The 142969-nt window shown below is 45.5% G+C and overlaps 2 protein-coding genes across 16 annotated transcripts in view; one reads left to right on the top strand and one right to left on the bottom strand.

Moving 5' to 3' along the window:
* TMEM94 (transmembrane protein 94) overlaps positions 1-15954 on the bottom strand; it is a 34114-nt gene extending 18160 nt beyond the window's left edge. For 8 of the 13 annotated variants that reach the window (XM_019800323.2, XM_034639965.1, XM_034639967.1 and 5 more), the window contains exons 1-3: positions 15824-15944; positions 11484-11593; positions 5468-5597 (exon numbers count right to left, since the gene is read on the bottom strand). In XM_019800323.2, the coding sequence (XP_019655882.1) occupies positions 5468-5491 (24 nt within the window). In that variant the 5' untranslated portion in view covers positions 5492-5597; positions 11484-11593; positions 15824-15944. Of the gene's footprint in view, positions 1-5467; positions 5598-6932; positions 7029-9815; positions 9872-11483; positions 11594-15114; positions 15254-15823 lie in introns of those variants that run through there. The other 5 variants (XM_034639962.1, XM_034639963.1, XM_019800322.2 and 2 more) reach the window with 5 other exon arrangements.
* A 32544-nt stretch (positions 15955-48498) lies between these two features.
* Positions 48499-120569, top strand: GRB2 (growth factor receptor bound protein 2). Of its 3 annotated transcripts, none has more exons than XM_034641689.1 (6): positions 48500-48693; positions 56755-56969; positions 107628-107725; positions 114041-114163; positions 117489-117657; positions 118437-120569. In XM_034641689.1, exons 2-6 carry the CDS (start codon positions 56892-56894, stop codon positions 118620-118622), a joined length of 654 nt encoding a protein of 217 aa, XP_034497580.1. In that variant the 5' UTR covers positions 48500-48693; positions 56755-56891; the 3' UTR covers positions 118623-120569. The 3 variants fall into 3 exon arrangements, with proteins under 3 accessions (XP_034497581.1, XP_034497580.1, XP_019655876.1); XM_019800317.2 differs by lacking the exon at positions 48500-48693 and adding an exon at positions 49749-49924; XM_034641690.1 differs by lacking the exon at positions 114041-114163 and having other exon boundaries at positions 48499-48693.
* The last annotated feature ends 22400 nt before the right edge of the window (positions 120570-142969 follow it).

Here is a 142969-nt window from a genome sequence, read left to right as displayed (position 1 = left end):
TCTTTTTTTTTTAAAGGGGGACACTGGGAGGGCATGGGCATTTAGATGAGCAGAAGGGTGGGGAAAGAACTCTATCTGTCAAATCAGAACTGTCGAATCTGGGGTGCCTGGGTGGCACAGCGGTTAAGCGTCTGCCTTCGGCTCAGGGCGTGATCCCGGCGCTATGGGATCAAGCCCCACATCAGGCTCCTCTGCTATGAGCCTGCTTCTTCCTCTCCCACTCCCCCTGCTTGTGTTCCCTCTCTTGCTGGTTGTCTCTATCTCTGTCAAATAAATAAATAAAATCTTAAAAAAAAAAAAAAAGAACTGTCAAATCTGTCAAATCCACTACTGAACAGGACCTGCTCTATGGGGCCTGACGTTCAGCATCTGGGTCAGTCTAATGAGCCGTTCCACAGCCAACACCCCTGAACTCTCTTGCACCCCCTTGGCCAGGTTTCCCAGGTGGCCCAGAGCCAAAAGCCCCTGGCCCCCAGCCCTGGTCCTTTCAGGACTCCTCAGAGGCTCTGTCCCCACGGCAGCTGTTTTCCTCCACTCCACCTATTTTGGGAGCAGAATCCAGGTCCCATAGGTTCAGGTAGATAGGTTATGAATTTAGACCGTGACCCTCAGCCTTGACAACAGCAGAGAGCTAATTAGAACTGGCTGGCCCTGGGGCGCCTGGGTGGCTCAGTTGGCGAAGCGTCTGCCTTCAGCTCAGGTCATGAGCCCGTGTCGGGCTCTCTGCTCAGCACTGAGTCTGCTTCTCCCTCTGCCTCTGTGCTCCCTCTCCCTCTGTGCTCCCTCTCCCTCTGTGCTCCCTCTCCCTCTGTGCTCCCTCTGCCTCTGTGCGCTGTCATTCGCTCGCTCGCTCTCTCTCAAGCAAAAAAAAGAAAAGAAAAGAAAAGAAAAGAACTGGCTGGCCCTTGAACCAGGTCCCCACCATCACAGCTTTCTGGGCCAGTGCAGGTGGGGAAGGGACCCAAAGCTGGACTCCAACATAATGCCTAAGTCACTGAAGCTGGGTCTTTTGTAGGAGCCATGAGAAATCTCTTCCGAGCTTGGCCAGACACAAATCTGTCTTCAGCCAGGCAAATCAAAGCCTCAAGCTTCTTCCTCTTCCGGGCTCATGCTGACCTTGGCACTTCCACCCATCCTCTTCCTCTCGCACCCACCCAGACTGAGGAAGACATCAGCGGGCCCTGGCTGCTCCCATCTCAATGACCCATGTGGTCCAGCAAAAAAGAACCCCCTGACTAGCCCCGAGGAGGGCTGACATCCAGACCCAGGGCTTCCCGTCACTTGTGCATGGAGACCCGGGTCCCAGCGTAACTCGACAGGATGCCCCACTGGGACACACGGCTCCAGTCCCGCTCTGGGTGACTTGGGAGCCTGGCTGGCAGCGCGCTAGACACACGGGCATTGTGGCTCCCATTCTCAGCCTCCTTCTTCGGTCCTAGCCGCCTCATAATCCGAGCTGCCTCCCGTTCAGCGCCCATCTTCAAGACTTGTGGCAACTGCTAAGCCAAAGCCTTGCACACAAAGCAGAGAACAAGGCGTTCGTAACAGAAATAAAACCAAGTTAGCATACTCACTTTGGTGCATTTGCCCTGATGGGGCATCCATAGCTCTGTCTGCTTAAAGAGCATGAGGTAGAGCCTGAGCCACAAGGAGTCAACTACAGAACTTCCAACAGCACCCTCAAGGAGAGAGGAGAAGAGGCAGGAAAAGAGAGAGAGAGGAGAGAAAAAGAGGGGAGTGGGCCGGGGAGCGTGGGAGCCGGAGCCAGAGCCTGCCGCAGAGGATCCGTGCGGAGCGTAGCTTCAGTCTGCTGATTAATTCAGCCTATTTCCAGTCACGCTGCAGATTGAGGGAGGGAGGAGGAGCAGTGCAGCACCAGCGCTGTGGGAGGGAGGGAGAGGCAGGCAAGAGGAGGGAGGAGCCAGCTTGAGAGGAGAAAGTTTGTAGATGCTCTGCCAAATGCCCAGGAGCTTGGGCCATTCATCAGAGGCCACCGAGGGGTGAGCGGAGGGGCGCCTGCAGCCAACCGGGTGTGCACACGCGGTGGGGTGGGGGGGAGGAGGGGGGAGGCTGTGCGGGATGGAGATGGCTGCGGGAGCCCGAGGGCAACCGTGGCACCCAGGGCTACCTGGGCTCTCTCTCCAGACCACCCCTCCTCGGCCCCAAGTCACTGGGCAAGGTAGGCGCCCGCCATCCATGAGAGCTCCCCAAAATCACTCAGAGACTCCCAGCACGGAGCCACGCCAGCAACAGCTCTTCCCACACTTGTAGCTGCAGGAAGGGGGGGGGCTTGCCCGTTATTAATAGCAGCACATCCAGAGTGGAGGGGGAAGGACTGGCAATTGAGAAGCCTGGAGCAGTGACTTCTAGGAGGCAGAGGGGGGGGCCGGAAGCCCTCGGAAGAATCCAGTGGAAGACTCCAGCCAAAGGGGGAAGAGCCCACAGACAGGAAGGGCTTCTGAGGATTCCAATACCTAAGACCAAACACCTACCCACCAGGTTGCTGGGAGGGGGGGACCCCCAACAGCAGAGCTCAGCCAGCAGCTGATAAACACGCAGTCGCATTGAGACACACCTGCCAAAGAGCTTCTGGGACAGGAGACCCTGCAGACATGGGGCCTCAACTCCCACCCAGTGACCTGTGGCTCAGTAAGCAGGGCCTGCACATCACTCTGGGACTCCGAATGTGACACACAGGCGGCCCTGGGAGGAGACTGGAAACTTCTCAGCCTATGTCCAGCCCCTTAGGAGGGGGCTGCAAAACCCCAAGGGAGAGGAAGCAGCCCAACAGATCCAAGAACTAGAGAGTGCGGCTGGAGCCTAAACACTTTTCTCCAGGGCCCTGTTTCCCAGACAACACCGACAACACCATCTCCACCATTGCCAGCTGTGGGAAGGTGAAGGGAGAGCCTCTGCTGAGTTGAAGCCAGCCTCTGCTCTCCCGCTTCTCTAGCACAGCTCCCTGCCCCCCACCAACTCTGCCGAATGAGAGCAGGAAAGGAAGGGCCAGGAGTCCAGAGGTTAAGGGGCAGGAGGTCTCCCTGAGATGCAGACCACAGAGAGGTGGGGTCAGCTTGCAGTGGGCCGCAGACTTTGCAAACCGCCAAGGAGAGACTCGCGGACCCCTGGCCCCTGCTCCCAGGACACGCTTCCCCTTAGCTTTCCACCAAGGCCCTGGCACGACAACTAAGCAAACTCTCCCTCCTGCACGACAGACCCTGGAAAGAACAGCTCACAGGGTCTAACGCGGGGGCTCTGCAGGACTCCCGTTCTGCCCCCGTCCTACACTGCCCACCTCAGCACGCGAAAAGGGGAACGCTGCACCCGAGAAACAGAAGCCCAGACGCTCGCTGCCACAGCACGTCTACCACAGGGGACCAGGGACAGAGGAGAGGACACAGAGGACTGGTAGGTCATGAAACGGAGGAGCAGAAAAGCAACCAGCAACAGCCAAGCTGATCCTGGGCTACAGCCAGGGGACGACAGGCCCCTTTCAATCAACTTCCACCGTCCAGCGCTCTTCATTCCCACGCCTCCAAGAAGCCCCGGCTGTTGGAGGCCACTGGGGTAACCTTTAGAAGCCCATGTGTACAACTCACAAGCCACTTCCAGAAAACCCTGTCCGGTTCTATTTCTTAGTTGCTTGTACTGTTACTTCCTCAGCTGGACCATAAGTCCCTCCAAGCTGGGAGCGGCCTCCCCAGGGTGCAGAGCTCCAGCAACCCCCAGCAGGTATTCCACAAATATGGCAGATGATATTTCTAGTTCAGGACTCATTCCTCCAGAAAGACAAAGAGGATAAAGAAAAATCCTGTAGGGAAAATGGTCCCTCAGAGCTATCCATCCCAGGCTCTCAAGCGTTCTTCCTCAGGCTTGAGAGAGAAGCCGGCCCACTGGCTCACAGGACTTTGTTTCTAACTCACAAGGAAGTGGTGTTTCAGCAACAGGCTGGAACCAGAGGACAATACTGCCCTGTTTTTGAGACATTCAGCCTCACCCAGGCAGGCCACCACATCACACAATAGCAAAGCTCCTAGGGGGTGCCTCCTGCAAGTGAACAGCTCTTGCAATTGGACACGGCAGCCTTGCCACCCAGGCTAGGGGAGAAGTCAATGTATCTGCTTCCCTCTGTGCCAATCACTCATAGGCTGGACACCTGCAGAGCAGCCCGGGGCACCTGCTTCAGGCTCAGGCCTCCAAGCCCACTTCACAGCTGGGCCAGAGGCACGGGAAGCCTGGTGCTGAACGAGTTAGCAGGCAGCCAGGCACCCCCAGGGACCCAGCGCGTGGACCCACAGCTCCCTCTACACACCTTCCAAGATCTCTTTGGCAGGAAGATCACTGTCCATAAGTCCAAACTGATAAATATTTACTGAGCCCTTGCTGCATGCCAGGCTCTCTGCTAGGAGCCAGGGACCCAGGGATGAGGTGGGACAGACAGATTATTTCAATACCGAGTGACAAGCAAGATGGTGGAGATACTATGAATGCTGGAAGGACGGCCGTCTGGAGGGGGGAGGAGGGCTTATCAGGAGAAGGTGATGGGTCTTCAAGAAAGAATAGGAGAAGTTTGTCAGGAAAAAAAAAATAGGAGCCTACATGTGGACAATGTGCCCAAACTCTGAAGTGTTCAGAATGACTGGTGCTAAAGGCCAAGTTGGGGAAGGCTAGGGACATGGGGCCAACGGGCAGCAGTGGGATGACGGCGAGCTTCGCCTGGCACCCTCAACATTTCAGCAGGTGGCGCGAAGCCACTGGTGACTTTTAAGCAGAGGTGACAAAAGGTCAGCTCTCCATTTTGGATACCTTTCTCTGACAACAAGTGGAGGAAGGAGATCAGAGACAGAGGGACCTGTAGGAAGCTGTGGCAGAGACAGAGTCCAGGCAAGAGACAGAAGGACCTCCTCTGGGGCAGTCTTCGTCATAGGAGGAGGACACTCTGATCGCCAGCAAACCCACTGCCAGGCGAGGGCAGCGTACCTGCAGGCTGGGAGGAAGGGGCCGACCTTGTGGGTGCCTGGGCCTCCTGGCTCCTCACCTCCAGCTGGTCATGCAGCTGTGTTTGGAGCCTGACTGGGGAGCTCTTCCCTAACCACAGAGAGGGTGCCTAGCCGTACTCAACATGGCTCAGCAGGTTGGGGCAGAGCCCTAGCAAAGAGCAAACAAACGAAATTACACACCCCTGGGCAAGAAGTGGAAGACTGGCTTGGAGCCAACCCAAATCAGAAACCCGCTCCCATGCTGCTGTGCTCACTGGTCCCCACCCTTTGTCCTGTGCTCCCAGCTCCCTGAGAGCTTCCCAGCCCAGCAACAGCACCCTCTCAGGAGGGATTGCCATCCTGTACCCTCATTCTCAGAGCCACACCCCCTCTCTCACTTTTGGTTGGACCTCCCAGGCCAACACAAGTAGACAGAGTCCAACAGAGACACACAGACAATACCCAGCAGGGCAGCCAATGTGGCCTACCGTGTGCTTCTCCTTCAGATCCATGGGCCCAGAGTACTGCAGGCATGCCCTGATGAATGTGGTCACCCCCAAAGGGAAGGCTCCTCCCCAGCATGGACAAGGCCCAGTGACTCTGTCACAGTCGCAGCATCTGGAGAGAAAGAAGGGAGAGACCCCGTAAGTCCAGATTGTAGAGAAACATGATGGTGTTGTCTACACAGTAGAGTGGCACGTGGAAAAGAATGGAGCCCCGGGCACCAGAGCCCAGCTGGCTCTGTCCCAGCAGCCCAGCTTCCCTAGGCGCTCAGCCTTGGGCAGATTCCATGCTGAGGCTGGGAGGGAGAGGGCTTCCCGGGGCGCACTGGAGGACTGAAGCTTCCCTCCTTCAAACCCTCATTTCAGAGGCAAACGGTGTTTTGCTCCGTGTGTACCCTTACTCACTGACTTGCAACAAGCAGGAAAACCTTGGTTTCCCAGCTTTTAAAAAAATAAAGATTAGGGGGCACCTGATTGGCTTAGTCAGTTAAGCATCTGCCTTCAGCTCAGGTCATGATCCTGAGGTCCTGGGATCGAGCCCTGTGTCAGGCTCCCTGCTCACCCGGGAGTCTGCTTCTCCCTCTCCTTCTGCCCCTCTCCCCTGCCTGTGTGCGCGCTCTCTCTCAAATTAATCAATCAATAAATAAAAAGAACCCCAGCCTTTCAAGTTCCCACCTGAGCTTTAAAAAAAAAAAATTAGGGGGCGCCTGGGTGGCACAGAGGTTAAGCGTCTGCCTTCGGCTCAGGGCGTGATCCCGGCGTTATGGGTTCGAGCCCCACATCAGGCTCCTCTGCTATGAGCCTGCTTCTTCCTCTCCCACTCCCCCTGCTTGTGTACCCTCTCTCGCTGGCTGTCTCTATCTCTGTCGAATAAATAAATAAAATCTTAAAAAAAAAATAAATAAAAATAAATAAAAATAAAAATAAAAAAAAAAAATTAAAAGAAATAAAATAAAGATGAGGAGTGCCCAGCTGGCTCAGTGTTAAGTTCGAGCCCACGCTGGGTGTAGAAATTACTTAAATAAATAAAAACTTGGGAAAAAAATGTAAAGATTAGGAAAACAATTAATTATTTAATTAATTTTAAAAATAAATAAAGGTTAGCATTAAGGTGAACTGGAACCCACACACATGTGCCCGCACATGCACACCCAGACACATGCCCCCCCCACATGACCACATGCCATAGAGCTGCGCCTCTCGCATGCTTTGCTGACAGGGCAGTGCTCAGCAGGCCCCTGGGCAGATAGCTGCCAGGAGAGGTGAGCCAATCTGACAACAATCTGGAAAAGGAAGACTAGCTCTACCTCCCCACACAACCCCGGACCCTCACCCATCCATCCTGGCAACCAACACACTTTACTAATTTCAGATCAGGGAGTGTTTGGGTAGAGCACCACTGAGTAATCTGGTTTGGTGCCCAGTGACGACTCGTGGAGAAAGCACTAACCTGCTGACTAGGACAGTTCTTTCTGGGGCCTATAGCAAAGCCTCGTGAAGTGGAGCTGGTCAGAAGCCCAGGAGAACTGATCCATAAAAGTGCTGTCTAGAAACAATGAAAAAGCTGTGTCCAGAGACCCCAGCCAGGAGGCCTGGGCTCTGCAGCCACCAATCCCACTCCAAAAGCCCACGTGATGCCCCGCAAGGTGGCACGAGTGCTGCCATCATGGGCCTGTGCTTCCCCGTCTCTCCCTACCCCTGCCCTGTGCAGCCAAGGCTTTCGGAGCTGCGTGAGCCAGCCCCGGAGGGTCAGACACAGACAGTGGCGCTGGAAGCAGCCTCGCAACACAGTGACATTTCGTCTTTGGCAGCCAACTGAAATGGGATCCTGAGAGGACGAATCCACGTCTCCCCAAGGCCACCCTGACTCACGCAGCCCAGGCCCTGTTTACGAGTGCAGCTCAAGGTCCCCATGCACCCCATCCCAGCAGGGGCTGGATGAGGTAGTCGCCACACAGGGCAAGGCACCAGAAGCCAGATGGGGATTATGCTTGGCTCCTTCTGCCAACACAATAGGAGTGAAATAACTCTGCGGCCAGCTGGAACCACAGCGTTCAGAGAGGGCAGCCAGGAGCAGGACATTTTTCTAAGAGTCTCTGTTTTCCCATCACTCCATACGTGGGATTCTGGGAAAGAGCGGTCCTCGACTGCCTGATCTGAAACCAGCAGCTAGATCCTTAAAGGGCCAGTTCTACACTGGTCCGTTGTGAAAGAAAGCACGGGCTTCAAAGCCAAATACCCCTGGTCAAATTCTGGCTCCAACAGGTATCAAATGCCAAGTGACCTTGGCAAATTACTTGTCTCTCTGAGCCTCAGTGTCCTCGTTCACAGAATGATGCCTATTTCACAAAGAAGCAACAAGAATGACATGAAATATTACATGCAGAGGGTCTAATACAGTATTTAGCATATAGTAAATCTTAATAAACACTTGCCATTACTATCACCAGGAAACAAGAAATATGAACAAAGAGCCACCTAGGTGAAGAATAAAGACTCAAAAGTAAGGAGAAGAGGGGTGCCTGGCTGGTTCAGGAGGTAGAGTATGTGACTCTTGATCTCGGGGTCATGAGTTCAAGCCCCACACTGGGCCTAGAGCTTACTTAAAACAACAACAACAACAACAAAGTGAGAAGAAGAAAAAAGAAAAGAAAGGCATAAAGATTGCAAAGAAATATGTAAAACTGTCTTTATTTGCAGAAGACTAGATCATATAGGAAAAATTCTAAGGGATAGAACAAATAAGTATGCAAGGTTACAAGATACAAGGTCAAAATACAAAATACAAATATAGATTAAATTCCTATATGCTATAGTGAAATATAGCAAATACTTAGGAATGACTTTTATTTTTTTTTAATTTTTTTTAAAAGATTTTATTTATTTATTTGACAGAGACAGAGACAGCCAGCCAGAGAGGGAACACAAGCAGGGGGAGAGGGAGAGGAAGAAGGAGGCTCCCAGCGGAGCAGGGAGCCTGATGCGGGGCTCGATCCCAGGACCCTGGGATCACGCCCTGAGCCAAAGGCTGACGCTTAACGACTGAGCCACCCAGGTGCCCCAGGAATGACTTTTAAAAACATATAGGTAAGGCCTGTAAGCTGTTGAGAGAAATTCAAGACCTAAATAAATGGAGAGATAGGCCATGTTCATGGGTTGGAAGACTCAATATTAATATTAACATTTAGTGTTTAAAAATTAAATGCTAACATTTATATTAATATATTCATCCCATAACCCTGAGACTATGACCTGAGCCAAAACCAAGAGTTGGATGCTTAACTTACTGAGCCACCCAGATGCCCCCAATAGCCATACACACCCATTAGAATGACTACAATGAAAAAGACTGACGATACTTAGTGTGGGTGAGGATACGCACTCCTAAATTGCTGGTGGGAACTTCACGTGGTACACCTACTCTAGAAGGCATTTTGGCAGTGTCTGATAAAGTCGAGGATCCACTCGCTAGACGTCCCAGTCATGAAAACATACTTCCTCAGGAAGAACGGTATAGCGTTCCTAGCATCTTTATTCAAAATAGCCCAAAGCTGGAAACAATCCAGATGTCCATTCACACGTCAAAGAACAGTGGTATATCCATACAGTGGAATTCTGCCCCGCAACCAAACAGAACGAGGTACTGATGCACCCAATGGAACAATGTGGTGGAATCTCAGAAACATTTGCTGAGTGAAAGGAGCACAAAAGTGCACATAGCCTATGATCCCATTTCCATGAAACTTACAACAGGCAAAATTAATCTATAGTGACAACAAGCAGATGAGGGGTTCCCTGGTGTCGCAGGGAGGAAAAGACTGCAAAGGGCACAGGGGTCTTTTGTTCAGTATCTTGACTGTGGGTGGTGGTTACAAGGGTGTATACATTTGTCAAAACTCTCTGAACTATAGACTTAAGTAGGTGCATTTTATCACATGGAAATAATGCCTCAGTAGGTAGAGCTGATTTCTAAAAAGTAAGGTGGGATCTAAGATCCAAATAAATCAGCTCTACCAACCTCTAAAATGCCTAGCACATGTAAGGTTTGGTGGATAGAAAAGAGAAGGGTTGATGAAGGAAACAGACATTTATCCAGTGCCTACTGTGTGGAATAACTGTATGTATTCACTGAGGGTAAGGAAAGGTCTTGTTTTCACAAAAGTATTAAGACATGGTCCCTTCACAACAGGGATTTATAATACAGCCAGGTTTTCAATATTTGGAGAAAATATAACTAATATTCAAGTTGGCACTGAAACACTAAATGAGAATTACAAACGGGGGTGGGGGGCACCAGGAATCCCTTCCTAGAAGAAACCAAGGCTCAGGGCACCTGGGTGGTACCGTTGGTTGAGCAGCTGACTCTTGATATCCGCTCAGGTCATGATCTCAGGGTGGTGGGACCGAGCCATGCTTCAGGCTCCACTCTCAGCATGGAGTCTGCTTGAGATTCTCTCTCTCTCCTTCTGCCCCTCCGCCAGCTCACACTATATAGATAAACAAATAAATAAATAAATAAATAAATAAATAAATTTTTAAAGAAGATTTTATTTATTCATTTGAGAGAGAGAGAGAGAAAGAGAGAGTGTGAGCATGGGGGAGAAATAGAGGGGGAAGCAGACTCCCCACGGAGCTGGAAGCTCAATCCCAGGACCCAGAGATCATGACCTGAGCCAAAGGCAGATGCTTAACCATTTGAGCCAACCAGGTGTCCCTAAATAAAATCTTAGAAAGAAGCAGCAATAGCCACCACAAGGCCCAAGCAGTACACTTAGGAACGCTTCAGAGAGAGAAGAGGGAGGACAACCCAAGCAAGAACTAGACAAGTCTCAACAAAGGCACCAACGAAGAAAAGCATAGAGCCTTTGTGAAAGATGGTTTTCTGAGGTGACTGCGCGGCCCGCTTGGTTAAGCGTCCGACTCTGGATCTCAGCTCAGGTCTTGACCTCCGGGTCATGAGTTCAAGCCCCCGTTGGGCTCCATGCAGGGCGTGAAACCTACTAAAAAAAGAAAAAAAAGAAAAAAAGAAAGATGGTGATCTGATCTGTTCAATCAGAACAGAAGACCTGAGGGAGAGAGAAGAAATGAAGGAAAACCTCAAGCAGGGAATAGGGGGCCAAAATGCACAGGTTTATGAAGGCCAAAACAAAGTGACCCTAGGGAGTCACTAAGTTTCCTGAGTGGGTCCCCGTATTTTAAGAGGGTAAAGAATGGATCAGAGGGGGAAGGGAAAGAAATTACAGGCAGAAGTAGAAGAAAATTATAGTAATCTTGGTTTGCCATGACGAGTCTCTAGACAAGGGTAGCATAGTAGCCATGGAAACAAAGGGATGGATGCTTCCTGCTGCCAAGATCAGAACCAGCATCAGAAAGAGCTAAGGGGGTGCCCAAGGTTCAGGTTGAGGGCGAGCTGAGGAGTTGGCTGTCCTTGTAATTCCTTCCAACACAACCATCACTAGCTGTGCTTTCCACCTAAAACGCAATGGGATGGGCTGGTATTCAGCTGAGTTGCTGTGCCCAAACGGACTGACAGATTGATGTTCAGCTGGAGGGAGGTTTTTAATAACAAGCCTCAGGGTTCTATCCTTGGTAGCGTCCTAATCAATATTTTTATCAATGACTTACTCCGGGGGGCAGACCAGGACTCAACATGAGTGATACCTTTTACATAATTAGAGCTGTATAAAGGAAATAGAAGAGGCTGCCCTGAGTGGCAATGAGCTCCCCAGTACTACAGGGATCCAAGCAGAGGCTGGGAAATTCTGGAGATAATAAATACACCAGGGAGCAAATACGAAATAACCTTTTGTGATGTCTTCTAACCCTGAGAGACAAGGAGATCAAGAAATCCAGCAGCTTCTACACATGAAAAGATGCTCAGTTCCACTTATAACAAGCGACATTCACATTAGACTACCCCAAGAGAACAAAGTTTGGAAGGCCTTCGCCACCCGACTTCAAGGTTTATAAAGCCACATCATTAAGGCAATGCGGTACTGACCTGGTAATAGGAAATCCAAAAATAGATCCAGATATATGTGGTCAATTGATTTTTGAGAAGGCTGCAAAGGCAGTTCGGTGGAGAAAAGGTAGTCTTTTCAACAGACTGCACTGGAAAAATTGAACATTCAGATTTAAAAACAAAAAAAAGAACTTGGAAATAAAGCTTTTACTCTGCACAAAAATTAACTAAAAATGGATCCCACACCTAAATGTAAAACTGTAAGAAAACACAGGAGAAAACCTTGGTGACTTTGGTTTAGATTTCTTAAATACCAAAAGAACAACTCACAAAAGAAAAAATTATTAAGTTGGAACTGAGTGGCTGGGGACAAGAGTGGGAGGGGAGAAAGTTGACTGCATGTATTTTTGTACCTTTTCTTTTTTAAAGATTTTATTTATTTATTTGACAGGGATAGCCAGCCAGCGAGAGAGGGAACACAGGCAGGGGGAGTGGGAGAGGAAGAAGCAGGCTCCCAGCGGAGGAGCCTGATGTGGGGCTTGATCCCAGAACGCCGGGATCACGCCCTGAGCCGAAGGCAGACGCTCAACGACTGAGCCACCCAGGCGCCCCTGTATTTTTGTACCTTTTGATTTTCAAACCATGTGAATGTATCAAATGTATCTTTAGAAAGTTAGCAACTTCTCACTTCTGGATACGTACCCAAATGAAGTGAAAACAGGGACTCCAACAACTCTTTGTACACTCATGTTCACAGCCGCATTAGTCACAATAGCCAAAAGCTTGGCAGCAACCCAATTGCCCATCAGTAGATGAATGGACAAATAAAGTGTGGTCTACCATACAAAGGAATATTACTCAGCCTTAAAAAGGAAGAATATTCTGCTATATGCTATGACACGGATAAACCTTAATGAACTTACACTAAGGACAAATGTTCTATGATTCCTGTTATTTGAGGTTCCTGGACTAAGCAAATTCATACAGACAGCAAGTAGAATGGTGGTTGCCAGGGACTGGGGACAGGAGGGGAAATGAGGATGTGGTGCTAATGCGGCAGAGTTCCAGTTTGGGCAGATGAAAAAGTTCTGGAGATGGATGGGGGGATGGTTGCACAATGTTATGTACTTCATGCCACGGAACTGGTTAAAATGGTCGGTTTTATGTTATGCATATTTTACTACAATAACAAAAAAATCACTAACTTCTGATTCTGGCTTTGCAATTAGCTCTGGCTTACGTTACTAAGCAATATTCACCCCTTTAAGGATATAGATGCTTTTTCAAACACACCTTTGATTTTTTCTCCAGTATATATCTTTTCCAAGTATCTCCCAATAGTTTTCTGTTCACCTCCCTACTAATGGATATTGCTATCATGAATCTCTTTCTCAAAAGGATCCCAAAATTAAGAAAACTGGGTTCATATAATTACACTGAGATTTCTGGCTGCTGTAAGCCCTGAAAGGGTCTCCTTCCCTTGGGCACCCCCGACTCCCCTCCCACTTGGGTCTCTGGGGCTAAGGGAACCCATAGCAATCAGTGTAAGATGGGCCCAGCTTGAGGCAGGCATCCTGCCAGGTCTAAATGTGGCTCTTACCCTACTTGCCATGCCACGTGACCAATACTGTTTACTACTGTCTCAGCAGCCACAGGCAAACCTTATTATTACGCAAACCCCTGATCACCAAACCACATATTCTGGCTGGTGGGTCAGTTCCGGAAGAAAAACATTCCTTCTACAGCTTTGGCCTGCCCTTTAGTTCACCTGTGCTACTAGAAACAAATCCAGGCTTGGAAATCAGGGTTCAAATAATATTTTCAAAGCAGCCTAGCTTTTAGGTAAAGAAAGACACTCTCAAGGAAACAACACTGACACAATAACAATATAAAAAATATTGACACACATTTACCAGTGGAGAAGTGCCAACCATGACCTAGAACCTTCTCACTTAAATGCCGGAAATGGATTTAGAGGCTTTGTGTCTTTCCAACTTGGACTGCTTTAAGAGTTCATCCTCCACTCACCAGGTAAGGCTCAAGCCTCCAGTATAGGTAATATTTACATTAGCACGCCTCCCCCTCCGGATAGAAATTGTTTCCCAAGCCCAACATTAGGGAAAGAGCAGTAGGGAAGAACCAAAAGATCATGACCTTAACTTCTCATTAGTTCGGCAGGAGTTAAGCTTTCCAAAAGACTGATTCTCAACACTTGGAGTTGGCACTCCCTAGCAACTCCTCAAAATAGAAATGTGAAGGGCTTTCTGTTTTCTTCCATCTCACCGCCCAGCCCTGGCTCTCCCAGTCTAATCTTCTGATGTTGGGTTACCACAAAAACAAGGAGCAGGGTAGGGGTGGGGGGAAGTTCAAGGGCAGTTAACTCTCAATTATTTGGCGGCTGATTATCAAGGGGATGGTGTGTACTTCACCTCCCTGGTCAAGCAACTGCTCTGTGGTATCCACCAGTTTCTCTATTTGAAATTCTAACAAAAAGAACCAATGAACAAGGAAGTGAAAGCTAACACAGCAGCTAAAATAAGACTTCAGAGAATTTGTGGATTTTATTTGAACACGCTGCCCCTGTTCCAGGGTTAATAATAGGCTACATTCTGATGTGTTCTGATTTGTAGAGTGATTTGCAAACTTTTTTATTCCATGGACCATTTTTATTTGACTCTAGATGATGAAACTTACCTGTGCCATTGCATTAAAAAAAAAAAAATTAAAACTACCTGTTAGAATACTAAGATCAGCCCTTCTTTTGACAAGATTACCATAAAGACATACCAAAGTGGTATTTCTTCTTCCTTCCATGGCTCGCAAGCTTTTTCTGCCTCCACACTGTTCTTATACAAAACCCATCCCCATTAATAACACTATGACAATACTACAATTGTTCCCGAAAAAACGGAGGAAGAGGCTACCTTGCTCTGACTCCCTGCCTTCCTGCCCTCTCAACTGACAATCACTGAAATCATTTCACCCCAAAATATATAGAAAGGCCACAATAAATACTAATACAAGAAAACAGCCAGGGAACTACCTGCTGGTTCCTTACAAATAATGAATGCAAAAATGGATTAAGAACCTAGTAAGCGCTAGCCCCCCTGCCATATATACCTAGAGACAGAGATCCTCCCCATACCACCTCCAACGCGAGCACTCACTCCGCATGAAGCTCAGAGAAGTTAAGGAACTTGATTTTGCAATCACGCCTAGAAAACAACTGACCTGGTGGACCAAGAACTAGACTTCAGAGTTCCAGTCCTGGCTCCAGGTGACCCTGGCCCTGCCCTTCTGCCTCTCCCAAAAGTTACTCTCCACCTTTGTAAAATAAAAACGTGAAAACTCCTCCCTCCCCACTTCCACAGTCTAAGAGGACCCAGGGAAAGACTGAAGTATGTCGCTAAAGCTGAGTGTGTTGGGCGAAGCATGAGAAAACTCTCATCTCCTCTGATGCAAAAATCACAGGCTTGAAGGAAAACAGATTCAGTACAAAGCTCCCTCCTTTTTTCCCCTAGAGCCACAAAAAACTCGGAAGTGAGGATGGGATGCAGCAGCACGTGACCAAATCAACCAACTCGCCAAAGTACAGCCTGTGGTTCCACACCAATGAAAGAAGGGCAGGGTTTCCCTGGCATCTGGCGCCGGGCACCCGGCAGGCTCACACCGTGGCATGCGAGGGACTGCGAGACTGGACTTCTGGGGTGTGCGGCAGGGGACGGAGGGCACAGCGCACAGCGCGGCACTCGGTGTGCAGGATGGCAAGTACGTTCCTATAGTTGCTTCTAAGGAGTCTTTAAACGTTTCTGGAAAGACGGAAAGAAAAAGAAAAGGGAAGGAAAAAAAAAAAAAAAGGCAGGGCACGTTCCAACTGCACCGTCGCCGCTCAGGGTTAAGGCCCTTTGGCTCCATCCAACTGGACACCGGACGTGGTCAGCACGAGGGCCCGGGCAGCAGCTGAGCGCGCTCAAGGGGGACAACGGTCTGAACTGGGGCCGGGGGTGCGGGCCCCCAGAGGCGGGTAAATACGCCGGGCGTCGGCGGTGGAAGCCCCATGAGCCGGGGCCCAGACACCACAACCTTGGGACGGGGATTCATTGTTGGCAGGAGGCTTCGATGTGACGCGGTACCCCCAAGGGGTCAAGCCAGGACCGAGGGCAAGTGTGAGCACCTGGGGAAAGGAAACGGCCACGAGCTGGAGGCAAGAGCCCGTCCCTTGACTCCCACTTCGAAGAGATCCCCCGAGGCCATTTCTTGGGTGCAGACCCCAGACTCCTCTCCTTGGCCAAGAATCCAGAGGGCGTGGAAGGCCGAGCCCCACGCCCCCTTGCTTCCCTGCTCCCCTTGCTTCGGGCCACGGGCCTTCTCGTACTTACCAGGGCCCGGGGGGCTGTCTTCCTCGCCCGCGTCCTCTTCCCTCCCTGCCCCCTCCTCACTTCGCGTCCCCTTCAGGGGCCGCGGCCATGTCCGTTGCTGGCAACTCTAAGGGGGCTTGCCTCCCTTCTCGGACAACCGAGACGCCGCTAGCAGGCTAAGGTTCTGGACACCGATTGGTGGAAATCCGAGAGGGGTGGAGATTCCTGGCTTCTTACTGGCTGCGGGACGCACTAGACTGTAGCTGAAACAGTCCCTCTGGGAGCCTGGCGGAATTAAAGGCCGAGTGATGCCGGCGGGAGAGTAGGGACCCACTGTCCATCCATGGGTGTGTTGCTCCGGCGCTTTCAGGTGCAGAGGTCCTGATTAGAGGCGAGGGCAACGGCTTCCACCTCAATTACTTTTCCTACGTATATCCTAAAAAGATAGAGCCCCGCCCAAGCCGCCTTTTTTCTTCTTAAAATCAGCCCTTTTGTAGAACGCCAGTATCTCCTACTTCTTCTGAGCTCCCTTCTTGTTGCTGTGATCAAATGCCTAGAGACACCTAGCTCAGAGACCTCGGAGAGAGTCCCTCAGAGACTAGTACTGCACCCAAACCAAAGCTGGAGAACCTAAGGCAACGCTTCAGTTTTCCCTTCAGCTCAGCTGTACTCTAAAGGGAAAAACAAGTTTTAAAAAAATTTTTTTTTCTAGATAATTAGAGAAATCGCTTGGGAGAGCTCTCTTGGGAAAACAAAGCAAGCCTGTGTCAGTATTTACTTCAGTTTTCCCAGAGATGGAAATCTGGAGACTTGGTTTTTTGTGTTTTGTTTTTCAATCTGTTTATAAAATCGGAAGAGGGTCATGGCTGGCCCTGGGAAGTAAGAGCCCCTTTCCCCTATTAATGAATTTAATTATGTAATTAAAATCTCTCTTCTCAGCTGAACAGGAAGATATTTTGGTACCTAATCTTGTATGTTTCAACTGTTCTAGCAGTTGCTGAAAACAGTGATAGAATCATGTTATCTTTTTGGGGCGCCTGGGTGGCACAGCGGTTAAGCGTCTGCCTTCGGCTCAGGGCGTGATCCCGGCATTATAGGATCGAGCCCCACGTCAGGCACCTCTGCTATGAGCCTGCTTCTTCCTCTCCCTCTCCCCCTGCTTGTGTTCCCTCTCTCGCTGGCTGTCTCTATCTCTGTCGAATAAATAAATAAAATCTTTAAAAAAAAAAAAAAGAATCATGTTACCTTTCTGCACACAAAAATTTGCAGTTTATCTTTGCAAATAGCTATCTATCTATACAGAGAGATCTCTGGGTCTCTCTGCCTGACATTCAAACTCTCTCATAAATCAGCTCAGACATATGTTTCCAGGCTCATTCCCCACGGGCCAAACTATTCCTGCAGCCATGTAGCTTGACCATCTCCTAAATGCATCTGGGACCCTCCCACCTCTGCTCTTTTGCCCAAGAGTTTCCTACCCTTTAAAGTTTCTTTCCTCCCAAAAAAGCCAACCTTCAAATACACACCCATCCTGAAAATTCACCTCCAAGGCTCCCTTCCCCAAAGCCTTCCCTGACTTTTAGTCCTTGAAATTCTCTCTCCAGTGCTGTGCCTCTTTGTGTCTCCATCGCCACCTTTACAAAAGTAATGCTTTGTACGGTATTATTTTTGTGAGACCTGAAGCACCCTAAAGGCGGCTGGCTGGCTTATCCTGGCAGTCCCCACAGCACCTTACTCAGGGCCTGTACCTGGTAAATGTTTGCTGAATTGAACTAGCCAATTGCCGGTGCCTTATCTTTCCACTTCATCCCAGAAGGTTCACATGGCTGCATTTGGAAAGTGAACAAATGTAACATAGTCATCCTGCCCTGCTCCACCTTGGACCCCAGTCGCCTCTGGCCACACTTGTTTCTCTACTCCACTGTGTTTTTTTGTTTTGTTTTGTTTTTTGTTTTTTAAAGATTTTATTTATTTATTCGACAGAGACAGAGACAGCCAGCGAGAGAGAGAACACAAGCAGGGGGAGTGGGAGAGGAAGAAGCAGGCTCACAGCGGAAGAGCCTGACGTGGGGCTCGATCCATAACGCCGGGATCACGCCCTGAGCTGAAGGCAGACGCTTAACCGCTGTGCTACCCAGGCGCCCCTCCACTGTGTTTTTTATCACTCAACAACCTCAAACTGTGTGCCTACCAGTTTCAGGGGCTGTGCTACAATCCTTCACCTCTGACCATCCCTTCTGTCAGTACCCCTAGGCATAAAACTCTGCCGAAGAAGTAAATCAAATCAAGCCAAAACAGGCCAGTGCACCCAGTCTGAGTTCACCCTGATAAGACTTTTTGCAGCTCTGAGGTCCCCGTGGCCATGTCTTGATGGCTGTCTAGCAATACCAGGCAGCCATACCAATCCTTCATTTTTCTGGAGTCTCTTCTGTCTCTTTACCAAAATAACCTTGAGGTGAGGGGCGCCTGGGTGGCTTAGTCGGTTAAGTAGCCAACTCTTGATTTCGACTCAGATGATGATCTCAGGGTCATGAGATCGATCCTCGCTTTGGGCTCTGCGTGGAGTCCGCTTGAGATTCTCTCTCTCTGTCTGCCCTTCCCCCTTCGCACGCGTGCTCTCTCTCAAATAAATAAATAAATCTTAAAAAAAATAATAAACTCAATGGGGAAACCAAGGCCTTCCAGTGGGGATTCCTCATTTACTTCTATTTCTTCCTCAACATTCCCCCCAAAAACACAGATCCCCTCTTCCTTTCCCCATCTGCATCCTCAGTCCCTTCCCCTACCTCAGCCTCACATGCTCTCTCCCATCCCCAGGCCTCAGCTTATTCTGTTCACTGGGCCTGAAATGCCTCTGACCACCTTTCCTCCTGGCTAACACCCTATCACCCTGGATGATGACCCTCTCTGTTTGCTCCTCATTCCCTCGAATAACTGTATCCCTTCACTGATCACATTATTTTCTGTCTTTGACAGGAAGATAATATTAATAATGCATTAGTGTCAACTATATATACTTCAGTTGGAGGGGTGCCTGGGAGGTGCAGTTGGTTAAGTGTCTCCCTTCCGCTCAGGTCATGATCTCAGGGTCCTGGGATGGAGCCCTGCATTGGGCCTCCTGCTCAGCAGGGAGTCTGCTTCTCCCTCTCCCCCCCCCCCCCCCCCCCCCCCCCCCCCCCCCCCCGCCCCTCTCCCCAGTCATTCTCACGCTCTCAAATAAATAAATAAATGAGTGCAGGAGCAAGTGAAAAGAAAGGAGCCAGGATGGTATGGATTTGAGAAGAGGTGGAGAAGTTTGGAGCAACAGGAGAGAGAAGCTTTAGGGCAGAGAAATACCTTGGGTGAATAGGTGAAATACCTTTCCCCTATTATTCTGATGCTGTATGATGATCAGCGATCAGGGAAACCTAATAGGTAAAGACAGAATTCTCCTCAACAGACAGAAGAAGGGAAAGAAATGAACGATAGGATTTTAAGAAGGTTTCTTATAAATCATTTATGTAATTCCCCCGGTGGCATTTTTCTCGAGAGACTGCAATGAGATTTGAAGTTGCTTCGCGATTATTTTTGGATGCCAACTAACATTTCTTTGCTATGATTCTGTACAGAGACTGGACATACCCATCGCAAGGTTTCATATAGTTAATATTATTATCTATTTCTGTGCCATTTCTCTTCCTGTGAGTCCCTCGAGTCCAAGGACTGTGTCTTATGCATCTTTGTGTCACAATTGATTAACGAAGTGCCTGGCACACTGCAGATGTCTGACAAATGTTTTTTTGAGTAAATGAACTGGTGTCCAATTATCCTCTTTCTCTAGCCTCTTCATTTGCTTCCTTTCTATCAGCTCTTTTCCCCCAGCTGTTCTCTCCTTAAAACAAAAGGTGAGGGGCAGGAGAGGGAAAAGGGAAGGAGAAGGGGAGCCCTTCCACACCAAATGATCTGGTCTGTGTGACACCCCTCTGCCATATAGCTAATGAATCCGCCAGCAAGAAGCTCCCGCTCCTGCAATGTAATGTCTCTGTTATATTAGCCAGTGTAGTAACACCTAGTGAGTCCACCTTAGCCATTACAGCGGACAGACAAGCACTGCTTCCTTTGTTTTGTGACCCTGTGGAGTATTTAAGAGATACAGCTGAAAATTTCAATGTCATTTGACTTCAAGAGACATGTTGCAGATGTTGTTAAATCAGCCTTTGAAACTGACCAACAACATCATACTCTTAAGTCGCTGATATTCTAATGGAGGAGACAAGGTGTTAAACAAAGAATTACGCCATCAGAAGTGTACAAAGTGCAGCAAACAAGCATCTTTAGTGGGATCCTGGCATCTCGGGTGGCTGGGGCAGGCTTTCCTCAAGAAATAATATTTAAGCTGAAATCTGAAGGATGACTACAAGTTAGCCAGACAAAGGGAATGAAGACAAGCACCACAGAGGGGACGAGGCACCTGTAAAGGCCCCAAGGAAGGAAGACATGAGACCAAGGAACTGAAGGGGAATTCCTGCATGAGCGGATCAGAGAAGGGGGAGAGCAGAGCTGTGGAGACAAAGCCAGAGGCATCAGGGGCGCGGCGGCAGCCCTTGCGGGGTCTTCTGCAACACTTTGCAGAAGGTTTTTGTTGTTTTTGTCAGTTATCTCTACACTCGACAAGGGGCTCAAACTCACGACCCCGAAGTCAAGAGCCGCCTACTCTACCCGCTGAGCCACCCAGGCGCTCCTCTCTTAGAGGGTTTTAAACAACAGAGTACCATGGTCTGATTGGCCGCCAATGGGGAATGGATGGTAGAGAAGCACGAGCAGCTGGCAGGAGCCCAGGGAGAAGACTTGGCTGCGATCTGCTCAACGTACGTAGCCCCTGTGCCAAGGTGGTAGCAGCCTGGGTGGCAAGGAGGAGAAGTCAAGGGATATTTAGCAGGTAGACTAGGCAAAAGGTAGCGACTGATGGGACGGAAGGTCTGGGGAGAAAGAGGGAGGGATGACTCCCAGGTTTCTACACGCTGGACCTCATATGGTGTCAGTTCTAATGGCACAGTGCTTCTGTTCAGCTCCAGAAGCCTCAACACAGCCAATTCAGAGCAAAGCACTGAACAAAGCACCATCCAGAAAACATTCTTGACTGTTTATGAGACTTCACTTCTTCTAGACGCAGATCTGAGACGTGAGTCAGAGAACCTAAGTAACTCCGCAGGACCCACGCAGGTTTTGAACACGCTCCTCCCCCTGCACTGGAGTATCCCCCCTCCCGGCGCTAGCCTTCACGCCTAATCATTGTTTAAAGGCAGCAGGGGTGCCTGGTGGCTCAGTCGGTGGAGAGGTTGAGTATCTGACTCTTGATTTCGGGACCCCGAGATCAAGACCTGAGCCGAAATCAAGAGAGGCTCAGTCGGTTAAGCGTCTGCCTTCCACTCAGGTCATGATTCCAGAGTTCTCATCAGGGAGCCTGCTTCTCCCTCTCCCTCTGCTGTTCCCCCTGCTTGTGCTCTCTCACTCTCTCTCTCAAATAAATAAAATTTTTAAAAAACTTACACAATGTTATATGCCAATCATATCTCAATTTTTTTAAGGAAAAAAGGAATAGGCTAAATCATGAAATGGGTTATCTATCAGGGTCATGGTAGAACTTCGAGTAGACTCTAAGATGTGAGCTCACAGATTATTGCCAGATGGCTTAGCCTCAAAAAGGAATTTTCATGGGGCGCCTGGGTGGCATAGCGGTTAAGCGTCTGCCTTCGGCTCAGGGCGTGATCCCGGCGTTATGGGATCGAGCCCCATGTCAGGCTCCTCCGCTGTGAGCCTGCTTCTTCCTCTCCCACTCCCCCTGCTTGTGCTCCCTCTCTCGCTGGCTGTGTCTATCTCTGTCAAATAAATAAATAAAATTTAAAAAAAAAAAAGGAATTTTCATGAGGAAAAGGGGGAATGGTCTGGAAGCAGGCACAAAAGGAAAACTGTGCTCTGCTTCTGAACCCCAAGGTACTTGGATTTGGGAAAAGTGCTCCCTTGGCTCAGAGGCTACAGGAGAAGTGGACTTTTCATGGGAAAGCCACTCCTCAAAGCAAGGAAGGAGATAGCAAGAGAGTTCTTTGAAGATCCCGAGGCTGTTGGAGATTTTCCCCCAAAGAAACCAGGGCTTCCAACAGCACAGGAGGAAGCGTTGGAGGGCAACAGCAAGGGAAGGAAGAAGCCGTGAGCAAAAGTCCCAGAAGAGGGGGATAGATGACAGGGTCAGACGTTTGGGGTGCTGAGAACTGGAAATTGAAGCTCAGGGAAATCACCTGAGCTGCCAATTCTTTGGGTTTTTTTTTTTCTTCTATTATTATTATTATTATTTTTTTTTTTTAAGTAGGCTCCAGGGTGCCTGGATGGCTCAGTCGATTAAGCGTCTGCCTCTGGCTCAGGCCATGATCCCAGGGTCCTGTGATGGAGCCCTGTGTCTGGCTCCCTGCTCAGCAGGGAGCCTGCTTCTGAACCCTCTCCTCCCATCTCCTGCTCTCTCTCAAAAATAAATAAAAATCTTTTTTTAAATAAATAAATAAAGTAGGCTCCATGCCCAACATGAGGCTTGAACTCATGACCTTGAGATCAAGAGTCACATGCTCTACTCACTGAGCCAGCCAGGTGCCTCTAAAGTTTTTTTTTTAAGTAATCTCTACACTCAGTGTGAGCCTTGACTCCACAACCCTGAGATCAAGAGTCATGGGCTCCACTGAGCCAGAGCCAGCCAGGCACCCAGAGCTGTCAATTCTTTAGTGGGTAGTTCCTACTACCCTCAGCCTCCTCGGCTGGCAAGAGCCTTTTGCCTCTAAGTTGTGAGTGATATTTTTAGGAGAAGCTGCTCGTGTAATTTCTGCAACAAGTCAGAGTGATGTCTCACTGATGAGGGCCTTTTTTTTTTTTTTTAAGATTTTATTTATTTATGTGACAGAGAGACAGCCAGCGAGAGATGGAACACAGCAGTGGAGTGGGAGAGGAAGAAGCAGGCTCCCAGCAGAGGAACCCGATGTGGGACTCCATCCCGGAACGCCGGGATCACGCCCTGAGCCGAAGGCAGATGCCTAACGACTGCGCTACCCAGGCACCCCAATGATGAGGGCCTTTTCTTAAGCCCTTCGAGTCACCCCAATGGTCCCAGGGAGAACTGTTATAAATACGGAGAACAAAGCAATTCTGACGTTTGCTTGTCTGGCTAAAGGGTGGTCCTGAAATAGAGCACACAACTTTACAACACAGCAGGAGCCTCTGGGGCATTCCCTTTGAAACACACAAATCTCTGGATGACAAGGAGTGTGCACACAAAGACTTTGTTCACAATAGCCCAAATGGGGAAGTAACCGTCAGCAGGAGAATGGGTGGACAGATGGTGGTATATCCATACAAGGGAACACCACACAACAACAACCACAAATAAATGAACCACTGAATACCCATCACAATATGAATGAATTCCAGAGACGGAATGTTGAAGGGAGGAAGCCAGACATAAGAGATCACACACAGTGTGACTCCATTTACATGAACTTCTAGGACAGAGATGGGAGGGTGAGTGAGAACTGACTTCAAAGGGGCGTGAAGGATACTTGTAGGGATGAAGGAAATGTTCTATATCTTTTTTATTTTTAAGATTTTATTTATTTATTTGACAGAGCACACAAGCAGGGGGAGCCGCAGGCAGAGGGAGAAGCAGGCCCCCCACAGAATAGGGATCTTGATGCAGGGCTCCATCCTAGGACCCTGAGATCATGACCTGGCCTGAAGGCAGACGCTTAACTGACTGAGCCACCCAGGCGCCCCGGAAATGTTCTCTATCTTGATCAGAGTAGGTGTTACATAGGTTTATATATTTATCAAAACTCATCAAACTATAGGGTGCCTGGCTGGCTCAGTCAGTAGAGCATGCAACTCTTGATCTCGGGGTTATGAGTTCAAGCTCCATTTGAGTGTGAGGTTACTAAATAAATAAGTAAACTTTATAAAAACCTCATCAAACTATACACTTAAAATCTGTATGGTTTTATGGTGACTTTAAAGGTAATATAATAGCACTAAATTCATATCTTTCGTTAGTTACTCTGAGTGTAAATGGACTAAATGCCCCAATCAAAAGACACAGGGTATCATTTGGATAAAAAAAAAACAAGACCCAGGGGCTCCTGGGTGACTCAGATAGTTAAGCATCTGCCTTCGGCTCAGGTCATGATCTCTGGGTTTGGGATCGAGTCTCACGTCAGGCTCCTGGCTTAGTGGGGAGTCTGCTTCTCCCTCTCCCTCTGCCTGCTACTCCCCCTGCTCATTCTCTCTCTCTCAAATGAATAAATAAAATCTTAAAAAAAAAAGGAAGACCCATTGATGTACTGTGTCCAAAAGACTCATTTTAGACCCAAACACACCTCCAGATTGAAAGTGAGGGGGTCGAAAATCATTTATCATGCTAATGGACATCAAAAGAAAGTTGGGGTAGCAATCCTTATATTGGACTAATCAGATTTTAAACCAAAGACTGTAATAAGAGATGAGGAAGGACACTATATCATAATTAAAGGGTCTATCAAACAAGAAGATCTAACAACTGTAAATACTTATGCCCCTAACATGGGAGCAGCCAATTATATAAACCAATCAATAACACAATTAAAGAAACACACTGATAATAATACAATAATAGTAGGGGACTTTAACACCCTACTCACTGCAATGGACAGATCATCCAGGCAGAAGATCAACAAGGAAACAAGGGCTTTGGATGATACACTGAACCAGATGGACTTCACAGATATATTGAGAGCATTCCATGCTAAAGCAACAGAATACACATTCCTCTCGAATGCACATGGAACATTCTTCAGAATAAATCACAAACTGGGTCACGAATCAGGTCTCAACCCGCACCAAAAGATTGGGATCATTCCCTGCATATTTTCAGACCACAATGCTTTGAAATTTGAACTCAATCACAAGAGGAAATTTGGAAAGAACTCAAATAAATGGAGGTTAAAGAGCATCCTACTAAAGAATGAATGGGTCAACCAGGAAATTAAAGAAGAATTTTAAAAATTCATGGAAACAAATGAAAATGAAAACACAACTGTTCAAAACCTTTGGGATGCAGCAAAGGCAGTCCTAAGAGGGAAGTATATAGCAATACAAGCATTTCTCAAGAACAGACAACAAAAAGAAATAAAACATATTGAATCAGCAGAGAAGAAGTCAAACTCTCACTCTTCACAGATGACATGATACTCTGTGGAAAACCCAAAAGACTCCACCCCAAAATTACTAGAACTCATACAGGAATTCAGCTCAGGGGCAGGAGGTAAAATCAATGCACAGAAATCAGTTGCATTTCTATACACTAATAATGAGACAGAAGAAAGAGAAATTAAGGAGTCGATCGCATTTACAATTGCACCAAAAACCATAAGATACCTAGGAATAAACCTAACCAAAGAGGCAAAGGATCTGAAAACTATAGAACACTCATGAAAGATATTGAAGAAGACACAAGGAAATGTAAAACGTTCCATGCTCATGGATTGGAAGAACAAATTGTTAAAATGTCTATGCTACCTAGAGCAATCAATACATTCAATGCAATCCCTATCAAAATACCATCAACTTTTTTCACGGAGCTGGAACAAATAATCCTAAAATTTGTATGGGACCAGAAAAGACCCCAAATAGCCACAGGAATGTTGAAAAAGAAAACCAAATCTGGTGGCCTTACAATTCTGAACTTCAAGCTCTATTACAAAGCTGTAATCATCAAGACAGCCTGGTATTGGCACAAAAACAGACACATAGATCAGTGGAACAGAATAGAGAACCCAGAAATGGACCCTCAGGTCTATGGTCAACTAATCTTCAACAAAGCAAGAAAGAATACCCAGTGGAAAAAAGACAGTCTCTTCAACAAATGGTGTTGGGAAAAGTGGATAGCCACATGCAGAAGAATGAAACAGGACCATTTTCTTACACCAAACACAAAAATAGACTCAAAATGGATGAAAGACCTAAATGTGAGACAGGAATCCATCCTAGAGGAGAACACAGGCAGCAACCTCTGTGACCTCAGCCACAGCAACTTCTGGCTAGACACGTTTCCAAAGGCAAGGGAAACAAGGGCAAAAATGAACTATTGGGACTTCATCAAGATAAAAAGCTTTTGCACAACAAAGGAAACAGTCAACAAAATCAAAAGACAACAGAACGCGAGAAGGTCTTTGCAAATGTCTTACCAGATAAGGGCTAGCATCCAAAATCTCTAAAGAACGTATCAAACTCAACACCCAAAGAACAAATAATCCAATCAAGAAATGGGCAGAAGGAGCGCCTGGGTGGGGTTAAGCATCTGCCTTCGGCTCAGGGCGTGATCCTGGTGTTCTGGAATCGAGCCCCACATCAGGCTCCTCCGCTATGAGCCTGCTTCTTCCTCTCCCACTCCCCCTGCTTGTGTTCCCTCTCTCGCTGGCTGTCTCTATCTCTGTCGAATAAATAAATAAAATCTTTAAAAGAAAGAAAGAAAGAAAGAAAGAAAGAAAGAAAGAAAGAAAGAAAGAAAGAAAGACAGACAAGGGGCGCCCGGGTGGGTCCGTAGGGGAAGCGTCTGCCTTCGCTCAGGTCATGATCCCAGGGTCCTGGGAANAAAGAAAGAAAGAAAGAAAGAAAGAAAGAAAGAAAGAAAGAAAGAAAGAAAGAAAGAAAGAAAGACAGACAAGGGGCGCCCGGGTGGGTCCGTAGGGGAAGCGTCTGCCTTCGCTCAGGTCATGATCCCAGGGTCCTGGGAACAAGTCCCACATGAGGCTCCCTGCTCAGTGGGGAGCCTGCTTCTCCTTCTGCCTGCCACTTCCCCTGTTTGTGCTCTCTTTCTCTCTCTCGCTGACAAACTTAAACAAAGATGAGACCCCCAAATGCCTAGGTCTGCGAGTGCCAAAGCAGTGAGAGAACGCACTCGAAAACTCTACACTGAAAATTGAACCAAAAAATTGGAACTGGGGGGGCGCCTGGGTGGCTCAGTCGGCTGAGCGTCTGACTTTTGGTTTTGGCTTTGGTCATGGTCTCTGGGTCCTGGGATTGAGGCCCGTGTCAGACTCCACGCTTGGTGTGTGGGGTGGTGTTTGCTTGAGGATTCTCTCCCTCTGCCCCTCCCCCTGCTTGTGTTCCCTCTCTCGCTGTCTCTCTCTCTGTCCAATAAATAAATAAAATCTTCAAAAAAAAATAAAAATGGGGGGCGCCTGGGTGGCACAGCGGTTAAGCGTCTGCCTTCGGCTCAGGGCGTGATCCCGGCGTTATGGGATCGAGCCCCACATCAGGCTTCCTCTGCTGGAAGCCTGCTTCTTCCTCTCCCACTCCCCCTGCTTGTGTTCCCTCTCTCAATGGCTGTCTATCTCTGTCAAATAAATAAATAAAACCTTTAAAAAAAAATGAAAATGAAAAATTTTGGAGCTTGATAAGAGAGAGCAGAGAGGAAGGCTGAGCAACGTGAGGGGCCTTGGAGCTTCTGGAAACAGCACGCGACCTTCAGGAAAAAAATTTCCCTGATAGGACTTTAAAGTTCTGTTTCTACAGTGTAAATCACTGCCCCTCCCCAACCCTTCAGGCACAACATCTACACACATAGATTCCTGCGGGAGTGGTTGGTTTAGTGAGAATTCAGGGGCGAGGGATGGTTCACGTCTCTGTCAGTGCTGTCGGAAAAGGCCCTACTCCAGTGGGACTATGGGAGAATCCCCGACTCAAACCAGTCCAGCCGGGGACCAGAAGCGACCATGCGGGACTATATCGGGTCAACAGGACAGGGAGCATTAAAGAAATAGTCAAACCTCCTGCAGAGGCGTGCTCTTTTCAGTGAGCAGTCAGGGCCCAGCGTGCGGGGTGACAGACATGCTTCCTGAAACATAAACAGGGCCACTCCTCACCGTCTTAGAAATACTTTCCTTCTGTGGGCTTCTGGGTCACCAGTCTGTTCTGGTTCCTCTCCCACTCACTGCTTACCCCTTCCAGTCACCCCCCCCATACTGGCTCCTCTCCTGATCAGCCCCCCCGGATATCGGAGGAGGGAGCGCCTCCTCTCTTCTCTGCTACAAACTTTCTCTAGGCCCCTGGTCCTAAATACCAGATACATTCTGACGACTCCCACCTTCCTATCCGTCTAAGTCTCTCCCCTGACCTCCAGATGCACTTAGCCAATTGCTTTCTCGACACCTCCCCTTGGATGTCTGCTAAGCATCCTGAACTTAAAACACCCAAAACGGGCTCACGGCCTTTCCCCTGCAACAACTTCCTTCTCTTCGTCCTCCCCTTTGCGGTAAAGGTCGCAAGCAAACACTCAGCTGCTCCAGCCACAGCTTGTCAGGTGTAATTCTTTCCTGTTCCTCACTTTCCAAATTCAACTCTCAGCAAGTCCCATGGGCTCTAACTCCAGATCACAGCCCTGATCTGTCCCCTTCTCTCACTTCCAGCTCCACCACCCCAGTGCAGGCCTCTACCGAACACCTGCTGTCCCCCCGCCATGACTTAGCGCCAAACTAGCCCCCTGCTTCTTCTTCAGCTCACCTCCACCCAGTCTCTGCCCAGCAGCCACTGGGACCTTCTCATGGCCTAAGTAAGATCAAGTCACTCCCCTGCTGGAACTCCTTGAAGCGGCCTTGTAAACAGGAAATCATATCTATTTTGATCATTGCTCTCTTCTCAGCACTTAACACAGCACCTGGCCCACATTCATAGGACGTTGACAAAGGAGTGAATGAGGGCTTTCCAAAGTCTGGTGAAGTATCCCACAAGAATAGCCCCCTGCTTCTGATTTCATGCTTTCCAAGCATCCTTCTGATTCGGCCTCCTGAGTACCTCACAACCAGCTAGGGGATGTCCTGGGAGACACCTGTGACTGATAATATCAGTCAACGTTAACCTTTATGTGGGGTTTCCTACGTACTCTGCATTGTTCTAAATGCATGATTCATAATAACCCTATGAGGAGAGAAATACTATCATTCCGACTTCAGAGGCGAGAAAAACAAGGCCCAGAGGGTCCAACTAACTTGCCACAAGGCACATGGCTAATAATGGGTAAAGCAGGATTCAAGTCAGGCAGTCTGGCTCCAGAGGCTAGGTTCATTCGTTTTCTTTCTTTCGTGCTTTCTTTTCTTTTTTTTTTTTTTTTAGGGTCTTTCTTTTTTTTTTTTTTTAAGATTTATTTATTTATTTATTTGACAGAGAGAGAGAGAGACAGAGAGAGAGGGAACACAAGCGGGGGGGTGGGAGAGGAAGAAGCAGGCTCATAGCAGAAGAGCCTGATGTGGGGCTCGATCCCACAACGCCGGGATCACACCCTGAGCCGAAGGCAGACGCTTAACGGCTGTGCCACCCAGGTGCCCCTCTTTCTTTCTTTCTTTCTTTCTTTCTTTCTTTCTTTCTTTCTTTCTTTCTTTCTTTCTTCTTTCACAGCTTTATTGAGATATAATTCACATGCCATACATTCACCCATTTAAAGTATGTCACTCAATGGCTTTTAGTATATTCACAGAGTTTTGCAACCCTCATAACAATCAATTATAGAATATTTCTGGGACCTGAAAAAGATACCCTATCCTCCCTAACAGTCATGTGCATTTTTTCCCCCATCTCCACCCCTGGCCTCAGGCAACCACTAAACTACTTTCTTTCTTTATAGACTATCTATTCTGGACATTTCATATAAGTGGAATCGTACAATATGGGATCTTTTGTGACTGGCTTAGTTCACTTAGGACAATATTTTCAAGACTTCCACATCGTAACATGTATCAGTATGTCATTCCTTTTATTTTTATTTTATTTTATTTAAGTAGGCTCCACACCCAGTGTGGAGCCCAACGCAGGGCCTGAACTCACAACCCCGAGATCGAGATCTGAGCTGAGATCAAGAGTCAGGTGCTCAACCAACTGAGCCCCCCAGGCGCCCTTTCATTCCTCTTAATTACTAGTAATAGTCTATTATTTGAACAGACTGCATTTTATATATCCATTCATTTACTGATGGACATTAGAGTTGTTTCCACTTTCTTTGGCTATTACGAATAATGCTGCTCTGATCATTTGTGCATAAGTTTTTGCGTGGACATGTGTTTTCATTTCTTGTGGGTATTACCTAGGAGTGAAACCGCTGAGTCCACATGAGAGATACAGAGACAAGTTTCTTTCTTCTTCTTTTTTTTTTCACATGCAGGGTTTTTTTTTTTTAAAGATTTTATTTATTTATTTGAAAGAGAGAGAAAGAAACGTAGAGAGTGCACAAGCAGGGGGAGGGGCAGAGGGGGAGGGAGAATGGACCCCCCGCTGAGCATGGAGCTTGACCCTGAGATCCTGACCTGAGCAGAAATCAAGAGTTGGATGCTTAACCAACTGAGCCACCCAGGCGCACCAGATTCTTTTTAAAATTTTTTATTTAAATTCAATTTAGTTAACAGAGACAAGTTTCTTAAATGCCTCCGTATGTAGCCTCCTGTAGTGAAGAGTACTATGAACAAAATGACGGGTTTGGTGTTTACATCAGTCTTGGGATTCTTAGTATAGTTGACACCTGCCTGGCCTTCTGGGTGACCTAAAACCCAAGAAGTGAGGCGTTCCCTCTGAGGATGACAGAGAACGTCCCCAGAGGAGAAACTTGCCAGTTGCGGATTCCTTATGTCAGGTCACTCCCCGACAAGGTTGATGCCCCTTCCTTTTCTAGAGGGAGAAATGGGTTTGTATCTGTTTACCTGCACCTTTTCACCCACGGTCCTTTCTGATCAAGGGCAGAAATTTGCAAGGGGACAGGTCAGTGTCTGTATGTGCTGTCCATACAGAGGAATGAACTATTCCTATTTTTAAAAATCGGTCCTTTTAGGGATCAAGTGTAACAGAAATCCCATCAGTACCTTTCCCAGCCCTTCAGCGCGTGCTCAGCGCTTACCAGCCCCTCAGGAGCGAGGCTGCCTCCACTCAGGGTGATGGGTCTTTCTCCCCCAGGAGCTTGTCTCAGCTTCCAGGATCAGGATGTGCAGATGAATGGAAGTTGGCTGTGGAATCTGCTTGACCAGCAAGCCTCAAACAAGGAGCCGAGGAGCCGAGAAGCCGAAATGTTTGAGAGGGGATTGCTTTGGGACTTGCCCGGGGTGCAGCACCTGAGAATTCCCCTTCGCATTTCTCTGCTCAGCTCCTGACAGTCCCTTCCCGGGTTGGTGATGTCACATGCTTCGGCTGTCACCTCTTTCTTCTTCACCATCTTCTCTACCTTGGGGGGCCAGCCTCAGGGGCCTGTTGGTGCCATAATGGCTGTGTGATCAATGTCACCTAATAAACACGGGAGCCTCCCTGGGAAAACATTCTGCCGGCTCAGAAGACAGCCCTGCGACTGAGCAGCTTGGGTGTAAAGGCCAACCAGCATAGGTTGTTGCCTTGGTTTTGTTTTGATTTTATCATGGGTGTGGCTAGTGTGTTGTTCGGCGTGCCAAACGAACTTTAGTAGTCCCTGAACGTCTTTACTGGACTGAAGTTCAGAGCTGTTTGCACGTCGCGTCGTGTAATAAAGCCTCGAATTAACTCACTGCCTTTCCTCTGGGTCCTCGCAGAGCTTCTTCCTGATGACCTCCCTTCTGCCTAGGATATCTCCGTGAGATGGGCTGCCGTCAGTAAGATCAGCGGCATATTCTCGAAGGCAGAAAAGTGGGGCAACCAGGCTAAGTGGTTTTGCTCAGGATCACACAATAAGTGGGCTGTGGGTTGAAGCTGAAAATAAGCCCTAAGCTTGTCAGTCATCACACCCTTCCCTCAGCGGGAAACCTTAAGCTCCCTCTCCACTGCAGGCTGACTTTTGCAGGGAGGGGGGCACATCATGTAGGGAGCGGGTGCCTGCCACACACACCCCCGGGAACCCCAGCCGACTGGAACGTGCCCTTCCAGCTTCTAGACCAGAGGGGAAATCTGAGCTTAACCTGAAGGTAGAGTATACAGCTTTATTTTCTTTATGCTTGATAAAGGGCCTGGCTATTCCCGGCTATTCCAGGCTATTCCAGGCTATTCCAAAGGCGGAGAGTTGCAATTTGGCCAAAGTTGTCCATCTGTAGGCTGCAGATTAGAGAACTGAAAAAGTGATTAAGATCAAATTTACCTGATGGGGAAAAGAAAGAGAAGGAAGGAAGGAGGGAAGGAAGGAAGGAAGGAAGGAAGGAAGGAAGGAAGGAAGGAAGGAAGTTAATTAGTTCAAACAAAAAATACACAACGGAATTTATTTTCTATTCGGGTTTGTAATACTAGTTGCTTGAAATAGCTCATGATCTTCTAGTTAAGAGTAATGCATAAGTGGCCGTCGAGGAAGAAAAATATGTTCCTAAAAGATAAACATTTGAATTCCCCCTTTGCAATGCATTCTCAATGGGGGTAATATCACCCTTAAAGGGGAAAAGAGGAAATTGGTTCTTGGAAGATGAAAAAATCTCAGATATTATAACTGTTTGTGGGCCTCTAAAGCTCAGCTCTGCCCCACAAAATCTTATTTCTTGATTTTTAATTTTCATCATCAAGAAGAATTTGAATTCAATTTACCTTTTCTCTTTTGGGGGAAATAATGAAATTTTGAAAACGTTCAAAAGGCCATTTTATGGAGAGGTTTGCTTTCTCCTACAAAGTCTCCGTCCGCCACCGCCTACCGTTAGCTCTTATCTTTTCTAGAAGCCTTAACCATTCATTGCAAGTCGGACTCCCAGGGTCATGTCATTGGAATCACAGCAGTCCGTCTTGCGTAATCTGAAGGTCAGCATCCTGCTGGGATTCGTCCAGCAAAGATACGTGAGCCCTGGGGAAAAACATGTCTCGTGGCTCAGGCTGTGTCTATCCCCAGTGCTTCTCAGCCATGTGGCTCTCTCAGGTGATGGTTTATGCTTGCAAGTGGTTTAATCTCAAGAATGTCATAAATGCAAACTTTGAAAAGGGAGGTGGGAGAAATCTCTTAAAGTTTTTTTCTTTTAAGATTTTATTTATTCAGGGGCGCCTGGGTGGCGCAGTCGTTGGGCGTCTGCTTTCGGCTCAGGGCGTGATCCTGGCGGTGTTCCGGGATCGAGTCCTGCATCGGGCTCCTCTGCTGGGCGCCTGCTTCTTCCTCTCCCACTCCCCCTGCTGTGTTCCCTCTCTGGCTGGCTGTCTCTCTGTCACATAAATAAATAAAATCTTTAAAAAAAAAAGATTTTTTAAAATTCATTTGAGAGAGAGAGACTGGAAGAGAGNGGGAGAAGGGGAGGGGGGGGGGGGGGGGGGGGGGGGGGGGCAGAGGGAGAGGGAGAAGGACGCTCCCGGCTGAGCAGGGAGCCAGCCATGAGGCTCAATCCCAGGACCCTCAGATCATGACCTGAGCTCAAAGCAGACGCTTAACCAACTGAGCCACCCAGGGGCCCCCCTCTAAAATTTTGTTCCAGTGCCAACACTGAATCATCGTGAGCCTCACTGTTTAATAGCAAGTGTATGTCCCCAAATACTGGAACATAGAACCTGCAGACCTAGAACCTTGCTTGCTGCAGCTCCCCGGGGTCTACTAGGCAAAGGCAGCATGCCCGGGTCCCTCAGGCGGTGGCTTGTTGGGGGTAGGTATGGAGACAGAGGTTGGTGGACTCCAAGACTAGACGAGGATGAGGACCCTTGCCTGATCACGTGAGATAATGTATGTGAAGATGCTTTTGAACTGCAAAGTGTATCACCCCGTAAACCCTCCTTCTAACTGTGTGAATCAGTTACAGGAAGGAAGGCAGGTTTATTTAAGGACGATGACCAGAACCCTGCCTTGATTTTTACCACAAAAAATTGAAATAATTGATGGCTGTTTGTAAAACCCCTTTTCTATCTTTGGGCGACAGGGCCTTCATGAGAGCGTGTGATCTGTTATCAGCTGTCGTCCCACCTGGCCTTCCGCAGCCTGGTCTCGCATTGCTGGCTGTTTACTTATTTTTCATTGCAATCCTGTCCTTTCTTCTTGTGTCCATAGAAACTGCGAGTAATGCAGGGGCTTGTCCTTTCATGGGGCCTCTAAGATTCTCACAGCTTTGCTCTGAGCCCCAGAGCTTTCCCCCTTAAGCCAGAAATAGAGCTGGCCTATCTACTGGCCGTGTCTGCGAACTCAAACCCAAAGTGTCCCCTCTGCCACCTGAATGCCGCTTACAGCACGTCCCGCGGAGAGGCCCTCGCTTAGGGTTTGATTGTGGGCGACCAGAGGCCTGACGCTTTGATAAGCCGGCTACTGCGGTCATTGTGCAGAAAGCTCTGTGCCCCAGGTAAAAGGCACATGTACTGAAAAACCCAGCTTTGCTGTGAGGCGAAGGAGGTGCATTAAATGTTTTTCTTCACGTTTGGGCCTTTTACGGGTTTGGCTGACAAAGGAATTTGTGAGAAGGTTCTTAATACATTGGATGCAGTCAGCATTTCAGTGTTCTGCTCCTGAGGGAGAAGGTTTGGGGGTTATGTGGGGCAGAGCGAGATACACCCAAGTTTGACTAACAGATCTGACACGTACTGGTTATGGGACTCGTCTAAGCCCCAGTTTCCTCAACGGAAAAAGTTGGAAAACCATGGAACCTTCTCATTGGCTTGCTAATTGAGACCATGAGGTAGTGGGCGGGAGATACTAGGCACAGCACCCAGCATATAGTAAGTGCTCGGTACCCAGCACGGGTGGCTGTTGTGAGTCTCGGTGAAACGGGGAGCTGAATAAGAAAGGGGAAAAGCCTGCTTTGGACGAGAAGGAGCCAAATTAAATGCCACACAGAATTTTACAAACCTTACTTTAAAAAAAAAGATATAGGGGCGCCTGGGTGGCACAGCGGTTGAGCGTCTGCCTTGGGCTCAGGGCGTGATCCCGGCGTTATGGGATCGAGCCCCACATCAGGCTCCTCTCCTAGGAGCCTGCTTCTTCCTCTCCCACTCCCCCTGCTTGTGTTCCCTCTCTCGCTGGCTGTCTCTATCTCTGTCAAATAAATTAAAAAAAAAAAGATATATGAGATATATATATATATATAGGTATATGGTGAGAAATAGGTCGCTTCCCAGCCCCAGGTGCCCTCCCCAGGAGAAACTAACACCCAATTTTCCTGAGTATCCTCCCAGAAATTTTCATTATTGAAAAAAGCCACTTGTGAGGGAAATTCAGGGCTTTTTTGTTTGTTTTTAAGATTTTTTTTTTTAAAGGTAGGCGTGCTCCAGGCTGTGGAGCCCAGCGTGGGGCTCAAACTCACAACCCCGAGATCAAGAGTTGCAGGCTCCACCAAGTGAGCCAGCCAGGCGCCCCAGGCGAGGGAAATTCGTTTGGATGAGCCCTGTGATGGGATGACTTGCTTAACATCAGGCCGGACAGCTTGCTAATAAAGACAGCTGTCTGTATGCTCTTGTTGGATCCCGAGTTTAGGGAGTATTTTGACAGCATAGCTAGTTCTCGGCAGCCTGGGCTACACAGGATAAAGTCTTTCCAGCTATAATAAGACATATAGGCTCAGAAAAGTGATATGATTCAGAAGCAGGACTCACAGCTCCCAGAGCAGAGAGCCCCTCATCTGTGATGGAGGATGTCAGGGTAGGGCAAAGCCACGCTGTGAGATCTGAACTCTGGACTGTGGACTCATTCCCGACATTCCCCATTTGCCAAGCCCACATTGCCGACATTCCCGTGGGGCTTAGCTTCTCTGCTTTCCTCCTGGGCAGAGATACTTGAGGTCGCATAGCTTCGCCCTCAGCTGCTGGAAGGTCCGAAGGACAGGTCCGAGACGACAGTGAGCAGAGGCCATGTGAGAGAAGCAGGGATCCGCATTCTCTCCCTGGGCTGCTGGAGTCCAGCGTCTATTCCGTAAAATCCACAGATCTTATATTTATTCATGATCCACTTGGTAAATTTAAACCTGCGGGAGTCCTAAGATGCACCTGTTTATTGGATAAACAGGGCTATTTGTTGCCACCGTGTTAGCAGGGTAACCGTGTGTGTATATATAAAGCTAAGAGTGCTCGCTCACTTGCCTTCAATCTTCTGTCAAGCAAATGGGTATTTAATCACCCCAATTGAAAGAGGTTCTGTGACCTTGGTAACACATTCCAGTACTTAACCCTATGTCAGAAAGTTCCTCCTTGGGGGTGCCTGGGTAGCGCAGTCGTTAAGCGTCTGCCTTCGAGTCAGGGCATGATCCCGGAATGCCTTAGGCTCAGGGCATGATCCCGGCGTTCCAGGATCGAGTCCCACGTCCGGCTCCTCTGCTGGGAGCCTGCTTCTTCCTCTCCCACTCCCCCTGCTGTGTTCCCTCTCTCTCTGTCAAATAAATAAATAAAATCTTTAAAAAAAGAAAGAAAGTTCCTCCTTGGATCTAACCCGAATTCACTGAGCTGGAATTTGTCTGGTATCCAGTAATTAAGGAAAATGGTGGTGATCATCTTCCACGTGCTTGAAGACACTGAAGAGCTTTTGTCCCTTTAACACTAAATGAAAGTCCATCGGAGTTCTTTCATCTTCCATTTACACTCCGTTTCTTTTCTTTTTTTTTTTTTAAAGATTTTATTTATTTGACAGAGAGAGAGAGAGACAGCCAGCGAGAGAGGGAACACAAGCAGAGGGAGTGGGAGAGGAAGAAACAGGCTCATAGCAGAGGAGCCCGATGTGGGGTTCGATCCCATAACGCCGGGATCACGCCCTGAGCCGAAGGCAGACGCTTAACCGCTGTGCCACCCAGGCGCCCCTACACTCTGTTTCAAACCCCGCAAGTACTCCTGTGGTTCAGATCTGCTTGGTCTCCTTTTCATGACCTCTGAACCAGGCCAGAGGCTCGTGAAGAGCTTTCCCTGCACACCATCAGGAAGGACCCCCGATATGGCATCTTTACTCTTCTTTTTCACTTCTCACATGCATCCTACAAACCTTGGGAGCCAGGCGCCTGCCTGCTTCATCTCCGGCCTGTGTGTATATCTAAGCACACTTTTATAAAAGCAAAAAGATTTTCCCCATCTGACATTCCTAAATATCAGAGTGAATGAATAAAGACGCTCCCGTCTGGTCTCCAGGCAATTCTGGTATTTATATTGATCTGAACTCATGATGATGCTTTTAGAGATTTCATTTTCCTAAAGCCCAAATGCTCTTGTTAACTTGGGAGTGGATTCTTGAGCAGAGCCCAAGACTCAGGAGCTCGGGAGTTGATTCCTAGCCCCAGAAAGTCTTCCAGCAAGACTTTGAAGCAATTCGCTTTAGTTCTTTGGCGCTCAGAGCAGGAGAACAGAGATGGCATCAGTAAACTTCCCTGTGTTTTATGACAGGTTAAAGTCTCATAAAACACTCAGCTACACAAAGAAGAAGGAGGAGGAGGAGGACGAGGAAGGGGGAGGTGGGAGGACGAGGAGAAACTGGAAAAACAAAAAGCATTCGAATTAATTTACCAGCAATCCTATCTTATTTTTCAGAGAAGGAGCCTAAAGAAAGCAAGAAAATGTACATTACTAATGAGTCCTCACAACACCCTACCGTTACCATGACTGGGGGCTCTGAAGCTTAGTTGGATGAGATCAGTTGGGCCAAGTGCCTAGCACAGGGTTGGTACTCAATTCAACAGAGTTGGTACTAAAACATAGTTGGTACTCAATTCAAGCTGGTTCTTTTCCTGATTATATTGCTCATAACAAGAAGCGTGAAAGGAGCAATGGAGTCGACATTATTCTGGTTGCCAATTAAAACCTTTAGTTGTATCGTCATAGAAAACACAGCCAGTAAAGGGCATCTGTGGTCACACTGCTCAGGGAAAGTTGTTCCCGGTGACAGTCTGGTTTAGGTTGTCCGTCCACCTTGGGAGAGGCTTTGGGGGTGACCATGAATTCCCACAACCAGTCTGGTTCCTCTCGGTCCTGACCGACAATCATCTTAATACCATGGTCCAGATGCCATAATAACAGTAATAATAATAATAACACTGGACATTTCTTAAGAGCTCACTGAGGGCCAGGCTCTGACTTAAACACACTACATGCATTATTACGTTTAGGCTCCTAAGACAAAATGTTCAGACGCTGACGATCCCTGACAGGGGGAGGATACCACAACACTTGCCGCTGAACCACCTAAATCTGAAAAAGTTTGAGAATAGAGAATAAATTCCATAGCATTCTACCCTTAGGCCATAAAACCAGAAGAATAGTCTAGCAGAGACGGAAGACGTGTTTCACACAAGAAGGCGGGGAAAGTGTTACTCTGGGGTTTATTAAATGGAAAAATATTACTTCTGGTCTTCGGTAACCACGAGGGATTGAAACTTGTGGTTAAAGATTTGGGGGTTTGGGGCCCCTGGCTGGCTCAGTTGGTTAAGTGTCTGCCTTGAGCTCAGGTGTTGATCCCAGGGTCCTGGGATTGAGCCCCACACTGAGCCCCACATCGGGCTCCCTGCTCAGCGGGAAACCTGCTGCTCCCTCTGCCTGCTGCTCCCCCTACTTGTTCTCTCTCTCTCTCTCTCTCTCTGTGTCAAATAATACATAAAATCTTAAAAAAAAAAAAAGATTTGGGGATTAGGAAGAGTGAGAGGGGAGTCTTGTTCATTCCTGATTTCTGTTTTGGTTCCAGGGAAATAGGGCTTCCATTGCACCCGGTGCAACTGGATATTTCCTCCACGCTCCATCGCTGGGACCTGGCAAGCGACATTTCCTGGCACTCGAGCAGCCAGTCCCGGCAGCGATGAGGTCAAATCCATTTTTGGAGCCAAACACCAGCATTCCTTCACAGTTAGTGTTACAACCTCACAGGAAACTCTTGCCTGTCTAGATGGACCTCTACTGGCAGCCAAAGGGAGTTGCCCAATATTCTCGCCTATGTAAGATAGCACCCCAGCCATGTTGGACTCCTTGTCACCATAGAAGCCTCTCACTTCTTTTGTTAATTGCCCTGTGGTTGATGATGACAGGCAAGGTTGACAGCATGAGCAAGTCGAAGTTATTCCACTTGCTAATTAAAGCTGTGAAGTACACTTTAATGTAAAACACAGAGCCGCTGGATGTTTGGATGTGCCCAACCTCCTGGCCTTGGCAGTGACGGTCTTGAATTGGAAATGAGACACTTGCCTATCAAGGGTATAACCTGCGCAGCTACAAGGTGCCGGTGGGATGTTTCCTCTCTCGAGGAGCCTTGAGGCTTTGTGGGACAAGCTGCACACTGCTGCTCACTTTTAAGAGGATGTCCTGTCAAAGGTGTAGTGCTTGACGCCATGATGTCACATTGTACTAATAAAACTGGTTTTTTTTTTTAGAAAAAAAGAAAAGATGACTTTATAGGAGAAATAATGGTGATAATCTAGGAACCATTTTGAGATCATTGGAAAATTGAGAATATAGGTGCATCTGCTCAAGAGGCAAGCACTAAAAGACACAGCCTGATAATTTTTTAGTAAGTATGCAAATGGATCCATATGGGGTTAGATGAAGAAAGGGAACGCTGAGATGTGAATGTTAAAAGGTTTATGACTAAGAAACATCTTGCAGGGGCGCCTGGGTGGCTCAGTCGGTGAAGCGTCTGCCTTCGGCTCAGGTCATGATCTCGGGGTCCTGGGATCAAGCCCCTTGTTGGGCACCCTGCTCAGTGGGGAGTCTGCTTCTCCTTCTCCCTCTGCCCCTACTCGTGTGCCCGCTCTCTCTCTTTCTCTCAAAAAAATACGAAATCTTAAAAAAAAGAAATATTTTGCAGCACTTTTATGCTGCATTACCTAATTTTGCTTCATTTTCATGTCAGCTCTGTTTTGGGTTGTATCATTATCCTCTTTTTTCCAGACGGGAAAACTAAGTCACAAGTCATATCTCCTGTCAGGGATCACACAGTCACTTAGCAGAAAGGCTAGCACTAGAACCACTCTTTTTTTTTTTTTTTTTTTTTTTTTTTTTTTTTTTTAGATTTTATTTATTTATTAGAGAGAGAGTGGGAGAAAGCACTAGGAGGGGGAGGGGCAGAGAGAAAAGGAGAGGCAGGCTCCCCTCTGTGCAGGGAGCCCAACACGGGGCTCAATCCCAGGACCCCGAGATCATGACCCGAGTCAAAGGCAGACGCCCAACCGTCTGAGCCACCCAGGTGCCCCTAGAACTGCTTCTCCTGCCCAGAAATCCTGCTTTTGCTTCCCTGTGTCTCCTAGGTCGGTCCTTCTGTCCTCAAGCTGGAAGCCCGGCAGTCATCTTTTCCTTCTTGCTGTCACTCACCTCTCCCTTCTGAGGCAGCAACACGCAACCACACGTCTCCACGCTCCCTCGCTGCAACCTGCGGTTTCTCCCGGCAGTAAAGATCTCAAGCCTGCCCATCCCACAGCCCCTCCGGCCATCTCTGACTCACCAGCCTAGTCCAGACTCACTTAAATGGTTGCAACAAGCTTCTGAATTTGTGGTTAAGTATTTATTTGTTTACTGATTTGTCCTCCACACCCCCGCCCCTTGCAGGATTGTAGGCTGCTAGGCCAGAGCAGGAACCTGGTCCTTTTAAATTCACCAGTGCCTAGCTCATAATGCACCTTCAATACGTGTTTGTGGAGCGAATGAGGAAAAACATGCTAATTCAGCAAGTCCACGGTCTAGTAAAAGCATGTCTGGGCCCCAACTGCAGGGATTCTACTTTATCTGGGATGGCGCCAGGAATCAATATGTTCTTTAATATTCAACGTATCTTAAAAACTTCCTATTGTGGTAGCATATACGTAATCCTTACCATGTTAACCATTGAAAGTGCACAGTTCAGCAACATTGAGTTCAGTCACGTGGTTGTGCAACCATCACTACCACCCGTCTGCCGAGCTTCTTCATCTTTCCAAACAGAAACTCTGTCCCTGGCACACACTGCCCCCTCCCCCGCCACTGCCTCTCTCTTCCTCCTAGCTTAGATCCCATGCTCCAAAGGGACACCTGTCCTACACGCACGCTCTACACCCCAGCCCTTCTCCTTTGGCGGTATCAGCCTGGCAAAATCCCATCCTGGCTAAACCAGGCCCGTCACCGGCACTGTGTCTGCAACTAGGCAACTGGATTTAACTGGTTAAAAACAGGCAGCCAGGCTGAGTGGCCTCTTTTGAATTTACAATCACAAAACGCAGTGGGGGCACCTGGTGGCTCAGTTGGTTAAGCTTTTTGCCTGGTTAAGCTTTTTGCCTTCAGCTCCAGTCATGGTCTGGGGTCGTGGGATCGAGCCCCACATCAGGCTCCTTGCTTGGGAGGGGGGAGTCTGCTTCTGCCCCTCCCCACCATTCATGCTCGCTCTCACTCTCTCGCTCAAATAAATCAATAAAATGTTTTTTAAAAAATCTTAAAAAAAAAAAAACACAAAAACCAGTGGGACCGCAGCAGCATCTGCAATGTTTCCTGAATCGATTTCATCCCCCATAGTCCAAAAGTTCAGTTTCATGCCTTCTGACCAAAACAAGCTTTCTGCACTCTTTTCCCCTCCCCCACCTCAGGGGTCCACCCCACTCCTTTAACTGAGAGACCAGAAGTCGCCAGTGCAGAGAGGTTGCAATTTCCCACAACCACTGCCGCACACTCACCTGTACCTGTTCTCACCTGTGCTGCTCATTGTCTGAAAAATGCGTGAGCTGCCGGGACTTTGCTCCCCAATTCCCTCTTCTCTCCTGCATCCCAGAGTTTCCCTCTCTACTTGATAATTTCCTTGAGCATACAAAGCAAGCCCTAACAGTTCCTATATTTAGAATCCCTTCCTTGGGGCGCCCGGGTGGCTCAAATGGTTAAGTGTCTGTCTGCCTTCTGCTCAGGTCATGATCCCGGCATCCTGGGATCAGGCCCGGCATTGGGCTCCTGACTTGGCAGGGAGTCTGCTTCTCCCTCTCCCTCTGCCTCCCCCCTGCTCATGCTCTCTCTCTCTGTATCTTTCTGTCTCAAATAAATAAAGTATTTTTTTAAAAAAAACTTTCCTTTAAAAAAAAATAATAAAATCCCTTCCTTGGGGGCACATGGGTGGCTTAGTTGGTTAAGCATCTGCCTTAGGCTCAGGTCACGATCTCCAGGTCCTGGGATCCCGACTCAGTGGGAAGTCTGCTTGTCCCTCTCCCAGTGCCCCATCCTTCCTTCCTTTCCCCACTCACGCTCTCTCTCAAATGAATAAATAAAAACTTTTAAAGAATAAATAAAATCCCTTCCTTGGCCTTTAAATCCCATTCTTTGCTTGGCTTTATAGAAAAGCTTTTTTTTTTTAAGATTTTATTTTTTTAAGTAATCTCTACAACCAATGTGGGGCTTGAACCCACAACCCTGAGATCAAGAGCCACACGCTCCACCAACTGAGCCAGCCAGAGGCCCCTATAGCAAAACTCTTCTATAAGAGCTGCCCTTCCTTGCTGCCTGCACTTCCTTACTTACACTGTCTCTCCCCCCAGTTCTTTATCTCCCCCCAATAAGACTCTCACCCCACCGTGCTACCTAGACTCTTCTTGTCCATTTCACCAACAATCTCCAAATTCTTTGGTTGCCTCTGTCTTCATCTTACCTGTCCTCCTTGGTGACATTGGACATGGCTGACTACCCTCTCCTTATGGAAACACTTAATTTCCCCCATTGATAAAAGAGGCATAGTCACAATATCTATTCCATGTGGTTATTGTGGGAACTACATGAGATGAAGTGCATAAAACCCTTAAACTTTCCCTGGTGCTCAATACCTCCAGCTCGTCTTTAATATTTTCATCATTCATGAGATAATGGGTTCATGTAATATTTGTCCAACGAAAACTCAGTTTGTAAAAAAAAAAAATAAAAATAAAAAGCTAAAGGACATCAGAGGCTCAAATAAATTTTTAAAAACGAAAAATGTTAAGGGAGAAGAAAAGGGGGAGTCTCATATGTATGTAGAATGCTTTAAAGGAATATAAAAACCATTATCGGAGAAACTTCCTTGTATTAAAATTGCTAATGCTTCTTTCTCGGAGGCTTAGGAACAGTGGGGAAATGTCCACCCTTTGGATGCATCAATTCCATTGGAGCTCACAGCCAATATTGAACTGACTTCATCTCCTTAATGAACAGGATGTGTTGTAATGAAAGAGTGATGTGAAAACTGAAACAAAAGGAATAGAGGAGTGCCAGCTTCCTCTGAACTTGACTCTGGCGTCCCTACAGAGAGCAGTCAAGACCAGAGTCCATTTACTTATCTGCACTTTTATTTTTTTATTTATTTGTACTGTGGCGCTAAGTGCCACCCACCCAGATAATGGCCACACCAATGGCCTTTACTGGTATTTCTCAGCCGCAGGCAGCTGAAGATCCCAAGGGAGTGCACAGGGGCGTGAGTCCCCAATTTCTCTGGGCCCATAGCAATTCACATTCTGATTCCTGTAATCTAGGACATATTGGGAAGGTCCCAGAATCCCCATGACTCAGGTATTCAGTAAACGTTGTCTCTCAGAGTCTGGTCCAAAGAACAGCCTAAGAATTATTCCAGCTGCTTACTGAAAATGCACATTTCTGGGGTGTCCAGCTGTTCAGTTGGTAGAGCATGAGACTCCTTAAAGGCATATTCCTGGGCCCTTCCCAGACCTAATGAGTTGAATATTTCTGGGGTACTGGAATTTGCATTTTAAACAGATCCCCAGGTGATTATTTTCGCCATCTTAAAAACTTGCTTTTTTTGTCTAGAGGGGCCTTCATTAGTTCTAGTTAATGGAATGGGGGCTATACTTCAAGACAACTCAGTTACCACCTCCTCCATGAAGGCTTCTGGACTCTCTATCCCCAGTTTCTCTCTCTCTCTCCTGGACTCCCTTAACAGTGAGTCCCCGTGTGGACACTTGTCATGCTGGATCATATTATTTAGAGTCAGGCTTTATTTGGGGAGTCAAGAAAAACAAGACATGGCACCTGTTCTTGAGGAACTCATAGTCTAAAGGGGAGAAGGACAAGTAAGTTGATGGCCAACATAAGGTCTTAAGCATATGCTGATGATGCAGCATGCTGAGGATGCTCTGAGTGGGACCAGAACATCATGGGAGGCTTCCTGGTTGAGGTGGCACCTGAGCTGAGTATTAAAGGACAGACAGGAGCCAGGTGATGATGGGGAAGGCAGAGAGAGGAGGCTGTGGAGGTAAGAGAACTGTAGAGTTATTCAGGACACTGCAGGTCATTCAGAAGCATGGAGACAAAAGGCCAGCCACAGAGGGCCATAAGGGGCATGCTAAGGACTTTGGACCTTCTCCATGATCCTGATTCAATTTGTAGTTTAGAAAGCCCACTCTGGCTGCAGTGTAGATAATGGTTTGGAAAGTGGGCAGGATCATCCATGAGCAGGCCGGGGCAGCCTCCCAGAGACAATGGTGATGTGGATTAAAATGAAGTCAGGACGTAGAGGAAGGGAAGTCACAGGACTTAGTGTCCCCCTGGTTGGCTCAGCATCAGGAGGCCACCTTCGAAGCTTGAGAAGCAGGCGAAGCCTTGGCTCACAACTTTACCAAAGGAAATTCTAAGATGAGAACTTCCAAGACCAATTGAGCAGGTGGGAGTAGAATTTCAATGACCAAGTTTAGGTTGTCACTGGTTGTCTGACTCTTTCCAACTACAGAGAAGCTCAGAAATGTGGGCTCAGAGGACGAGCCTGAGATGGGCTGCAGGCAGCTCCCAAGGGGTGGATCAACTGCTTGGGCCAGTGTCCTATGGGCTCTGAAAGCTCACTAAATGCCAGGGTAATGTCCAGTTCTTACCGGCAGGCGGCAGCACCACAATTCACAGAAAGCAAAGCGAGAAACCCTTTCCGGCGACGAAAAAATAACCGCAAACCCCCGCCGAAATGAGAGGCTTCGGGGTGATTAATTTGTGCATTCCGAAGTGACTGATGTGGCCAGTTTGTTATCAGTAAGTTTTGCTACAGGTACAACAGGTTTTCATGCAAGGATGTGACTTTGACTTTGCAAATTGCCTCTTACTCCAGTACCTTTTTGTGACTTAGCCACACACATTCAAAATATTGCCTCTAGTGTGGTTGTTTTTGTTTTTGGGGTTTTTTTTTTGCTGTTGTTTTTCGCTACATGGAATGATCTTGGGCAACGTTCTCTCAAGTTTCTGAATCTTTTCTGCAGAAAAGAATCTTTTGTAGAAAAGATAATGTAACAAATGTTGAAGGTTTGGGTGTTTTGTTGGCTTTTTTTTTTTTTTTTAATACATCACCCACCATTGCTTCATTTCAAGACAATTGTTTTTACTTTTAAATGTTCCCTTTCAAATCTGGTACATATGCATATATTTTTGCATAGACATACTCAAAGTCTGTTTTATCAATGCTGCATTTTAAAAGGAAGTGCTTCCCCCCCCCCCATTCTCTTGGGCATCTATACTCTTCTGAGATCTCACCCACTTCCTCAGCTTCAAATATCACATGGCACAGAAAAGCAACCACATCTTTATCTCGAGTCAACTTCTGTTATTTATTCTCGAGGCATCCATTTATTCACTCTATGCACTGTGCTGGGGGCTGGGAATACAAATGTGTAAAGGTATGGTCCTGTTTCTCTGAGAGCTTGTAGAGCATTAGAAGGAAGGTTTGAACAAATAAGGCTGCAACGAGATTGAGGTATAGTGGGAATTTTGAGGAAGAAATCCTAAAACTGGCTTGGGTGCCTAAAGGAGGGGGGCGGCAGGAGGCCAACTGAGCAGAGGAAACTGCATATACCAAGATATGTTTGCTCAAAAGATTACAGTACCTTCTGGAAACCACAGCGGTTTAGTTTTGGTGGAGTGTGTGTTGGCTAGAGACAGAGAGTGGGGCTGGCAGGCAGGGGCCAGATCCATAAAGGTCTTGCAAAGGACTTGAGTAGTGTCTCGTGGATGCTAAATATCTTAGTTCCCATTGATTTCTCTCTGCAGCCGGAGTGATAAAGTGCTTTGAAAATAAAAATCTGGGGGCGCCTGGGTGGCACAGCGGTTAAGCGTCTGCCTTCGGCTCAGGGCGTGATCCCGGCGTTATGGGATTGAGCCCCACATCAGGCTCCTCTGCTATGAGCCTGCTTCTTCCTCTCCCACTCCCCCTGCTTGTGTTCCCTCTCTCGCTGGCTGTCTCTATCCCTGTCGAATAAATAAATAAAATCTTTAAAAAAAAAAAAAAAGAAAAGAAAAATCTGACTGTGCCCCGCCCCCCTCCCCTAGCCCTGGTATCCTATAGAATCAAGTGCCTAGTTTTTAGCAGCTCTGAAAAGGCTCTGCATGAGCCTCTCTAAATGTTTTATCCACGCACCGCATTCTTCTTCATCCCAGTTATAAATGGCCTCCTTGAGTCCTTTCTTACTCTCTGGCCTTGTACATGCTGTGCCCTCTCCTAGAACGCTCTTTTCCTCTTGGGCTAACTAGAGTCTCAAACCTTCCTCCTCAGCCTTCCCTGATCCTGAGCTATGTCAGGTCCCCTGCCGTATGCTCCCAAAGCTGCCAATACCTCAGATGTCATACTCTCAGTGGTATGTTCCCTTTTAGGCTGCAAGCTCTGTGACAGGCCATCCTATTATCTACAAAGTAGATGGTCAGTTGATGTTGTGGGGAGAATGAATGAATGCGTTAAGCTTTTCAACAGCATACTGATATTTCCACCTGCATGTCTCCTAGAACGATGAACTCTACATGGCCAAAACTGGACATCATCATCTCCTTCCCTGCCTCCTTCCTGCACCACCCCACCCCTGCCCAGTTAGCTACTCCTTTTGGCTGGCAAACTTCTCTGTTGTTCTCCCCACTCAAAACAAAGAAATCCAACTCTTCCCTCACTTCCTCCTCCTCTTTGCTCAGGAGCTAAGTCCTTCCTTTCCCTTTCTATTTTTTTCTGGCCACCATCCTAGAATTACAAAGTAATTATAAAGTATCATAGCGGGAAAAATATGGATTTTAGAACAAGCTAGATCTAGGTTCAAGTCTTGGGTCTACTATAGTTGGGTTTCCTTGGGTCAGGTCAGTAAGCTCTCTAAGCCTCAGTTTCTGAGTCTGTAAATGGGGATATTTATTATCCACCCTCTAGAAATACTATGCACTTCAGGTGGTAAATGGATAGCCTCATATTATTTTCACTACGTATCGGACATGTCCTGCTCAAAAACCTTCAGAAGTTGCTAATCACTTGACCATGAACCCTAAGCCATACATCTTGGCCTTGTCTATCATTACTTCGCCCCAACCCCAAATCCTAAAATCTGGGCAATCTAAAGTGTTGGCTAATTCCATCACTCTTTCCTCCCTGCTTCCAGGTTGCAGTTCAAACACCAAGTCCTGGGGCGCCTGGGTGGCTCAGTAGTTAAGCGTCTGCCTTCAGCTCAGGGCCTGATCCCAGGGTCCTGGGATTGAGCCCCACATCGAGCTCCCTGCTCTGCTGGGAGCCTGCTCCTTCCTCTCCCACTCCCCCTGCTTGTGTTCCCTCTCTCACTGGCTGTCTCTCTCTGTGTCAAATAGATAAAATCTTAAAACAAAACAAAACAAAACAAAACACCAAGTCCTCCCTGATTACCTGAGCACCAGGTAACCGGCTCCCTCCGCTGCAGTCCTGTATGCGGTTCAGTGAGACTTATGTCCAGCTCTTTTGCCTTGCAGAATAGGTGACTCTCCTCTGGATTACAAACTGCTGAAAGCTGAGGCTTTGGTGGGTTCATCTATTACCTTGCATAGTGCCTTGAATGCAGTTGGTGCTCAATAAATGCTTGGTGAAAGAACTCATTTTCCTTATATCAATGGTTTCTTTTCTCTATAGTATCAGATGTTCGGTTATTCTCATCTCAGCACTATTTTGTTGGCTTCCAGGGAGCGCATTACCATTAGATACGTTCTGTTCTCTTTAATTGGAAAGAGCTTTTGGAACTGAAAAACAGGAGTTACTTCTTCAAGCCTCATCTGCCACTCCCCGGTACTCACCCGCCTCGTACAGAAATTGAACTACTTAGCATTGCACAGAACACGACTCTCTCTCACGCCTCCATTCCTTTGTACGTGCGTGCGGTTCCCTTTGCCTGGAGCGCCCTTATCTCGGCTTCTCTGTCTAGTGAACTCCTACTCGTCCTCCAAGACTCAGCTCAGACGTCATCATCACCTTCTCTAGGAAGGCTATTCTGAGATGGGCAGAGTAGCGGTCCTTCCTCCCATCTTTTTAGCTTCCTCAGCGTTCCCCCAAATAATTCTAACATTGCATATGGCATTTTTTGTTTGTTTGTTTACTTTTCTTCCGCTCCTCTAGACCGTAAATTCCCCAAAGGCCAGGATATCTGTTCATCATTGTACCTTCTATACCCAACACCTATACCTATGATTAGCACATATTAGGCACTTGATTAGATCAATAAGTGAATGTGTTAATTCCTCTAACAGGGCAGTTTGGACCGTACTCTCAAGCTTTTCAAAAGCTGGTCCTCTATTTGGAGTGTTCCAGGATGGAGGGAGATTCCCGCACCCCCACCCCGACCCCCCCGCAACTGCCTCGGTTTGGAGAAGGGAAGTGATTATGGTGTGGTGAAGAGTTACTCCTTCAGGGTTAAACTGTCATTTACCCGCCTTGGCACAGAGAGGGTTACAGCGACGCGGAGGCGGAGCCATGTTGGTGCCACCTGCTCCGGGGCGGTCTGGCGCACGCGCCTTGGCATCTAGATGGTGGCTACCTGCGGGGCCCGGGCGGAGGAGGAGCGCTTGCGCTCTGGGCCTTTTCCGCCGGGGGAAGTCTCGGCGGGGCGGGGCGGGGCGGGGCCGCGCGGGGAAGTTCTCGCGGGACCCCGACGAGGAGCGGAAGCCAGGCGGCTGTGCTGCTTCGGCGAGCGGGCGGCGGCGGCAGCAGCGGCGAAGACTGAGACGGTGACGGCGGCGGGAAAAGGCGCTGCCCTCGGGGAGCAGCAGCGCGGCGGCCGCTCGCACCGCTGCAGAGGGGCCGGCCGGGCGCGGAGCGGAGCAGCTGCGCCACGGTGAGTGCGGCCGGCGGCGGCGGCGGCGACGCTGCTCCGGTGCCTCTTCCCACTCGCTCGGCAGCGGGAGTCGGCAGTCAGGGACTGGGCCCAGCCTGCCGAGGGCTGCCGGGGTTCGGGTTCGGGGCGGCGAGGCCTGGGGCGGGGGACGGAGTCCCCGAGGCTCCCGGGCTCCGCGTTTCCCTTTTTGGGGCGCTTGCTTCCTGGGGACCGTCCTCTCCCGACCCTTAGCTCGGTGCAGAGCCCCGGATCCCGGGGCAGGAGTCCGGGTGCTCCTCGTTAAATTTCACGCTTTTCCCGGAGGGTTTGCGCAGAGGGGTCGGGAGAAGCCCGGGAGCCCTTGGTACTCGTTCTGTGAGTCAGTCTGACTTGGCCCGGGAGGCGGGGGATTTGCAGCGGCTGCAAATGTGGTGATTGATGCTCTTGCGACCTGCACGGCCACCACGTCACCATCTCCTGGTGTCATTGGGCCGAATTTGGGGAGGAAACCCACCGACCCTATGAATACCATGAGTTAGAACCTTTGCTGCCGGAGCCAGTCGAGATGTCTTTTTTTTTTTTTTTTTTTTTGAAGCTACTCTGAAAAATACTTGTAAAGAACAATAAGCAGCAGTTGGTTGGAATGCTCCGAGTAAAGATCTCCGTGCGAGAGGATAGAAAAGCACTGGAATTTTTCGTTTGCAACGCTGTACATATAAGCCACATGAGTTATAGCTTGTTTAGGGAGTCATTACAAAAGTAAGATTTGCAGAGGAGCCGAAGTGCACTCGACGTCTATCTTTTAGAGCTGTTGACTCAGAAAAGAGTTTAAAAGACACATGGAAGAAGTTAGCGTATCTCTTTGGCTTTGCTGTCTCTCTTTCACTTTATATTTCAACAGTAGTTGCCTTCCCTTTCTATCTACTTCTATTTTCACTGCAGACACTAAATGCTTACTTGTGTAATGCAAGTCATTTGCCCGTCCCTCCCCCCCTTTTTTCTAATCTACTTCCCCTTCCTCCTTTTTGTCCCCTCTTTGGCATAATTTTTCTGCCGTTTGGTGCAATTCGTCTTCTCCCTCATTTAAAGATTCCGTTTTCTCTCCGGGGAAGATACCCTCTTTCCTGCTTTATCCTTCACTTTGAAGCGTCCACTGTGTTCCTTCAGTCAGCCAGAAGAGTTGCCAGAGAGTCATGCGAGACTTTAAGTTCTCCCCCTGGGAACTGGGAGGCTCAAAGGATTGAATTCATCCGTAAGTAATCAGTACTGCCACTGGGTCACAAGTGTAGCTTGCATGTGTTATTTGTGTTTTAGTTTTCTTCATTTTAACATTGTGCTTTTGTGCCTGCTTACGCTTTTCTTCCTGTGTCTCTCTTACATTAGTTAAGGAAGATTGGGTCGATTTGAGGCTTGTATGACTTATTTTTTGGCTTTTAGTGGGAGTGGTTCATGTTAAAAAACAAAAGCCAACCATACACCTATATTACAATAGAATTGAGGTAACATGAAATATTTGAGGGAATAGAATTTATTAGACCACTGATGAATTAAAACTTGCCCATTTTGACAGTATGGATTTATTCTTTACCACGGTTCTTTTAATCAGGCATCTTTGTTGTTGGGGTTTTTTTGATAGAAAGAAATAACTTTATGTGTTCCATTGCTCCTTCCCTTGTTCAAAATTTTCTGAATTCCCAAAATAAAAAACGAAGTTAATTCTTATAATCGGCTTTCTTTGATACTAAAAGCAAGCATTTAAATGCTTGAGGCAGTTTACTTCCTTAGCAAGTGTATTCAGATTTGAGGGATTGCTAGGTGTTATTTTTTTTTTTAAAGATTTTACTTATTTATTTGACAGAGAGAGAGACAGCCAGCCAGAGAGAGGGAGCACAGGCAGGGGGAGTGGGAGAGGAAGAAGCAGGCTCCCAGCGGAGGAGCCTGATGTGGGGCTCGATCCCAGAACGCTGGGATCACGCCCTGAGCCAAAGGCAGACGCTTAACGACTGAGCCACCCAGGCGCCCCGGATTGCTAGGTCTTAAATACTACTAGTTGAAGGTACTTAGCAGTTTTTCTGAGAAAAATCCTGTTACGTTGCCTGTTGTGCAGCAGCGGTTCTGATTGTTACCTAGAACAGAAGAGTAATAGAGTTTGGAGAAATTAAGTAATACAGAATAGAGACCCAGCATGCTTTCCTGAGAGAAATTAATAGTTACTTGCTTAATTCAAAAGAACTTTCTGGCACTACTGAAAGACTAATGAGAGCCCTTGGTTTTGTCAAAGTTGGCTTTTTCCTAGTTGAGCCATGTGAATATGCATTATTTTCATTTTATGCAAAGCTGTGCATTATCTGGAATGCAAAGTTTAAAACCTGGGTAAGGCATCCTTCTAGTACAGCAGTGATTCTTAAAAGTTCAGCATGCATAAGAATTACCTGTGAATCTTATTTTAAATTAGGCTCTGGGCCTAAGGCCACACTACATTGCAGAACTCCAGAAGGCATCCCACAGTGAATCAGTCTCTGAATGGGACGATTTTGATGCAGCTGGTCCAAGTACCAGAACTGTTGTTACAGAATGCAGCTGTAAAATAATGAGGCTGGAATGTGGCTTTTAATTAGTCAACTGAAGTTACACTTTCTGTATGTACAGAGTAAATATTTAAAAGCCTAATAGAATAAGTGACGATAGATGTGATTAGTCTTTATATGTGTAAATATTTGACTATTGTTAGGACTCTGATGTGGAGCAATTTAATTTTAAAGTTTATATTTAATAGGGCTGTTAATTTGCCTACCAGAAAGTTCTTCTGAGTTTGTATGTAGATGGAAGAAGATGGACGATGTAGGAACGTATGGACTGGTACTTGAAAAGGTACTGGTGATGCCGGCCAGTTAACACATCTTAGCACTTTGTGCCAGAGACTCCACGAAGGCCTTTACATGTGCTGTCTCTTTTAATCATCAAAATGTCCTATCAGGTAGATGCGTTATTATCCCCATTTTCCAGCTGAAGGAAACTAGGATTTAGGGAATATAGGTTATCTTTCCAGTGTCACCCATCTAGTGGTAATGGGACAATTGAATTCAGGTCCAACTCCAGAGCTCCAGTAAGATTTTTTAGTGTTTGTTTTTTCTAATTACAGAAGTAGTAATGAAAATACAATTGTGTGTAGTGCAGAAAGTAAAGATATTGGGGTGCCTGGGTGGCTCGGTCGGTTAAGCATCTGCCTTTGGCTCAGGTCAGGATCCCAGGGTGCTGGGACCAGGTCCTGGCATTGGGCTCCCTGCTCAGTGGGGCGTCTGCTTCCCCCCCCCACCCCCCGCCGCCGGTTCATGTGAGAGCGTGCACGCTCTCTCTCGCTCGCTCTCTCTCTCTCAGATAAATTAAATCGTAAAAAAAAAAGTAAAAATATTTTGTGATCTTGCTCCCGGAGATAACCATTGTTAACCTTTTGGTTTTTTTTTTTTCTTTAGCCCACACTAATAAATACTATTTTGCGTTATGGAAAAGGGATAAACTAATTTTTCTGTATTTTTGTTTTTAACTTGATAGTATCTCTTGGTATTTACATAGAAAGATATTTCATAGATATTCTCATGGTTATGGATCAGATATATATATATTTGGCACATGGTATTTGTCATGATTTCAGTGAGATAAAGCTAGGAATTGGGATTGCTTGTGCAAGGATATGTATTTTAAAATTGTCAACATAAAATTACCGTATTATAGTATACTACTGTAAAACTACTTTCCAGAAAAATTGAACTGATTAATTCCCTGCTGCAGTGTGGGCTCTGTGATGTTTTTATTATTATAATACAGTACCAAGCACATTGTCAGGCATATAGCAGCTGCTCAAAATGTTAAATGGACAAAGATTGGCCAAAGAATCAGTGTGTTCACCCAGAGTCTTGCAGAGACTAAATACTATAAACCTTTAAAAATTTTGCCAATTAGTAGGTGAAGGAAATCTCATTGCTTTAATTTGCAGTTTTTAACAGTGAAATTGAACATCTATGTTTTAAGTAGAATCACATTTAACTTATTTTGAGTAACTTAATGTCGGGCCCTGTTCAAAGCACTTCACGTATATTATCTGTATTACCTAGTAATGAGTGAATATTATAAAGTAGGTGATACTATCCCCATTTTACAGATGAGAAATGGGGCTTGTTTAAAAGCCTTGCCCAAGGGACCAAAAGGGTGGCTCAGTTGGTTAAGCATCTGCCTTCAGCTCAGTTCATGATCCTAGGGGCCTGGGATCAGTCCCACATCAGGCTCCTTGCTCAGCGGGGAGTTTGCTTCTCCCTCTGCCTGCGCGTGCTCTCTCTCTCTCCCCCTTTCTCTGACAGTAAAGAAATAAAATATTAAAAAAAAAAAAAGTCTTGCCTAAAATTATAGCCGGTAAGCATCCAGGTCAATACTTGAATCCTGGTCATCCTGCTTTTAGAGACCATGCAGACACTAAGCTATATTGCCCAGTGAGTGTTGTGTATTTTATTTTCTGTGAATTTTGGGAAGAAAAGAGTTAAATGGAAGAAAGAAAATAAAGTCCTACAAATACCTTTAGGGGACTGCATTTTAGGATTCAGTGCACATTGCTTGAAATGAACAATTCAGGCTGCACTTGTGTTCGTTTAGTGTGTGTGTGTGTGTGTATGTTTTAAGATTTTATTTATTCACTTGGACAGAGCACAGGCAGGGGGAGCAGCAGGGAGAGGGAGAAGCAGGCCCCCTGAGGAGCAGGGAGCCTGATGTGGGGCTTGATCCCAGGACCCAGAGATCAGGACCTGAGCCTAAGGCAGACGCTCAACCCACTGAGCCACCCAGGTGCCCCTGCACTTGTGTTCTTAAAATTTGCTACTTGTGATAGACTGCAGGGTGTACGCTGGAACAGCTTAACCATTCTCATTAGAGTTAGTGTTAAACGTACTCTCAACCCATTTTCTGTTAAAATCGTTATACATTACGTCCACTTTCAGTTTTCTTCTTTTAGTAATTAGTGTTGTGTATAAGGTAGGTTTTTTTTTGTAGGTTTGTTGTTGATTGTTTTTGTTTTTTGGGTTTTTTGCCTTTAATGAAACATACCCTTTTGAATTCCTTTAGCCCGTGTGCTCTTTTCTGTGGCTAGCCTGATAAGCTGGCCCCTTCAGGTTTTCTCCATGAGCTGCTCATTTTTATTTGGCACTGCCACAGAAGTATTGATTGTGCCTGGTTTTCATTTCTCTCAAAGTGTATCTGACAAAGCAGTAGTTACTTGAAACATGATTTCAAGAGTGTGAGTCTTATACTTTCTCTAGGAATCCTGTGGTAGATGAGTTGGGTCACAGGAAAACCCAGTGTTGAAAACTGTCTTGGTTTTTATGCTATGGCCATTCAGTTACACTGCAGTTGTCTGAAATCCCGAATGACATAGAAGTTTATGCCCTGTTACAACATACTACCTTGACAGTGACAACGCTCTGAGTTTCTGATTTTCTGATTTCTGTTTTTCAAAAATGAAACGCCGTATCTTTGTTAGATCTGCTCAATTCTTCAGCTTCCCATCATTGATACATAGTCCCAACAGTCAGCCCTGGAGACCAATTAAAATGAATGACCCGGTCAGGTAGGAAATATCGAAAGTATCGACAGGCATTTAGCAGAGATCTTGGAGCATTTATAACAAAATAAAAATAGGTATGCACATTGGAAAATAGGCAAAAAAGGAAACGGAGTTATTAATGCCAGGAAAAAGTAAAGGATTGTACTAGAAAGGAAGGTTGCTTGTAATATATTTAAATCAGCGGTGAAGAATTTGTTGTAATGTGAAACTGCTTAAACCGGAATACATGGTATTACTGGATGGGGGCAAGGGGAAGCTGTCAGGGTAAACGTCTTCCAAGTGATAGGTCATGGCTGGAATAAACTAAGAAACAGCAGTAAAAGTATATCATTTAGAAATACTGTAAGTAAATACAAAGAGAAAGTTAAAAACAAAATTGAGGGTGATTGCTGGTAGGTGTTGGGGTGGGAAACTGCCCTTTTTTATAAGCCTTTTAAAAGCGGTGACATTCAAAATTATATACATGGATTAGTTTGATTAAAAAAAAAAACTACAGGGGCGCCTGGGTGGCACAGCGGTTGGGCGTCTGCCTTCGGCTCAGGGCGTGATCCCGGCGTTATGGGATCGACCCACGTCGGGCTCCTCTGCTATGAGCCTGCTTCTTCCTCTCCCACTCCCCTGCTTGTGTTCCCTCTCTCGCTGGCTGTCTCTATCTCTGTCAGGTAAACAAATAAAAATCTTAAAAAAAAAAAAAAACTACAGAGAGAATAAGTAAAGGGTGTTTAAGGACGCACAACAATAAATACTCTGAGGGGTGCCTGGCTGGCTCAGTTGGTAGAGCATGCGACTTGATCTTGGGGTTATGAGTTTGAGCCCCATATTGGGTGTAGAGATCACTTAAAATTTTAAATACTCTGAGACTAATCTTCATATATATTTTTTAATATTTGCTAGAGCTCTGTCTTCCCTCTTTAGAGCCAGCCCCTCATGGGATATCATAGGTATGACCTGATAGAATAAACATTGGTTTGGTTGATTAGTTTACCTGCAGTAGAATGTTTGGCTTTCAGAATTTGACTGAAGGACTTTTTATTACCAGGTTATTTCTTCCCTCCTTGGTAACACTCATTTCCTTTGAATCTTAGTATTCCCAGCTGGCTTACTGCTTAGTCCATTTGCAGCTATGCTTGATTAATGCCCCAATTGTTAACTTTAGAACAAAAGAGTAATAATCACCGTGCCCCTCAGATGAGCTTTCTGCCAGGTGGTAATTATCCAAGAAGGGTGTCACTATAAAAATCTGTCCCCATTCTGCCACTGTCAGTGTTGTTCTCTGCTTTTATTTAGCCTGTATGAAAAACACTAACCGAAAACAAGAATGGGGCTTTATTTTCCTTTCGGCAGTCAAAGGTCTAGGTTATGTCCATGGCTGGAGACTATATGCCCACAGTTCACCGTCACCTAGTACACTGCCTAAGGGTTATTACAGTTTTTACCTGCAAAATGCAATTTGGTTCATTTTAGAACCCCTTTGGCTCTGAGAAAGGCAGCTGTTGTCAGGGTAACTGTGAGAGGCTTCTGTTTGATTCACTGGCACCATCTCCCTGCACTTTCTTTCCCCAGATAAGGCATCTGGCAGCTCAGATTCTTAAAAAGGGATTCCTTTCAAGTGTAGTGAGGACTTCAGCTTTGCTCCCTAGGGTAGCTGGAAATAATGTAGAGGCTACTTCTGATAATGCTGAACCGTGGACATCTATTTCAAGGGCTTTTGGGACTCCAGAGCCTTGGGGGTCTTCAGGGAAGAGGGTGCCGTAGGCAAGAGCAGGTCTTCACCAACAAAAGGCTCTGACGCTGGATCTCCTTTTTCTGGTTACCTGAGCTTGCCGGTCACAGTTTGGAAGTGATAGAGGGAGAGCTGCCTTGCTCAGAATAGCAAATTGAAATTTAAAAAGGAGTTCCGGGGTTCACTTTCTCCTGGTTTCCTAGGAGCAGACCAAGGGTTGGTGTCTGAGAACAGTTCAAGCAGCTCAGGACCAAAGCCGGAATTGCTTGCTTTTGACTGGAGAGGAGACCCAGCGTTTTCAAAAGACTAGAAAGCTTGGCAGGGAGAAGGGAAGGAGTTGGGCCCGTGGCACTGAGAAAAGCGGGGTGCCATCCCCAGGGCAAGGCCGTTCTTTTAGTGGACTGCATTTCGGGCCGGAGGAGCGAGCGTAAGGGACGAGGGAGGAAAGGCGGAGACTGAGCGGGTCTCCAGCCGGTTCCTGCACATCGCGCACACCCAGCGGGAAGGAAGAGGAAGTGTGTTCTGGACTAGCTCGAGCGGCGGCCGCCATTGGCCGGCGGGCCTGTCAGTCGCCTGGGGGCTGAGACTGCGAGGAGGAAGGAGGCGATCCGGGCTCCTGACTGCGAGCGAGGGAGGCGGGCCGAGCCAGGCCGAGCCAGGGGGCGTGGGGGCTGGGGCGGCAGGCCGATCGGCAGGGCGGGGCTGCCTTCGGTGCTGGCCACTTCTCTCACCCATCCCTCTTGTGATTCAGGGTGGCATTGTGTGTCCCGGAGTGCACGAGCGAGTCCCGGGAGAGCGGCGAGGCCGAGCCCAGAGCGCTGGGTGGCTTCGGCAGGGAAGACTCCCTTCCCCCGGCTTCAGGCTGCTGAGCCCTGAGCAGCGCTCAGGATGGAAGCCATCGCCAAATATGACTTCAAAGCTACTGCTGACGACGAGCTGAGCTTCAAAAGGGGGGACATCCTCAAGGTAAGTGTGGTGCCACGCAAATGCTGAGATGGCCTCCTCTTGTACTCACCTACCTTCGTTTTCCCTGATAACACAAAGAAGCCGAGCTCGTCCTTTCTCATTGCCCACTTTTCCCATTTACTGTGGGGCGGGCTCTGGGTAGCTGACATAGATGCCGAGTGGAATATTAAATATGACTTAAGAGGGTTAGTGTGATGTATGGTCTTTAACTGCCTTTGTGTGAATGCCTCGAGTATTTCTATTTGCTTGTTGGTTGGAAATTCAAGGAAAGTCAAAGCAGCGTGATTGTAACTAGGAGAAGTGTATGTATGAGTGGACTGATTAATCCTTGTAGGGTCTTATTAAGCGTTGGGGGATTTTTTTTTTAAAGACTTAAACTTGAATTATTTATGTAAAAGCACTGAATTAGTCTTATTTTACCTACTCAAAAGACATTTGCAATCCAGAACCTGATGCAAGTTGGTTAAAAATGAATTTCCTCTAGTTTAGAGAGGTGGTTGTTAGAAGGACATGCCAAAATTCATTAAAGAACCTCAGTGTCTTTTAATACTTCGTCAAAAAACTAGTGGAGTTCTAAATCCGAAGGTTCATCTTGCTGTTGTACGAGTCAGATGGCGATTTTCTGAAAAGAAACTTGAGCAATTACCCCGTATTACACTCTAATTGCACAAAAGAAACCTGCTGACAGTTTAAAAATAAGCTGCTTTCCAGTTTGCAGCTCATTCTGAGCCCAAACTATTTACATGAGGATTCGCTTTCCACCTGGCACATGGTAATTATGTTGTTTACCCAATTGACGGCAGCAGCTTGCCCTTTTGGATATGTAATTTATTTTTACAAGGGTGGGTGTTATCGAATAATGTGTCAGCTCTACAGGAGGAGAACCTGAAGTTTAGCGTTCGCATATTCCATGTTCACTGCCTCTCAGGTTCTGACATTTTTTCCCCAGAGCCGTAGTCTGGTGGTTGGGAGTTTGCTACCCATTTGTTTCCTACCCCTGAGTGAAATTATTAAAATTTTACAAAGAGGAAGAAAGTGGAAATGTAGAAGTGTGGTCCCCTATAAAAAGACTGATTTTTTTTTCTTTTTTGAGTCCTGCCGACCTGTGGGTAGTTACTATTTTGCTCTCCTTGCTCGAGGCGTAGAGTTCCACTCTGAAGTGTCTTGATGTTAGAAATGTAGGTTGTACTTCATAGAAGGCAGTATTGAAGAGCCCTTTAAGGAGAAGGGAAGTGTTTTTTTCAGAGCTGTTTTTGTGAAGCCAAGCTTCCCGAGGATATTCTCTAAGTCAGCACTGAAGTGTCAGAAAGCAGACAGAACCAGCTGTAGGTTTTAGAATAACATACGTTTTTTGTTTCTATTTTCTTAGCTAGAAGTCAGAGCAAAGGAGCAAACTTAGACTGTTAAATTACTCTGTATCATTGGTGTACAGAGGAGTAATTTGATGTTTCCATAGGTGATTAGTTTTCAGCAGATAGCCAGTCATGGTGTAAGATTGGCTACTGAAACATTGTACACCTGAAACTAATACAACACTGTATGTTAACTATAATGAAATTTTTAAAAAGATTGGCTGCTCAGGTACTCACATCTGTACCCTGTACAAAAACCCTGTGGGAACATTTTTCCCCCCGATGCAAACTTAGGTTTCTCCGTTAAGCTTACCAAGAAGCTTGAACCTGGAAGCCTGGTAGTTCATATTTTTCTCCAAGTTTATCCCATTATGTATTTAGCACTAAAGCAACAAAATGAAACTAGGGATTTGAGGTCTCTTTTTAATAATTTTTAGGCAAGAACCTTCCCTGTTAACCACTGAAGTTTATCTTAGACCTAGACCATAAGCATTTCATAAGTTCTCCAACTTAAATTAGTAAACTCTTGAACAAGTGTGAAACCCTTCTCTCCCATCCTATAATTAGAGAAGATGATACTGTTTAACATTCCCCCAGAAATTTTTCTGATGGGAGAGAAAGTGAGTCAGAGTGCTCACATTTACTTCCAGATTTTCTTTGGGGAGAGAAAAATGCATATATTTGGTTTTTTCCAATTTGGTAGATAACTGGCATATGAAGTCATAATGTCATTATTACTTTTGAATGGTGACCGTTAGCTGTTTATTAGTAATCTTGTGGCTTTACTCCAAAAAAAAAAAAAAAAAGTGACAATACAGTAGTTACCCTTTGTCTCGAAATTCTGTGAAACAGCTGAGTGAAAAGGAGGGACATTGCTTTGTCTTAAGAGCTGTTATTTTAAAAAGCAGTGTTTCCTTCATTTGATTATTCAAGGAGTAACTGGTTTCATTTGAGTGGCTTTGATTTGATTTGATAGCTTTTCAGGATGTTAGCTGTGAGCCAAAAAATGTTTAGAAGTGGCTGGAATAGCATTGACCAGTTCAACGTGATTGAAATAGGGCTATATTTGCTCTCTCTCCATGAGGGGGGCATGTACACATGGGTACTGAATACATTTTATTTGAAGATAATGCAGTAGCAAGGGGCTTAGTCCTTTACCTCTGACTAGAGTTCAGAGGGATTCACTCCTCTCACTATCTTGGAGCTCCTGGTTGAATTTGGTTAATGGGGCCCCATCCTCCAGCAGACCACTTGCTTGCTTTCCATCTACACATTGACTTGTGCTGCCCTGAGAAAAGAGAAAAAAATAAAAACATTTTCCTGGAAGCCTAAAATAGAACTGAATGCTTTAATGTATCTGCTTTTGTTACTGTTACTCTTTTGTAAGTGTGCTTTTTTTGGAGGGGAGGGGGAGGAGAAGGGCATTGGGGCAGAGAAATGGAAGAAATTGCTCTTCTCTTGGAGGTTTCGGCTTTGCATGGCCAAAATGAACCTAAATTTCCTTGCCGTTGTATCATAGGCTTCACATAGTCCCAGGGTTTCTCCACCAAACACGGCCTCCGAATTCTGTACCCTAGAGCACAGAATACAGCTCAGCTTACCTAAAAGTCGCATCTGTTGGTTAGGGGCGTATGTACCCATATTTCAGACAGTGCTGTGTGTAAATTAAGAGACCATTTTGAGCTCTCAAACCTGTGTTCATTGCATTCAGGAGCCGACAACTCGTTTTCTATCAAGGCAGACCTTTAATTCTAGAAAAGAGCCAACTGGGATCATCTCGGTGCCTTCTACTTGTCTGGCACCAACTACCTTTATCAGTTTTCAGTACTGCTTTAGAAATAGGTCTTGAGGGATGCCTGGCTGGCTTATTCAGTGGAGCATGCAACTCTTGATCTCGGGGCTGTGAGTTCGGGCCCCACGTTTGGCGTAGAGATTACTTAAAAATCTTAAAAAAAAAAAAAAAAGAAAGAAAGAAATAGGTCTTGGGTTCACACTCGGCTCTTTGAAGCTTTCTATCTTGGTGCCGATGACCTGTTTTAATGTCACATTTACTGAGTATCTCCTTGAGCCACATCCTGGGATAAGTTGCTTTGAGAGTTGGGGAAGAAATACTTTCTCCCTTGAGGAACTCTAAAATCAAATAAGAGAAGTGAAATTAATATGTGAAACAGGATATGGCAGTATACAAAATTAGAGGATTTTTAGAACAGGAGAAGACCTTTTAAATTTTCCATTTTTATTATTTTTTTAGATGAGGAAATGGCCCATAGAGGTTAAATGATCCATCCAAGATCACGACTATTAGTACTTAGTAAGGAACTGGTATTTCACTGGATGCTGAGTTGTGTCACACACTGTAACTGCCAGAGTAACATAGGAAGGGCAGCGACTGGTAAGAGCTGACGTCAGAGTGCTGTGCAGAGGGAGTGCTTGCGACTTGAACTGGACCTCGCCAGAGGGATGGGATGCTTGTATTTGAGATAGGAATGCTAGAATGGGGTAGTAGACTGTGAAAAGAAGGTAGAATTCGAGTGAGATAAGAAAAACCAGTAAAAATGCAATCTTGTCCTTAAGAAGCCTTTGCAGGCTTTTAGCTGATGATGGAAGTGTTCTGGGATAGGAGGGAAGCCTGGAGGCGCAGCCTGGGAGGTCGCAGTGAGACTAGTGCCTGCATAGGTGCTGGAGACTAGGAATGCAGGATGGGGGTGGAAGGTGTTGAGAGTGCTAAGTGGAAAAATAAGGGGATTTCTGCAGCTGGGGACATTGTAATAAATCTGTATAACTGAGAAACTGCCCACTGAGTATGTTCCCAAGAGCCAGGAATAGGAACTGGGTTTGATTGGTAATAGTTTCCGTAGCAGCCGGAAGTCCTGAATTTGGGTACAGGAGTCTCCTTTCAGGTGTTTGGATGATTAAATCTAAAAATGGGATTGGGTTGTCTTCGTTGCTGCTGTTTTTTTCATGATTTCAAATTCAGTGTACTTGCTTAGGAGCATTTCTCTGCTTATCGATAAGAATTCTTGGAGCACCTGGGTGGCTTAGTTGGTTAAGCATCACCTTCGGCTCAAGTTGTGATCTCAGGGTCCTGGGACAAGCCCCACATGGGGCTCCCTGCTAAGTGGGGAGCCTGCTTCTCCCTCCACGCCCCCTCCCGCCAACTTGTGCCCTCTCTCTCCATCTCTCTCTCAAATAAATAAAATCTTAAAAAAAAAATTTTTTTACTGATCTTCACTAAACCCAGAATTTTGCATTTAATCTTTATGAATGAGGATGGTTTGAGTTCTCTTAGAACAAATAATTTGTTTGCCTTTCAGTGTATTCATTTTCCCCTCGTCATCTGAATGGACTGTTTCCAAATAGGTGCTAAGAATGCGCTTTTATTTCCTATACAAGACTCCTTTTGGGGGCTGGCTAAAGACCAGTCATCCCTGTTGGGGAAAGAAACTAGTAAGGAAATGCAGTGTTCCTTTGGGGAGCTTTCAATTTTCACCTCTGTAAGCCATTATGGTTGAAGTCATCCTTGAGTAGCTACCATTTATGGAACGTTTATTATGCCACAAAGTTCTGCATTATTTCTGATTTGCTTCGTGAAAGGTTGGCCTTCCTTAGCCTCATCCTATGGCTGTAGAAACAGACACAAATTAAGAAATTTGCTCAGGTTGACACATGGAGTTAGCGGCAAAGCTGGGGCTTGATCTTAGGTCTGGCTACGATGCTCCCTCTGCAGTATTTTACTGCTCCTCTTAACTGTCAGGTGTGAGGAAACCAGAAATGTGAGGTATCAGCGATCCTGCTTTGCTCACCTGCCAGGCATGGGCAGCCAGTTTGTGGTATTCCATCTCCTTAGTGACTTACTGGACATCGTATCAGAAGCAAATTGAGGGGCGCCTGGGTGGCACAGCGGTTAAGCATCTGCCTTCGGCTCAGGGCGTGATCCCAGCGTTGTGGGATCGAGCCCCACATCAGGCTCCTCTGCTATGAGCCTGCTTCTTCCTCTCCCACTCCCTCTGCTTGTGTTCCCTCTCTCGCTGGCTGTCTCTATCTCTGTCAAATAAATAAATAAAATCTTTAAAAAAAAAAAAAAAAGAAGCAAATTGAGTTCAACAGTGAAAGAAATGGGTAAAATGAGATCATTTTGCCTGTCAGATTAGCAAGAATGATAAAGATTGACCCCACCCTGTGTTGGCCAGGATTTGGAGAAATGGACTCTTGTCAACTTTCTGCCAGTGGGGGTTGTACCAATAACATGGTCTTTCCACTTGGTGGCTTGGTGACATGTATCAGAACATAAAACGGCCCAGCAATTCTACTTTTTAAAATTTATTCCTTTTTTTTTTTTTTTTAAGATTTTAGTTATTTATTTGAGAGACAGAGCTAGAGAGCACAAGTTGGGGAGAAGGAGAAGCAGGCTCCCCTCTGAGCAGGGAGCCCGACGCAGGACTCTATCCCAGCACCCTGGGATCATGACCCGAGCTGAAGGCAGCCATTTAACAATTGAGCCACCCAGGCGCCCCTAAAAATTTATTCTAAGAAAATTCTCGAACAAGTTTTTAAAAATGTAGGCATAAGATATGTACTTCCATTAATATATGTACCACCTAGAAATTTCGGCCGTTAAATTCTGAAATATCATTTGTAAGATGCATTTCAGAGATGTTAAAATGTGTAAAAAGAGGCATCTTTGAATTGATGGAATTACCATATTACCAAAACCCCACCAAAAACCTAAGTAGCCCATAAGTAGGGGGCTACATAAGCAGGTTATGGTGCTTATAAAATGGAAAGCTGTGAAGGTGTTAATGTTGGTGTAAATCTATGTCAACACAGAATAATGTCTACCCTTGGCACAGAGAAGTGTTTAAATCTCTTTTAAAAAGTAATAATGGAACACATTGAATGTTCAGGATGTCCTTTGCACTAAGCTAAATATTTTACTTCCATTCCCTTTTAATCTCCGCAAGAATCCTAACAAAGATGCTGTTATCCCCATTTTACTGATCAGGAATGTGAGGCTTAGGTTAAGTAACTGGCCCAAGTTTACAAGTTAGCATTGGAATCCAGGTGGGTTTGAGTCCACAGTCTGTGTTCTTAATCACTACCCTACAGGGCCTTTTCGTACCCAAATGAGGTCAATAGAGAGGGAGCTCCCATTTAGGGCTATTTCTGTTTGCTTATTAAATACATGGACTTCTTTCTGAATGGTCCTCTAAAAGTTAACAGATGCCTCCAAGGAGCTTGATTTCAGGTGATTTTTACTCCTTTTTTGTCCTCATTTCTCTTTAATCAATTTATAGTCTTATTAAAACAATAAAGTTATAGTCAAATAGTGGTTAACATTTTGCATCTATTTTACCTGACCGGATATTCCAAGAAGTTGAAGGGCTTGGTCAGGGGTTGGTTGGTTTGTTTTCTAATAGCTGAGGTTTAACCTGCTTTTAAATCTCTAGGCTGAAATTCACTGTGACTCAGTGTCCTAAAACTTAGAGATCCTTTAAAAAGTGATTCAGAATGACTTTAAGGAAAATCATGGTCCTTTTGGCAGATACTCCCTCAGTTGCACCTCATGGATGTGGAATGAGAGACATCTGTAGTATTGCAGTAACGAACAGGTGCTCCAACACTCCAGGCTAGACCCACCTACTTTGAATCCCAGCTCCGCCAGTGGCAGATCTGACATTGTGGTTTTGTGTGATTACTTTGTGCTTTGGTTCTCCCATGTGTAAAATGGGACCAAGAGCACCTATCTTCCTGGAGTCACAATGCAGATTAGAAAAGCCTAATATAGGGGCGCCTGGGTGGCTCAGTCAGTTAAGTGTCTGCTTTCAGCTCAGGTCACCACCCCTGGGTCCTGGGAGCCCTGCGTCATCATCGGACTCCCTGCTCAGTGGGGAGTCTGCTTCTTCCTCTGCCCCACCCCCATATCTCCCACACTCACTCACACTCTCTCTCAAATAAAATCTTAAAAAAAAAAAAAAAAGCCTAATATATTCATGTGCTTAAAGCAGTGACTGGCCTAAAGTAGACAATGCTAGCTGCCATTAGGGTTTTTTTAAATTTCTTTTAAAGATTTATTGATTTAAGTAATCTCTACACCCAACGTGGAGCTTTAACTCAATGACCCCAAGATCAAGAGTCGCACGCTTCACTGACTGAGCCAACCAGGCGCCCCTGCCATTAGTTTTATTAATGTTATTCAGGTTCTCAGCTTTGATAAGAAGATGTCAGTGTAAGCCCTGGCTCAGGTAACTGTTAAGTCACATGACTCTACCCATAAAACTAGCCAGGTGCTTGTCTGATATTACCTCAAACTCAAAATTGTTGAAACCTTGTCCCAGAGCTCAGCACGGCGTTGTTGGAGGGTTGTGTGAAAGACAGGTTGTTTCTCCATTCTTAAAGTCTTTGGTTTCTGTCAGGATTAAATCCAAAAGCAGGGAGATGGGCACCTGCACAGGATCCTGCTGGTGGCCTCTCTTCTGTAGACTTCTTTGGCAGCTGAAGCTTTGGGGTTGTGCTGTTGGCTAACATTGAGACGTGTTAGTAGCAGCAGCCTTGGGAAAGCTCATTATTTTATTTACTGTAGTGGTATTAAGGAGTCTTTCACGGTCTCTAAGTGTCCTGAGTGAGAGAATATTCTCTCTGGTCTAAATGCCAAGAATAGGCAGATTTTCCCCCAAACAACTGTCTAAAATCTTAAGGATGCTTACATACTGCTTTAGTATGTTTCTTTCTTTACCTTGTAGGAAAGCTTAGAGCCTACTTGGGTGTCCCGTTTCTAGCAGTAGTTCTTACGTTTTTTGTCATATTTTTACCCAAACAGGTGCTAATGGTTTGCAGTAAAATATTGGAAGTATTTCCTCACTCAAACAAATGGCTTTTTTTTTTTTTTTAGTTTTAATACTTCTTTAATGTCCATTGTTTTTTATGTTAATTTTAACTATTCTTTAGTTTAATAGTGGACTTTTAAAATCTAAGTTTGGCAAAATGGCAGAAGCCTTCTGTAGATTTTCTTTTTTAAAGATTTTATTTATTTATTTATTCGACAGAGATAGAGACAGCCAGCAAGAGAGGGAACACAGCAGGGGGAGTGGGAGAGGAAGAAGCAGGCTCATAGAGGAAGAGCCTGATGTGGGGCTCGATCCCATAACGCCGGGATCACGCCCTGAGCCGAAGGCAGATGCTTAACTGCTATGCCACCCAGGCGCCCCAGATTTTTTTTTTTTTTAAGATTTTTTAATTTATTTATTCAACAGAGATAGAGACAGCCAGCGAGAGAGGGAACACAAGCAGGGGGAGTGGGAGAGGAAGAAGCAGGCTCATAGAGGAAGAGCCTGATATGGGGCTCGATCCCATAACGCCGGGATCACGCCCTGAGCCGAAGGCAGACGCTTAACCGCTGTGCCACCCAGGCGCCCCCCCAGATTTTTTTTTTTTTAAATATTTATTCATTCTTGAGAGACAGAGAAAGGGGCAGAGGCAGAGGGAGAAACATTCTCCCTGTTCTGGCTTGATGCGGGACTCAATCCCAGGACCCCGGGATCGCAGCCTGAGCCAAAGGCAGACACTTAACCAACTGAGCCACCCAGGTGCCCCTCAAAATAAATAAATCTTTAAAAAAAAAAAATAAAGTTCAGGTGCCTGGGTGGCTCAGTTGGTTGGGCGTCTGCCTTCAGCTCAGGTCATGATCCCAGGGCCCTGGGATCAAGCCTTGCATCAGGCTCCCTGCTTCTCAGGAAGCCTACTTCTCCCTCTTCCTCTGCTGCTCCCTCTATTTTTGCACACTCTCTCTCTCTCTGTCAAATAAAAATCTTTAAAAAATAATAATAAAAATAATAAAAAATAATAAAATAAAGTTAATCTATAATAGACTTATCTATTTCCCTGTTGCTGGATATTTCGCTTGTTTCTAATAATAATTCATAATCTCAAAGGATGCTCTTGGGGTATATGTTCCTCTACTGTCCAAAAGGGCTGAACAGATCACCTGCTTGAGATCAGGTTAAATGAGAATGGCCCGTAATCCATAGCCAGAATATATAATAATAGCACAGCAAATGTCGGCTTCATGCACCAATCTCCTTTAACACAGAACATTATTTCAGTTTGACAAGTGTTTTATAGGACTGTGGAACCAGATGTGTGAAATGAGGAAATGTCTACTCAGCATCTAAGATACTTGATTTGACAACAGCACATAGTTTTTCTGAGGCACATTTTATTTTTTGCTAGTCCTTCCGGTGATTAATTTGCTTTTAAAGCTGTGTCAGGTTAATAAGTCATTTTGATAGCTGAGAAATTTGATATGTATTCATAGGTGTGGATTTTGTTTTGTTGTTTATTTAAGTCATCTCTACACCCAATGTGGGGCTTGAACTCAAGGCCTTGAGATGAAGAGTCACGTGCTTTTCTGACTGAGCCAGCCAGGCGTCTCTCAGAGGTGTAGTTTTAATTCCATTTTACTTTCTTTGGTTAGCTGAAATCCTTCTAGAGGGAAATCATCCATGCTAACTTATGTTTTTTTGTTAGTTGATGCTGCAGATGTTGAGCTTTAGAGCTCTCTGCTGAGAGCTTTGACAACAAGGTAGAGTGGCTTGCTGAGGCATCCTCACATGCCCTACAATATAAAGAGAAAGACCCATTCTGTTGGTAGCAGTCGGTCTTCTCTGAATGTTGAGATTCTGGTAAATTTTCACTCTCTGTAGCATGCATTTCTATCATGGATGTTTTTATAAGCATATTAGTTTCATAATCAGAAAAGCAGTAAAAAACAAAAACACTACAATAATTTTCTCGATTGGACACCTGGGTGGCTCAGTTGGTTAAGGGTCTGCCTTTGGCTCTGGTCGTGATCCCGGTGTCCTGGAATTCAGTTCCACATCAGGCTCCCTGCTCTGCAGGGAGTCTGCTTCTCTCCCTGGCCCTCCCTGGCTCATTCTCTTAATCTCTCTCTCTCTCGCTCTCCCAAATAAATAAATAAAATGTTAATTTTTTTTCCAGATGTCAGTTTACAAATCAACAAACATTTTAAGACCTGTCTTGCTTTCGTACAAGGGAAAAAAAAAAGCACTGGTTACACCCTCATGGAGCAGATTGTTGGATATTAAGACTCTTCTTGGTTCAGGAAGCACAAGTCCTCCACATCATGTAGGGCTACCACACAGACTTTGTGTAGAATGCGTGACGGGAAACTGGAAGCATGCTCAGCCCTTTTCCTTATGAACAGATTGGCCCGAAAAATTGTCTTGCTGCCCAGATCTAGTTATTTCTCGCTTATCTTTTCCCTACACCTGATATGAAAGTAATGTTATGTGCTTTCTTATATATTTAATGTTGACTTAGGTCATTCTTCCAACTGGATTAAAGTTACTAATGCCAAATTCCAGTTTTTCAGAGGTTTAATTATTCATTTCTCCTTCCTTTTGTGCATATTTAGCTGTGGTTAAGATGATATTATTTATCAACTTCACTAAAATGTTTAACTTAGAAAAATAAAATTAAGAGACAAAAAGATTTGAAGTTATCAGTGGTTTCTAGTTATCTCTTGTGCACTGAAAGTATCAGGTGTCTTCATTTTATTCCTTTAAAATGTGTTAGAATTATTTAATAGAAAAGTGTAAGGGTGCCTGAGTGGCTCTGTCAGTCAAGCATCTGCCTTCAGCTCAAGTCATGATCCCAGGGTCCTGGGATTGAGTCCCACATCTGGCTCCCTGCTCAGCAGGGAGTCTGCTTCTCCTGCTCCCTCTGCCTCTCCTCCTGCTGGTTTTCTCTCTTTCTCCCCCCCCCATGCTTACTGTCCCTCTCTCTCTCTCTAATAAATAAATGAAATTGTTAAAAAAAGTGTAAAAGGCCATACTCCCTCCTGTCACCCAGATAACTTTTTTTGAAATTAAATGCTGCATTTATTGTTAGAAAATGTAAAAAAGGAACTCTTCTCAGAGAAAATCATTGTTCAGTATTTCTGTAACCTTTCAGGAAAAAAAATTAATAAATATAGCCACAGTTACGTTTCTAATGCTTTCCAGATATAGTGAGAAACACCGTGAAACCGTATTCAAAATTTTAATAATGAAAGTAAGCAGGTACTTCAGCTTACTGAAGGGAGGATGCGGTTTCTGTTTAAGTGTACTGTACCTCTTTAAAAAACAGCAGTAGCTTGCAGGATTTCTGTGCCAGCTATTAGCGAAAATCACAATGATTAAGACTTTCTTAAAGTCACATGTCAGAGCTGAGTCAGTAGATCTTGAACCTGAAATTGTTGTCAGTTTTCTAGAACTGTGCTAATATTGTCCGTGTGAGATATCCAGGTGAATTTGTAACTAATGGCCATGTAGTGCTAGAAGTGGAAACTAGTAGCCCTACAGGTCTTTTCTTGAGATTGATTACATTATTGGCCTTCCAAATTTAGGTTACTGTTGCAGTAGAAAGAACAAATACTTTGTTTTCATTAACTTGGAAAGTCATACTCTATGTATTCAGAAGCCCTTTATCTGCCTTCTTGGAGCACTGAATATAACTACACCCACTTGAACAGTTGTTGTCTTTAAAGGCTGTAGAATATTCAGATTTAGGTTTTTGTTGGTATTGTGTTTTGAAGTGTGACATTTCTGCTTGTTCTTTCTCTCATTCTCCTCCTTTCCAAATAGGTGGTAAAGACCTAGCAAAAAGAGCATGCTTCTCATCTATGTATTCTCAAGTAACCTAATGAAAAATTACCTGCTTTTGGGTTTGGGTTTTATATATAAAATACTAGCAACCTCAATTTGGAATGAACTATAGTCCATTTTTTAATGTACATATTTACAGCTATAAATTTTCCTCTAAATTCTGCTTTAGCTGCATCCCATAAATTTGGGTGTGCAGTTATTTTTGTTTTCATTCATCTCAAAGTATTTTCTAATTTTCCTTGTTATTTTTTCTTTGACCCATTGATTATCTAAGAGTGTTGTTTAATTTCCACATATTTGTGAATTTTCCACAATTTCTTCTGGTGTTGAATTCTTTTTTAATTTCATTGTGCGTGTAGAACATACTTAGAATTGTTTCAGTCCTTTTAAGTTTATTGGTGCTTGTTCTGTTGCTTCTCAAATGATCCTGAAGAATGTTCCACTGTGCACTTGAGATGAATGTTTATTCTGCTGTTGTTGGGTGGAGTTCTGTAGATGTCTGTTAGGTGGGGCGCCTGGCTGGCAGTTGGTAGAGCCTGTGACTCTGGATCTCAGGGTTGCGAGTTCAAGCCCCAAGCCCCATGTCGGGCATAGACATTACTTACTAACTAAACATGTCTTTTAGGTCTAGTTAATTGTTTTTCCCTTGAGTATGTCATGATAGTTGTAGAATTTTGGTGAATTCTTATGATTGTTTATCCAGTATCTTGGTAAATTTTAATACTATGCTTCATGCAAAAGGGTTCAGGATATACCTAATATTTAGTATTATGTTATTTTAAGAGCTGTGCCAGAGGTATCCACTGGATGCTTTGAATGAAACAGACTTAGTAAGACATGAGTATTGAAAAAATTTTTTGAGATAATTTAAAAACACTCAGGAGCACTTTGTCCATCCAGATATGCCTGACTGACTGAGGACTGTTTCTAACATTAGCAAAGCTTACTGTCAGTTCTGAAGAGTTGTTGGAGCTGTCCTAGAACACTTCACCTAGGAAGGTTAATGGCCTTTCATTGTATTTGGCAGTTACAAGAGTAGACGTGAGAGCCTTGTTGATAACAGCATGGCACATGCAAGAGCTTCAAAGTAATTATGACCCTTCTTTCACATTTTGTTAAGGACTTCTTTTGTGTCTCTGACACTTCCACCCCCTTGAGGGAAATGTTTATGGAAACAGATTTCTACTTACATGTTTGTATGTAGAAAATACTGAATAACATTTTTAAGTGGGATTATTTTTTTAAGATTTTATTTTTAAGTAATCTCTATACCCAATGTGGGGCTCGAACTCACAACCTGAGATCAAGAGTTGCACGCTTCACTGACTCAGCCAGCCAGGCGCCTAAGTGGAACTACTTTTAACTAGAACTTTCCATGTATTGAAAATAGCATGAATTTAACACCAGTGTTTTATTAACTTAAGAATTGGAAAGGATTAAGCCTTTTATTTCCTCCATCACCAGCGTATGAATTATATTTAACAACTGTGTGTGTAGTCCGGAGTTGGTGTATACCTGAAACCTGATATCTACATGTTAGTTTCTAAAGTTTAAAAAGTCAGTGGTCAAGAGGAAAATGGAGAACCTTTTTGGGAAGCCTTTGTAAAGAATATTGGTCAAGTAAATAAAGAACCTCAAGATCCCCCTTCATAGACCTGAAAACATTTACCCAATTAATATTGTTTTTTTTTTAAACTGCTCATTTTTTTTCTTTTTTAAATTTTAAAAAACTTTAAGCTGTATGCCCAACATGGGGCTTGAACTCACCAACTTCAAGAGTCACATGTTCTACCAACTGAGTCAGCTAGGCACCCTCCAATTAATATTGTTTATCAAAAATAAGTTTGGGAACGCCAAAATTCAGTGTTCTGTTTACAGGAAAGGTAGAAAAAGATAATCCGTGCCACTTGTGCTCTCAGTCAGGATCCCCTCAATAGAATCCTCTCCTTTATTTTGTATTTATTATTGTTATTTTTTTTTGTACATTTAGGTTTTTTTTTTTTTTTATTCATTTGAAAAAGAAAGAGCAAGAGCAGGAGTGGGGGAGAGACGAGAGGCAGAGAGAGATACAGACTCCCCGCTGAGCAGGGAGTCTGATGTGGGGCTCCATCCCAGGACTCTGGAATCATGAGCTGAAGGCAGATGCTTGACTGACTGAGCCACCCAGGAGCCCCGGATCCTCTCCTTTGAAAGTAAAAGTGTTACAGCATCTTTACTGAACGTAGTGTTGTTTTGTTTTGTTTTGTTCTTAACCTCAGTTTTCAAAAAATAACTATTTTAGAACATTTTTAAATTAGGGGCACCTGGGTGGTTCAGTTGGCTAAGTGTCTGACTCTTGATCTCAGCTCAGGTCCCCCCCCCCCCCCAGTTCAGGTCTTGATCTCAGGGTCGTGAGTTCAAGCCCAGCATGGAGCCTACTTAAGACTTTATGTCAGGTGGTGCAGTCAGTTGGGCATCCAACTCTTGATTTTGGTTCAGGTCATGATCTCAGGGTCCTGGGATTGAGCCCTGCATTGGGCTCCCTGCTCAGGAGGGGAGTCAACTTCTCCCTCTGCCCCTCCCTATGCTCATGCTCGCGTGCTCCCCTCTTTCTTTCTCTTTCTCTCTCTCTTTCTCGGTCTCTCTCAAATAAATAAAATCTTTTTTAAAAAATTCAGTTCTTCACTTGCATTGGCCGTATTTCAAGGTCTCAGCAGCTACATTTGGCTAGTGGCTACCGTATTGGATGGTGCAGATAACAAGACATTTACATCGTTGCCGAAAGTGTGTTTGGACAGTTCTGCTGTAGATTGTCACTACCCAAACAACATTGTTAGTGTTCCAAGTATTTTGGGTTTCACCTTGAAATGCCAGGAATCCTGTCTTCTCCTCTCCTTGCAAAGCATCTGTGGTTACTCTTCCTTGGAAGCGAGAAGCGAGGCCCTTGGGCAGAATTGGGATGGGAGAGGGAAGGCAGAGTGCTGCTGTAGACTGGGGGGTAGAACTGGGGTAGTCTTTGTCTTTCTCAGGAGTTCTTCCCTGTCTGTACTCCTCCCTTTCCTTGTGAACCTTTGATTTCCCAAACCCCCCTTCTTCACGTGCTGCACCCTTCCCACTTCCAGCCTATGCAGAAGCAGATACTGGGAACCCGTAGCCTACATGGTATTGTGTCTTTTCCGTGAAAAACTGAAGGACCAGAAGAAGAGTGCTCATAGACCAGCTTTGCTGGTGTGACCTATGAGGTTCCCCGGTCTAGTGGTGCCTTTTCTAATTTGGGTTCCTTGTGTCACTGGATGTGTAATGTGGTCTTGAGCTAAATGTGCAGACAGCAGCATCTGAGGCACATCCAGAGAGCAGAGGCAGCATTTCTTTGAATTCAGCAAAACCATAATTACTGTGTTTTCTTTTCAGAACTGTTTTACGTAAATAATCTTTGAGAAAGTCTTAGTCTTATTGTAGAGTGATTTTGATTCTTTGTGTTAACTTGCACTAAAATTTTGCAGAATTTAATATCCTCACCCGAAAAACTCTGCAGTGTTTTGTTGATGAACATTTTTGCCAGTACTGTCAAATAATGGGCCAATTAATCTTCGTGGCTATCTTTGTTTTGTTTTGTTTTTAACTTTATTTATATGAGAGAGAGAGAGAGGGAGCATGAGCAGGGGGAAGGGTGGAGGGAGAGGGAGAAGCAGAGTCCCTGCTGAGCTGAGCACCGGGCTCAATGCAGGGCTTCATCCCAGGACCCTGAGATCCTGAGTTGAGTCCATGTCAGATGCTTAACTGACTGAGCCACCCGGGCGCTCCCATGGCTATCTTTAAATAAAATTTGGTCAGTTTTCAGTTAGTTGCATAGTGTCCCTGAACACTTTGCTATTTGACATCTTCTGGTCTTCGGTCATGTTATTCTTTTCGTCTGGTGTAATCTTGGCCATCTCCCTTTCTTCCCTCATTACCTAGAGCAAGCCGCAAGCTCCACAAGTCTTTCCTGAGCCTTTTCTCTCCCCTAGGTGCCTCTCCACTGCCTCGTAGCTCTGTTGTATACATCTGGCCACAGCATGTTTCTGTTTCCCCATATCTCAGTAGGGTCCTGTGTCTCAGTGTCTTGCACGGTGCCTAGCAACATGGTAGTTTAGTGGGTGGATGGAGGAAGCTTTGAAACCCATACCAAGTTTGTCCTTCTCGATATAAATCAAGCCCAAGTCTTTGTTACCAGCAATGCACTGTCAGAGGTCAGGCTTGGTTCTTGTGTTACCTCAGCTGTTTTTGCATTAATTTAGGTGACATAGATCGGAAATAGGAGTTCTTGAATTTCTATTGTGTTTTCTATTATTTTTTGCCACCATCTTAGTTAGGTTTCTTAGCTACTTTCCCATTGAGTCTTTGTAAAGTATAATTACACTTTTTTGTGCATGTAATCTAAAGAATACTCAATCAGTTTTATTTTTAAGCTACTGTTCAAAAAACATTCCACAGTTTCCACCAGTTTTTGTTTTTGGACATTTATCCCAGCAGATAGATCATATGTATATAAAACATACCACTATAGAGATTCTAAACACTTAGGCGTGCTCTCCTGAGTTTGTTCTTTATTCTTTTTTTTTTTTTTTGAAGATTTATTTTATTTATTTGACAGAGAGAGAGACAGCCAGCGAGAGAGGGAACACAAGCAGGGGGAGTGGGGGAGGAAGAAGCAGGCTCATAGCAGAAGAGCCTGACGTGGTGCTCCATCCCAGAATGCTGGGATCACGCCCTGAGCCGAAGGCAGACGCTTAACGACTGAGCCACCCAGGCGCCCCATGTTCTTTATTCTTAAGTGTGTAAGAAAAACGTGAAAATTTTCCAAGAAATAGTTTGAAGTAATCCTGATGATTTGTTCAAATTTACATAGTTTACACAACTCATAACCTTGGAGAAAGTACCAGCGAACAGCTTTGCAGAGCACTGGATTGCAGAAAGAGGAGTTTTTTCTTTTTTCTTTTTTTTTTTTTTTAAGATTTTATTTATTTATTTGACAGAGATAGAGACAGCCAACAAGAGAGGGAACACAAGCAGGGGGAGTGGGAGAGGAAGAAGCAGGCTCATAGCAGAAGAGCCTGATGTGGGGCTCGATCCCACAACGCCGGGATCACGCCCTGAGCCGAAGGCAGACGCTTAACCGCTGTGCCACCCAGGCGCCCCAAGAGGAGTTTTTTCTTTTTTTTTTTTTCTTTTTTTTTTTAAAGATTTTATTTATTTATTTGACAGAGATAGAGACAGCCAGCGAGAGAGGGAACACAGCAGGGGGAGTGGGAGAGGAAGAAGCAGGCTCATAGCGGAAGAGCCTGACGTGGGGCTCGATCCCATAACGCCGGGATCACGCCCTGAGCCGAAGGCAGATGCTTAACCGCTGTGCCACCCAGGCGCCCCAAGAGGAGTTTTTTCTTATCAGATGTTCTCCTAAGTTTACTGCTAAAAAGTGAGGTGCGTTGAAGGGAAGCGGGAAGAATTTCTTGTTTTTCAAGCTTTGCCAGAACACTTTGCTTACAAACAGTTGTTTGAACTCTTCTTTGTGTCCCTGTACTTCTAGGGATGCTTTCTGACCTCTTATTAGCAACACAGCTAGGAGTGGAGGCATGCTTTGTGATGTCAGACATAACTGTAGCCAACCTGGAATAGGTCCAAACCGAACAAGATACTGAAGTCAGAACGAACAAGTGGTGCAAATACACTCTTAGTCAGAGTCTGGAAAGCCTTCATGGGAGAGCAGTGCCGGCAGATCTGACAAGCTCCTGAAGATTTGTCATAGACTGACATTTCAGTTTTTCTGGGCCCTGAGTAGTGGTTTCAGTCAACAAGACCAGAGTATCTCCTTTTAAATTTACCCATAGAGGGGCGCCTGGGTGGCTCAGTCGGTTAAAAAACTTCTGCCTTTGGCTCAGGTCATTATCTCAGGGTATTGGGATCACGCCCTGTGTCAGGCTGCCTGCTCAGTGGGGAGTCTGCTCCCTCTCTCTTTCTGCCTCTCCCCCTGCTTGTGCTCTATCTCTGTCTTTCTCTCAAATAAATAAAATCTTTAAAAAAAGATTTAGGGGCGCCTGGGTGGCTCAGTCGGTTAAGCATCTGCCTTCAGCTCAGGCCGTGATCTCAGGGTCCCGGGATCGAATGCCGCTTCGGGCTCCCTGCTCAGCGGGGAGTCTCCTTCTCCCTCTCCCTCTGCCGCTCCTCCTGTGCATGCTCACTCTCTCAAATAAATAAAATCTTTAAAAAATAAGTAAATAAAATTTAAAAAGAATTTTAAAAAGTAATAAATTTGCACATAGTAGCCAGCTGTTGGAAATGTACATGTACTGATGATAAACTTGGAGCTCCAACAGTGACTGACCTGTGTTAACGTTCTATCCATGTGCTATTCACAGAATAATGAATTTGCATCTGTAGTGGGGTATGACTTTAGCCATTGAATCCATGAGTTGATCTAATTAAGCATTCATTAATTTTAACAGGGTGCCTGACTGGCTCAGTGGGTAGAACATGTGACTCTTGATTCCTAGCGTCGTGAGTTCAAGCACGTTGGGTGTGGAGCATAACTTCAACAGCAATGACAACAAAAAGTTAAAAAAAAAATTTTAAGTGTCTGTGCCTCTTCATTAGTAATATGATGGTTTATGTTTTGAGTAATTAATGCTCTCCTTAAAGCAAAGGACTACGTATATTTTGAGTTGTTTTTCTAGTAGTGGTGGGTGCATTACAGAGTCAGAGAAGTTCTTAAATGCCGTCTCTGTCATGACTGGTGCCATTCTGAAGCAGGCTGGTTGACTAGAGTCGGAAAGCCCGTCTTTGACCAGCCCAACCCCTATCGGCCCACAGTCCTTGTCTCAGGAGCCTTGTAAAGTGACTAAGCAGCTGAGCTCAGAAGCAGCAAAGGAATAAATTGGAGTTTTTCTCAGTAGAAGGTTGATCAGAGTCTTTTAAACTTGAGTACAGCAGCATACGGTTTGTCTTTGTCTTCTTAAATTTTTTGTCTTTGGGTTATGACATTTTAGTTTTGCTGCCACTTTAAGCTGCTACTCCTTGTCCTGGAATAAAATCATTGAAATGAGTTAAACAGTTTTGATATATCCCCTTTTGAACTCAGGAATATCTAGCAATAAGTTGATGTAAAATGAAGAAAATCATAATCCATTCCTAAGATTCTCTTTGCACATTACTGTGTTCAGGTCAGTCAGCAAGCTTTTGCATGTGTGCCAAGGAGACCATTTCAGTGTACTTGGGTCATCAGGTTGGGCTGGTGAGGCTTTGTGTCCCTGCGACCAGTGTGTAAAGAAGACCATTCTTTGAAGTGCATCCTCTGATTAAATGCTGATTTAGAGGACTTACGGTAAGATAGATTAGTGATTGTGGACTGTCACTGAATTTTGGACTCTTAAGAAGTACTGCATGATAAGTAGCTACCATCTGAGTAATCAGCCTTCTGGGTGGGAGGAAACAGAACTATAGAGATGGACATGAATACGGAGATGCCTTACTGAAGTAAAGCTTTCATGGGGCAAGAAAACTAGTCTTGGGAGTCAGGCAGGCTTTGTACCAGGTACTTGTCTGCTCCTTAATCCTCTCAGCAGCTCAGTGAGAGAGCATCTTCAAATGCCTTAACAGACACTCAGAGAGGTTGAGTAATTTGTGTGAAATTGCACAGCTAATGTGTGGGAGGGTAGACATTTGAGCATACCTTGATCAGGTTCCGATTTAAAACTGTGGGCTGATTAGAAGGCAGGCATTTATGGTGATGTAACAGCAGCATTTTCTAATAGGTCCTGGAACAGTGAGTTCACCAAAGCTGTGTTTTGGAAAGATGACTTTGACTAGTACAGATAGAAATAGGGAAAGGTTAGAGACAAGATACAGCGTAGGGGTGAAGAGCCAGGGCTGGAGCCAGACAGTCTGGGTTTAGACTTCAGCTGTGCTGTTTGCCATGAGTGTGATGTTGGGCAAGGTTTTAACTTCTTTGTGCCAAATTTCCTCACTGTAAAAATGGGGATGGTAATAATAGTACTTACCCGATTTTTGTGAGGATTAAATGATTTGAAATATGTAAGTATTTAAAACTACAACTGTAGAGCTTAGTTGTTATCAAATAGGAAGTAGTTTTGTTGCAGGCTATTGACAGAATAAGTTGTCAGGAACCGAGAAGAATCCCTATTGAGAGGGTGTGACACCAGGGTTGGGCAAGAGATGCAGGCAAGTGGGAGAACTGGGAGGCTTTGAGGCTGGGACACCCTGCTACCACTGACCGAGGTGGGGAAGGCAGGAATTAGCGAGTTGGGGAAAATAGAGCTTGAATGCTGAACTGTAGGAAGAGGTTTGACTAAAAATATTGCGGACTGTTAGAATCTCCCCAGAGATGAATAAAGTAAACAGTAACAGGAGCCACCTCATTGCTCCCAAGGTAACTTCCTGCTGTATCTTCCATGGCAAGAAGCAGCCTTAACCTGGAGGAGCATGAGTCACCCTTGTGACTTACTGCTCTAGGCAATTCCTGTTTCACTATCTGTCTTAAAATAGAGTGATGGATGGGATCGTGACCCTTTGTGGCAAATGCTAGAATCCACTGGAGTCAATTTTCTAAATTGGTTACAGTGGAATGTAATTTTTTAAAAGATTTTATTTATTCATATGAGTGAGTGAGTGAGCACAAGTAGGGGGAGAGGGAGAAGCAGACTGTTCTGCTGAGCAGGGAGCCTGACGCAGGACTCGATCCCAGGACCCCAGGATTATGACCTGAGCCGAAAGCAGATGCTTAACTGACTGAGCCACCCAGCACCCTGAATATAATTTTTAAGAAAGATTTATTTATTTATTTGAGAGAGCGCAAGCGCACATGAGCATGGGAGGGGCAGAAGGAAAGGGGAGAGAGAATCCCAAGCTGATTCTGTGCTGAACGCAGAGCCCAACTCGGGGCTCAGTCCCATGACCCATGTGATCACGACCTGAGCCGAAACCAAGAGTTGGATGCTCCACCAACCGGGCCACCCAGGTGCCCCTGGAATGTGATTTTTATTTTTATTTATAACTAATAGTAAGAATAGCATAGCCCTATAAATGAATGATTCTAGTGAGAATTCCCACATCTCAGTGATAAGACCCTCAAGTACTGAAGTCTCTTGTTAGTTTTGTACTCCTCACTAGCCCCATTATGCTACTGTGCTTTTTATGGTAGGCCCAGGAAAAGCTTCCTGGCTCAGCTAGAATGATTTCAGGTCAAACAGAGCTAATTCATATGGACAGAAGGTTGAGAACACAGGTACTTCTCCATAAGTCCAGTGGAGAGGGACCATTAACAGAGCTGTCAGCTGTCGGGGAGGTTGTGTTTGCCTCCATGTCATTAGAAATCTTTGTGATTTAAAACCTTATAGCCTTGAAGCCTTATAATATACTCAGAATGGGACTAGAGATCGGTCCCTTTCCTTGTGCTGGTGGGTGTGTATCACAGGCCATTTTCCCTGGGAGTCTTCGGCTTCCTCGTGGTCTGTTTAGTTACTGATGGAAGAATTGTTTTTGAATCTCTTATTGCTGTACTTAACCCGTTTTGGAGGTCACACCTTTGAAATTCTATTAAAAACTATTTGCTGGGGCACCTGAGTGGCACAGTTGGTTAAGCATCAAGACTCTTGGTTTCCACTCAGGTCATGATCTCAGGGTCGTGGGATTGAGCCCCATGTTGGGCTCCGTGCTCAGTGGGAAGTCTCCTGGAGATTCTCTCTCTGCCTTGCCACCCCCACTCATGCCAATAAATAAATAAAATCTCTAAAATGACTAATACAGAAACAGTTACGTTTAAATGTAATAACATGAAGTGCCGGGGATGTAGCTGGTGTTATAGCAGGTGTTCAGTAAATGAAGTGGGTATTATAAAACTTGCTGCTGTTAACTGTTGAAGGCATCAAGCATTCAGAGAAAGTAGCTGTTGGGGATTCAAGGTCGGAAGGAAGAGAAGCACTGATCCTAAGTGGCTAAGATTTGGGTAGGTACAGAAAGGTGGTAGTATTCACAGAGGCTTGGCGTGTACGTGGAATATGAGTTTCAAAGTGATGAGTATGGCGGTCTCTTTCTTTGTAATTAAAAAATATGTGATTGTTCCTAATCGCTGCCCAAATCTAGCCCCATCTTCTACCCAGAAATAATCACTGTTTATATTTTATTTTCTTTCCTAATAATCATTTTTCTAGACATTTTTTTAAAAGATTTTATTTATTTATTCGACAGAGATAGAGATAGCCAGTGAGAGAGGGAACACAAGCAGGGGGAGTGGGAGAGGAAGAAGCAGGCTCATAGCGGAGGAGCCTGATGTGGGGCTCGATCCCACAATGCCGGGATCACGCCCTGAGCCGAAGGCAGACGCTTAACCGCTGTGCCACCTAGGCACCCCTCTAGACATTTTTTAAGAGGAGATCCCACCATATGCGGAATTGACTTTTTTAAAAAAATTAACATTTTTCCATTGCGTTAAATGGCTGTTGTTTGCAAATAGCAGAATATGCTACTACTGCTGGTCTAAACGTAGGCTTATGTTATCAGAAAGGTCCGTGTCTCCATGACTTTTTGGTAGCTGTGCCCTGTTACATCTGTTAGCTTTGTTCTGAGGCTGGTTTCCTTTGTTGACTAGTGTGCCTGTCACAGAATACCCTTGGCTAGAAGACACCGTACTAACATTAGCAGGGGAGAGAAGTGTGCCCTTCCCACCTCCAGCAAAAGTCCTGAAATTTGGGTTGGTTGGTTCAAGTAACCAAGGATTAGGCCAGTCACTGGGGCTTAGATGAGAGTTGATTGGGGGTCCAACCCCACCCAAGCCTCATGGGTGCTACATAGAGGCAGACTAGAGGTTGAGGAGACCACCCAATGTCTACTCCACCCATGCTATTATAAACACTTAGAAGTAACATTTGTAACAGCTGCAGACTGTCTCATTATATGAAGGAACGATAATTTTTAACCATTTCACTACAGTTGGACATTTTAGAATGTTTCCCCTCCCCCCACCCCACTATGTTGAATAATGCTTAGGTGAACATCCTTATTGTATTTAGAGGTGTTTAAAAGGAAAAATAAGACTGGATACCCGAGTAGATGTGAATATGAAAGAAAGGGAAAAGAAGTCATTGTGAAAGTGGTTTGACGGTAGACAGAGTAACAAGTGGATAGTAGGAGGCTTGGGGGATGGTTGGTTTTGATTTCCACATGTTGAGTGAGATCCATTCCTCTGACGGTTCTGGTCATCTTTTTTGGTGTTCCTGAGCAGCCTCTGGGTACATGTTGGTTATTCATTGTTTCCAGTTACTTTCACCTATTCAACTTGTAAAGACAGTCATTATTATACTACTGGTGGTACTTTTTTTTTTCTTCTTATTTTCTTTGTCCCCCACAGTCCCGTTACACGTTGATGTGAACCTTTCACCTTAATAGAGATGATACCAGATGTTCCTTTTCAAGTCAGACCAGTCAGTCATTACTACTACAGTTGTAAAAGGCAGCTTCTGGCCTTAATAGCCTGTCCCTGCTGTCCCCTTCTAGTTTTCCTGTTTCACTTCTATTAAAAATGCATAACTGATTTATTCTGAGTAAAAGGGCAGCTTGATTTTCTATACCATTTACAACAAAATAGAATTCATTAAAGGAGGGTTGAGAATTTCTTTGATATAAGGTTCTATCTGGAAAGATTAAATGATTCTAATTTAGAGGGTTTTTTATTTTATTTTGTTCTGAGACAAAAGTAGGAGATCTGGTATAAGATGAGCCATTAGCTTCTACTCCCTTCATGGACTTTTTCCCAGTTTAAATGTAAGCATCTGGGCGAGCAGCAGATGGAGCTGCTGTAGGATTGGTATCAGACACCTGCCAGCTTACATATTCTCAGTATAGCAATCATTTGATACTAGAACTGCCAGAGAATGTCCTAAAAATAAAGATGGCCAGGAGCTGAGGAGAGGCTTACAAGATAACTTTGGTCTTACTTTGTCTTTATGGTCTGCCATCAAAAGTTTGGTTATTAGGCTCAAAACCACAAAATAAAAAGAATTTTTATATTTTCAGACTGCCCTGCCTTCCAGAAATTAAGAGGAGTTACTCCTTTTGAAGATTAACCTAAGTAAATAAATAGTTGATAGTTTTTTTTTTTTTCCCCTGTGTGGACCTCAAAAAGCTTTTGAGGTTGGCTGGATTTTTGTTTGGTTTAAATGGAAAGATTAGGTTGGGTACCAGATGCTTATACGCAGGGCAGTTCACAGTAATTCTGTTATTCTGAGCTCATTGTCCATGGCATTCTTAATCTGAAATAACTCTATTTCCTCACCTGCAGAAAGTATAAAGCCCTAATAGAAACACAGCTAAATAATTTTGTGAAGTATATCGGTCAAAAGTGCCATGGACAGCACTCTGGGAGGTCTGGTAAGGGCAGTCTAAAACAGCACGTGGTGGGAAGTATACATAATGGTTACAAGCGTGAACCCTGTAATCGGTCAGACCCGACTTCCAGTCCTTCCTTTTCCATTTACAAGCTATGTCTCCTTGGGCAAGTTATCTGGCCTCTTTGGACCTTAGATTCCTCATTCGTAAAATAGAATAATTCCTACCCACCTTACGGAATTGTCATGAGAATGAAATGGCCCAGTAGGTCATGAATCCTGGCACATGATAAATGCTTAATAAAGGTAAGCTGTGTTATTCATTAAAGGAGGGAATAACTCATTCCTCAAACTGGTGTTTCATGTCTCCTGTATACAGGTGTGTGACGAAACCAAAGACTGGCCTCTGCAGGTTGTAGGAATATACGCTTCATGGCAGTGTAGTTAATTTCGTTTCCTTAGTAGAGATGTGTACAGGGTACAGACCTAGAGAGGAGAGTGGTGATAATAGTTTTCACAGATGGCCATTCAGCTACATTTGAAGAGTGAGATTAGACTAGGAGAATAAATACAGAGGTAAGGGCGTCGCAGGCAGAGAGCAGAGACATGAAATCACATGGAAGGTTGGGGAACTGCAGGGGATTCTGCTGTAGTCACAGTGCAGGGTCTTTACGGGGAAATGGCAGAGGTAGCTGGAGAGATAGGCAGAAACTGTAGAATTCGGAGTTCATGTTGAACTTGATTCTTTTAAGAATAGAAGTAATTGGAGGATGTTAAGCATGGAAATAACCTCAGAGTTGCATTTTAAGAAAGAAATCGTTGGGGCGCCTGGGTGGTGCAGTTGGTTAAGTGTCCAGCTCTTGGTTTCAGCTCAGGTCGTGATCTCAGGGTCGTGAGATTGAGCCGTGTGTTGGGCTCCACAGGGTCTGGGATTCTCTCTCTGTCCCTCTGCCCCCCTCCCCCGCCCCACTCTTGTGTGTGTGTGCGTGCACACACGTGCACTCTCAGATCTCTCTCTCCACGATAAATAAATAAATCTTTAAAAAAGAAAGAAAGAAGTTGTAGTGGAGTGGCGAAGAAGGAACTCAGTGAGGACATTGCACTCTGTAAAGATGGTGGCTGTTTCGATTGAAGAGGACATCTGAAATGACAGGAGAGCTGGACTTACGGGCAGGCGGGTCGGGAAGAAGTCTGATTAAAGGCAGTTGGTGATTGGGTGCTATTCACCGGGACAGGCAATATGGGAGATAGCATATTTTTTGGAACTTCCTGAGCTCCACGTGGTTATGATTAAGCTTGAGACACTGGTGAGACATGCAAGAAAAGAGATTTATTAGTTAAATAGGTTGTTTTGGACTAGAGAGATTTGCACATATCCAAGTAGAACGGCAGCACCAGTGGGAGTTTGTGCAGAGGTGAGGTTTTACTAGAATGAAACTGGAAGGTTAGAACAGTATCACGAAGAGAACCCGGAGGAATGTCAGACATCTGAAGAGCTGGCAGGAGGGGCCCCGGGGAAGCAGTCCTGCTGCCTGAACCTGAAAGAGGCCCTTGTGAAAATGTAGTGGCAGGATCTTCAGTCATAATGTTGACTTTCTAGTACATGCACAACGTTAGTTGTGTCTTCATTTGCTCCTAGGACAAGCTTAACAAAAACTCAGTGTTATGATTTCTTAAGAATGAGACTCAGTGTAAAGCATTTTGAAGATACAGCATTCTTTGCATTCTTTATACTTTTGGATTCCTGAGATAAGAGATCAAATAAAATATCTATCACTGTATTCTACCCAACCCACATAGTTTTCCCTAAGTGGACGAGATGTTCGAAAGAGAAAGTTTGGAAGCAGAAGGTGCTAGCTACTCCGAGGGGGAAATGGTAGTAGCCTACTCCCTGGAGCTGATTTTAGAGGTCAAGTGTAAGACCTGGCAGTTACTTATCAGTGGATGTGTCGTCGGACACAAATTGACCAAAGAAGGTAATTTAGGTGTTCAAAACCTTTAAAATAGTGTGTTTTGATTCTTGAGATCTATGTGATGGAGAAGAACCCCCCCCCAAAGCAAATAAGACACACATACTTTGTGACAGGCATCAGTTATGAAGTGTGGTGTCCAGGACAAACCCTCAGCTGGACACCTTTATTTTCATTTGTTTCCTCCTTCAGTTACCTAACTGGAACAAACAGTTCTAACTGTGTTTTTCTGTCTGTCCTCTAGACTGCTAGTCTTCCTTCCTGTACTCCCAAGATGAGAAAGCCTTTAGCTTTCAAGTGTAGTACTTTATTTAGCTGTCTGTGTCTGTCATATTAGTAATTGGGTGATCTTGGCTGGAGGTGGGGGGCCGTTCTGCCCTTTTGAAGATTGGCCCACACACCACTGTGCTTAGGTACCCACACAGGAGCAGAGACAGGCTGGCTGGATTTTGAATGCAAAAGCATGATACTGGGGGTGGGAGTATATAGAATTCTTAAAGGCAAGGCAAAGCCCATGCACCTCATAGGGACAGAGGATAAAATTTACAACAGATGGAGCTTTTATTTCTTACTCTACATCCAGCAATTTAAAATATTAAGAATAGAGATAGAGTAAAAAGTATTCAATACCTGTATGTATTGCTTGTTGGTTTAAAAAAATGAACACATTAAAAAATATCTGCTGGCACCCATATTGTTAATACTGGCTGACGTGTGCATTCTGAGTAATATATGGAGGAAATGAGCTGGATCTTGCATTCTCAACAGGGATGATTTCTCCCCCATGGGGGTGAAATTTGGTGGTTGAAGGGTAAAAAGAAACCTTACTCTTTTTATGCATATTGTGTGTAAATAGATATACAGTGTATCTGTAGTATCAAAATTTCATTGGGGGAGGTGGTGATACTTTTTATTTAAGGCTGAGGAATGCTGGGCTACCTCATTTGAGTACTTGTCTTGTTCTGAGTCTGTGTGACTGAGGGTGTTAGTGTACCTTTTTTTTTTTTTTAAGATTTTATTTATTAGAGCGTGGGGTGGGGGGAGGGCGGGGGGGGGAGAGAACCCTCAAGCCAACTCAAAACTGAGCCTGACAGGGCCTCAGTCCCATGACCCTGAGATCATGACCTGAGCTGAAATCAAGTCAGACATTTAACCACCTGAGCCACCCAAGCATCCCCAGTGCGCCGTCTTCATTTTTCTCATCTCTAAAACTGGTCCAAGGGTGATAAAGTCTCAATATTCTGAAGTGTTTCCAGAATGCTTATGGGTACTTTCAGGATTTATGTGATTCTAACACTGTATATGTAATGATTCAAAAAATACATTTATATAGTTTCCTCTACATCAGGGAACTTTGAGGTTGGTTTAAACATGAGAAAATAAGCTGAAAAAAATACCATGGTGGGAAGACATGAATCCTAAAATATTTAGAACATTATAACTTAACAATATTAATGATCTGTAGGAGTGGAATTGGCTCAGTTAGCAGACATTTAATGAGCATAATATATTTTGCTCTTGAAATCATGTTGTTTTCCGGGATGTTAAAAACTACTAAATCGAGCAGTTTTTTGTCCTAATTTGGTGGGGAGTTTATTGTCCTGCATGCCCACCCTCCCCTTGTCTCAACCACGATACTGAGGACGGCTCCTCACACTGTTGGGAGTATCAGCCTCATACCTTCATTTAGGATGGCCTGGTAGTTTGCAAGTAGATCAATGAGATTAGTACGATGGTATTTCCTGATAAATTAAGCAATTGATTAAAAAAATTATAAAATTTATAATGACATTTTATTTTTTTATATATTTTTTGAGATCTTATATATTTGCAGAGAGAGAGAATGAGCAGGGGCGTGGCAGAGGGAGAGATCGAGAGGGAGAAACGGGCTCCCTGCTGAGCAGGGAGCCTGCCGTGGGGCTTGGTCCCAGGATCCTAGGATCATGACCTGAGCCGAAGGCAGACACTTAACCGACTGAGCCACCCAGGCACCCCTGTAATGACATTTTAAAAGAGCCAAGTGTTTCGACCCATTTTTCTTGGGATTTCCCTATCCCTTTCCGTGGCATAATAGACCATCTTGACCTATTTTTCTGTCCTTACACTGCCTGCAGGAAAAACACTTATTTGTATCTTTGCCATTCTGTAATGTTGGGGTTTTTCCCCCCTTTTCCAGGAGGCAGATTAGCAAAATGTCTTTTAGAACAAGAGAGACTGTGGTTTCGTTTTGTATTCTGGGAAGGGTTGTTTTTAATATACATATAAAGGTTATACAACAGACACAATATACTGTAAAAAAGCTAAATTAAAAAAAAAAAAAAAAAGGCAGCACCTACAGCTAGTACTGTAGAGGTCCAGCCCAGGACTCTTATTGTGTGAGGGATTCGTGTGAGGCCTAGATAAGCCCAGGGACTGAAGCACGGTTAGAGGGAGTGACAGCGTGAATGCCATAGCTCTGTTTTTTTCATTCCGCTACCTTTCTTTGGTATCACATCATTCCTTACAGTGCAGACACACATGGTAATGGTGGTGGTTGTGTGTGAGCTAATGCTGAGTGAGACCTACATTGCATTGGCAGTGATTACACTTGTGTGGATGCCGAAGGATAGTTCTGAGGAAGCCTTCTAAAGTAGGATAATTACTTTGTCCATATTTGTGACTTCATTTACTAGGCTTTATAATAGGAAAATGGATTGGAAAATGTCCTAAAAGCCCATCTGGTCCTTTGATTTTTATGTGTGAAGGGCTTACAATTACCAGGAATTATTCCAAACACATATAAAACCAGTCCCTGTTGTCCAGAATTATCTTTTAGATGTGGGTGGGGGATGGAGAGAGACATACTCTAAATGGCTGCAATCTGTTGAAACCATATTTTTGAGAGTTAAGCTATTGAAGCATTTGCTTATTATGAATAAAAAGAAAACCAGCCATAAAGATTCATTATGTAATAATCACATTTCCTCATTTACACTTGGGAGATAGTTTATCATTTAAGAGAGAGAACTAGAATATTTCCGTAGCACACTGTTTCTCTTTGCAAGACAAATCAAACTGTCAAACCCTTACCAAATGCCATTGAGGATACCAAGATTCATAGGTGAGACTCTTGCCCACAGGTAGCTCAATCTCATAGAGAAGACAAGTCATTAAAATCTATTGAGACAAGTATGATGGTAGAACTGAGATAATACAAAGGCCAGTGGTAGCAAAGAGGAAGTGATTCTTTTTTTTTTTTTTAAGATTTTATTTATTCATTTGACAGAGATAGAGACAGCCAGCGAGAGAGGGAACACAAGCAGGGGGAGTGGGAGAGGAAGAAGCAGGCTCCCAGTGGAAGAGCCTGTCGTGGGGCTCCATCCCAGAACTCCAGGACCACGCCCTGAGCCCAAGGCAGACGCTTAACGACTGAGCCACCCAGGCGCCCCAAAGAGGAAGTGATTCTTAAGTCGAGTCTTGAGTTTGCCATTTTAAGTAGAGGAGACAGCATATGCCAAGTCTGAAAATCCTAAAACATCTTGGCATTTGGGAAGCCACTTGCAGTAACTTCAGTATTGTTGGAACTTGGAGCTCAAGGCAGGAAGTAACCACCATGAAGGCTGGAGAGTCAGTTGGGGGCCTAATGTGGAAGAGGTGTGCCACTGCACACCAGTCTGGTAGTGTTTGCTGTGCTAGTTACAGGTGAGCTCTGTGGAACTGATCTTCTCCAGCCTTTCACTGGAGTTAGTTATTAGATTCACTGCCCACACAGATAAGTATAGAGGGGAAAAAATAGCTTTTATAAGTAAGTAGATATTTAAACTGAAAATTTGGCCATAAGGGGGGGAGCACCTGGTTGGTTCAGTCAGTTAAGCATCTGCCTTCGGTTCAGGTCATGATCACAGGGTTCTGGGATCAAGCCCCTGGTTGTGCATGGGCTCTCTGCTCGGTGGGGAGTCTGCTTCTCCCTCTGCCCCTCCCCCCACTCCTTATCACGCACGCACGCGCGCGCGCTCTTTCTCTCTCTCCTCTCAAATAAAATCTTCAAAAATAAAAATTTTGTCTTAAGGCCTGTTAATTGTATTTACCTACATTGTATTCCAAATTGTATTTACCTACATTGTTACAAAAGAGGTTCTTAAATGTAACATGTTGATTAGAATTTTAAAGCTCTTACACACTTAACCAAGTGTCTCCTACATCATGGGTGGTTTATTGCTGTTTTTTAATCCCAGTTTAAGCTTCATGATACCCTTTCTCCTTTGTTCATCTATGGACACACTCATTCCCTGTTCCCTTTCAGTGTTTGTTGAGTGTTCAGTACAACATGCAAAGGACAGTAAACAGGATCTGTAATTTAAAGGGAGGTCACAGTGTGAGAGGATTTATCAACAGAGGTAGAATTGTGGAGAATAATAGACAATACCAGTCTTGCTGAGGTGTCTCAAAAAATCTTGCAGCATTGGAAATGGTATTGGCTCTTCTTTCTGAAGACACCTGCAGCTCAGCCCTGCTCACTCACTCTAAAGCAGAGTCCTTCTGTTGCCAGGCCTCAGCAGTTTCCGGTTGAGACTTTTGTATCGCCTCATTTAAAATGTGAACACACAACCAAGAAGTACCAGACCTTAGAGGAATGGGAAACCACTGAAGGATTTTAACCAGAATAGCAGTCTAGCTTTAAAAAAAAAAAAAAAGTATTTTTAGAACAGTTTAAGATTTACAGAAAAGTTGTACAAAAAGTTTGAGTATACCTTACATCAAGTTTCCTCTATAATTAATACCTTATGTTAGTATGGTGGGTTTTGGGGGTTTTTTTGTTTTATTTATTTTTTTAAAAATTAGTGAACCATTATTGATACATTATTAACTAAAGTCCATATTTTATTCAGATTTCCTTAGTTTTTCCCTAATGTCCTTTTTCTGTTCCTGGGTCCCTTTCAGGATACCACATTACCTTTAGTTGTCTTACTTGCTTGGATTCCTCCACTGTGACTGAGCTGGTTTACATTTTAACGATGTTATTCTGGTTTGCAGAATTGAGAACATTCTGAAAGGGGGCAAAATGAAAGGCGTGGGAGCGGTTAGGAAGTCACTTTAATAACCAAGCAGACGTTAATGGCAGCTTGGACTATAGAAGTGGAGTGAATGTTCTGCTTTGGGATATGTAAAAGCCATGAGACTGGATGAGAAGATTAAGGTAGTGTGAGAGCAGATAGAGAAGAAAATAGGTTCAGAGATGGAGCCCTTGGGGCACTTTAACATTTATTTATTAGGGAGAATCCCAAGCAGTCTCTGCACTGAGCGAGGAGCCCAAAGCCTAACATGGGGCTTGATCTCTCGACCCTGAGATCATGACCTGAGCCGAAATCAAGAGTCGGACGTTTAGCCAGCTGAATCACCCAGGTGCCCCAATGGCACTTTAACATTTAAAAGTTAATGACGGACGCCTGGGTGGCACAGTCAGTTAAGCGGCCGCCTTCAGCTCAGGTCATGATCTCGGGGTCCTGGGATCAAGCCCCGCGTAGTCGGGCTCAGCAGGGGCCTGCTTCTCCCTTTCCCTCCACCTGCCACTCCCCATGCTTGTGCTGTCTCTCGCCCTCTGTCAAATAAATTAATCTAGAAATCTTAAAAAAAAAAAAAGTCGGGGGTGCCTGGGTGGCTCAGTTGTTAAGCGTCTGCCTTCTGCTCAGGTTATGATCCCAGCTTCCTGGGATCAAGCCCTGCGTCAGGCTCCCTGCTCAGTGGGAAGCCTGCTTCTCCTTCTCCCACTCCCCTTGATTGTGTTCCCTCTCTCGCTCCTATGCTCTGTCAAATAAATAAATAGTATCTTTAAAAAAAAAGTTAATGGAAAAAACTAGCAAAAGAGATTGAATGAGAGTGACCAAGTTAGATAGGAAGAAAACCTAGGAAGTGTTGTTGTGTCCTGGTGGCCAAGGAAGTGTCTTGAGGTGAAGGACACGATCACCTTTGTGATGTGCTGGTCATAAACCAAGTCAGGACAGGGAACTGACCTTTGGATTCAGCAATAGGAGATCATTAGTGACCTCTAGGGTAGTTCTAGTGCAGTGGCAAGAGCAAACGCATGCTTGGGAATGGGTTCCGAGAGAAGGGTGGGCCCAGGGAAAGGGGCATGAGGAAACCTGCTGGGGGGTGGTGATGGAAGTGGTTCTGTAAATTTTACACCAAAAGCGCTGCAAACCGTACTTAAATGCAGTTAGTAATTGTATGCTGGGGTATTCAGGAGAAAGCGCACTGATGTCTTCAGCTTTGAGATGCAGCAGAAAACAAAATCATGGAAGGGTGTATTTGATGGATCCATATGTGATGAAGCACATGCTGTAAATCATTTAGGTGGTGGGTAAGTGAGTGTTCATTGTAAAATTATTTTAACTTTCTCCTACATTTGAAAACTTTCATAATCTAATGTTGAGGGTGGAAGAGGGAACAGGAGAAAAGAAATTGGGAATATAGACACCTATTCCAAGGAGTCATGTAAAGGGAAGGAATGATAGGAAGCAGTAGGATCAAAAGAACTGTCTTTCTGCCCCAGCCCCAAAGATGGGAGAAATAACAGCATTTTTAGTTATGGATAGCAAAGATTCAGTAGAGACAGAAAAAAACTCATGGTGCAGAAGAAAGAAAGGAATTATTACTGGATGAATGTCCTGGAGCGGGCAAGAAGAGATGGAGCACAGTAGCAGATTTTTCCCTGTTACCAGCATGGGCAAGAGGAATAGGACGCAGAAGGTAAGGATATGGGTACAAGTAGTTGTATAGACGTGGCAGGAGTTTTTTAAGATGTCTTCTGATTGCTTCTGTTTCCTCAGTGAGGGAGGAAGTAAGCTTATCTGGGAAGAGTGGTGGAGGAGCTGTTGAGACTTAAGGAGATGGGAAGAGGTGTGAGAGTCAGCTGGGAGAGTAAATATAGTGAGAGCCCACCCACTTGTGGACTTTCATTAGGACTAATAACTGACAAACATTTAAAGTTTCAGAAAGAGAACGGTGTAAATGGAAGGAAAGACGATCACCTTTTTAAAAAAGAAAGAACTTCTAATAGCCGACAGATGTGCGTTTTTGGGTGGGAAGGGCCCACCCAGCATAATGAGTAAAGACACATCCATGCTCAGATATATTATTGTGAAATTTCAAAATGACAATAAAAAAGAAGAGGTTCTAAAAGCATCTAGAAAAAAGAACTCTCTATAAAGAACTGATAAACAGACTGCCAATAAACTTTGCATGAACAGCTCCAAATACCAGAAAACAATGTCATCCACATTCTGAAGGGAATTGCTGTTCAGCGTAGAATTCTGTGGAGTTCTGTACCTAGTTGGACTAGCATTCAGGTATAAGCATAGAATAAGGCATTTTCAGACCTGCCAGGACTCAAAACATTTGTTTCCAGGCATCCTTTATTGTGAGAGTACTTAAGAGTGCGCTACAGTAAAAACCGAGAATGAGGAAGGCATGATACCTAGGAATCAGGATTCCTACACTTCCTCCAGCTGAGGAAGGTATTGGAGGAAAACCTCAGAATGATAGACCTGTTGAAGAGGGGAGTGGGTAGTCCAGATATTTTATATCATCCTTGAAAACTTGTAATGACTTAAAAGTGAAATGAAGCCAGAAAAAAAAATTAAGGCCATCGGAACTCAAGGAAAAGCAGAAGGCCATTCAATAAAGGAACTGTAATTTTTTAAACTAGCTTAACTTTTTCTCCCAGAGGTGCAGACTGTGACCTTGACCATGAAAATACAACTGTAGAGAACAACATTTTGGTTCTAGTCCATTCAGATTTGATAGCTTCGTCTTTACAGGTTTATTGTGCTCAGCCATTCATGACATTAAAACCCTTTTACTGCATGGAGGGGGTTTATAAAGGCCTAACAATAGCGTCCTGTAGCTGCAAAGAGCAGTCGTACATACCTTAGCTGATCCGCGGTATGTCTGATGTTTTGGGGAAACTACTTGTTATTGCAGGCAAGAGAGGGAATCCCATATGCCTGCTTTCCTCTTGCATTTCCAGGCAGCATGGATTAGTTCTGTAGTCAGTTGGTTCTGTGGCTACCCCAGAACCGGGGGTGGGGTGGGGGTGGCACCCAAATTTCCCACTTTAAATGCCACGTGCAACCAAGAAGTTGTTCTTGTAGTCTGGAATTGAGGGTCTGACAAACCTATCATTCGCGTTAATATATCCTGTTATTTAGTCCTCCGAGTCCCTCTGCTCTGCAGGTTGTGACATTTCCGTGGGACGAAAGTGCTGATTTTCCACATGGAATAGTGTGTAGGTGCTTAGAGAAAACGAACAGGCGAGCAAGGCTGGGCTTGTCATTTCTGACGGTCCCGAGCAGCCGCGTGGCTGTTCCCCGGCAGCCCCACCCCCAGCCCTCCCTCAAACCTGCTCTTTCTGGCTGTGCAGCTGCCTGAGGAGGCCCCAGAGCTGGGTAATCACTAGAGAAGGAGGCCTGCGCTCCACCGGGAAAGGGAGGGGTACTCAGTTGAGCCTGCCTGTTAGCGGCGGCTGTATTCCTCTCCATTTCTACTAGAGGTGCTGCGAAAAAGTTGTCCTATCCTGGGCTCTTGTGTCCATTTTCCTCATGGCACTTTTGGAAGTAGAGAAAGTGTAATAAGTGAATAAGCATGTATCAGGGTATGCCAGTTAAAATTGAATATTCTCATGGATTCTAAGTTTGCACATTATATCTGTTCAAATTGGTTGTCTGAAAAAGTAACGCCAGTTTTGTCTAGCTATTTTTAATTGTATAGCAATTAAAATATCACCTGTGTTCTCAAAGAACTGAGGGATTATCCCTTTTCCCCCTTTTATAGATTTTTTTTAATGGTGGAAAATACTTAAACTTTATCCAGCTTTTTAATTATGTCACCGTCAGAAGCCCAGAATATGGCACAGAGTTTTTGGTCTCACCCTATACTGTACTTTGTTCCCTGTTCCTGCAAACGGGGATTTTGCAAGGTGGAGAAGTAAATTTAGATTCTTAAAATAATGTGTATGGGTTTTTAAATGTTTATTTTAGAGCTTTTCAAACCCATCAAAATCCCCCTACCCTAGCCTGAATTTCCATCTCCTCCTGCCTGACTTGCTACAGTAGCTTTTTAACCAACTGGTCTTCCTGCTGCTGCTTGGTCCCCACGAAAGCCAGAGTCATCATCTCAAAGAGCAGATTCAGCGCATGTTCTCCCAGAATCCTTACTCTGCTCTCCTTGGCCTCTAGCACCTCCTCTTTGGGACATCCTCCCTGGGATTCAGAGGTTCGTCAGGACCTCTACTCATGCTCTTCCCTCTGCTTAGAATCTCTCTCCTCACTCTTACTTGTGTCTTCATACTTAGGTTTCGGTTGAAGTGTCACTGCCCAGGTGCATTTTCCTTGACATCTATCTCCTCACAGGGTTAGATTAGGTCTCCTTAAGACGTGCTCTCCTATAAAGCGCCCTGAACTTTTCATCATATAATTTATCCTACCTGAAGTTACAATTCCCTTGCCTCCCCCACTGTCAGCTCCTTGCAAGTAAGGATCTGTTCTTTATTGTATCCCTGGCCAGTGTCTAACTCAAAATGGGCACTCGCTGCATTCCTGTCTCCTCCCTGAACCTTCGTATATATCTTTGAGTTTTTGTCAGGATAGAGCCCTAAGAATGGCCTTACTAGATTAATAGGTATGAAAATCCAGATCTTGAATATGTATGGCCAAATTCCTTGTCATAAAACCATGTACCCTTTTCTACTCCCACCAGTACCATCCCACCACTATCACTGAGTATTAACTTTTCATCTTTGCCAACATAATCATCTGAAAGGAGGGGAGAGGTGAAGGGCAGTCTGTCAAATATGTGAGTGATAGAAACAGAAGACTTGGAATGGGACCCTTGATCTGGTTATTCCAGGCATGCCTATGTGAAGTCCTGTCCCTGAAGATTCCTGGGCTTTAGGACTGTTCAGCCTTCTGGCGGTGCTTTCACCAAGTGGAGAAGGCCGCGGAGAGAGTAGCTGCTCTGAGCTGTTGGGCAGTAGTTTCCCTGCAGTGCAAGACCATCACCGGAGTGGTAACTCGGCTTGCTGGAGCCACATCCAGCTGTCCAGTGTCTGTAGTTACCATTTGTCATTTAAACACATGACCGTTTCATCACAGGAGGGCATCTTATAGGCTGGCAGTGGATTGCAGGCAAAGTGTGGTAAAACAGCAGTGGCTCCCTCTTTTATTGAACCTGTTAAAATATAAAAGGGAAGCTTCGTTTGCTTGCCATGTCCTCTCACATATTGAGTTGCTCTACCTTTAGGTTCTTGCTCTCTTCCTGGACTCTTTGAGGTTGCCTCTTTTATAGTTCCCAGACAGACACTGAATTTTCTGCATCAGCCGTGCAGCTGATTTGGAAACGAATAGCTGTGGATTCCATATTGAGCTCACAATCAGCAGTTTCTCTTGTTCCACGTTTTACTTAGTCCCTCATGATTTACATAGACAGCTCCCTTAGTTCATAAATGATTCTGAGGGCAGGGACGGTGCCTTTTTTTTTTTTTTTAATTCCCAATGTAGCTTCCCAGCATCACATTTTCAGTGTAATGGACATGTAAACACTAAAGTGCGAGGCAAAGAGGAGAGCTACTATCAGTTATTATGGCCGTCTAGTAATGACCAGATGACAGGCTCTAGATTTTCCAACCTTCACTCCCTTTCTCAGCTCCCTGTAACTATTTGAATAATAAACAAGACAGAATCATTTGGCTGTTTATGAATGGTAAACCTCATAAAGCAAGGCCCTTTTATAATTTTCTTCTCCCAAGTAGTCGATAGAATTCAGATACTACTTGCATTTTCCTTGCCCCATAACAAGTGTCACTTTACATCATGAAATGTCTCCTTAAGGAGTTCCAAAGGATAGATACAACTGATTTTGAGAGTCATTTCAGTCAGGGTCCTGGTAGGAAATACATGACACACTTAAATCAGCTTTTTTTTTTTTTTTTAAGATTTTATTTATTTATGTGGCAGAGAGACAGCCAGCGAGAGAGGGAACACAGCAGGGGAGAGGGAGAGGAAGAAGCAGGCTCCCAGCGGAGGAGCCCGATGGGGGACTCGATCCCGGAACACCGGGATCATGCCCTGAGCCAAAGACAGACACTTAACGACTGCGCTACCCAGGAGCCCCTTAAATCAGCTAATTTGAGGAGACGTTAATACTGAGACTCTTTACAAAGTGTAGGCAGGGCTTCTCTGAAAAACCACAGGGGATGCTGCAGTGCCCAGAGCTGGGAACCAGGTTTCCATCTTGAGGCCTGAAGAAGAGTGGGGCAAATGAAGTAGGGAAGTTACGAGAACCCCGGGTAGAAAAGGACTGTGTCAGGAGGGCTGAGACCAACAGTTAAGGGTCCAGGATTGTCTGCAGAAACCCCCATACTGGAGGAGAACACCCAGAGCAAGAAATCCTGTAAAGGAGCCTGTTGATGGGGTCCACACAGGACAGAGTAGGGTGTCAGCCAGATCTGGAGAGGCAGATGGAAGATACCAGCACAGGGGTGGGTGCCCTCTGCCTTTAAAAATTATTCCTTTTATTCATGATGGCCTTAACAAGAAATTTGCCCAGTAGCTCTGTACAGGTATTTTTCCAAAATGCTTTTCCAAAAAAATCAGTGGCCAAGAGAGACACCACTGAGCCACATCTAATTACCAGGACCTTTTGATTCTACCTCCAAAAAATGTCGTGAACGTGAATCCTTCCCTCTCCTGCACTGCCCCTCCCTGGGCAAACACTGTCGTCTCTGCCCACTGCTGTAGTGCGTGTTCCCTGCACTTGCACAGTGCAGCCCGCAGAACTCGTAAAAAATGTACATCTGGGTGTCACTCTTCAGTGCCTTCTAATTGTCATTCCCTTGTTTGCACACGATAACCTTCTGCCCACAGTGTCCACAGGAGACCCTCTAGCTCTCCCCTCAAATGTCACTCTCTGACCTGCCTCCCTAACCCCAGACTAGATGAGGTCCTGTGTTTTGTGCTCCATCACACTATACCTAACAATAATCCACATTTTAGCTTAGTGTTATAATTACCTGCCTGACTGCCTGCGCTCACCTCCACTGTGGGCTAGGAAGTGGGGACTTAACCACTCCATCCAGTACCTCTATCTCATGATTGCAGACTGTCCTAATTTGGAGCTAGATTGACTGCATGGGAAGTGGAAATGCATTTGCAGCTCGCTTTTTTAGTTCTCAGAATGTTAACAATCTAGCTGTAAGGACCTCTGGTCTTGAGTTTTTCAGAGGCCTAGATCCTCACGCGGCTGTCAGTGATTAGCTCAGTGACTGACATTGGTGTTTTGGTGTGGTGGGGTGTTTTTGTTTTTGTTTTTCAGTTACGTTTTCTGAGGTGGCTCTGGGGTCACAGAACGACTGTAAATCAATAGACTCCAGTTCACATCTTGAGTCAATAAGGCCTTAAGTGAAATTTATTTTGTCATTAACTTTTTGTCATTAATTCATTGGACTGGGAGGGTTGTTGAGAGTGCCTGTCTCCTGTTGTATTTATTATGGTGAAGCAGCGGGAAGTAAGTAGGTCTCAGAGGGTGGAATTGGTAAATGGGAACAGGGTTGCCCATCCTTAGAAAACAGTAACTCCTGTGCTCTGGCCTCTCCTTGTTTGTTTATTTTGTTTGGTTCTTGGAGGAGAGGGTTGTAGAAATTGACCCAAGATTGAAAGCCTTCTGTTGTCAGTAAACAATATGGCAAAGACAGTATCTTTTATAAATATGTATTGTTAAAGCTAGAGATTATTTTAATCACTTCCAGTTGGGAAATTCTGATACTATTAGTAAAGTTTTTCCTTTTCAACTTAAAGAAGCTTAATCAGTCATTTAGTTAATGGCAGCCAAGTATGGCCAAGAGAATAACCCGTCCCCCATGTGTTTGGTAGCAAGTTGGGAAGTGTGCCATGCTCCTTCCCCTCAAAGCTCTGCATGGGCTGAGCAGAGCTAAAGATGCAGACAACGAATGAAGCCTAGTTCATGCTTCACCCAGGAAGCTTTCCTGTGTCCCTCTGTGTCCTGGACTTGGGTATTTTTCTCGTCAGCATTTGGAACCCAGATATTTTCTGTTGAATTGATACTTATCATAGTCCCCATTATTACCTCCTGTCTCGGCATACATCTCCCTGTGTTGCATCTAGCAATTACTAAACTCTAAGCCCCTTGGGAGGTGTATCCATTGTATCCTCAGCTCACCTAGCTCATGGCTTGGCACTCTTGTGACATAGTACTTGCCGGTGCAGGCCGTCGTATGAGTGCTGAATTTTGCAAATGCACAGAATTTTCTCTCTTGAAACTCCCTGCTATCTATCTCTGTCTCTCCCCTCCATCTTCCCTCCCAGTCCCCTGCAGTTGAAATTCTGACATTCTGAGAGCATTTTACGCTTCTGTTGAACAATCAGCTACACCAATGTGATATGTCTTCCATGAGTCACAAAACACAAAAGACAGTTATTTTGAATGGAAACTCTTGGTACCCCTTTGGTAGAAAGAGTTTATTTTGGGGTATTGCCTGTGCATTTAGGTTTCACTGCCTCCAGATTTATCTGGGTGGAGTAACGTCACGTAAGTGTGAACTACCTTCCTGTTTTGTTAAAATGTCATGAGCAGCTTTTCTTAATGACAACTGAGCCTTTAGAGGTTGATGAAAGTATCTGATTTGGTTTTTGAGTACTTAACGGTTTCTCAGAGAAAGAGAAATATCCTATAATTTGGCCTTCTTAATTGTTCATCTTTTTACATGTATAAATATTATAAAGGAAGGCTTACATTAAAAAAAATGCACTAGTGGTCCTGAGCTTTTAATATTATCATTTTGTGTGTGTGTGTGTGTGTGTGTGTGTGTGTGTCTAATCATTTTTCTGTCTACATCAACCTAGCTGCCATTCAGTGGAAGATAGGAAAGTCCAGGATCTAGGGGTGCCTGGGTGACTCAGTTGATTGAATGTCCCACTCCTGGTTTCAGCTCAGGTCATGACTTCAAGATCGAGCCGCCGCATCAGCTTCTGCATGGGCTCCCCACTCAGTGCACAGTCTGCTTGTCCTTCTCTCTCCCTCTCTGCTCCTCCTACCCACCACCACTCATGCTCTCTCTCTCAAATAAATAAAATCTTTTTTAAAAAATCATTTAAAAGAAAAAGTCAAGTCCAAGGTCTTCCAGGCTGTCTTTTTTTTTTTTTAATTTTATTTATTTACCTGAGAGAGAGAGAAGCTGGGGGGAAGGGCAGTGGGAGAGGGAGAAACAGTCTTCCCACTGAATGTGGAGCTTGATGCAAGGGCTCAATCCTAGGACCCTGAGATATGACCTGAGCCAAAGTCAGGCACCCTTTCCAGGCTGTCTTTTGTAAAAATTTTGCTGAAGGAGTTTTAGCTATAAAATAATACCCTGCAAAAGTCAGTCAGAAGTCAAACTTGCAGACTGAACCAAGCATCTCCACGTTCCAGGAAGTGCTCCCCTGCTGGGAGGCATGAGTATGGACAGGGTGGTGCTACCACTAGTCTCTCCCTCATCCACCCAAGTCATCACCTGCTTTTATCCATTTCATACTGAAATTTCCCTTACCTACCTCTCCATCCCCTTTTCCCCACCTTGTATCTTTTTATCTTGGGAAAAGTAAAGGCAGATTGTCTTGTGAAAAAGATTTAGCACACCCCCTTTTGAGATCCTCCACATGGAAGTCTTTGGGCAGTGGTGCTCACGGTACAGTAAGACTGACTGCCTAATTCTGTTACTTCCTTTACTTTGCCTTTCCTTCCTTGGGGAAACAAACTCATGACAGTCAGGCTTCTTTCGCTGAGGTCTAAGAGGCTATTGTTTTTCAAGGAGTCTGATGGTGGTATGTGATCTGTGCTGCTCCTGCCATCGTTCTTGGACACAGCTAGCTCTGGGATACAGTGTGCATTACTTGGAACACACTCCCCATATACAAGTCAGTTCCTCAAAATATGCTGGATACTATTCTAAGAACTGTGGGGACCACAGATGAGAACTGGGCACGGAGCCCGCTTCAGTGTGTTTGCAGTTTAATGGAGGAGAGGACCATAACACACCAGTAGTGCCCAATACAGGGTGTAGTGGTAGACAAGATGTCATAAGGGCTTCTGTTACTCTTGAGCAGGATCCTCTGTAAAAGTGAAACAGAAAAGTTGACCAAGGTGGTTGTAAGCTCTGCACTGAATCTTGAGAGCTTATCAGATAGATAAGGAAAAGGACAATCCAACCAGAGGGAAAACTTGGAAGTGTAGTGTATTTAGAAGTCGGTGAGTTGACTTGCTTGACTGAATGGAGGGGTTCATTTAGAGAACTAGCGGGTGAGAAGGCAGAGAAGTAGGTGTTGGCCTAACTATAAAAACTAGAACGCCAGACTAAGGACAGTTTGGGTCTGTAGGAGGCTGCTTAGTACCGTCTAAAGAGAAAACCAATGCTACTTGAACTGATTTGGGGCATTAAGGAGAGTGAGGTCAAACCAGTTCAACCTTAATGCTTGGGCATTTGGTGCCCCTCAGCCAACTGATCGCTGCTGTTCCCTTTCAGACTGATCCCCGTTGATAGCAACTGCTCAGAGTACAGAAATGTAGCTTGAAACAGGGAAGAAAATATTGTTTCTGGGGTACAAACGGTTCATATTCAGATGGCAGTATAAAAGTGATAAGTGATTTTTATCAGTGAAAAATTGGAGTTTGAATGGTTTTTTCCTCCTTCCCTTGCCCTGTTTCTTTCTTTTCCTTTTAAAATTGTTTACGGTGGAAAGGGAGGTGCCTGGCAGGCTCAGTTGGTGCAGCAGGTGACTCTTGATCTTGGGGTCTTCAGTTCGAGCCCCATATTGGGTGTGGAGCCTACTTTAAATAAATAAATATTTTTTTAAAAAATAAAATTGTCGAAAGGACAAAACCTAGCCTCTTTCACCATGTGTCACTAGTGGTCCGAAGGTAGACTTAACTAACAGTGCCTGTTGGATTTCTTTACTTTGATAAAATGAAATCCTCTCTTAAAATAACATAAGTCAAGGGGCGCCTGGGTGGCACAGCGGTTAAGCGTCTGCCTTCGGCTCAGGGCGTGATCCCGGCGTTGTGGGATCGAGCCCCACGTCAGGCTCCTCTGCTATGAGCCTGCTTCTTCCTCTCCCTCTCCCCCTGCTTGTGTTCCCTCTCTCGCTGGCTGTCTCTCTGTCGAATAAATAATAAAATCTTTAAAAAAAAAAAAAAACATAAGTCAAGGATTTCAGACTCTTCAGTCCCCAAAGAAATGAATCTTCTGGAAAGACCCATTTCAAAGGGGGACTAAAAAAAATCATTTCATGGCACAAATGTTAGACTTTTACTGAGAGAGGTCATCACCATAAGGTAAAGTACCGCCTTGTTTTGATAGTTACATGAATACATTTTTTAATGAAGACTTTCTTTAAACCATTTATTATTATTTTAAATAAACTGTACACCGAACGTGGGGCTTGAACTCCCACCCCAAGAGTCGCGTGCTCTACCAACTGAGCCAACCAGGCGTTTCTCTTTAAACCATTTCATGAAACAGTATAATTTGATGTTCACACACAAATTCATAAATCTGCTAAAATTGGGAGAGTTTTAAAACCTCATAAATGCATTTCATTTCTTCTCAGTGTTCTGGTGTCTAAGGGCCGACTGCCTGTCAAGTGTCTTGACTGAGCTGTAGTCCTTCAGCCTGGAGACGGCCAGGCGGGGTGAACTTTGAGAATTGTTGCCCTCTGTGTGCTTGGGTAAACAATTGAAGGTTTCTGTGGGACCAGGAACCTTCATTATTAAACTGCCTTTAAGTTGGGCGTCTCGTCGTTAACATCAGAATAGCTTATCTACAGTGTGGGTGTTTTTCATGATTTGGCACACAGTAGAGCCGCACAACCAAGATGTTTTTCACTTTGAGCAAAACCTGTTAACAGACGGAGGTGGTGATTGTAAAGCACTTATCTAAAGTGTTAGCAGTGAATCAGTACAGTCTGTGACCGAAGTCAGTAAGCCACGCTAAGGGAGTCTAAAGTTGAAGAGTATTCTCATAGTTTCCAATAAAATATGTAACAGGCAGCTGAAGACAAGGGGGTTTTTAAATGGCTGTCCCAGTGCAGTTACCCTAGCCAGGGCCCTGTCACATGTTTTTAGGGGTTCAAGTCTTTAAAAAGTGTGTGTTCTCCCTTTTTTAAGAACTTGCAAATAATATGATAGGATCACCAGATTCTTAATCTGTCTTCAGGTCATGGCGGTATTTCAGTATTGTTTTTGCGGGATTGAGTGACCTTGAATAGCAGGAGAAACTCACTGGCTTATGTTGAATTTCTTTAATGGAGGGACCATATATAAGTGGCATTTGAGGGGGGCAGTTTGTATAAGAGCCTAAATATGTGATTGTTCCTATCTTTCATGTGTGAATGCCCTTACACAAGTTGCTTTACGAATTGATAATATTTTGGATTGGCCCACTGCTCCATAACTGTATTGCATACTTATTTTTATTTTTATTTATTTTTTATGCCAACATCCCCATTGACATTTCTTATTTTATTTTTTTTTTTTTTAAAGATTTTATTTATTTATTTGACAGAGATAGAGACAGCCAGCGAGAGAGGGAACACAAGCATGGGGAGTGGGAGAGGAAGAAGCAGGCTCACAGCAGAGGAGCCCGACGTGGGGCTCGATCCCATAACGCCGGGATCACGCCCTGAGCCGAAGGCAGACGCTTAACCGCTGTGCCACCCAGGCGCCCCTCTTATTTTATTTTTTAAGATTTTATTTGTTTGTTTATTTTATTTGTTTGAGAGAGTGAGAGAGCGAGCGAGCATGAGCAAGCAGAGGGGCAAAGGGAGAGGGAGAAGCAGACTCCTTGGTGAATAGGGAGCCCATGTGGGGCTCGATCCCAGGATCCTGGGATCATGACCTGAGCTGAAGGCAGACAGACCCTTAACTGACTGAGCCACCCAGGTGCCCCTCTTGTTTTGTTTTGTTTTGTTTTGTTTTGTTTTGTTTGTTTTGTTTGCCCCTGGCAAACGGGGCCAGGCAGAGGGAGAAACAGACTCCCCGCTGAGCGTTGGAACCCACAGGAGTGCAGGATGCTGACCTGAGCTGAAGTTAGATGTTTAACCGACTGTGCCACCCAGTGCCCCAATACTTCTTTTTTTAAAAACCATGATTTCTGGGGCACCTGGGTGGTTCAGTGGGTTAAGTGACCAACTCTTGATTTTGGTTCAGATCATGATCTCGGGGTTGTGAGATGAAGCCCCATGTCAGATTCTGCACTGGGCATAGGGCCTGCTTGGGAGTCTTGCTCTCCCTCTCCCTCTGTTCCTCCCCCACACACCCCCACTCTTAAAAAAAAAAGTCATGATTTCTTTTGTTTATTTACAGATAACTGAATATGTTCATGCAAGAGAATAGCCCCATAATTCAAATTACAATCTAAACAAACTAGCAATTTATAAACAAAATATTTACCTACCATTACCTATCATTTTCCTAAAAGATACCTTTTCCAATAATTCATGTAGAAAATTAAGTACAGTTCTTATCTCCCAGTATCTGTATAGAAGAGACAGGGAAAGGAATTAGCTATTATAATCCTTGAGCTCTGCATTTAAAATCTTCTTTGAAGTGAGCCCGGAGTCTCCTACGGGTGTGTTTTCAGAATAAAACAAGACTCCCAGCCCTCCTCATATGTGTGCTGCTGGTGCCCATGAACAGCATTACACTGAAGGTACCAGATTTAGTGAAGGTAAGATTTAGTCCTCCCAGGATTACCACGTTTTGTTCGATCTAATACTGCTCATGTGTAAGGCAGAGTAACTGTTGTGAAGTAAATTTGTCCGCTAAGGCAGCTGGAATGTAGCTTTGTACTGATTGCTACACTGCTTATCACATTTTCTTAATCACCTCAGTAACCCTGGGAGGTGTAGGTATGACCACCACTTTCTAGGTGCAGAAACCAAAATTTAGACAACGGTTATTTGCCCAAGGTCACATAGTTCACTGGTGAGATTGGAATTTGAACTCGTGTGCTGCCCCTTGAATCCAGATCAGGTGGATCCTAAGGGGCCTGAGACCTAAATCTTTGACCTTTTTATTTATTTATTTTTAACCATTTGGAAAGCTTTGACTTCATATTGGTATAAATGGAATTTGCATTGCTTTAAGAATGGTCTCAGATTGGGGGTGAGGGCAGCAGTGAATAATGTTACCAAAATCACATGAAGTAGAATCACATGGTAAAGAAAGTTTTATTTCTGGAAATTTTTTTTCATAAGATAGTTACAGTGAGCTATCATTGTGGGGGTTTCTGGAGTCTGTGTTGTTTTCTGCTTTCCTATGTATTTTTGGGGTGTGAAGTTTGTACCCAAGGTGTATGAAGAGTCCCTGGTGTGATTTTCTTATGTGTGAACTGGACCAGAATATTACTATGTTCACTTGACTGAAATATTTCTTTTTTTTTTTTTTTAAGATTTTATTTTTAAGTAATCTCTGCAACCAATATGGGGCTCGAACTCACAACCTGAGATCAAGAGTTGCACGCTCCAGGGGCTCCTGGGTGGCTCAGTCGTTAAGCAGCTGCCTTTGGCTCAGGGCGTGATCCCAGAGTCCTGGGATCGAGCCCCGCATCGGGCTCCTCTGCTGGGAGCCTGGTTCTTCCTCTGCCCTCCCCCTGCTTGTGTTCCCTCTCTCGCTGGCTGTCTCTCTCTGTCAAATAAATAAATAAAATCTTTAAAAAAAAAAAAAAAAAGTTGCACGCGCCACTGACTGAGCCAGCCAAGCGCCCTGAAAAAAAATTTTTTTTTTTTTTTTTTAATTTAAGTAAACTCTGTCCACAACATGGAGCTCAAACTCACAACCTGAGATCAGGAGTCACGTGCTCCATCGCCTGAGCCAGCCAGGCGCCCCTATAATATATTTAACTTTTAGTTGAAGTATGATATGCATATGGAAAAGTTCACAGATCCTTACCTTCGTACCCAGTTCAGTGAATTCTCACAGACTGAACACACCCAGGTAGCCAGCATGCGGTCAAGAAATACAACATTAGTGACACCCTGAAAGCCCCCATTGTGTCGACACCCCTCCATTGACTGGAACAGTTTTAAGTGTCCTGTATAAACTTCACATCATTCCTCATTTTTAGGTCTCTTCCTGATTTAGGCTCTGACATTATTTTCAGTCTTTTCGCAAGAAGAAAAGATAGTCATTGAAACTTGTCACTTCCTCCTTTCATAATCTCATCTCTTGATCAGTTTGCTTCCGTTAAACTAGAGCGGGTTGGGTGGCTACAGAGTCCTAATTTGAGGGAATATGAAGGTTGGACAAGAACCTGCAGCTGTGGGGTAAAACCTAAAATAAAAACATTATTTGAGATTTTCAAGAATGAACAAAAATTTGGTTGTTGAATGCCACCACCTGTTCATTCAGAGGGAATGAGTGAGTGAATGAGTGTGCCTTCCATCATGGGCAATGGAGGTGGGAGCGCTTCCTCATTCTCAGAACTCTGACGAGGCTTTTAAAATACGTGTGAAGGATGTGAGTGTTCACGTCAATCCGTAGGAAATTGAACACAGCCTCTGTAGGTGCAGACTCATCCACGCATGGTTGTGGTCCCCTGCTCTGCTCCACTTTGGACTTAAGTTAATTCGTGTCCTTTGCTGTTTTAAGCATTTTTTTTTTAAAGATTTTATTTATTTATTTGACAGAGCAAGAGCGGGGAGAGAGAGAGCACACAAGTAGGGGGAGCAGAGGGAGAGGGAGAAGCAGGCTCCCCGCTGAGCAAGGAGCCTGACATGGGGCTTGGTCCCAGGACCCTGAGATCATGACCTGAGCCAAAGGCAGGTGCTTAACCAACTGAGCCACCCAGGTGCCTCTGTTTTAAGCATTGAGACGTTTGAATAAAAATTAATTTGTAAATATCCGTTAGGTCGTCTGAGCTGCAGGGCTTGTGTGTCATGCTATGTGCCAGTGGAGCCGCTGGGTTGGAAGACCTGGTCATTGACTCCCAGGGTGGCCCAGGCTGGCAGGGACACTCTCCTGTGCTTTGCTCCAGCAGAACCAGTCTTCTTAAGTTCTAGAGTGAAGAAGTTTAGAGGCACGCACAGCAAATTTTGACTTTCTGGTAAAGTGATATTCTAGATACTAGAATGTTCCAGAGAACAACATTTTAATTATTCACATACATTAAAAATAAACTAAATGCATTAATTCCATATTTTCCTGTCTTCCTGGGGAGAAAAGCATACTAAATACCAAGTAATACTTTTGTTTTGCAGAAAACCATAGTTCTAAATTGGTGCCAAATCTGCAGGTTGTCCCATAAATTAGGGGGAGCATTTTTAGGGGGCTCGCTTCTGTCTTAGTAAAGGTGATAAGAATGTGCAGCTGTATGAACTAGCATGCAATAACACAGTTCTCCTTTTCTGCAAAGTTATTGGTCACAAATTAAAACCGGTCTTTTCTAAGTGGTTACCTTACTCTGTTTTGATGCCCAAATGGGCCTGAGTCACTTCCCTGTCAGCCTGACTCTACTCTGTCTTCCAAGAAATTAGAGTATGATATACAACACACCATTTCAGGAATTTTAAAGACATTTTGAAAAACTCTTCTTTGTAAGCCTACAGGTTCATTATTGTTGTTGTTATAGGATAATGCTTTAGGAGGTGATTAGTAGGCCACATTTTTCTTTAAGCCCTTCTTTTTGGTAGATAACAAAATACCGTCCTTACGCAACTTTTAAAATCTCTCCTTTGCTCTCATGCTGTTGCGTCTTCTGTGACACCTGCACAGCGATGGGCTCCCTTCTGAGGCCACTGCATCTCAGGTGATACTGGTGGAGTGACCCTACTGCTCAGGGATGCCAGTGCCATTATGGCAGGGAGCACCTTACGAGCACTCGTCCTCAGTCCTTGGTGTGGGCTTTATGATTGTCTAGCAACAGAGTAACTGCTGGCTACAGCCACAGTTATTTGTTTTTAAAATGCAGATTTCAAAATTACAAATGCATTTTATGTATATTGGTTGTATCATTGCAGTAGTTAATAAAATGTAATGATTTTTTTAAAAGGGAAAAACTAATGAAAAGTTTTCATTACTGAGGCTGCTGGGATTTACCTATAGCTGGTTTTTTTGGGTTTTCTTTTGTTTTTTTGTCCAGAGCTCTCTGTTCACATTTATTAGCTCTTGCAGGATTTGCCACTTTAGCCAATGCGAACCATTTTCAACTTACGACCATCACAAGTCGAAAGTGCATTTAAGAGCGGCTGGGTGGCTCAGTCAGTTGAGTGTCCAACTCTTGGTTTCCACTCAGGCCATGATCTTGGAGTTGTGGGATCAGGCTCCACATCAGGCTGCTTGGGATTCTCTGCCTCTCCCTTCTCTCTCTCTCTCTCTCTCTCTCTCTCTCTCTCTCTCAAATAAGTAGATAAATAAAATACTTTAAAAAAAAAAAAAGGAAATGCGTTTAATATACCCCTAACCTTTGAAACACCATAGCTTAACCTAATCTATCTTAAATGTGCTCAGAACACTTAGGCAGAATCATCTAACACGAAGCCTGTTTCATAAATAAGGTATAAACTGTCTGACATAATTGCATACTGTACTCTGAAAACCAGAGTGGCCGTGTGGGGACAGGATGGCGGTCAGTGCCTTAGTTATCAGCCCTCATGATTTCATGGCTGCCTGGGAGCTTCAGCTGCCCGGCATCATGAGAGAATAGGACAGTGTATTGCTAGTCCAGTAAACTACCAAAATTCAAAATTGAAGTACAGTTTCTACTGAATGCCTATCACTTTTACACCATCATAAAGTTGAAAAATCATAAGTTGAACCATTGCAAGTCAGGGACCGTCCTTACCACACGTCATGCACTGTGACGAAACAGTCCGAGTTCTGACTTGGTCATGAGTACAGCTTATTCAGTGTCTGAATAAATCACTTTGTAAAGAATTTTGCCAGTGTTCTTGGCTGGCTAAGTCAGAAGAACATGTGACTTTTGATCTTGCAGTCATCAGTTCAAACCCCATGTTGGATGCAAGAGATTACTAAAAAAATAAATACACTTTTAAAAAGGAGGGGAATTTTACCAGCTTTCTTATAGAACTTTGTTGCATAGCATAGATTAACTGCCACTGTACTGGTCTATCTTCAGTTTCTTGTGTTCAGCATTTTGGAGTTGGGCTCATATTTCTATGTTCTCTCTTAAGTCACCAACTCTTTAAAATGCCTCTGCCCAGCACACCTGGGTGGCTCAGTTGGTTGAGCATCCCAACTCTTGATTTCAGCTCAGGTAGTGATCTCAGGGTCATGAGATGGAGCCCCACCTTGGGCTCTGCACTGGACGTGGAGCCTGCTTAAGATTCTCTCTCTCCCTCTCCCTCTGCTCTTCCCCCCCCACCCAGAAATAATAAAAGATAAAAATAATAAAATGTCTTCTGTCCTTTTCCTTTTGTTAGAAATCTAGAATTCAGATGGTTTTTCTACTGTACCCGTTCTCCGTGTACTACTGTGTGACGTCCTGTCCTAGCCCATCCGTGTAACTCATGAGGAGCAGTCTGGGGTCTGCAGATCTGTGTGTCATTCACTAGCTCATAACCTTGGGTAGTCATGTCACATTTGTAGAGAATGTTTTCATTCTGGAGAATGCAGTGTTACAGTTTTATGGTCTCTGGATCTTCCCCCTGAATTGGGCTAGTGGTTGTGCTTCCAGCATTCCCTAACTCAAAACACATTGTGGCCTTGAGGGTGAGTGGAGTAGGACTTGCTGTGCTTTTTCATTAAAATACGTTTTGTGCATGAGGACACGTGGACAGATGGTGCATGCAAGCAGCAACCTGACACACCTGTTGTGGCTGATCCCTGTGATCCTGAAGATGGGCCAGAGGAGCTCTAGCAAAGTCTTGAAGCTCTCTCTGCTGCTGCTACCTGCCTCTCCCCCAGAGAGCAGGCTTATTTAGTCCCCGTGGGGCTCCCTTCATTCTCCAGCATCAGTGCTTGCTGTTTTCCCGAATCTCCTCTCCCAGACTATTCACTTCACCTGTCATGCTCCTGTGTCCTTTCCTGCTTCGGGGTTAGTGCTACATGTTCGGGGGTCAGACGCTCACTTTCAGAGACCATTTCTTTTACTTTTTAACTGTAAGAGTTGATGTAGTGCTGGTGGTTTGAAGTCACATGAAGTCTTGCATCCATGTAACTGATCATACTTCAGATAACGCCTTTTATAAACAAACCTAAATGGCAACATAATTGTCTTAGTGGCTACCTTTTTAAGAGTATGAAAAGGAAATGATTTGATTTTTTCCCCCTTATTTCTTTTCAGGTTTTGAATGAAGAATGTGATCAGAACTGGTACAAGGCAGAACTCAATGGGAAAGATGGCTTCATTCCCAAGAATTATATAGAAATGAAACCACATCCGTAAGTTGGACTCTACTGGTCTTCCAAGAGTCAGACCCATCTGCTTATTTCAAATAATGTTTTTATTTTATTTTATAATGTTTTTGAAATTGAGACTCTTGGGGTAGTTGTCATAGCTTTTACTCTGTCTTCCTGGAGAATTAACAAAGCATGTTGATTTTGCATGTTAGTAGTAGGATATAGTAATACTCCACGCGAGCACAGAGCCCGCTGCAAGGCTTAGTCTCACGACCCTGTGACCATGACCTGAGCCGAAATCAAGAGTTGAATGCTTCATGGACTGAGCCACCCAGGCGCCCCAGTAGTACATGTTTTAGATTGATAGTGGTTGCTGCTGATCTTTAATGAACCAGTTGTTTCGTTCAAAACAAAAGTTTATATACTATTACATAATAATAGTACATGTTTTGGATTGATAATAGCTGTCAGTGCTCTTCAGATAATAAAACTATAGAAATGCTGTTCCATGATTCTTTTTCATAAAACCCGAGGCCAGATCTATTTCATAATTCTCCATTTTTTGAGTCTTAGAAAGTGTACTTATCACATGGTTTTGTTGATATGTTTGATTGCCCTGTAGGACTATATCTTAACAATCTTTGTATCCCCAGAGCACAGTGCTTGGCAGTATAATAGGTTCTCAATAACTGCTTATTATAATCACTATCCTTGCCTACCACTTAATGTTCCCACTTCAAAGAATTCAAAATAATCTCCTACCCCAGGCTGTTGAGAGCAGTGAACTTTCTTTTTTTTTTTTTTTCCTCCCTTGGAACATCCCCTCTGTCACCCGGTTCGATATTGCTTTGTGACATGGTGGGACCATGGGAGCCCTTACAGACCACTGCCCTCCCACCCTCACCCACCACGTCCTTCACTGGCCTTGCTCCTCCTTCAGAAGCAGTCTTTTCGATGCCTTGTACATCAGGGGGAACTGAGGCTTGGTGCTCAGGCTAAGAATGCCATTGAGACACGGAGGAGCAGCAGTTTCTGTCTCCTTAATGTATCGTAAATGATAAATAAGACTTTTAGATGACTTGACCCACCTTGAGTGGCAGCATTTGTCCCTCTCCTTCATTGTCACTGCTCTAATGTGTGCCTGTCATTTCCCTTCCCCCCCCCGAACCACCAGAACAAAGATCTTAACCACATCTTATCATACACAGAGCTCAGTGTCACAGAGTTCAAAGGGACCTTCGATCATCTAGTTCATTCCTCTTTATCTTAAAAATTAGGAAAGCTCCTGGTATTTTTATTTCAGTGCCAGTGATTTATGAATTTGGTTCTCATTATAAAGACAGCGTAGAAAACCATAGAGCAATATAGGAGTTTCTCCCCACATACATACCCTTTTTGGAGGTAACCACCACTGGCAATTAAATGTAAGCTAAATGCTATCTTTTTTTTTTTTTTTTTTTAATGCCTACTTAAAAAAAAAAAAATCTTCAAAGGTGTATGTGGCAGGGATTCCTGGACCCCTCGTCAGTGGATTGATAATGCCCTTCATTTGAAGTCCCTGTAACGTTAGATTAGGGGTTTACACACAGCCATGCCCAGGTTACTAAAATGTAGGCACACATGGTAATAACCAAGAAACTCCGAAAGATGAACACAAGACTAGTACAGCTGTCTTGGGAAGTATACTAAGCACAGCTTTGCATTTTTGTAGCTATTTAGTGTCCATGTTTGCTTTGGGCTTTTCATGGGCAGCATCACGGAATGCGCTCCACAGGGAGAAGCAGTTGGGTGGTGGTTACTGGGAGTGGGAGTGGCTCTTTGGATCATTCAGTGGGTCCTTCCTCTGTCCATATAAGCCAGATATTCTGTATACATCTATTCCTTCAGTCTATCCTCAGAATAGATGAAGGGTTGGCTAACCTGTATGTGAAGGACCAGATAATAAATATTTTAGACCTTGAGGACCATATGCAGTCTCTGTCATTTCACATATTCTTTTGGATTTTTAAAAATAACCCTTTGTTTATTTGTTCATTTTTTATTTTTAAAGATTTTATGTATTTATTTGATGGAGAGAGAGACAGCCAGCGAGAGAGGGAACACCAGCAGCAGGAGTGGGAGAGGGAGAAGCAGGCTCGCAGCGGAGGAGCCTGATGTGGGGCTTGATCCTAGAACGCCGGGATCATGCCCTGGGTCAAGGCAGATGCTTAACGACTGAGCCACCCCGGCGCCCCTAAAAATAACCCTTTAAAGGGTGCTTGGGTGGCTGGAGTTCTGGGATCGAGCCCCATGTTGGTGTCCCTGCTCAGTGGGGAGTCTGCTTCTCCCTCTCACTCTGCTCTTCTAGCCGCTCATGTTCTTTCTCTCTACTCGTTCACTTTCTCAAGTAAATAAGTAAATAATCGTAAAAAATAAATAAAATAACCCTTTAAAATTTTGTAAAAGTCTTAGATTGTGGGCCATACAAAAAGTGGGTCTATTTGGGCTGAGGGCCATAGTTTGCTGGCTTCTGCACTTGATCCAGTGATGATGGAAATCAACTTCATTTCCTTTTCATTTTCGTATTTTCAGACTGAAAGGGAATTCAGCAGAACGTCATACTGTAATTTTTATATTAAACAAATGCCTATGGCTCTATAGCTTTGTTTTCCCTTGGATTGTTTAAAGTGACAGAGGCCTTTCAAATCCGACTGTGGAGAAAACACAGGAAAGGCCTCCTTCCTCAAGAAAGCACAGGTTTCTGCCCCAGTTGCTTGATTGCTGGGTTAGCCCTCGAGGAAGACTCCTTGCCCTGCCTTGTCCTCTTTGAAGGTCCACTCTGAAGAACTCTGGAATAATAATTGACAAGGAAGCATCCAGGACAGGCTCTGTGGTGGTGGTTTTTGCAGAGTCTAGCTGAAGGACATGGAGCGCTCCCCCGCCGCAAGCTCTGAGGCAGGAGACCGTACTACTGAAAAGACCGTGGCCCTGGGCCTGTGCAGCCGTTGGCCTTGTGGGCACATGTCGTGTTCTGGGACTGCTCTATGACTGGACATCCATAAGTACGGGGTCTGTGTCCCTCCCGTAGTGGTGGGAGAGCACAGAGCACCAGTCCCGCCTGCCCTCTCGAGCCCTCTCTCCTTCCTCTCCCCCCACCTTCAGTTTCTGTTAGGAAGAGGGAAGTCTCCAGTGGAGTAAGACCTACTAGAGCTTTCGAGGTAACAAGTTAAACACAGACTAGGAAACCATTATCGGCTGGTGTTGCAACACAGGTTGTCGTGCGTACTGGGGGTGGGCCCAGATATGTGCTTTTCCACTGAGTGCATATGGATGGAAGCCTGTGGAATGTAGTGAAGAATTAAATTGGAAAATGAGCCACCTCCTCTGGTTAGCTTTCTCCTTTGCTATTTGTGTGGTAGTACGAACCCATCTTTTAAAGATTTTAAAAATTTGACCCTAGCCATGTAGTGACACCTAAATATCACTATATAAATGTCTTCACAGAGTTGTGGCTGTTCTTCATGTGGTGCAATATCCCTTGTGTTGTGGGACATCCTCGAGGGAAAGAGGGACAGAATTTAATAAAAATGGAAACAGATACAAAAGTCTTTATTTAATAAAATGATCTCCAGCTAATTCTCTATTTTTCAGTCTGGGTGCTTGTAATGGGTGTGTTTACTTTGTAAAAAGTCCAATTTAGAATACTTTATTTCACTACAGTTTCTCATTTTTCACTGAGATTAAAATTGAGTTCATCTTAAGCTGGGGGCTGGAAAACACTGCAACCGTATCTGTATGTGCGCATCAGACGCGAAGCCTAAAATCAGAGCGCAGAACTGCCAGCACTTGCTGCCTCTGGGGAGCTTGAGGGGAAGTCTTTTTATTTTTACTTCACGAACATCTAGACTATTTTTTAAATTCATATTCATTATTTTAAAACAGGGGAAAGGAGGGGCGCCTGGGTGGCTCAGTCGTTAAGCGTCTGCCTTTGGCTCAGGGCATGAACCCGGCATTCTAGGATCGAGCCCCACATCAGGCTCTTCTGCTGGGAGCCTGCTTCTTCCTCTCCCACTCCCCCTGTCTGTGTTCCCTCTTTCGCTAGCTGTCTCTCTCTCTGTTAAATCAATAAATAAAATATTTAAAAAAATAATAGGGGCGCCTGGGTGGCACAGCGGTTAAGCGTCTGCCTTCGGCTCAGGGCGTGATCCCGGCGTTGCGGGATCGACCCCCACATCAGGCTCCTCTGCTATGAGCCTGCTTCTTCCTCTCCCACTCCCCCTGCTTGTGTTTCCTCTCTCGCTGGCTGTCTCTATCTCTGTCAAATAAATAAATAAAATCTTTAAAAAAAATAATAATAATAAATAAATAAAACGGGAAAGGAAGGGAAAAAATAACTGCTTGGTGGGAAGATCTTGGGGGCTTGGGAGGAAGAGAGAGTGGCTTTTGAGTGACTTTGCCCCACCCCAGACCGATGCACATCACAAACTTGAAAGCACTAGAGATTAAAATAGAAAATATTTCAATGGTCTGTGTATAGTCAGCTGTCCTTTCATAGTTGAAGATGATTCTGTTGTATTAATATGTAATTTCTCTTGTGTGGCCTTCCAGGCACTAGAGGGCTTACCCTTGGGTTATTTCTAGAAGCTAGATCCTAGCAGCTACTCAGCAGCCTGGCATTGTAGTTACTCAAAGTGAGAAAGACACAAGAAAGTAGATTTAAGAATGTTTAAAGATTAGTCCAATTAATGGCAGCTTCTGATCGGATCTTCCTAGCAGTTCACATCTTTCTGTTTGAGGGTTTTGTTTTGTTTTTTAAGATTGATTGATTGATTGATTGATTGATTGATTCAGAAAGAGAATGCGCGGGGGGCAGGGGAAGCAGACTTCCTGCTGAGCACAGAACCAGATGCAGGGACTCAGGGGCTCGATCTCACAACCCTGAAATCACGATCACAACCTGAGCCGAAACCAAGAGTCAGACACTTAACTACCTAAGCCACCCAGGCGCCCCATGTTTGAATTTTAGTATAGTGTATTATTCTGGAGATTCCTTGCAATGCAGTTGCTTGTAAGATAGACATGTAAGTTAAATTTATTACTTTAATGGACGGTTTGGTACCTTTATCATTACAGTTTGCATATATAATGAATGTTAGTTACCATGTAGAGTGTCTGATGAAGCACATAGGCCTTTTTTTTTTTTTTTTTTAAAGATTTTATTTATTTGAGACAGAGCTCATGAGAGAGAGAACACGAGTCAGGGGGAGAGGGAGAGGGAGAGGGAGAAGCAGACTCTTCTTCTGAGTAGGGAGTCTGATGTAGGGCTTGATCCCAGGACACTGGGATCATGACCTGAGCTGAAGGCAGACGCTTAACCGACTGAGCCACACAGGCACCCCAGATAGGTCTTTATTAGCTATTAATAATATCGTTGCTTTTTAAAATAATCACACCTAAAGACAGATTTGAAAAGAGAATATTGTTTTCACAGTTCACACATCCTAATTAGTAATGGTTTTCATGTGATCTAGGCAGCTGTGACTTTTTAAGCTTTTTTCATCCCTCCTGCTCCTCCTGTCCCCCCCTTCTCTCCTTCCTCCTGCACAGGCCAGTGGCACCCATAGTTTTGCGTGAATTCACCCACTTTTTCTTGTGCCCAGGGTGAATTAGCATTGGGAACAGAAGAATCTGTAACCTGGTCCAAATGAAAAACTGAGTCTTGCAACTAGCTGCCTCTGCGTAGGATAAATCATGATGTTCCTGCTGGTCCCTGGAAGCTGACTCTGAGCAGTGATGGCAGAGAGAGGCCTCGAGAGGAATGCCTGCCTTTGTGCTAGTAGAGGCTGCTCTCCCAGAGCCTGAACCTCTTCACCTTGCGCTGTTACAAGAAGCAGCCCTGTCTGCAGTTTCTGGCCCTTCCAGTTTCCTAGCTCCATTTCCCTAATCCCACTGTAGCAAAGTTTCGACCTTGTCAAATGGCTACGAGAAGAGGCCTGTCTCTCCTCACAGGGCTCTTCCGGTGCTTCATATTGATAAACCTGGGCTCTCCCCAGTGCCCTGAGTCAGTAGGCAGCCCGGTGGGCTTTGGCCCAGGAGGCCCATCTTTAAGTGTCTTCCTCTTTAGGAAGAGTGGCCCATGATCATGCCTTATGAGTCATTTTCTGGGGAGTAGGGTAGGGTAAAGTCGTTTGAAGGGAGATGTCCGTGTCTCAAGGGAGAAGCTGACTGAACGGCTTTGTGGGGCATGTTGACACTGGAGGGTAAAGAGGGAGGCCCCTTCCTTTGGCAAGGAGTGTCCTGTTACTCACATTTCGGAGGCTGGATATCCCGTCTCTTTGTGGGGAAGCAGATGTTGACTGGTTTGTCTTCCTTCCTTAGGTGGTTTTTTGGCAAAATCCCCAGAGCCAAGGCAGAAGAAATGCTTAGCAAACAGCGGCATGACGGGGCCTTTCTTATCCGAGAGAGTGAGAGTGCCCCTGGGGACTTCTCCCTCTCTGTCAAGTAAGTACTTCCCGCTCTGGTTCCCTGGAGTCCACTCCCTGCTGATCTGAATTGTGAAGCCACAGGCCGGGTGTCTGGCTACACACACTAAAGGTTGCCAACCGATAGAGGTTTAGCCTAAACAATATTTACCAAAGCAGAATATTTTACATCAAAACAGTAATTTCTGGCTCCTCTTAAAAATTAGTTCTACCAGAACTGAGTTTAGATTCCCTTGTGGAAACGGTCTTCAGTTGGTGAGTAGCAGACATTTTCCCTATTCCCCACCCCTCCGCTGAGCCCTGCACCCACACAGCTCTTTCCTCTTTTGCCCTCTGGGGGATCCCTGCTGCCCTCTCTGTCAGCGTGACTGGTCACTCTTTTAGCTGGCTTTGTGCACCTTCACCAGATGTCTACCTTAAATCCTCCAACACCATCCTGGGCCTCTCAGTTTAACTCTAAAAGGTTACCACAAGGGTGTTGGGGGTGTTTTGCTTTCCCCAGTGGTAAAATGTGAAGAGGGGCTGGTAAGCAGAGAATGGGGAAGGCAGGGAGTTTTACCATGCTAGGAATCGTGGAGAGCCTAAGTTGGAACTTTGAAGATTTCAAGCAAATCTCTTTTCATCTCTGAAATAAGGATTTTTTTTAAGATTTATTTATTTATGTATGTATGTATGTGTGTGTGTATGTATGTTTGTATGTATGTATTTGACAGAGACAGCCAGAGAGAGAGGGAACACAAGCAGGGGGAGTGGGAGAGGAAGAAGCAGTCTCCCAGCGGAGGAGCCTGATGTGGGGCTCGATCCCAGAACGCTGGGATCACACCCTGAGCCGAAGGCAGACGTTTAATGACTGAGCCACCCAGGCGCCCCTGAAATAAGGATTTTTAATCAAATTGTCATTTCCATATGTGTTTTGACTCAGTCCTTTCTAGTTACTATATTATCACAGGAACCCCTCCCCTGAGAATATTACAAATCACTCCATCATTTGTGTGACAGCATGATTAGGTGAAAAACTCAGATCGCTCTGAGTGTTATATGTAAGTGATGAATCACTAAATTCTACTCCTGAAACTATTATGCTATATGTTAATTAATTAGAATTTAGATAAAAACTGAAGGGGGGAGCTCAGATCACTGTTATTGTAGATTACATTGATTATTTTTAAATGAAGACCATAAGATAGTTTGCCATTTACATACAACGTAAAGGTTTTTCAGTTTTCAAAATTAATTGAATATCTTCATTTTAGGACCAGTATAGGTTTTTTGAAATGTAGATATAAAGTTAATTTTTGTGTTCTTTTTCTCAGCGAAGGTATGGCAGGTGGTTTCAGGCCATATTCACAGCACCGCACAGATATGTGTCTGGTATAAGTGAGTTTTTAGTCCCAGCATGAAAAAGTCAAACTGGATCTAATTCTTATCAGAGTTTTCCTCTTATAACAATGACTTTTTTTTAATAGACTTCATTTTTCACAGTAGTTGTAGGCTCACAGCAAAACTGTGTGGCAGGGGCAGAGGTCCCCCACCCTCCCCCATGCCCCAGCAGCACGCACAGCAGCAGCGGCTTTCTGATGCGCTCAATTCAACAGGTGCAAGTGAGGATCTGGGGAAGAGCATCTTGAGGTGGCATTGTTGTCTTAATGCTTCTTGCTAACTTGTGTTTCATCATCTGTTTTCCTTTTTATACTGAACTGAGTAGAAAGCAGTCTAGAACAAGGAGTACAAGCAGTTATTCATGGGTTAACTGAGTGATGGCCAAAGCCACCGTGGCGGGTAGCTTGCAGGGGAGGCATTGATTACCGCCAATCACTGCGCATGTTCACGTGGCAACTGCTGGCGAGCTCCCAAATCATTCCGTTTTATCAAATAAAAACTTTAAAGAGTCCATGCATTTATTGTTTCAGAAATAAAATTTGAAACAGATGTCATTACCGCCTTTAACAACACAAGCACCTTCTCAAAGGAGGTTCAAGAATCCATAGTCTCTAGAAGGTTTCTCTAGTTTCAAGATGTGAGTCAGTGATGGAAAACACCGTGGTAGTTAACAAGTCACTGTCTGGGACACTGTACCCCTTATAGAAACCGTCTGCACTGCACCCGTGGGAGTGGGGTTCTGTGGAGCCAGCAGTGTGGCTTGAATGTGTCCTCCTTCCTCACCGCACACCCGGGTTCTCAGGAAAAAGCAACACCGATTCTGAAAGCTTGGGATCTCCTACTTGAAGCCCAGTGCTGCCACCTACTGGGTTGTTTTTAAGAAGTTTTTTTTTTTTTCTGTTTTTTGTGTTTTTTTTTTAAAGATTTTATTTATTTATTCAACAGAGATAGAGACAGCCAGCGAGAGAGGGAACACAAGCAGGGGGAGTGGGAGAGGAAGAAGCAGGCTCATATCAGAAGAGCCTGATGTGGGGCTCGATCCCATAACGCCGGGATCACGCCCTGAGCCGAAGGCAGACGCTTAACCGCTGTGCCACCCAGGCACCCCTAAGAAGTTTTTTATTTCCTTCCTTTGAGACTGAAGGAGGGGCGAGATGGTATCCTTCATTTACAGATCTTCATAGAGTGCCGTTCGAGGGCTGGCACTGGTGTCCATGCTGAGGACCCAGCGGTAAGCAGGACAGGCAGAGCCTCGCTGGGCGGGTGTAGCAGCCACAGAGCACTGTGGTTGGGGGTGGTCAGCACCCGGTTGCACGCTCGCTTCTGTGGGCCAGTGTAAGGAGAGGCATGTTACCCGGTGATCGAGAAACCTTTCTGGGCACCGGGTGGCTCAGCCTCTTGTATTTATTGGCCCACGACGTTCTGTTCTGAGACCTTTCGCCCATGAGTAGAACTAAAATCCCTAAACGATCTAAACTCCCAATTACAGGAGAGCCGTTGAAGGTATGTCCATCCCTCCTCTCTCACCGTCCTATCCCGCCTCTTGTAGTCTTTAAATATCATGTAAGGTTTTAACGGGTTGTTTTGCTTGAAAAGTTTATGAAGTCACACTCTTCTTTGAATAAGGCTCTGTTTGATTTAGTACAGTGCAGGGAACGTGGAGACGTGCCGTAGGTTAGGACATTCTCTCTTTATTTTACAAACATCTTCAGAATTAACCTGATGGACAGGGTTTCCCTCTCTGGCAAAATCATTAGTCCACTGGAGGGATCTCGGGCACTCAGTGTCCTAACTCCATCCAGGGAGTCATGTTGTGCTGCAGTGTGGGCCCCTCAGGCTGTGAAAGTGTTGCCAGAATACTAATTCTCACAAGACGCCTCCTTGATTTGATGGGCACGTGGCCCCCAAGTAGCCAGGACAGAGCCCTCTGACCTGTTCTCGTGTGTGCTCTCTGCCCTCCCCAGGTTTGGAAATGATGTACAGCACTTCAAGGTGCTCCGAGATGGAGCTGGGAAGTATTTCCTCTGGGTGGTGAAATTCAATTCTCTGAACGAGCTGGTAGATTATCACAGGTCTACATCCGTCTCCAGAAACCAGCAGATATTCCTCCGGGACATAGAACAGGTGCCACAGGTAAGCCTCGTAAGAGAGATTGGGATCATTTTTAGCAATTAAGAATAGCTCCTCAGGCAGGCAGGTACCTTTTCAAAGGATTCCTTCTGGGGCCTCTGTGCTCATTATTCAAAATAATGCCTGTAGTTTCTGTTAAAAATGTGTAGTTTGAAACGGTTTTGCCTTTTCCAGAGGCTGCCTTTCTGAGGCGGTGTGTTGTCAGTTACCACCTATGTCTGTGTAGGAAAACAGTCTTTATCACTCTCCGATATTGTATCCCTGCAAGCAAGTGAGGAGGAGAACCTTGCTTGTGAGGGAGTGGAGTCCACACTCATTCCTGTCTTCTGTGGCTAAAGCCCCTAGTCCTATGGTAGGGGAACTCCACCTCATTTTAGTCAATTCTTGACCTTTTGACTCTGTAAAACCTTAAGGACTTTATAAGCAATAAACCGATGGGAACTGAAGCCTTTTCGAAGCCTGGGGTTGTAAACCAGAGCCTGACTGCTGTTTCCCAAGTTCCTTCCCTGATAAGCAGCACGTGCTTCCATGGTGTGGTGCACTGGCCGCCATGGCGGGATGTGCCCTAGCACGTTCTAGCATGTTGTGAGCCATGGTGAACATACCCTGCTCCCACATAGAACCTGAAAGGATAAACAGAGGGGGGGGGATGGGAGGTTGTCTCGGGAGACATGGAGGAGTCGGCACTCGTCTGTTGCGCCCTCGTAACCAGTCCCACCCGGCAGGGGGCTGGCCATGAGCAAAGACCCAGCGGGTGTTCTTTCCCTGCCCCTCTTCTGCAGCAACCAACGTACGTCCAGGCCCTCTTTGACTTTGATCCCCAGGAGGATGGAGAGCTGGGATTCCGTCGGGGAGACTTTATCCACGTCATGGATAACTCAGACCCCAACTGGTGGAAAGGGGCCTGCCACGGGCAGACCGGCATGTTTCCCCGCAATTACGTCACCCCCGTGAACCGGAACGTCTAAGAATCAAGAAGAGATTATTTAAAGAAAGTGAAAAATTTAAAACATGTACAAAAGAAACCCACGAGCTGTCTTAACAGCAGCCTGTGAAGGAGCTCAGAACACCTGGCTGGGTCACCTGGTGACCCTCTCACTTTGGTTGGAACTTTGGGAGGGGTGGGAGGGGGCGTTGGATATAAAAATGCCAAAACTTACCTATAAATTAAGGAAAGAGTTTTTATTACAAATTTTCACCGCTGCTCCTATTTCTCCTTTGTCCTCTTTTTCATCCTTTTCCTCTTCTGTCCATCAGTGCATGACGTCTAATACCACATATAGTCCTAGCTGATGCCAATAATAAAAGAAAAGAAACCAAGCAGGCTGGTATTTTCTCTATGCAAAATGTCTGTTGTAGTTGGAGTGACTGAAGGAAGGACAGCCGTGGCTGTGTTCTCGTGCACACACACAGGAGAGGGCGAGCGGCCAGCAGCCCTTGCTGGTCAGCTTCTGCCAGAGAGGGGGCAGCCCCCAGCCACCAGCATCTTGTGACAAAATTGGAAATGGAGTGGGGGCAAAAGGAAGGACTGTTACCCCTCATGGCTCCCTGAGGAAAGTCAGACTAAAAACTTTGGCTCTTTTCTACATTGTTTTCCCTTCCAAATGGTATTATTGAGCATGTTGATTTTTCATAGTGCCTTTTTCCTTATTTCAAGAGTTGCTTATGAGTGGTTTTTTTTATTTGTTTTAAAATAAGTTAAAGGCAGTCCAGAGCTTTTTCAGCCAATTTGTCGTCTCCTCTGTGTAAATAGTCCTCCCTGGGGGGAGGGGAGAGCGGGGTAGAGGAGCGGAGACAGGTGCAGGTGGAGGGTGTGGGCGCTCTGCCTGTTCGCAGCCACGAGTCTTTAAGGTTCAGCTTTAATATTTGCCAGCCCTCTGGAGTCGCCGTGGCTGCCCCAGGGGTGCACTGCCGCCAGCTGCTGGGGAAGGAGGAGACCTTCCAGCTCTTCCCACCTCGGACAGGATCTGGCAACAGGGGAGGGTGGGGTCAGAGTCCTTGACCTTGCAGTCCTGGCAGTTGTCTGCCCCTCCTCAGCTCCAGAGCCCCCAGAGAAAAAACCCTGGAGCCAGCAAATTTCAAACACAGGAAAGCCCAAGGAACTTAAACTGTAGCTCTGTGACTGTATCAGGTTAATATACTGTGTTCCCGCACTGGGGTGGAAAATGGGAGCTTTTGTTTTTCTTGCTCTGAAATCAGAGGTTATCTGTTCATGGCTTTCATCTTCTGCGTCCCCTGCCTGACCTGCCCAGGTGAGCACGGGGGCAGTGTTCGAGAAGTAGCTGGGCTTTCACGTCTCCGTTTCCAGTGGGCTGTGTCTATAGCTGCTCACCCTTCCCCCCAAGGAAAAGTCTCCGTGAAGCAGGGACAGTTGGGGAAGGACAAGTGGGAAATGTAGGAAGGCCGAGGCCATTGCAGAGCTCTCTCTCTCTGCCTTGTCAGCTGCTTGTCCCTTGTAGTGATGTGCCTGTGAACTTTCTCCACCCTATCCCCTGCCCGCAACAGAAACGGGGCTGCCCGGAAGTTGGTGACGGCCTTTGGGTTCTGAAGTGGTCGTTTGGAGTCTTCCCCTGGACTCTGGTCGTGGAGCCGGACTCAGCCTGGAGTACTCAGAGGCCCCGGAGGCAGCTGCTCTTCTGGAGAGAGCACCCACTGCCTCACTCCCTTTCTGGTAGCTTCTTTCCTCAGTGATGATAAAAGGAATCTCTGGCATTCTACACCTGGACCATTTGATTGTTTTATTTTGGAATTGGTGTATATCATGAAGCCTTGCTAAACTAAGTTTTGTGTGTATATATTTAAAAAAAAATCAGTGTTTAAATAAAAAGACCTATGTACTTAATCCTTTAACTCTGCGGATAGCATTTGGTAGATAGTGATTAACTGTGAATAATAAACATACAGTGAATTCTTCACTCTGTATCTTTTCTCTTTATTTCCCCCCTGCCCCGCCTTACTTAAAATAAAAACCTAAAAGCTATGTCAGGTGTTAGGCAGGCCTACTGTGTCCTATTTTCCGACTCGCCTCGCTCCTTGGGGGTGCACGTGGAGCTTGCTGGGCCCCGGAGTTGCGGTGCCCCCACCCTCAGGTGCTGGGAGTTGGTGGCTGAGGACACAGACAGGCATGCCTGGTGCTTCTGACCATAGGCCACATTTTGGAAACTTTGGTCTAGACCCAGAGCTTTGTGAAGGCAAAGAGCGTGGCTTGCTTGGTTCTCATCCCCTCCCTCCCCATCGCCGCCCCCCCCCCCCCCCCGAAGTAAAGAACAGAAGCACAGAGTGGTCTGTGTGGAAACGGTGTCCATGTGCAAAGGAGCTAACGCGCACTCGCCAGCTCAGCTGGCTGCTGTGGGGTGAGCCTAGCCCTCACCACACCACACTGGTGTCATAGACCAGACAAGTGTTCAGGGACAGCGTGAACAGAAACTGAACCCAAGGAATTTCCACTTACATTCTTGGTCCAGTTCGTAAATGGAGTTCAGCATAGTGCCTCATTTGTGGCTGCCCAACTTGGGCAGTAGTTTCCACTCCTCCGCTTTTCAGCGATGACCTCGGTGAGAAGGAACTTGACCCGGCACCGTCCTGCTAGACGCTTGCTGGTCTCACAGACCACCTGTGAGCTACTCTGAGGCTGAGCAGATGCTTCCAGAATAGGGCCATTTAAGTGAAAACTTGCTCTGTTTGACTCATGGCCTCAGAATAGCGTCGTAATTAGTGGGAAGGTTGATGCTTTTGCAGAGTTTGCTCACAGGCTTCCTGGTGATTGTCTCCTTCCACCATGGATCTGTAATTCCTGGGAAGGCATGTGGGTGGGAAGCACCTTGGGGGAAGACTCCATCGTGGAAAGCTCATCTGTGATTGATGACTAAGAGTTGTAGGTGGGCAGGTGGCCTTGAAGCTCCTTCTTCCTGTGCTCACCTCAGTGGCCCTGCAGCAGCTGGAGCTCGGGTGCACAGGCTCGCGGACCTGGGAGTTTGTAACAGACTCATCTTCAAACATAATTGTAGAGGGGGCGGTGGTGACCACTCCTACCAAGTGCTTCAAGGCCACCTGCAGCCCCAGACCCCACCTTCAGGTACTCCGGGATGGTGGTTGAGGGCACAAACAGGGATGGCATGTTGGAAAGAGGTTAAGGCAAGGGGCACAAGTGGTCTTGACCTGCTGACAGCAGGGGATCTTCAGGCTGGATAACTAGGAAAAATGGAAGTGGAACACTGGATCTGGGCACCTTGGAAATACTTTCATTCCTAAGACACGGTGTTTCCATGAACTGCAGATTCTCCAGGTCTGAGCTCTATTTTACACTGAAGCACAAGGAGATACTGTGTGTGTTCTTGGAGTGTGTGTTCACTGGGGGATACTTAGTCCCAGGGGCCATAAGCCCTTCCCTCCAGCCAGAGCCCTGAGGCAAATGAGTTGTGTGCTTACTACCAAGATGGCTGGCATCAAAATCCTGAATTACCATCAGATGTTGGGCTATTCGTCACTGTTAAGGAAGGAAGAACAATTCTATGTGCCACAGCACGGATCTGTAAGAACTGGATGGATGGTAGTGCTGTTGACTAACCCACTTGCTACTCAGAGCCTTCCAAACACTTTTAAAACACTTAAAACTGATGTCGTGAGGTGGGTTTTTTTTATAATGAGATGTGGGGATTTTTTTTTTAAGTCTTTTTTTCCTTAGAGTGAGTGGGAACGCATGTGTGGGCGGTGCTTGGGGGGCAGAGGGAGAGAGAATCTTAAGCAGGCTCCATGCCCAGCATGGAGCAGAGCCCAGTGTGGGGCTCAATCCCACCACCCGAGATCATGACCTGGGCTCAAATCAAAAGTCAGTTACTTATAGGGGCGCCTGGGTGGCACAGCGGTTAAGCGTCTGCCTTCGGCTCAGGGCGTGATCCCGGCGTTATGGGATCGAGCCCCACATCAGGCTCCTCTGCTATGAGCCTGCTTCTTCCTCTCCCATTCCCCCTGCTTGTGCTCCCTCTCTCTCTGGCTGTCTCTATCTCTGTCAAATAAATAATAAAAAATCTTAAAAAAAAAAAAAGTCAGTTACTTATAAACCAACTGAGCTACCCAGGCGCCCCTAAAGATTTTTTTAAAAGATTTTATTTGTTTTAGAGCACAGAGGAGTAGAGGAGGAAAGAGAGAATATGAACCTGACTCCCCGCTCAGCATGGAGTCCAGTCGAAGGGCTCAATCCCAGGACCTTGAGAACATGATTTGAGTTGAAATCAAGAGCCAGGCACTTAACCAACTGAGCCACCCAGGCACTCCACCCCTAATGATTTTATTTGTAAGTACTCTCTACACCCAGTGTGGGGCTTGAACTCACGATCCCGAGATCAAGGCTTGTGTGCTCCTCCGACTGAGCCAGCCAGGTGTCCCCAGACATGTGGGGACTTTTATTAAAAGTAGACCAGATTACTGATTAGAACAAAATACTTCCCTGCCTAGGCAGATTCTGTCGTATGTTACTTTTTGCTATGTTGTAGCTCTTTGGTTTATTTTTTTTTCTATCATTGCACAATACTATTTTCTTTTACTATTGACATCATTAACATTTTTTTTTAGGATTTTATTTAGAGAGAGAGCATGAGTGGGGGTGGGTGGGAGAAAGAGCAGAGGGAAAGAGAAAATCCCAAGCAGATTCCACACTGAGCACTGAGCCAGACTCGGGGTGCGGAGCCCAAGGTGAGGCTTGATCCCACAACCTTGAGAGCATGACCTGAGCCCAAGTCAAGAGTCGGATGCCCAACTGACTGAGCCACCCGGGCACCCTGACGTCGTTAGCTTAAAAGGCATACTATATCCTGTCTGAAAATAATTACTTGAAACTAATATAACCTGTATGTTAACTGAAATTAAAAACTTATGCTATTACTAAGACAGCCTTTCAAGACTTGATTCTGGCACATCCGATCAGCAACACTGGTCTTAGGTCTCCAAGGATAGTCTTATTTTTAAATACTGCATCTCCTTGTCAGATGTATCCAGAACTCCGTTTTGTTTTTGTTTTTTTTTTTTAAGATTTTATTTATTCATTTGACAGAAAGCCAGAGAGAGAAGGAACATAAGCAGGGGGAGTGGGAGAGGAAGAAGCAGGCTCCCAGCTGAGGAGCCCGATGCGGGGCTCAATCCCAGAACGCCGGGATCACGCCCTGAGCCAAAAGCAGACACTTAACAACTGAGCCACCCAGACACACCCAGAACTCTGGTTTAGAAGGCAGGGTCGCTGCAGCTATCCTGAGTCTGATAGGCCTCCAGCATGACAACTGGTGTGTTTGCTCTGGACTTGGGTAAGTGCCCTGAAGCATGAGGGGGCCCTGCTTCCGCTCCTCGCCTGGTCCTGTCCTGTGCTAGAGAATCAAAGGGCACCAGGTGCCCCCTTTGCTGTTTACTCCCTTTCGAGCCTGTTGAGCACTCCTGGGAGTGGACTCCATGGTCAGCTTCGTTCCTGGGGTGTGTGGTGTTCTTTTCTGACTCTTGAACTGGTGGCACGCACCTGCCCCTGCAGCTAGAGGCTGAGGGGAGCCCATTTCCTTACCACTACCGCTCTCAGTCAGCCTGAAACTGGAAATTACCCCCCTTGAGGCTTCTATGCCATGATATCAGTGCTATCTCCGAAGGGACTCCCCTATTGGTGTGCAAGCCAATGCATGAGAGAATTTCAAAGTTGCTGCGGGGTGTGGAGGACGGGGCAGATGGGACTTGAGCCAGGTCCTGGGGAAGGCTGTCTTGGGGGGGACAAGGAGGCTCCGCCCACACACAGGAGGTGCAGTGTTCGGAGAGGTGTGGGCTGGAAACTAGTCCAGCGTGGTGTCTGGATGCTGGTGTAAAGGAACCTGAGCAGGGAACACGTGGGGGGCTCAGTCGGTTAAGCATCTGCCTTCAGCTCAGGTCATGATCAAGCCCTATGTCAAGCCTCCTGTTGGGCTCTCTGCTAAGCAGGGAGTGTGCTTCTTGCTCTCCCTCTACCTGCTGCTCCCCCTGCTTGTGCTTTCTGTCTGTCTCGCTCTCTGGCGAATAAAATCTTTTAAAAAATAAATAAAGACACCTGAGCAGCCTCCTGCAAGGAGGAGGGACTCCAGGGGTGTTTGCTGGGCTTCCAGCGTAGACCGAGCAACACCCATCTTGCTGCAGACATGAAGGGCTCCATTGGTCTTGTAGATGAGTGGCCGGCCGATGAGGAAGCATGAGTCTGAGGAAGACCTGACGGGCACGCGTGCCCAGAACAAGTCAGGATCGCCTGGATGAGGCGGATGAGGCCGTGGTCTTTCAAGGGCATAGAGCGACAGCAGAGCCCAGCCTGGTTCTTGCACCTTCCAGTCAGTCGGCTGGACTATATGCCAACCTCCTTGCAGTTCCATGTGGCTGTGCGATGTCCTAGAATGTGACACATACCACTTCAAGGCGTGGCTGGCCCATATGGCCCCCTTCGTTCTCTCTTCCCGCTGCTGGCTGGATGCGCCTGCTGACCTTGACCTTGACCTTGACCATGCCGCACTGCTGACGACAGGGGCTCTTTGTTACAGCGGTCACCCTGGCCTGACTTTTCCGGAGCCATGCTGGGGAGAAGTGAGCGAGGGAGAAACTTGAGAGGGCTGAAATGTTAAGTCTGGAGGAGGAAGCAGAATTGCTCATCTGGGGGCGCCTGGGTGGCTCAGTCGTTAAGCGTCTGCCTTTGGCTCAGGGCGTGATCCCGGCGTTCTGGGATCGAGCCGCATCAGGCTCCTCCGCTGAGAGACTGCTTCTTCCTCTCCCACTCCCCCTGCTTGTGTTCCCTCTCTCGCTGTCTGTCTCTCTCTGTCAAATAAATAAATAAAATCTTTAAAAAAAAAAAAAAAAGAATTGCTCATCTGGAGCTAAATGTAAGCAGCAACGACGGCCACGTTGCCGTCGCCCCGAGACCAGCAGACTCTGCCGGTACCCTGCGGCCACGCTTCTCTCCCCGGGCTCCCAGCTCAGGAGGGCGCAGCCTGCCCCTTTCCCTCTTACGATTCTGACCCTCCATCTGGTGTCCTTGTTCGGTCACTGGGGGCATGTTTGTTAAGACTGTCATGTGGTTCATTCAGGCCTCTGCTCAAATACGAGTCCTCGGCTCAGAGAGGCCCTCTCGAAATATAATTAGTAATCACCTGGCCTCCAGCACTTTCTGTTCCTTACAGTGCTGTTTTTCTTTACAGCCCTTCTGGCTACCTCCTGGGTTTCTTATAGAGTGCAGACTGTCTTTCTGCCCCTCTCCCCTGCCAGACTGTACAGTCGGCGGGGCAGGAGCTCAGGCACTGCTGCCTCCCTCACATGTAGAAGGGCGCCTAAAACGTCCGTGGTCTCCATGATCTGATTTAAAAATACTGTGTCCGAGACGCGGCTCATGAGCAAGGCCAGTGATACCAGCATTCCCAACCTCCCCGTCTGCGGGGGAAGGCAGGCAAATAGTGACTCAGTGGGAGGAGCGGCATGATCAAGGGGAGTGTAGGAGTTTGGGGGACATTCAGCAGTGGCTCCCACCTGTCTAGAACTCAGGGAAGACCAGAAAGGCAGACACAGCCAAAAGCTGGGCAGGATGACTGCTCTGTGGAGAGGGGAAGGGAGGTATTCCAGGGAGGAAGCCTTGGACAAGTCAAGTTCCAGAAAGAGCTGAGTGTGGGGAGGGAGGGAGAGTGGGGCCCAAGGGAGAAGTTGGCGCAGGGGCAGAGGCCTGGTAAAGCAGGGCTGTGTAAGCCACGGGCAGGAGCTGGGAGTGGAGACCCCTAGCGGCTTGGGCGATTGGGGGTTTTTCTAAGGATAGTTTTATTGAGATACAACTCATTTCCCACCCATTTAAGTATCACATTCAGGGCGCCTGGTGGCTCAGTCGGTAAAGCATCTGCCTTCAGCTCAGGTCATGATCGCAGGGTCCTGGGATGGAGCCCCACATCAGGCTCCCTGCTCGGGGGGAGTCTGCTTCTCCCTCTGACCCTCCCCTGTCTTGTGCTTTCTCTCACTCTCTCAAATAAATGAATAAATCTTTTTTAAAAAAATAAAGCATCCTGGGGCGCCTGGGTGGCTCAGTCTTTAAGTATCTTCCTTTGGTTCAGGTCGTGATCCCAGCATTCTGGAATTGAGCCCCGCATCAGGCTCCCTGCTCAGCGGGAAGCCTGCTTCTTCCTCTCCCACTCCCCCGGCTTGTGTTCCCTCTGTCGCTGCCTCTCTCTCTGTCAAACAAATAAATAAAATCTTTTTTAAAAAATTAAAAAAATAAAGCATCCCATTCAATAGTGTTTAGTGTTATTCACGGAATTAGGCAATGAATTTTAGGACATTTCATCATCCCAAGAAGAAAGTATGTATCCCTTACCAGGCACTTCCCACTTCCCCCCACCCGTACATGCCCCTGGCGACCACCAATAAGTAGACTTACTTTCTGTCTCCATGGATTGGCCTGTTCTGGACATTTCGTGCACACGGGGTCTGTTGACATGCGGCCTTGTGTGTCTGGCTGCTGTCGCCCAGCATTGTGTTTGGAAAGTTCAGCCGTGTGGGGGCACGTGTCAGTTTTTCACTCCTTGTGGTGGCCGGATACCATTCTATGGCATGGACACACATCTCATCTATCCGTGCGTACCTGTGGACCTTTGGAGTTGTCTCCACTCTGGCGAACGATGTTTCTGTGAACATTCGTGTGCAAGGTTCTTTGAGGACATACCCTGAGGGATTTTAAGCAAAGGAGTAGCCGTGGTCCTGCTTGGTTTGGTCAGTGGAGAAAGGGGACAACGTAAGAGACACTTGCAGTTACCCTGGTGACAGAGGGCGCTGGCAGGGAGAGCAAAGAGGAGCTGGTTGACGGTAGCCATATTGAGGAGAACAGATTGCCAAGACTTGGGGGTGAAAGGGAAGGAGGGTGTCGTGTGTGGGTCTCAGCCCATCAGTAACCAGTGTTGTGGCTGGACAGGCCTCGTGGCTCTTACTATGATTCCAAGGCACCCTTCAGCAATAACCATCAGGAAACTTTGAAAAAATATTTGCCACATACAGGACCTGGAAACGCCACACCTGGGCCACATGGTGAGGTCACAGGGAGAGAGGAGGCAGGGGCAGTGTTTTGCTTTAATTAGGGTCAAAGGTAGAGGCCTAGGATCTCAAGGAGTGGGAATTTAAAGCTCAGAAGAGAAAAAAACAAGTGACTGGAATCAGTCATGGAAATCAACCAGGATCGTTCAAACAAAGGAGCCTCAGTGCTGGGAGGCGGTGGGCTCTTTACTTCTCTGTCTGGTCGTGGGGCTGGCAATGTGCGTGTTCCAAAGAACCCTCTGAAGTGGGTCAGCGATCAAAGCTTAAACCAGTCACTTGCATTTTAAGAGAGGAAACCGGGGCACCCGGGTGGCTCTGTGGCTTAATCGAGCCCGGGGTCGGGCTTCGTGCTAGGCCTTAGAGCCCGCTTAAAATTCTCTCTCTCTCCCTCCGCCTCTCCCCGCTTGCTCGCACTCGCTCAAAAAACAAAAACAAAACAAGAGCAGAAACCTGTTGGAGCTTACACTACAGAGGGTTGGCAATGACCTTTAGGATCCTTGTCTGAGCAGTGGGGGCAGCGGCTGCTATGGGTTGAGACAGGGAGCCCTGGAGTAGGGGGAGCAGGAGTGGTGTGGGGAAACCGGTTGGACAAGCGGAATTGGAGGTGCCAGCAGACAGATGTCTTGGGGCAACAGGATGTCTTCGCCTGTGGCTCAGGGACACAAATCTGAGCAGGGGACCAGGGATGAGAGGTTGTGGGCATAGAGGTGGCCCTGAAACCACGGCCCTGGCTGAGACCCTACACTTGCCACTCGGCGAGGGAACAGGGCAGAATGCAGCGGAGCCCAAGGAAGGCCAGGCCCTGAGGGCTAGACAAGGGGAGAGGAGGAAGCAGCAGAGGAGGGGTGGAAGAGGCAGGAGGCAGCCCGTGGGTGCAGGGACACGAGGCCATCCTTTGCCGGCCCCTCGGTCTCCGCCCCACCCCGACTGTGGCGGCCCTGCCACTTCTTCCCTCCTCTGCTGAGAAACCTTCCCCAGCTTCCAGGACACAGGGCAGACTCCTGACCCTCAGGAACGGTGTGATGTAGGGGAAAGTGCAAGACAGGAGGCCCAGGGCTTTAATCCAGTCGTTAAGCGTCTGCCTTCGGCTCAGGTCATGATCCCAAGGTCCTGAGATCAAGCCCCACATCGGGCTCCCTGCTTCTCCCTCTCCCTCTGCCACTCCACCTGCTCACGCTCTCGCTATCTCTCCCTCTCTCTCAAATAAACAAATAAAATCTTAAAAAAAAAAGTGCCAATGGCACCAGGCGGGCCTGAGGTTCCAACGTGATTGTGTGTAGTGTTTTGAAACTGGTAGGTGCTGTGGGACCAATACTGATTATGATCTCGGCATTCAAGGCCTTTTATAGTCTGATCCTGGTTCTCTGGGCCAGTTCTCCAATTCTTTGGCCCCTTACGTCCCTTCTGAGTGTCTCTGGCTTTAGCCAGCATCTCTGATCCAAGGCCAAGGGCTCTCTCCCTCTCTGCCGTCTCCGTAGGCTCAGCCTGAGGCAGGAACTGACTCCGCAAGCCCCACACCCTCTGAGAAGCCTTTCCTGACCAGCTTCCAGTGAGCTTTTGCTGCGCCACCCCAAATGCCTACCCTTGCTCCACCTGATGCGTTACTGGGCTCTTGTCCAACTGAGGAGCTTCTCCCTGAAGGCAGGACCCTCCCTGACCCGCCTTTGGCCCCACCCTCCCGCCACCCCCAAGCCGTGTGCCTCGCTTCGGGAACCACCTGGTGGCCAGTCTTATCTGCGGTCAGGAGCCACAGAGCCGCGGTTAGGACCCAGACTCCGGGTGGCCTCGGACAGGTTGCCTCCTATGCTTTGGGAGCAACCAGGAGGTGACCTTACACAAGATACCTCTCTAAGCCTCAAGAAACTTCGTTCGTGGGGCACCTGGGTGGCGCAGTGGTTAAGCGTCTGCCTTCAGCTCAGGGCGTGATCCCAGTGTTCTGGGATCGAGCCCCACATCAGGCTCTTCCGCTGGGAGCCTGCTTCTTCCTCTCCCACTCCCCCTGCTTGTGTTACCTCTCTCGCTGGCTGTCTCTGTCAAATAAATAAATAAAATCTTTAAAAAAGAAAAAAAAAGAAACTTCGTTCGCTAAGCTATGTGAGGATTGCCCAGGTACTGTGGGCTCCCCGCCGCCAGCTCCCACGCCTGGTAATCCACGCATGCATGCCAGCCCTCTCCCGTCCGCCCTGTGCCCACCCACTGCTCCTGTTCTTGTTGAGGGCAAAGGAGTTATCCACATTCTCACTGTTATGTTTCAACCTTTGACCCATTTGAAGGCTACCCTGGTGATCAATGTGAAGTTAGACCCAGCTCTCTTTTTCCAGAAAGCTACCCAGCTGTCCAGATAGCATTTATCAAAACGTCCATTGTCAGGGGCGCCTGGGTGGCTCAGTTGGTTAAGCATCCAACTCTTGATTTTGGCTCAGGCCATGATCTCAGGGTCATGATCTCAGGGTCCTGAGATTCAGCCCCTGTTGGGCTCCGCACTCAGCAGGGAATCTACTGGAGATTCTCTTGGTCCATCCCTCCCCTGCCCCCTGCGCTCACTCTCTCTCTCTAAAACAAATAAATAAAACTTAAAAAAAAAAAAGCCCATTGTCAGCTTTCAGATTTGAGAGGATGCATTTTACACACTGAGTTTCCATGGTGGTGTGGTTCTGTTGCTGGGCACACCCACCACGCTCATTCCTGAGGCTTCCAGAAGGTTTGGGTGTCCGACGGGCCCCTCCTCCCCAGCCTCTCTCCCTCCGAGAGTTCTGCTGGCTGTTCTGCTTCTCCATGCTTTCAGTGTAAACTTCAGATTTTCTAGTTCTAGAAAAAAAGCCTTTGGATGTTTTTATTTGGATCATGTTCAATTTATAAACTACCTTTGGGAGAATTGACATCTTTATGATGTTTGGTTTTCCTTTCCAAGAACACAGAGCGTTCTTTTCAGTTTCATGTCCTTTGGGAATGTTTCAGAGTTTTCCTGGTGCAGGGGGGATTTGCACGTTTCCTGTGATGTTTATTCCCAGATATTTCATCTGTTTTGTTGACATTGGAAATCAGACCTCTTCCATCATGCCGTCTCACTGCTGGGTGTTTGTATATGGGAAGGTATCGATTTCCTGACACAGGTTTTGATCTCACTTTCCTACTGAATTCCCGGACCGTTTGAAGTGATTTGGCAGTTGGTCTCATAGGGACAAAATTGTTTTTAAATCTCAAGTTTAAACCCCATAACTAGGCCAGCTCTGAGAAGGGTCTTCCAACTGCTTCTAGATCTCCCTGCACTGGGACTGGCCCCACAGAATTATTTTATTTTATTTTTAATTCTATTTTTTATTTATTTATTTTTAAGATTTTATTTATTTATTTGACAGAGAGGCAGCAAGAGAGGGAACACAAGTGGGGGAGTGGGAGAGGGAGAAGCAGGCCTCCCGCTGAGCAGGGAGTCCGATGCAGGGCTCAATCCCAGAACGCTGGGATCGTGACCTGGGCCGAAGGCAGATGCTTAATGACTGAGCCACCCAGGTGCCCCTCATTTTTATTTTATATTAGAGAGGGAGTACAAGCGGGGGGCTGGGTGGAGTTAGGGACAGAGGGAGAGAGAGAATCTTAAGCAGACTCCACGCCCAGCATGGAACCCGATGCAGGGCTCAATCTCATGACCCCAAGATCATGATCTGAGCCGAAATCAAGAGTCAGAGGCTTAACTGACTGAGCCACCCAGGTGCCCCCCACAGAATTAATTTAATAAGCAAATGACTGAGTCTAAGAGATGAAGGCCTAAATGAGATGCTCGATGACTCCAGTCATGAAATCTGCCTATCTCTGTGCCAAAACCTAATTTGCACAAAATCCCAAACATTTTTTTTTAGTTCAAAACATTTTGTTCTGAGTAAGGGATACAAGTTATTTTACAAATGCTTTTTGACCATAAAATTACAAACACTTTTGTAGCCTGAGAAAAGTAACCTGTGAGGAGAGGTTGCCTTTTCCAGAACAAAATGTCAGATGTGTCAGGATGGCTGTTATCAAGAGAAAAAAAAAGGCAAAAGCAACAAGTATTGTGAGGATGTGGAGAAATCATGTACTGTTGGTGGGAATACAAATTGGGGGGGTAACCTGGGTGGCTCAGTTGGTCAAGCATCTGCCTTCAGCTTGGGTCATGATCCCGGAGTCCCAGGATTGAGTCCCACACTGGGCTCCCTGCTTGGCAGGGAGTCTGGTTCTCCCTCTGACCCTTCCCCCTCCTGTGCTTTCTCTCTCTCACTCTTTCTCTCTCAAATAAATAAATAAAGTCTTAAAAAGAAAAAAAGAGTCCAACTCTTGATCTCAACTCAGGTCTTAATCTCAGGGTCATGAGTTCAGGCCCTGAGTTGGGCTCCATGCTGGGTGTGGAGCCTACTTAAAAAAAAAAATAGAACTGCCTTCTGATCCAGTAATCCTATTTCTGGGTGTTTATCCAAAATAATTGAAATCAGGATCTTGAAGAGATTTTAGCCCCCCATGTTCACTGTAGCACTAGTCACAAGAGCCAAGATATAGAAACAACCTAAACACCCATCGAGAGATGAATGGATAAAGGATGTGTCACACACACACACACACACACACACACACACACACACTGGAATACTATTCATCCTTTAAAAAAGAAGGAAATTCTGCAATATGGGGACAACATGGATGAACATTGAGGACACTGTGCTTTGTGAAACGAGCCAGTCACGGGAGAACAAATACTGCCAGTTTCCACTCATGTGAGTCTAAAGTAGTCAAATTCACAGAATCAAAGACTAAAATGGTGGTTAATCAGCAGGCATTAGGTTTCAATTAAGCAGAATGAAGAAGTTCTAGAGATCGGCTGTGCAACATGGGACCTACAGTCAACAATAACGTACACATGAAAATTTAAGAGGGTAGATCTCATGCTAAGTGTTCTTCCCACAATAAAATAAAAAAAGAAATGAACAGGGGCGCCTGGCTGGCTCAGTCGGTAGAGCACGTGACTCTTGATCTCAGAGTCATGAGTTCAAGCCCCATATTGGGAGTGGAGCCTACTTAATTTAAAAAAAAAAAGGAAAAAAAGAAATAAGCATTGTTGGCTATAATAGTTGGTTCTGGAACCTCACAAAAAGGGAAAATAGAAAATAGACATGTAAGAAAAAAAAATTCTTTGCAAAGCTTCCTGAGGTTTCTACCTCAGGACAAGCCCTGCTCTAGTCCACCCTCCATCTTTGATAGGATGGCTGAGGGATTGGATGCCCAGAGTCAGTATTGAGGGACTTGTCCAAGCGCTCAGAGCCTTACTTCTTCCTTGTACAGTCGTCCTGTTTTCAGTGCCGTGAGGACCAGACCAGTGACAACATTGTCTTCCTGCTTTCCAGCCGCACCTCTTACCCTAAGAGGTGAAAACAAGGGGCAAATGCATTTAAAAATATGACTGTATTTCCCCCAAACCCTTGCTGCCTTTCCTGGCCTGGCGAGCTGGTGTGAATTTCAGAAAAGGATGGCTAAACTTCTCTCCCAACCTTCCATCCTCTATGACTCCCAAGGTAGCTGGATGTGGTGGGAAGAGCTTTGAAGTCTGTCTCAGTCAGCTCAGGGCTGCTATAACAAAGTACCAGAGACTGGCGAGTCCACAATCACAATGCCGGCGGATCCAGTTCTTGGTGACGCTGCCGCCCTGCTTCCTCGTCGCAAGGTGGAAAGAAAGAGCTCTAGTTAGAAGGGCACTAAGCCATTGTGAGGACCCCAGTCCCATAAGCTCATCTAGATCTAATTCTCTCCCAAAGGGCCCACCTCCTCATACCATCACACTGGGGGTCAGGGCTTCAACATCTGGATTTGGCAGGGTTGGGGGGGACACCCACATTCAGCCGATGGTGAAGTTTGTCGTCCTAGCTCTGGACAGTTGTGTAACCTTGGGTGAGTTACCCAACGCCTCTGACCTTGTTTCCTCATCAATATGATGGAATACGGTGTCTGACTCCTAGGGTTTCGGGAGAAGTGAGTAATATATAAAAGGTCAAGCACAATGCTGGAAATACGGTATTTGCTCAATACATCTTTATCTGTGCCCGTCTGCGGTGGAGGCTGGCTATCTGCCATTTTTTCCTCTTCTCTTCCTTATAGTAGCGGGATGCTCAATTTGGATCTTGTACATGACCAGCCAGAATAAAGACCATTTGTCTGAGCCATTCTAGGTTTTAGGTGTGGCCCGGCTGACTAAGTTCTTGCCAATGGGATTCAAGTGAAAGTCTCATGTGGCAACTCCAGGTAACCTTCCACAATCCCTTTCTCCTTCAGTCCTTCCTCCATCCTGCTGCTGGAATTCCAGCTGCTGCCTTGGGTCAGACAGTGAGGGCCACACCTAGGATGTTGGCGTGGTGAACTAGAAGTCTGCACCCCTGGGAAGTTTGTGAGGACAGCTGCCAAACCAGCCCTGGACAGCCTACCCTGGACTTTGATGAATTTAACCACCGTTACTGTAGGGCTCTGTCACTTTCCTTGTGGCTGAATCTAATCCTGATACCCTGCCATTCATGCCTGCCTACCAAGGGCTCATTCCCCACATTTCCTGACATCTCTTTTTCTCCAGAGTTCAAGGGGGTGGGGGGAGACACACCAAAGGTGAGGGAAAAAAAAAAAGACATCCAAAGATGCCCCACAGTCTCTCCCCATTCAACTCTCCTACGTGTATAATTCTCCTCCACACCCACATTCCTCTGTCTATAAATACTTTCTGAGGGCTGCAGGCAGATGTGGAAGGGGAAATCATTTCATTCTGACCCAGAGCGGGGTACTATTTCTTCCATCCCTGCACTCCACAGTATCAACTAGTGAGCATTTCGTTTTCTTTTAAAGTTGGTTTTGTTTTGTTTTTAGTAATCTTTACACCCAACATGGGGCTCGAACTCTGATGACCCCGAGATCAAGGGTCACATACTCTACTGACTGAGCCAGCCAGGCGCCCCAACTACTGAGCATTTGTACATGGGTCTGTGCCAAGCACTGGACACAGACTGGGAAGATCACCAAACACCAACCTTCAGGGAGCTCAAAACATGTGGAGGAAGCCAATCCATGATCTATCTCAGGACAGGGGTGGGAGCAAAGGGAGGGAAGGGGAAACAGGGTTCAGAGAGACGCTGAGGGAAAGAAAATAGTATATGTAAAAGCACGTGACATCTGGGGCGCCTGGATGGCTCAGGTGGTTGAATGTTTGACTCTTGATTTTGCCTCAGGTCATGATCTCGGGGTCCTGGGATCAAGTGCTGCAAAGGGCTCCAAGCTCAGCAGGGAGTCCGCTTGAGAATTCTCTCTCCTTCTTGCTCTGTGCCTCTCCCCACTTGCATTCTCTCTCTCTCAAATAAATACATAAATCTTGTTAAAAAATAGCACAAAAAAAAGAAAAGAAATATTAATAAGCATGTGGAGACATTGGAACCCTCATACGTGGCTGGTGCGTATGTGGAATTGCTGTGGAAACCAATTTGGTGATTCCTAAAAAAAATTAAACATAGAATTACTGTATAATCCAACATTCTACTTCTAGGCATGTACCTGAAAGAGTTGGAAGTAAGGATTCAAACAGATACGTGTAAGCTACTATTTGTTGCAGCATTATTCACAATAGCCAAAAAGTGGAAACAATTCAAATGTCCATCAAAAGACGAATGCATAAACCAAATGTGGTATACACACACAAATGGAGTATTATTCAGCCATATAAAAGAATGATGTTGTGATTCATGCTACAATTGAGATGAACCTTTTTTTTTTTTTTAAAGATATATTTATTGGGCGCCTGGTTGGCTCAGGTGGTTGGGCATCTGACTGTTGATTTCGGCTTGGGTGGAGATCTCAGGGTCAGGAGATTGGGCCCCGTATCAGCTCTGTGCTCAGTGGGGAGCCTGCTTCTCTCCCTCTCATTCTCCCTCTCCCTCTGCCCCTACCCCTGCTCATTCTCTCTCTCAAATAGATAAATCTTTCTTTTTAAAAGACACAGACTGAGCCACCCCAGAGCCCCCATTGTCAACCATTTTTAAATGTAGAATTCAGTGGCATTCATTCCATTTGCAATGTTGTACAATCATCACTATTTCTAAAATATTTTCATCACTCCAAACAGAAACTCTGTATCCATCACACAGTAAGTCCTCATCCCCTCCTCCTGCTGGCCCACGGGCACCTCGACCTTATTTTCTATGTCTATGGATTTACCGACTCTAGATACTTCATAGAGATAGAACCATTCAGTATTTGTCCTTTTGTGTCTGGTTTCTTCCACTCAGCAGAATGTTTTCAAGGTTCATCTGCCTTGTAGGGGTGTCTGGGTGGCTCAGTCAGTTAAGTCTCTGACTCTTGATTTTGGCTCAGGTCATGAGGTGGTGAGATCAAGCCCCATATGGGTCTCCACGCTCAGGAGGAAGTCTGATTCTCCCGCTCCTTTTGCCCCTCCCCCTGCTCATCCTCTCTCTCAAATACATAAATAAAATCTTTTTTTTTTTAAATGGTTGAAAACGGGGAGACTGTCTGGCTTAGTTGGTAGAGCTTGTGAGTCTTGATCTCAGGGTTGTGAGTTCAAGTTCCACAGTAGGTGTAGAGATTACTTAAAAACAAAATCTTTACAAAAATGGTTGAAATGGCAAATTACACACACACACACACACACACACACACACACACACACACACACACGATGCTGAATTCCAGAAGGAGCAAACATGCCCACTGGCTAAAGGGCAGGACATTGCAGGGGAATGACTCCTGCTGAAGCTAGAGGCCGGCAGGCAGGAGAACACGATTTTCTCTTGTAGGATCAGGACTGTTGAGGTTTCTGAGATGCTTTCTATATTACCACTTTATCTTCTTCCACTCCAAGCTCTGGATGACCTAATTCTGCTCTCAGAAGGGTTGGATGAATGGAGCAGAATGTAACAAAAGACCTGGGTGTTTCTGAGACGTCCTCCTTGTGCCGTGTTTCACTTTCCCCTCTATCACTGAATAGCAGCCCACGGTGTGGATGTATTACATCTTATACATTCTGTTGATGGACATCTCAGAGCTTTCCAGGTTGGGCTGCACTGAACAATCTTACACAATCTTTTTGTAAACGTGTTTTCATTTCTCTTGGATAAACCTACAAGTGGGATTGTTGGGTCACAGGTGTATAGATGTTTAATTTAATAAGAAACTGCCTGACCTCTTCTCATGTGTTTGCACCATTTCATAATCGCATTGGTGCTGTGTGGGAGCTCTAGTTGCTCCACAGCTTTGCTAACATTTGGTGTCATCAGTCTTTTAAATTTTAGCCATTCTGGTGGCTGTGTGGTGGTATTTCATTACAGTTTTAATTTGCACTTCCTTTTGGCTAACGATGCTGAGTGTTTTGCTTGCTTGTTATCCATTTGTGTATTTCTTTGCAAAATGTCTGTTCAACTCTCTTGCCTAATTTGTTTATTGGCTTGTTCATCTTTGTATTTTCAACTTTACATCCAAGTTTGACTTTCCCAGAAGTAGTCATCCTGAGTCTGGTGAGATCGGAAGTCATGGGGAAAGAAGAGGTGGTCTGCAGTTGACCTGGGGCACGCCAGCCCTTCCTTCATGATAGAGCTGCACCCACTCTTCCTTTAAGCACCAGGTGGTGAGTGAAGACTGGTTTCCCATGGACACCCCAGGAAACACCTTCTCAGTGGAGCGCAGAAATGGGTGATGACAGGTGAGGTGTTGTCACCCACAAAGGTGGACGATCTTGTCAGAGAGAACCAAATGCTGAAAACCAGAAAGCCGGAAGCCCAGAGACCCCTCCAGCAAACTTGGAAAGCTTTCCCTTTGGGCTGACATTGACATTCCTGATAGCCTCTTGACGTTTGGCTCTACTGAGAAGAGCAGCTGAAGAAAGTTGAAATGTATAAGAAATCAGCTCTTGAAAGTTACTGGACAGTGAATCCTCCTTCTTTCTTGTTTTTTTTTTTTTCTTTCTCCCGCCCTTTGGTTAGTTTACTGGTGTTTGAGTCATTTGCTGAGTAAATCTGAAAGGACAGAAAAGGGAACTTGCTCAGACGTGCCTCTATCTTTGGCTGCATGTACCCTGTCAGAGCTTCCTCCAGAACCGTTTGACAGTTGCTGCCTTTTCATGATTTTCTCAAACTTACAGCCCCAAAGTTTAAAAAATAAGCACATAAGAATGATGGAAACTTACATGCACACAGAAACCCAAATGCAGATATTTCCAGAAGTTTTATTCATAATCACTGAAACATGGAAGCAACCAAGATGTCCTTCAGTAGGTGAATGTGTGATACATCCAGACAGTGGACAATTACTTAGTGCTAAAAAGAAGTGAGCCATCACGCCACAGAGAGATATGGAGGAAACTTAGATACATATTTATTGATTAATTTATTTTACCTGAGATACATATTTCTAAATGAAAGAAAGTCAGCTCCAAAAGAAAAGAGATTCTGATTTGTTCATTGCTATATCCCCAGCATCTAAAACAGTGTCTGGCCATGCAGACCCTCAATAAATATTTGATGGGAAAAAAATGATGGGGCATAGAGGCCCTTCATCGCATCCTGAGTCATAAGAGTCATAAGAAAGAGGAAAGAAACAAGGGGAGCCTTGGATGATCAGCTAAGATGTGTACCCCTAATTCAATGTCCCTTCAAATATGGGCCACCAACCAAAATGCTTATTCCTGAGCCCACATGCTTGACCTGCTTGATCAGGATAAGTGTCCCTACGGAGGGATATCTGCATTTTTAAATAAGCGTCCCAGATGATTAGCTGAAGTTGAGAACCCTTGGATGCCCACTAAAAATGCACAGGTTTTTAGACATTTGGAGGCATAGAGGCAGCAAAGCTTGGACAGCCTGTAGGCCAACACCTCCGTCTTCAGAGGTGGAGAAACTGCAGCCCAGAGAGAGGAGTGCCTTGCCACAGAGCCACAGCAAGTCACCTCCTGGCTCTCCGGCCTCTTCCAGATGGCACGGCTGACCAGCCCACTCGGGCAGTAAGGGATTCTTTCGCCCGTGATTGAAAAGATCATCGGTGAGGCAGCTGATAAATACCAAGTCTATTTGGTCAAGGCCAAGGAAGTATTTACTTCCTCTGAGGAGCCAGGGGAAGTCCAAAGAAGCTTTTAATAGGTCTCTTTAGGGTAAATTTCTGATGAGGTCACAGAAGGATTCACTTCCCCAAGCTGACGGGAAACATTTTTCTCTGGTTTCTCTTTTCACGTGATAGGACTTACTTAGTATATTTAACTTAAAATGAAATGACCAGATTTTAAATCTCAAAAATAAATGGAGCCAAGGTGTAAGCCCAGGAAAGCTGGCACCTGCCCCAGATCTCATTTCAGCTGGGCCAGGAATTTGCCATCCGACCTTGAAGGACCTTGGGCACATGGCCTAGCCCCTCTGGGCCCTGGCAGGACTAAGTGATCTCCATGAATCTTTCCAGTTCTCATGATCTGTCGTTCCCTGAGTGTAATGCACTCCACAATTAGCCAGTAGCCAAAGTCCTGCTGGCTTAGCTGTGAGTGACCATCGGGAGGTCTCTTCTAAAATGTGGGCTTGCTCTAGTCCAGAACAAAATAGAACCAAAGATCTCTCGAGCTTAGGAGATTATGTGGGAGAGGTAGCAGTCAGTCCACAAAACTGATGAAAACAGAGATATAATACAGAGGCTGGGCTTTCATGGGGAAATAAGGCAATCTCCGAGCAAAGAGACAGAGGAGATGAGTGAGGACAGAGTGGGGGACATTTTCAAAAGTGAGGACAAAGTGGAGGGCATTTTCAAGGACAGAAAGCCAAATCTCTCTACCTGGTTCTGTCCACTGTTGGCCACCTTAACACTTTTTTTTTTCCTAAGCAGGCTCAACGCTGGGCTTGAACTCACAAACATGCGATCAAGACCTGAGCAAAAATCAAGAGTCGGACGAAGTCAAGAGTTGCACACTTAACCAACTGAGCCACCCAGGTGCCCCCACCTTAACATTTTTACTATCCTTTTCCCATGTGGACAATGCTTATCAGCACCTAAATTGAATGAAGAGAAGCAGAAGCCAAAATGTTGTGCACATGGGAACCACTGATTTTCAACAAAGGTGCCAAAGGCAATTCAGTGGAAAAAGAATAGATTTTTCAACAAAAACAGTGACTTCTAGGGGCACCTGGGTGGCACAGCGGTTAAGCGTCTGCCTTCGGCTCAGGGCGTGATCCTGCCGTTCTGGGATCGAGCCCCACATCAGGCTCCTCTGCTATGAGCCTGCTTCTTCCTCTCCCACTCCCCCTGCTTGTGTTCCCTCTCTCGCTGGCTGTCTCTATCTCTGTCGAATAAATAAATAAAATCTTTAAAAAAAAAAACCAGTGACTTCTAGGTGCTGAAACAATGAAATATCCAAATGCAAAAAAAAACCCACAAAAAAAAAAAAAAAAAAAGAACTTCAATCCTTACCTCTCTCACACACATAAATGAACCCAGGGGTGCGTGGCTGGCTCAGTTGGTAGAGCATGCAACTTTTTTTTTAAGTTTGTTTATTTTTTAGTAATCTCTACACCCAATGTGGGGCTCAAACCCATGACCCTGAGATCTAGAGTCACACATTCCTCCAGCTGAGTCAGCCAGGCATCTTGCATGTGACTCTTGATCTTGAGGTCATGAGTTCAAGCCCCATGTTGGGCCTAGGGCTTACTTAAAAAAAGGGGGAGGGGGGCACCTGGCTGGCTCAGTCAGTTAAGCGTCTGACTTCCGCTCAGGTCGTGATCTCAGGGTCCCTGCTCAGCGGGGAGCCTACTTCTCCCTCTCCCTCTGCCACTACCCCCCCACACAACTTGTGCTCTCTCTCTCAACTAAATAAATAAAATCTAAAAATAAAAAAAAAAGAACCCAAAATGGATCAGAGATATAGATGTAAAACCTAAAACTATAAAAGTTCTGTTGGAAAACGTAGGAGAAAATTCTTTATGGCCTTTGGCTAAGCGAGGAGCTCTAAGGTATGATATCAAAAGCATGATCCATAATGGAAAAAAATCAATAAACTGGGCTTCATAAAATTAAGAACTTCTGCTCTTTGAAAGGCATGAGTGAAAACACAAGCCACATGTATAATGGTAAGCTACATATATAATGATGAGGGGCTTATATCCAGAAAACAGAAAAACTCCCCAAACTCAACAATAAGAAACAAAGCAATCCAATTAAAAATGGGTGAAAGATTTGAGCAAATACTTCACCAGGAAGATACAAGATAGCAAGTATGCACACAAAAAGATATTTAACCTTGTCACTAGGGAAATGCAAATTAAAGCCACAATGAGACGCTACTACAAATCTGTTCAAATGGGTAGATTTACAAAGAATGACCTCACCAAGGATGTGGAGAAACTAGAAATGTCATCCTACAGGCAGGAAAGTGAAACAGTACGATCACTTTGGAAAAGTTTGGCAGTATCTTAAAGAGTTAAATATACACTGACAACATACATTGAGCCAGCCATGTGCCCCAAGGACAAATATGTTTAAATCCACGTGTTCATAATAATAGATATAAAATATGTTTTATGTTGGCACCTGGCTGGCTCAGTTCACAGAGCGTGCGACTATTGACCTCAGGATCATGAGTTCAAGCCTCATGTTGGGCGTAGGGCTTATTTTTAAAAATTAAAAATAAGTAAGATTAAAACAAAATAAAATGTTTTGTGGTCATAAGGATAATAACAATAAAGAATCTCATTGATCAATAACCTTTGGAATATACTAGGGAACCAGTGAATTATTTTGAAAACTGCTAAAAACGGAGTCACAATTTAATCCCGCCTTTCTTCTATGACATGTACCTCATGCAATTCATTAATCAATGAAGGGATGTTCCTCTTACAGGTATTCCAGCATAAATGCTGAAGTGATGTCACCATTTACAGCCCCTAATCAATGCAATGATATTAATGGCTACAAACGCCACAAAATGAAAGACAAGCACGCACTGTGATTCTCCTTATGGAGCTGCACAATTCCAGGTAAGTAATCTTGTTTTAAAAAAAAATCAAACCTGTTCTTATCAGACCCGTTAGATCTAACTACCAATATGCAGAGAACACAGAAGGTAGAGGAAGATGGTGAAACAATTTCATGCAGATGCCATGAACAAGATCCAGCCTGGGGAAAACTCAACAGGACAAACCACCTACTTTCTTAAAAAACAAATAAATAAAGAGAGGAAGAAAGGAAAAGAAAAGAGAAGAAAATGAAAGAAATTACAAGCAAAAAAAAAAAAAAAAAGGAAACCATAGATTTGAAAAGCCTTGAGATATATTAACCAGTTGTAATGTATAGTCTTGATCTCAATTAGACAAACTTTATTATTATTATTTTAAAGATATTTATTTATTTGACAGAGAGAATAGAGAGAACACAGCAGGAGGAGCAGCAGAGGGAGAGGGAGATGCAGGCTCCCTGCCGAGGGAGTTGATGTGGGGCTCCATCCCAGGACCTCGGGGTCATGACCTGAGCTGAAGGCAGAAAATTATTTTTGGGGGGCCGGATGATAGTTTGGGGGATACGCCTTAAAAGGGGGAATGCTTGTCTTTTAAAGATACATTCTGAAATGTTAACTGGTGAAATCATACAATGTCTGGTATTTACTTCAAAATAATGTTGGGGGGGGCGCCTGGGTGTCTCAGTCGTTAAGCGTCTGCCTTCGGCTCAGTGCGTGATCCCGGAGTCCTGCGATCGAGCCCCAGATCAGGCTCCTCCACTGGGAGCCTGCTTCTTCCTCTCCCACTCCCCCTGCTTGTGTTACCTCTCTCGCTGGCTGTCTCTGTCAAATAAATAAATAAAATCTTTAAAAAAAATAATGTTGGGGCAATTATGTTTTAAAATTGTGCGTCAAAGTGATTGCACTGATGGGAAAAATGCAATTAAAAAATCAGGAAGGGGGGCGCGCCTGGGTGGCACAGCGGTTGGGCGTCTGGCTTCGGCTCAGGGCGTGATCCCGGCGTTATGGGATCGAGCCCCACATCAGGCTCCTCTGCTATGAGCCTGCTTCTTCCTCTCCCACTCCCCCTGCTTGTGTACCCTCTCTCGCTGGCTGTCTCTATCTCTGTCAAATAAATAAATAAAATCTTTAAAAAAAAAATCAGGAAGAAATACTGTCCTGCAAAACACTGATGCTACTTGGCATAAGAGCGGTAGGATGAGTCATTTCCCCCTTAGTTTCTACATTTTCTGTAGAGTCTGTATTTTTATATTATTTTTATAATTAGAAATTATGCAT

Source organism: Ailuropoda melanoleuca, chromosome 13 (genome assembly GCF_002007445.2).
Source record: "Ailuropoda melanoleuca isolate Jingjing chromosome 13, ASM200744v2, whole genome shotgun sequence".
Lineage (NCBI taxonomy): Eukaryota > Metazoa > Chordata > Mammalia > Carnivora > Ursidae > Ailuropoda > Ailuropoda melanoleuca.
This window is presented reverse-complemented; position numbering and strand designations above follow the sequence as displayed.

Coding starts and splice junctions, on each gene's coding strand:
- GRB2 (XM_034641689.1), top strand. CDS start 56,892: ATGGAAGCCATCGCCAAATATGACTTCAAAGCTACTGCTGACGACGAG. Junction 56,970..107,627: donor AAAGGGGGGACATCCTCAAG/GTAAGTGTGGTG, acceptor ATTTCTTTTCAG/GTTTTGAATGAAGAATGTGA. Junction 114,164..117,488: donor GACTTCTCCCTCTCTGTCAA/GTAAGTACTTCC, acceptor TGCCCTCCCCAG/GTTTGGAAATGATGTACAGC.